Below are 122,554 nucleotides of genomic sequence, written 5' to 3'. Positions count from 1 at the left end.
ATTCATACTGTTACCCCAGGGTACGCACTGTCATTCACTGTGTACAGTGTGCTCAAGGGGACAATAATCACTCGCACTGTATATAAGTATGTTTAGTATATTTATCATACTGTGTAAAAGGTGGAGTGAAGCGTTACTGGTGATGTTACCCAGGGCAACCAATCCGCAATTAGATTTCAACAGTTAGAAAACCAAAACAAAGCATCTGATGGCTGCTATGAGCAACCAGTAATGTTTTATTCCACTTTTTACACGGCATGATAAATATACCCCTTGGTGTGTCAGTGCCCAGTTCTAGGGTGCCACATTGTCCCATGAAAGTTGGGGGCCAATTGAACAAGAGAGGTGAAAAGGCAGGGTTATAACTTTAGTCAAAGTGAGAGGCAAGGGACTATGTGCCCACCCAGCCCTGGAACCCTCTTCCCGCTGATGCAATGTGTAGGGGGCCCTACCAAAATGGTCCCAATTGGGCCCATAAGACTAGCCCCGATACCTATTATCAATTATTAGTGACCTTTGGTCCAGGTGAATCTCTTAACCATAGTGCTTCCCCATACCCCCCAGCGATAGGTCATGCCTTAAATTTCCAGAAATTATAGATCAATTTTCCTGTATGCTGAAAGAATTAAAGACCTGCATTATAACAATAACTGCATCTTACTCTTTCAAGACTTCTCGGCATCAGTAGCCATCAAGCACAAAGAATTTGCACTGCTATACATATCTGTTCACCTCTGGCTATCAATTTTACCTGCTATTCCCGACTAAATTAAAAATAATTAACAAATAAAATGGAGAACATTTATTCTTCGAATATCCAGTATCTGCCATGACCTGCTATAAACAAGCCCAACCCCTATCATGTTCTTTTTAATAGTTGTTTCCAGTCCATGTACTTTAAAAAAAATATATGGTTTTTTGGGATGCAATAAATGAAAAGACAGAAATTATAGATCATATTGGGGCATTTTCATTTTGGAGGCCGCACACACCACATCCTCAGGTAAACCTATGCACATTGGGTTGGCTAGGGTAAACCTACTGTTGCTTGAATTTTTGGCCTTGAAATCTAAAAATATTAGCAGACAGCTAGAGCAGAGTTACTATGGCAACCCGCAATGCTATCTCATTGGTGGCTAGACTGGAAGGGGCATGTTTAGTAATCTGAGCTTGAAAGTAAACATGCCCTGTAGCCAACAGCCAAAGTAAATTCCCAAAGGAGGGGGCTTAGTGGGTTGGAGGAGGAGAAGAAATCCTATGTGATTAAGTGAATCTTGCAGCCTTACAATTAACCTTTGAACCAGCAGAGTGGCAAGTATATTTCAAAAAAGGGTGTTTATAGATGATAATCATAAGAAACATTCAGTTAAATAAAATCCAATCACATCTCTCCAAGGCTTACATAATACCCTAAAGTGCAGTATGAGGGTTTAGAGGAGAAGGAAATGCTAAATCACTTGGGGGTGGCAAAATGTTAGGTAATCGCTTACCTTTTACCCCGGGCTGGTGCCCCAGTTAGGAGAAAACAGCACCAGCCCGGGGTACCTGTAGCGAGCGTTTCCTCTTCCTTCATCCTTCTTTGCACTCAGTAGATTGAAAAGCCGAACTTTAATAGTAAAGACGACTTATCTTTCTTTTGTGTGTGCACCAGCCCAGAACAAGGAGCTTGCAACTACCCTGGGCTGGTGTGGTTTTTTCCTAACAGGGGCACCAGCCCGGGGTAAAAGGTAAGCGATTTAAGTCACTGGGGGTGCCTAACATTTTGGCACCCCCAAGTGACTTAGCCTTTCCTACTCCTTTAAGTAAAAGCAGTTTACCCAAATTTTATTTGAATCATACAGGATTCTAGTTTGCAGAGTAAAAATCAATTTATATGCAAGCAGACGAGGGGGCTGGGTGAGTCTTGTCTGCACCAGGCCATTCAAAAACGTTTTGCAGGGGCCCTGGTGCAGTGTAGTTACACCACTAGTCCCACTTTAATTTTATGTCAGCCAGTATTATACACTATGTGAAAGAAAACCCAAAGAGGATAATCAGTAATACACCCCCCTTAACATGACAAAGGGTTGATTTCAGTTTTACATTTAGAGACTGTTGTCTTCTCAAGGATCTTGGGTTATAATGAACGTAGCTATGCGTTTAGTTGAATACAATAGTACCAACTATTTCTGTATTGTATCCTGTTGACTTACATAGCCAATTAATAGATATTTATCAAGAATGTGCTGAGAGAGACCTAATAGGTTTAAATCACAACCTTAATTCAACAGATAGACAGACACTTGGGGCTGGGCGACTAAAAACCTAGGGCGCCTGGCCTGCTTGGTCCGCCTCTGATTTGCAGAGTTCATGAAGTCTTTGTTTTGTTTGTAGGTCTGAAATCATACTCCTTGAAGCAGTAAGCATTTCTAAAAGCAACACTCAAAACAGCTTGGATTTATGCAGGTGCCTGCTGTAGAGTGTAAATTCTATGGCACTTTCTGCTGAAACCATCAAATTTAGGTGTCTGGGCTACACTATGATTTCTGCCAAACCACATGTTCTCTTTCTCCAGCAGTCATATTTAAGGAAATAATGAATGTCAACATACCTGCTTATACATAACATTGATAGGTAACCTGCATGGGTTTAAAATATATAAACTTCAAGAAAGGAGAATTGGATAATTCAGTGGCAGTGAAAAAGTCTTTTTGTAAAACAAGCACTTTGAGAAATAATGGCCTTTACTGAAGAACTGAGTTTCAACATGCAGTTCTTCATAATAAAATGATTCATAATAATACTCTTAATAATGGTGACACATGGGAAAATATATTTTTTGTGCATGAGTTTTAAAGCCGACAATAAACATTGCTATATTCCCTTGAACCGATCTGCAATCTTACTAGAACAATTGGTTTGTTGCTCCATTACTGTTTGAGGAATCCAAATAAAATTAGTTTAATGTCAATGTGTTTAGAAGCTACAGGTATGGGACCTGTTATTGAGAATGCTCGGGACCTGGGGTTTTCCGGATAAGGGACGTTTCCATAATTTGGATCTCCATACCTTAAGTCTGCTATAAATAATTTAAATATTGAATAGATCCAGTAGGCTTGTTTTCTCTCCAATAAGGATTAATTATATCTTAGTTGGGATCAAGTACAATGTACTGTTTTATTATTACAGAGAAAAAGGAAATCATTTTTAAAAATTAGAATTATTTACTTATAATAGAGTCTATGGGAGATTACTTTTTCGTAATTTGGAACTTTCTGGATAACGGGTTTCCGGATAAGGGATCCCATACCTGTACTAAGTTGTCAGTATTGGCCCATGTATTTTCAAGTTTGTTCCTTTACTATAGTTTTCTTTGAACTGTGCACAGTAAAAATATGGCTTCCTAGATGACATGAAATCAGTACTGAGTCACACTCATACATTCCTCCTAGGCCTTCTGTCTTATATACTTAAAGGAGAGCTGTTGTTTAGGAAAGAATTGAGCTAAAAATGCTACATCTTACATTTTGGACTTTTTGCACCAGCCCAAGGCAACCCCTTTAGCAGTGACAATCTGTGCCACCAAAAATGCCCCCAGTAGTTTCTTATCTTCTTTTCTGCTGATTCACAGCACATGACCTGGTATGCTGTCTGTTACCTGAGCCTAGGGACCGACTCACAATATACAGATTTGTACTTATATATATAATATAAAAGTCATGATACAGGACTAAGCACTGTATGTATTGAAACATTTCCAGTGATAGGAGCACACACGCAGATTAAGAACACGTTTTGGTATAATTATTCCACCATCCATACGTAGCCAAACTAAAATGAATATTATTTGAGGACTTAATTATTCTCCAATCTCCACACATGCCTATGCACTCTTATGAAAGGCTAGATAAAAAGCAGTGGGTATTTTCAGTAACCTTGAGCATATCATCAGTTTTCATGGTTTCTATATGCAATTTTTGTTTTGCTAATTTATCTATATGAAATGATATTTTAACTAGTGCTTTAGTAAACCAAAAATTGAACAATAAAGAGATAAATATGCGTGCCATTAATTTAAATGCTACTGTGACCTTCTACTGAATATTTTTCTTTAGAGATAAGGAATTTTTCTTTAGAGATAAGGATAAAGAGGTGTGAGTCAAAAGAAAAAACTGTCACGTCACGGTGATAACAGATTTCAGGTTTATTTGTGTTCAAAGTCCACAGTGCTTACTGCAATATAAAACATAGATAAGAGTCACAAGACTTGTAATTTTGTCACTGAACGGAAATCACCTTAACCAACTAAAACAATATTTGTTTTTTTTTCAGGACAACCTATGCTTTCAAAATATGGTAGAATTTTTGTGTAATTCCAATTCTGTAACAAAATATGGTCTTCAAAATGTCTAAAAATTAAAAAAAAAAAATTTCCATAATATAAACACCCATACCAGAAACTTGGAAAATCCCATGTCTCCTGAACGTGCCAATACCAAATATATATAGTTTTATGGAGATTTCTCACTTGTATAGGTCAAAAACTCCCAGCAGTACACTACCAAATTTCCAAAGCACTGCTCCAGAAAGCTTTGCAATGTTTTCAAAAAGTTATTGGTTTTTAGCAAAATTTGTAAAATTTTTAAAAAATCACTTCAAAGCTTCCAGTCTATAGTATCTTATCTCCTACAGGTCATAAAGTAACCAAATAAAACACCCTAAATATGAATGCCAGGGGTCCACTGAACATTTTCATGCCCAATATGTATAGGTTTACCTAAGTATGTGGCATGTAGGGGCCCCAATGTGAACATACCCCCATATGATCTATCATTTCTGTCATTTCAGCTCCTGCAAAATCAACACATTTACATCATTATATGTGGGATAAAGCTAGTATAGGTACGCTCACCCCAGAAAGTCATATATTTTTAGAAAGTACACATTCCCCCGAATCTAAAATGGGTACCCATGTCTTTCTACTCCAAAGTACCAAGCCACACAGCTTTTCTAAAGTTTGCAATTTTGATGACTTTTCCAAAAATCCCATCAAAGCTTCCACTTTGCAGCATCTTATCTCCCACATAGCATTAGCTACCAAGATAAAAAAAAAACATAAATTTGAACGCCAGGGGTCCACTGAACAGTTTGATACCCAATATGTGTAGGTTTACCTAAATATGTGGCATGTAGGGGCCCCAATGGGAACATACCCCCATATGATCTGTCATTTCAGCTCCTGCAAAATCAAAACATTTACATTCTATATGTGGGATAATGCTTCAAAAAGTACACTCACCCCAGAAAGCCAAATATTTTTGAAAAAGTACACATTCTCCCAAATCTATAATGGGTACACATTTTTTTGTACTCCAAAGTACCAAGCCAAGCAAAGCTTTCCTAAGTTTGCCAATTTTTATGATATTTCAGAAAATTGCCTAAAAATGTTGCAATGTGCCTCAATTATCTCACACAATTTCTTGCATACAAAGGCAAATCACCCCAAATAGGAACACCTAAGGTCTGATGAACAGTTTAATGCTCAATATGCATAGATATACCAAAGTCTGTGGCGTTTACTGACCCCAAAATGAAAATAGCGCATAAGGATTTCTCGCCTGCCAACTCAGCTTTTGCATACAGAGCCCCCTGACAGCGTATTATGTGCCGTAACACCCCCTAACTATACAGAGAACCCAGAAAACCATATATTTTTGGAAAGTACACATTCAGATGAATTCAAAATAGTTAAAGTTACACCTGGCAAAGCTATGCTAAAAACAGATCAGGAACACTAATACAGGGATAAAAAATGCAATAAACCACAAAAATTGTGCAAATCAGTGAAACAACAAAATAAGTCACACGACAGTGTAATTAGGGGTCAGAATATCTGATCCAATAGTCCTGCTGTCAAAAATAAACAGTTTTTAGGGAAAAGAAACTAAAAACAAAGTGGTAAAATGTGTATACATGTGTGTACATGGGTAAAAGTTGTGTGACAGTGTGTATATGAGTGTATATAAGAGTGCAAAATGAAAAATAACAAAAAACAAAAACTGCTAAATTGTGTGCTGTATGTGTGTATAAATGTATGTGAGTGTAAGTGCAAAAAAAATAAAACATCTTACCTGTCCTGAAGCAGGGATCGCTGCTCTGTCCTCCATGCTGCAGTCCTGGGAGCAGGAACTTGGTGGGCCAGCGCTGGGGGGAAGGAGGAAGCAGGAATAAGCAGCAGATGCAATGCGATCGCCTCTGCTGCTTGGACATGACAGCCCCCCTGGCTCATTGCACATGCCGCCTCTGCAGAGAGATTCTTTAAAGGAGAAGGAAAGGCTAAGTCACTTGGGGGTGCCAAAATGTTAGGCACCCCCAAGTGACTTAGAACGCCTACCTTGTACCCCGGGCTGGTGCCCCTGTACGGAGGGAACAGCACCAGCCCGGGGTAGCTGCCGGCGCTTCCTCCTTCCTCCTCGCATGCGCCGGCCGGCGGATTTCGCCGGCAGCGCGCAAAGGAAGGAGGAAGCGGTGTCTACAGGTGCCCCGGGCTGGTGCTGTTCCCTCCGTACAGGGGCACCAGCCCGGGGTACAAGGTAGGCGCTCTAAGTCACTTGGGGGTGCCTAACATTTTGGCACCCCCAAGTGACTTAGCCATTCCTTCTCCTTTAAGTGCAAAACAACGTGCGAGGCATGTCGTTGGCAGTTAAAGCCTTGTTCTGCAAGGACATGCCACGCACGTCGTTGGCAGTTCAAAGGTTAAACCAGAATTCCCTTTTGGTAGGTGAAAATCAATAGTTAAAATGTGATTGGCTGTTGGTGGCTCCACCCACTTTTTCTAACTCTGAACCGCAGTTACCTGGTGACTATCTTTGCAAAGTTTGGAGACCTTAATATTAATATTTAAAGAATGGCAGCAGTTTAAGTTTAAACATATGAAGTCTATAGGTGAAATCTGATTGGCTGTTGTTGGCCCCAACCACTTTTCTAAGCTTGGAACATAGTGTCAAACTATGCAAAGTTTGGAGACCCTGACATTAAACATGTGAGAATGGCAGCAGTTAAAGTTTCCCCACTGAAAACCATGAAAGAAATGTGATTGGTTTTTGGCGGCCCCACCCACCTTGAGTATGTAGTCACCCAGTGACTGACAATAGGTGAAATATGATTGGCTGTTGGCTCCGCCCACTTTTTCAAAACTAAAACTGCAGTCCCCTAGTGACCAACTGTAAAAAGTTTGGAGACTCTGGGGTTAATACTGTGAGAATGGCAGCAGGTTGAATTTCCCATTGAAAGTCAATAGGTAAAATATGATTGGCTGTTGGTGGCTCTGCCCACTTAAAAAAAAAAAAAAAATTTTAAATACGTAGCCTCCCAGTGACTGTGCTAAGTTTGGGAATCCTGGCATCAAACCAATAAAATTCAATAGGTGAAATATGATTGGCTGTTTGTGGCTCCGCCCACTTTTTCAAAACTAAAACTGCAGTCCCCTAGTGACTAACTAGGAGACTCTGGGGTTAATACTGTGAGTATCACAGCAGGTTAAATTTCCCCACTAAAAGTCAATTGGTAAAATCTGATTGGCAGTTGGTGGCGCTGCCCACTTTTTCTAACCTTGAACCGCAATTACCTGGTGCCTAACTCTGCAAAGTTTGGGGCCCTGGCGTTATTACTGTGAGAATGGCAGCAAGTTGGATTTCCGCCAAGTCAGTAGGTAAAATCTGATTGGCTTCTCACAGCTCCGCCCAGTTTTGGGCATCCAACAATCATCCTATTTTCATTCAGGCTGAGCCCATGACTATGTGATTCAAGTTTGGGGAGTGTAGCCTCAAAGCTGTAAGATTGGCAGCAGGTTCAATTTCCCTATTAAAGTCAATGGGTGAAACTTGAATGGCTGTTGTTGGTCATCCAACAAATGTCGCTGTTTCATTTGGGGGGGTGTAGCTTCAAAACTTTTAGTGTGGCAGCAGTTTGAAAATCTTCCCTGTCAAAGTCAATGGGAAAATTGGGGTGTTCGGAGCAGCGCCACAAAAAGACGGGGGGTGGGATGGCTTAGAAAAGCACAAGCAACCTGCTCCGCTATAGGGCGAAGAAGTGTGGGGAGTTTGGGTGTTGTACCCCTAAAACTGTAGGAGGAGTAGCATTTAGGAAATGGGGGGCGCTAAGAATAAGAAGAAAAAGCGGAAGAATAAGCTGAAGTCAAAGAACAGTATGTGGGGTTTTCAGCCCAACATAATAAAGCAAATGAGCAATATTAGGTTTAACTAGAAAGGGAAGTTTGAGAACAAACTTCATGTTGGGTTGAAAAACATGAAGTCACTGAATGGGCCCTGCCCACTTTCTCTAACCTTGGACCCCAGTTATACAGTAAAAACCACTGTGCAAAGTTTGGGGACCCTGGTTTTAATAGTGTCTGCATGGCAGCAACTTAAATTTCCCCACTGAAAGTCAACGACATCTGATTGGCGGTTGGTGGCTCCACACCCTTTTTCTAACCTGGAACTGCAGTTACCCAGTGACTAACTCTGCAAAGTTTAGGGACCCTAGGATTAATAGTTAAAGAACGGCAGCAATTACACCAATAAAAGTCAATAGGTGAATTGTGATTGGTGGTTCCGCCCACTTTTTCTAACCTTGAGTGGAAGTCACCCAGTGACAAACAGTGGGCATAAATAGTTTGAGAATGACAGCATTTTAAATTTAAACCAATAAAATTCAATGGATGAAATCTGATTGGCTGTTAGTGGCCCAACCTACTTTTCCTATTTTTGAATTGCAGTCCCCCAGTGACCAACTTTGCAAATTTTGGGGACTCAGGCATTCATTGTGAGGCTGACAGCATTTTACACTTCACCATTGAAAGTAAATAGGTGAAATGTTATTGGCTGTTGGTGGCTCCGCCCACTTTTTTCTAACTTTGAATGGCAAATACCCAGTGACTAACTCTGGAAGCTTTAACAACCCTGAAATTAATATTTAAATAGTGGCATCAGTTTAAATATAAACCAAGGAAATCTAATGGGTGGAAATGGATTGGCTGTTGGTGGCTCCTCCCACTTGTTTGGGAACCCTGACATAAATAGTGTGAGCAAATCAACATTTTAAATATAAACCAACAAAATTCAATAGGTGAAGTCTGATTGGCTGTTGGTGGCTCCACCCACTTTTTAAAACCTAAAAATGCAGTTCCCTAGTGTCCCTGGTGTTAATACTGTGAGAATGGCAGCAGGTTGAATTTCCCATTGAAAATCAATAGGTAAAATCTGATTGGCTGTTGTTGGCTCCACCCACTTTTTCTAACTCTTAACTGCAGTTACCAGGTGACTAGCTCTGCAAAGTTTGGAGACCTTAGTATTAATATTTAAAGAATGGCCGCAGTTTAAATTTAAACATATAAAGTCTATAGGTGAAATCTAATTGGTTGTTGTTGGCCCCACCCACTTTTCTAAACTTGGAACATAGTTACATAGGGTTGAAAAAAGACCAGTGTCCATCAAGTTCAACCCATCCAAGTAAACCCAGCACACACAACCCACACCTACCAATCTATACACTCACATACATAAACTATAAATACAACCACTAGTACTAACTGTAGATATTAGTATCACAATAGCCTTAGATATTTGGATATTCACCTAGTGACCCTGACATTAAACATGTGAGAATGGCAGCAGTTAAAATTTTTCCACTGAAAACAATGAAAGAAATGTGATTGGCTTTTAGCGGCCCCGCCCACTTTTTCTAACCTTGGGTACAAAGTCATGCAGTGAGTGACTGTGCAAAGTTTGGCATCAAACCAATAAAATTCAATAGGTGAAATCTGATTGGCTGTTGGTGGCCCCGCCCACTTTTTCAAAACTAAAACTGTAGTCCTCTAGTGACCAACTGTGAAAAGTTTGGGGACCCTGGTGTTAATACTGTCAGAATGGCAGCAGGTTGAATTTCCCCATTTAGAGTCAATAGGTAAAATCTGATTGGCTGTTGGTGGCTCCACCCACTTACAAAAAAAAAAAAAAAAAAACTCTTAAATGCGTAGTCACCCAGTGTCTGATTATGCAAAGTTTGGGAAGCCTGGCATCAAACCAATAAAAATCAATAGGTGAAATCTGATTGGTTGTTGGTGGCTCCGCCCACTTTTCAAAACTAAAATTGCAGTCCCCTAGTGACCAACTGTGAAAAGTTTGGGGACCCTGGTGTTAATTCTGTGAGAATGGCAGCAGGTTGGATTTCCCCATTGAATGTCAAAAGGTAAACTCTGATTGGCTGTTGGTGGCTCCGCCCACTTTTTCTTACCTTGAACCACATTTACCTGGTACCAAACTCTGCAAAGTTTGGGGACCCCGGTGTTATTACTGTGAGAATGGCAGCAGGTTGAATTTCCGCCAAATCAATAGGTAAAATCTGATTGGCGGTTCACAGCTCCGCCCACTTTTGGGCATCCACTAATCATCCTATTTTCATTCAGGCTGACCCCATGACTATGTGATTCAAGTTTGGGGAGCATAGCCTGAAAGCTGTAAGATTGGCAGCAGTTTCAATATCCCCATTAAAGTCAATGATTAAAATTTGATTGGCTGTTATTGGCTCCTCCCACTTTGGGGTCATTCAACAAATGTTGCTGCTTCATTCGGGGTGACCCCATGATTATGTTATTCAAGTTTGGGGGGTGTAGCTTCAAAGCGGTAAGTGTGGCAGCAGTTTGAAAATCTTCCCTGTCAAAGTCAATGGGAAAATTGGGGGGTTCGGAGCGGCGCCACAAAAAGACGGGGGGCACAATCGCTTAGAAAAGCACAAGCAACCTGCTCCGCTATAGGGCGAAGAAGTGTGGGGAGTTTGGGTATTGTACCCCTAAAACTGTAGGTGGAGTAGCGTTTAGAAAATGGGGGGCGCTCAGAATAATAAGAAGAAGAAGCGGAAGAATAAGCTAAAGTCGAAGAACAGTCTATTGGGGTTTTCAACCCAACATAATTATAAAGACACAATCTCAGCCCATAGGAAGATCTAACTGTCAGGCTATTCAGCTTCCAACTCAGACCCAATTCTTCCATCCAGCGGTATTGGGCAGGTGCGTCATTCTATGCATGGGTATGTGCCGCATTTACATTGATGCACCTTGCGTCATATTTGATGCAGGTGTTTCAGTTTTGGTGCAAGCGTACATCAGTTTCGCTGCTTTCTCTCCTCCTCGGCCCTATACAAGGACACCAGAAACAATCCTCCTTGTTTGGTTATTGAGTTCTTCTTGATCTGCTGGTGTTATAGCATGGGAATTTGACCTCTGCCTGAACACTGACCTTGAAATTCTGCTAGCTGCCCTGTTACCGCACCTCCCGAAATATTGGGAGATATGACAACATGCTAAAACTGTGATACTGAGAAATCTGTGAAGGAGCTGTTTTTTTTTGGGTTTTTTTTTTACCACAACCTCCCCACCATCTACAGCTTTTCTACTCACATTCCTTATGTGCATTAAGAAATCTAGTACGAAAATTTTAATTTGTAAAAACAAATTTATTGACAAATACTTACATTTGAAAGGGTCAAACAGTGTCATAACAGTTGATAAAACATAAATAATACAAAATATTGTAAAAATAATCATAGCAATAGCAGTTCTCTCCTCCTCGGGCCTATAAGCTGACAACCCTCCTTGCCTGGTTATCAAGTTCTTCTTGATCTCCTGGTGTTATAGCCAGCGAATTTGACCTCTGCCTGAACACTAACATTAAAATTCTGCTGCCTGCCCTGATCTGGACCTGTTGCCCTTGCTTTCATCTAAACCTCTGGTACTTTGTTATTGGCTTGCCAGCTACTGTCCCCTGCTATCCTTCCTGTACCCATCCCCAGATAAGCCTCCAGCCAATGTTCTTTTTTCCCATAAAAACAATCAACGCACCAGAGGCCACCCCTTTAGATTAGAGGAACGGAGCTTCCATTTGAAGCAGCGTAGGTGGTTTTTCACGGTGAGGGCAGTGAGGTTGTGGAATGCCCTTCCTAGAGATGTGGTAATGGCAGATTCTGTTAATGCCTTTAAGAGGGGCCTGGATGAGTTTTTGAACAAGCAGAATATCCAAGGCTATTGTGATACTAATATCTACAGTTAGTATTAGTGGTTGTATTTATAGTTTATGTATGTGAGTGTATAGATTGGTAGGTGTGGGTTAGGTGTGCTGGGTTTACTTGGATGGGTTGAACTTGATGGACTCTGGTCTTTTTTCAACCCTATGCAACTATGTAACTATGTAACAGTGTGAGGTGCTTATGGGCCTGTATTCTTCACGACTTCTGTTCCAGCCTAACGTAGAGATCTTGTTATAGGATTTGTCTTCATAATTCTATTCCAGGGCTCGGCCTTTTGTTTTTTTAAGTTTGGTTTACATTCCGCGAATCCTTTGAGCCTGCACATCAAGGGAAACTCTGTTGGAATAAAACATCCAGATAAAAGTTCAGACACCACAAAAAAACTCTGTTGGAATAAAACATCCAGATAAAAGTTCAGACACCACAAATATAATGGCTAGATGTGGAATTTGTATGATTTATCATGTAGTTGTTGTTGTCATTGTGTATAGACAACACAAGATTTTTCATTTTAATATGTATCTAGGCTAGTAAGAAGATCCTTAACATTTTCTTAGAGGAAAATGTGGGGAATAGAGAGAATCTATACTATTATACTTACGTCAAACAGCAGATAATAAAAAATATAATAAAAAGAACAGGAACTGCCACGATTGCACCCCTTGGCATTATATTCTTCACTTTCTCCCATATATCCATCACTGAGGATGAAAGTGATCTGCGTTGCCCTAGGAGAAAAAGAGTGAAAGGCTATTAGGGGTCATATAGGACGTCCCAATTTGTAGGAAATCTCAAAATACACAAAATTAGTTTTCACACCACTTAGATAATATACTCAGTTTGTGTATATTTTGTAAGTAGGGCTATTTGCTTTATATACTGTAATACTACTTCTACTTTTATACTCAGTGCTGTGCTTTATTTACAATATATATATATATATATAATAAAAAAAAGAAATTTTAACAAATATATAATGCTATACATACTGATCAACACTTCTTCTGATGATGGTGGCTCCGTTTCAGTTGGCAATGGTCGACACCTGCAAATACAACTAATATAAAAGAAAATAAGAAATAACAATAATATTTTCATTGTGGAATGCTTTACAAATGCTCCAAGAACTTTACTGTTCAGCAAACCACAATGAACTGAATATGAGACTGGGCTTTCTCGGTAAACCAACTATCACAAGTTGGTTACCATGGAGACCATTGTGACCTAAGAGCCACTGATAGATATAGTGATGACATCATAATGAGTTGGTTGCCATGGAGAGCATTGTGACCTATGAGGTACAGATAAAGCCAATGCCAAACAGTGATGACAGCATAATGAGTTGGTTACCATGGATACCATTGTTACTTAAGATGTGCACAAAACCATCTCCAAATTATAAATATTACTTTTGTGAACAGGCCCTCTGATTCTAATGTTGTCTTGTAACCCTTGTTTGTCAGATTATTTAAGGTCCCTTGTTTGTTATAAATTATTTAAAGGGCTGTGTCAGTTCTATATAAATGAATGATGATGGTAAATATTGCAGTGATTATTTGCTTACTATGGAGACTACTTAAGGTTAAAAGGTACATCAAACCATTACAGGGAAACAAAATCCTTATATAAAAGGTAGCGTACCTAGAGAGCCACCCCGTTCTGAACTGCACCAGTTTGTCTGTCCAATATTTCCAATACTTACCATATTGTACCACTTTTTTTGCTACAATCAGTCCCCGACACATAGCATGTGCCGTTGATCTAAAATATACTATATACTATTATGTATGTGCTATCACCCATTAGAGTATTGGTATGAAATTTCTGGGCTCTGTCACAAAATATTCAGAATAAAATTTTGAAGAAAAAAGGAATAATTGAATGCACAGTAAAATAAAGAAGGGTAGCTGGAAATGCCCTCTAGTTCAAAGGATATGCAAATTCTATTTTACTGGGGGGGGGGGGCAAAATGCTAGGCACCCCCCAATGAAATAGGTTGCTAAGCTTTTCCTTGGACCAGTGCTCCTTTTAGGAGAAAACGGCACCGTCCCATGGGATAGCTACCTAAGCACTGCACCAGCATCTTGAGGCATAAAGTATTGCATCTTATAGTGAACACACTGCAAATAAAGAGTGACATGTGCAGGACTGGGACATCCCCTTGCACTTCATTTGGTGCAGTATCATCTAAATGTGCAAGGGCTCTAGGCAGGCACAGACTGGCAATCTGTGGGTTCTGGCAAATGCTAGAGGGGCTGTTGTAAGATGCAATAGACAGACAGGTACCTTACTATATCTCAAATGCAATTGTCCATTCAATTGGACTTATGGGAACAACAAGAATGGTTTAAAATATCTAGATCAGGGATTCGTAGCATAAGCATCAGAGTGGTTTTCCTGGATCCTCTTTAACCCTTTCCCTGCCAACGACGTACGGCGTACGTCGTGGCAGGGAAAGCCTTTATGTGCCAATGACGTACGGCGTACGTCTTTTGGCACATAAAGATTCTCTCTGCAGAAGCGGCATGCGCCGCTTCGGCAGAGAGTTTTTAATGATGACAGCCCCCTGGGCAACGAGCCAGGGGGGCTGTCATGTCGGCCCTGCGACTCGATCGGCGCAGGGCCCCCCCCCCAAGCAGCAGGCGCGATCGCATCGCGTCTGCTGCTTGCTGCCGCTTCCTGCTTTGCCCCTCCCACTTCCCCCCACTCACCAGACTGCAGCAGGAGGGCCAGCCAAGCGATCAGGATCTTCTGGACAGGTAAGTGTGTTTTTATTTGTTGTATTTACACACTTACACACGTTTATACTTACATACAGCACCCACTTCAGCAAAAAATTTTCATTTTTTTTTTGTTTTTTTTCCATTTTGCACACTAATATACACTTATGTACACTCATATACACACTTACATACTGTCACACTACTTTTACATATGTACACACGTGTATACACAAACTTATTTTTGTATTATTTATTTATTTATTTTCCATTTTACTGGTTGTTTTTAGTTTATTTTTCTTAAAAACTGTTTATTTTGACAGCGTGACTATTGGGTCAGATATTCTGACCACTAATTACACTGTCGTGTGACTTATTTTGTTGTTTCGCTGATTTGCACAATTTTTGTGGTTTTATTGCATTTTTATCCCTGTATAAGTGTTCCTGCTCTGTTTTTAGCATAACTTTGCCAGGTGTAACTTTGGTGTATGAAAATAACTTTGCCTATTTTGAATTCATCAGAATGTGTACTTTCCAAAAATATATGGTTTTCTGGGGGTCCCTGTGTAGTTTGGGGGTCTTACTGCATATAATAGGCTGTCAGGGGGCTCTGTGTGCAAAAGCTGAGTTGGCAGGCGAGAAATCCTTATGCGCTACTTTCATTTTGGGGTCAGTACATACCGCAGACTTTGGTATATCTATGCATATTGGGCATCAATCTGTTCAGTAGGCCTCTGGTGTTCCTATTTGGGGTGAGCTGCCTTTGTACGCAAGAAATTGTGTGAGATAAATGCGGCAAACTGCAACATTTTTATGCGATTTTCTCAAATGTCATAAAAACCACTAACTTTAGGAAAGCTTTGCAGATGGGTACTTTGGTGTAGAAAGGACTCTTTACCCTTGTTTGATTTGTCAGAATGTGTACTTTCCAAAAATATATGGTTTTCTGGGGGTCCCTGTGTAGTTTGGCGGTCTTACTGCATATAATAGGCTGTCAGGGGGCTCTGTGTGCAAAAGCTGAGCTGGCAGGCGAGAAATCCTTATGCGCTATTTTCATTTTGGGGTCAGTACATACCGCAGACTTTGGTATATCTATGCATATTGGGCATCAATCTGTTCAGTAGGCCTCTGGTGTTCCTATTTGGGATGTGTTGCCTTTGTACGCAAGAAATTGTGTGAGATAAATGCGGCAAACTGCAACATTTTTATGCAATTTTCTCAAATGTCATAAAAACCACTAACTTTAGGAAAGCTTTGCAGATTGGTACTTTGGTGTAGAAAGGACTCTTTACCCATGTTGGATTTATCAGAATGTGTACTTTCCAAAAATATATGGTTTTCTGGGGGTCCCTGTGTAGTTTGGCGGTCTTACTGCATATAATAGGCTGTCAGGGGGCTCTGTGTGCAAAAGCTGAGCTGGCAGGCGAGAAATCCTTATGCGCTATTTTCATTTTGGGGTCAGTACATACCGCAGACTTTGGTATATCTATGCATATTGGGCATCAATCTGTTCAGTAGGCCTCTGGTGTTCCTATTTGGGATGTGTTGCCTTTGTACGCAAGAAATTGTGTGAGATAAATGCGGCAAACTGCAACATTTTTATGCAATTTTCTCAAATGTCATAAAAACCACTAACTTTAGGAAAGCTTTGCAGATTGGTACTTTGGTGTAGAAAGGACTCTTTACCCATGTTGGATTTATCAGAATGTGTACTTTCCAAAAATATATGGTTTTCTGGGGGTCCCTGTGTAGTTTGGGGGTCTTACTGCATATAATAGGCTGTCAGGGGGCTCTGTGTGCAAAAGCTGAGTTGGCAGGCGAGAAATCCTTATGCGCTATTTTCATTTTGGGGTCAGTACATACCGCAGACTTTGGTATATCTATGCATATTGGGCATCAAACTGTTCAGTAGGCCTCTGGTGTTCCTATTTGGGGTGTGTTGCCTTTGTACGCAAGAAATTGTGTGAGATAAATGCGGCAAACTGCAACATTTTTATGCGATTTTCTCAAATGTCATAAAAACCACTAACTTTAGGAAAGCTTTGCAGATTGGTACTTTGGTGTAGAAAGGACTCTTTACCCTTGTTGGATTTGTCAGAATGTGTACTTTCCAAAAAATATATGGTTTTCTGGGGGTCTCTGTATAGTTAGGGGGGTTACGGTACATAATACGCTGTCAGGGGGCTCTGTGTGCAAAAGCTAAGTTGGCGAGAAATCCATATGCGTTATTTTCATTTTGGGTTCAGTACACACCACAGACTTTGGTATATCTATGCATATTGGGCATCAAATTGTTCAGTAGGCCTCTGGTGTTCCTATTTGGGGTGATTTGCCATTGTATGCAAGAAATTGTGTGAGATAAATGCGGCAAACTGCAATATTTTTATGTGATTTTCTGAAATGTCATAAAAACCACTAGCTTTAGGAAAGCTTTGCAGATTGGTACTTTGGTGTAGAAAGGACTCTTTACCCTTGTTGGATTTATCAGAATGTGTACTTTTCAAAAATATAGGGATTTTAGGGGTCACCCTACATTTCTGCAGCTTCTACCCCTCATAAAACTGCTATGTGTTTATGAATTAGGTAGAGATAAGCCATGAAATTAGTGTGCACAAGGTATATTTGGGGGTCTCTAATTGCCATGTGCTTTGATAAACCTATGTACAGTGGGCATCAAACTGTTCAGTAGACCTCTGGGGTTCATATTTAGGGTGTTTTATCTTGGTACCTAATGACCTGTAGAAAATAAGATGCTGCATAGTGGAAGTTTTGAGGTGATTTTTGGAAATGCCATAAAAATCATCAAACTTAGGAAAGCTTTATGGCTTGGTACTTTGGAGTAGAAAGACATGGGTACCCATTTTAGATTCGGGGGGATGTGTACTTTCCAGAAATATATGACTTTCTGGGGTGAATGTACTTTTTACTAGCATTATCCCACATATAATGATGTAAATGTATTAATTTTGCAGAAGCTGAAATGACAGAAATTATAGTTCATATGGGGGTATGTTCTCATTGGGGCCCCTACATGCCACATACTTAGGTAAACATATACATATTGGGCATCAAACTGTTCAGTGGACCCCTGGCGTTCATATTTAGGGTGTTTTATCTTGGTACCTAATGCTATGTGGGAGATAAGATTCTGGAAACTGGAAGCTTTGAGTGGACTTTTGGAAATGTTATCAAAATTGCCAACTTTAGGAAAGCTTTGCGGCTTGGTACTTTGGAGTAGAAAGACATGGGTACCCATTTTAGATTCAGGGGAATGTGTACTTTCCAAAAATATATGGCTTTCTGGGGTGAATGTACTTTTTACTAGCTTTATCCCACATGTAATGATGTAAATGTTGATTTTGCAGAAGCTGAAATGACAGTATATATGGGGGTATGTTCACATTGGGGCCCCTACATGCCACATACTTAGCTAAACCTATACATATTGGGCATCAAACTGTTCAGTGGACCCCTGGCATTCATATTTAGGGTGTTTTATTTGGTTACTTTATGACCTTTAGGAGTTAAGATACTATAGACAGGAAGCTTTGAAGCGATTTTAAAAAAATTTCACAAATTTTGATAAAAACCAATAACTTTAGGAAAGCATTGCAACTTGATAGTTTGGAGTAGACAGACAGTTGTGCCTATTCTGGATTCCCCAGAATCTCTTCTTTCTAAAAATGTAACATTTTCTGGGATAAACTTTCTGTTAGCGGAATTCTTGGCCTTAAAATCTAAAGTATGCAGCTTTCTGGAGCAGTGCTTTGGAAATTTGGTAGTGTACTGCTGGGAGTTTTTGACCTATACATGTGAGAAATCTCCATAAAACTATATATATTTGGTATTGGCACGTTCAGGAGACATGTGACTTTCCAAATCAGGTGTATTTTCATGCATAAAATAATTTTTGTTTCTGGTATGTGTGTTTATATTATGGAAAATATATTTTTTTTTCATTTTTTAGACATTTAGAAGCCTATATCTTGTTACAAAATTGGAATTACACAAAAATTCTACCATATTTTAAAAGCTTAGGTTGTCCTGAAAAAAACAATATATTGTTTTCCTGGGTAAACTAAAAGTTCCCCCAAGGAAAGGCCCCTAAAGTGAAACAGTGCAAAATGTTCAAAAACTGTCTGGCAGTAGAAGTTCCGCTTTGTTCAAAACGGCTGGCAGTAAAAGGGTTAATACAGTGAAATTTTGTGCTGAAATGGAAAAAAAAAAGAAAATCGAATTCTTAGTAAATCCTTGGTTCATGACTTCCAGAATTAATCCAGCCTGTATTAATAGTCCTTTGGGGCTTATAAAGTCTGATCTTGAAATGTTACTATTATACATTGATAGAATTCCAGTTGTATGGTGAAAAAGGTGGCTTCAGTCAGTTTTTGGGCTCTAACTAGCTCTCATCATGGTTATACAAACTATTTATATACCCTAGAAACCCAAGAACAACTTCAACATGTAGTAGCAAATCAACAGAAAGTAAAGGAGATATTCCATTACTACCCTGCTAACTATGGTGACACATTCTGCCTTAGTATTGAAATGAAAAAGGTTCTTTAGAAACTTACTACAGATCCCTTGGCAATAACATAATGTAAAGTCCAAGAGGCATTGGCCATTCACAGCTGAACCTACAGAGGGTGGCCCTGTGTAACATGGAAATTATACCGCTGAAACCTTAACAACTGTTCATGAAATATATGGGGATATTGAAAAACAATTGTGTGATGGAACCTCTGCTGAAATACTGGTAAACATATCCAAGCATAAAAAGGTACAGATACAAACATTAAGGGTCCCATTACCTAAGGTTATTTGGGAAATGTTTGAATCTTTTTTATGTTTCGTTTCTTTCTAGGTTTACATATGTGTTTTTGGCAGTATATGATTGGTTAATTTTTTTCAAAAAGATTTCTCAAAAGAGTATTTTCTCAAAAAGTTCATATAATTTATTAAAAAACCATGAACACAGAGTTATAAAACATTATGTGACACGCAACAACCATTGATTTCTATGGAAGGCTTTTAATATTCAAATTATTAGAGATTTATTGTATAAAAACACAAAGAAATAGAACAGTCAGTGACAACCTATCCTTGACACATTTTCAAGAGGAATTAAACACATTAGTGTTTTCTATTTCACACATTTTCAAGGGGAAGTTAAACATTCAAGAGCAACTTAAACACATTATTGTTTTCTGTTTCACACAATTTCAAGTGGAACTTAAACACATTTTTGTTTTCCAAAATGCAAGTAAGTTGATCTGTTGTTGGCTCGGCCCACTTTTCTAAACTTGGACCACAGTTATATAGTAAAAACCACTGTGCAAAGTTTGGGGACCCTGGTTTTAATAGTGTCTGAATTGCAGCAACTTAAATTTCCCCACTGAAAATCAACGAGTGACATCTAATTGTCAGTTGGTGGCTCCGCCCACTTTTTTTTTAACCTGGAACTACAGTTACCCAGTGACTAAATTTAAACCAATAAAAGTCAATAGGTAAATTGTGGTTGGTGGGTGTGCCCACTTTTTCTAACCTTGAGTCAAAGTCACCAAGTGAACAGTGGGCACCCTGGCATAAATAGTGTGAGAATGGCAGCATTTTAAATTTAAACCAATAAGATTCAATGGATGAAATCTGATTGGCTGTTAGTGGCCCAACCCACTTTTCCTATTTTTGAACTGCAGTCCCCCAGTGACCAACTTTGCAAAGTTTGGGGACTCAGGCATAAAAATTGTGAGACTGACAGCATTTTACACTTCAACATTGAAAGTAAATAGGTGAAATGTGATTGGCTGTTGGTGGCTCCGCCCACTTTTTCTAACGTTGACCGCCAAATACCCAGTGACTAACTAACTAATTAATACTTAAATAATGGCATTAGTTTAAATATAAACCAATGAAATTTAATGGGTGTAAATGGATTGTTAAATGGATTGGTTCTAACCCTGAATACGTAGTCAGCCAACCCTGACATAAATAGTGTAAGAAAGGCAGCATTTTAAATTTAAACCAAAAAAATTCAATAAAGGGGTCTGATTGGCTGTTGGTGGCTCCACCCACTTTTTAAAACATAAAAATGCAGTCCCCCTAGTCACCCTGGTGTTAATACTGTGAGAATGGCAGCAGGTTGAATTTCCCCATTAAAAATCAATAGTTAAAATGTGATTGGCTGTTGGTGACTCCACCCACTTTTTCTAACTCTGAACCGCAGTTACCTGGTGACTATGTTTGCAAAGTTTGGAGACATTAATATTTAAAGAATGGCAGCATTTTTAATTTAAACATATGAAGTCTACAGGTTAAATCTGATTGGCTGTTGTTGGCCCGCCCACTTTTCTAAACTTGGAACATAGTCACCCAGTGACAAACTGCAAAGTTTGTCATTCTCACATGACATTAAACATGTGAGAATGGCAGCAGTTAAAGTTTCCCCACTGAAAACAATGAAAGAAATGTGATTGGTTTTTGGTGGCCCCGCCCACTTTTATGACCTTGAGTACGTAGTCACCCAGTGACTGACTGTGCAAAGTTTGGGATCAAACCAATAAAATTCAATAGGTGAAATATGTTTGGGTGTTGGTGGCTCCGCCCACTTTTTCAAACCTAAAACGGCAGTCCCCTAGTGACCAACTGTAAAAAGTTTGGGGACCCTGGGGTTAATACTGTGAGAATGGCAGCAGGTTAAATTTCCCCATTGAAAGTCAATTGGTAAAATTTGATTGGCAGTTGGTGGCTCCACCCACTTTTTCTAACCAGAATTACCTGGTGCCTAACTCTGCAGAGTTTGGGGACCCTGGTGTTATTACTGTGAGAATGGCAGCAGGTTGGATTTCCGCCAAGTCAGTAGGTAAAATCTGATTGGCTGCGCACAGCTCCGCCTACTTTTGGGCATCCAACAATCATCATATTTTCATTCAGGCTGACCCCATGACTATGTGATTCACGTTTGGGGAGTGTAGCCTTAAAGCTGTATGATTGGCAGCAGTTTCAATTTCCCCATAAAAGTCAGTGGGTGAAACTTCAATGGCTGTTGTTGGCCCCTCCCACTTTGGGGTCATCCAACAAATGTCTCTTTTTCATTCCGGGTGACCCCATTATTATGTTAGTCAAGTTTGGGGGGTGTAGCTACAAAGCTGTAAGTGTGGCAGCAGTTTGAAAATCTTCCCTGTCAAAGTCTTTCTTGGCTTCCCAGCTACTGTCCCCTGTTATCCTTCCCGTACCCATCCCCAGGTAAGCCTCCAGCCAGTGTGAGGTGCTTGTGGGCCTGTATTCTTCACGACTTCTGTTCCAGCCTAACGTAGAGATCTTGTTCTAGAATTTGTCTTCATAATTCTATTCCAGGGCTCGGCCTTTTGTTTTTTTAAGTTTGGTTTACATTCCGCGAATCCTTTGAGCTGGCACATCAAGGGAAACTCTGTTGGAATAAAACATCCAGATAAAAGTTCAGACACCACAAATATAATGGCTAGATGTGGAATTTGTATGATTTATCATGTAGTTGTTGTTGTCATTGTGTATAGACAACACAAGATTTTTCATTTTAATATGTATCTAGGCTAGTAAGAAGATCCTTAACATTTTCTTAAACTGTGATAGATTTTAGTATTGAAACAATTAAAAAAAATGTAAAATAGAAAAACAAGAGGAAAATGTGGGGAATAGAGATAATCTAGACTATTATACTTACGTCAAACAGCAGATAATAAAAAATATAATAAAAAGGACAGGAACTGCCACGATTGCACCCCTTGGCATAATATTCTTCACTTTCTCCCATATATCCGTCACTGAGGATGAAAGTGATCTGCGTTGCCCTAGGAGAAAAAGAGTGAAAGGCTATTAGGGGTCATATAGGACGTCCCAATTTGTAGGAAATCTCAAAATACACAAAATTAGTTTTCACACCACTTGGAAAATATACTCAGTTTGTGTATATTTTGTATGTAGGGCTATTTGCTTTATATACTGTAATACTACTTCTACTTGTATACTCAGTGCTGTGCTTTATTTACAATATATATATATATACAATAAAATAGAGACATTTTAACAAATGTATAATGCTATACATACTGATCAACACTTCTTCTGATGATGGTGGCTCAGTTCCAGTTGGCAATGGTCGACACCTGCAAATACAACTCATACAAAAGAAAATAAGAAATAATAATACTATTTTCATTTTGGAATGCTTCACAAATGTTGCAAGAACTTTACTGTTCAGCAAACCACAATGAACTGAAGTATGAGACTGGGATTTCTCGGTAAACCAACTATCACAACTTGGTTACCATGGAGACCATTGTGACCTAAGAGGCACCGATAGATATAGTGATGACATCATAATGAGTTGGTTGCCATGGAGACCATTGTGACCTATGAGGTACAGATAAAGCCAATGCCAAACAGTGATGACAGCATAATGAGTTGGTTACCATGGATAACATTGTTACTTAAGATGTGCAAAAACCATCTCCAAATTATAAATATTACTTTTGTGAACAGGCCCTCTGATTCTAATGTTATCTTGTAACCCTTGTTTGTCAGATTATTTGAAGTCCCTTGTTTGTTATAAATTATTTAAAGGGCTGTGTCAGTCCTATATAAATTAATGATGATGGGAAATATTGCAGTGATTATTTGCTTACTATGGAGACTACTTAAGGTTAAAAGGTACACCAAACCATTACAGGGAAACAAAATCCTTATATAAAAGGTAGCGTACCTAGAAAGCCCCCCCTCCTTCTGAGCCGCATCAGTTTGTCTGTCCAATATTTCCAATACTTTCCATATTGTACCACTTTTTTTGCTACAATCAACCCCCGACACATAGCATGTGCCGTTGATCTAAAATATACTATATACTATTATGTATGTGCTATCACTCATTAGAGTATTGGTATGAAATTTCTGGGCTCTGTCACAAAATATTCAGAATAAAATTTTGAAGAAAAAAGGAATAATTGAATGCACAGTAAAATAAAGAAGGGTAGCTGGAAATTCCCTCTAGTTCAAAGGACATGCAAATTCTATTTTACTGGGGGGGGGGGCAAAATGCTAGGCACTCCCCAATGAAATAGGTTGCTAAGCTTTTCCTTGGACCAGTGCTCCTTTTAGGAGAAAACAGCACCGGCCCATGGGATAGCTACCTAAGCACTGCACCAGCATCTTGAGGCATAAAGTATTGCATTTAATAGTGAACACACTGCAAATAGTGACATGTGCAGGACTGGGACATCCCCTTGCACTTCATTTGGTGCAGTATCATCTAAATGTGCAAGGGCTCTAGGCAGGCACAGACTGGCAATCTGTGGATTCTGGCAAATGCTAGAGGGGCTGTTGTAAGATGCCATAGACAGACAGGTTCCTTACTATATCTCAAATGCAATTGTCCATTCAATTGGACTTATGGGAACAACAAGAATGGTTTTAAATATCTAGATCAGGGATTCTTAGCACAAGCATCAGAGTGGTTTTCCTGGATCCTCTTTAATACAGTGAAATTTTGTGCTGAAATGGAAAAAAAAGAAAATCAAATTCTTAGTAAATCCTTGGTTCATGACTTCCAGTAAATCCCACCGTGTATTAATAGTGTGAGCTGCAGGGCCATAAAGGAAGGTGGCCCTTCTTCCTGGCCTAAACCATGATCTACAGTACTTTGTGGCTTATAAAGTCTGATTTGAAATGTAACTATTATACATTGATAGAATTCCAAAAAAAAAAAGGTTCTTTAGAAACTTACTACAGATCCCTTGGCAATAATATAATGTAAAGTCCAAGAGGCATTGGTCATTCACAGCTGAACCTACAGAGGGTGGCCCTGTGTAACATGGAAATTATACCGCTGAAACCTTAACAACTGTTCATGAAATATATGGGGATATTGAAAAACAATTGTGTGATGGAACTTCTGCTGAAATACTGGCAAACATATCCAAGCATAAAAAGGTACAGATACAAACGTTAAGGGTCCCATTTACTAAGGTTATTTGGGAAATGTTTGAATTTTTTTTATGTTTCGTTTCTTTCTAGTTTTACGTATGTGTTTTTGGCAGTATATGATTGTCTAATTTTTTTTTTCTCAAAAAAATTGGAGTTTCTGAGTATTTTCTCAAAACATTAATATAATGTTTTAAAAAAACCATGAACAGAGATTTATAAAACGTTATGTGACTTTTTTAAACAAAAAGCATGCAACAACCATTGAGTCCTATGGAAGGCTTTTAATAATCGTATTGTTACAGTTTTATTGTATAAAAACACAAAGAAATAGAACAGTTAGTGATAACCTGTTCTTGACACATTTTCAAATTTCAAGGTTAAAGGCGCTATTGTTTTCTATTTCAAGCATTTTAAAGGGGAACTTTAATGCACTATTGTTTTCTATTTCACACACTCTTCAAGGCCAATTTAAACACATTACTGTTTTCTGTTTTACACAATTTCAAGTGGAACTTAAACACATTTTTGTTTTCCAAAATGCAAGTAACTAAGTGGTGGTAGCACACCAAATAAACAAATAATTGATGCTCGCTGCATGGCTATCACCAATCACTCGTGAAAGTGATGAAGTCATATTAAGACATACCCTTAAATCCATATGCCTCCTTCTCGCCTGTGGATAGTACAGCAACCCCTAGCACACATGGCAGACACAGGTAGGCAATGTATAGCACAAACAGTAGTGAAGTGTGGGTCAAAAGAAAATTCGACCCACACCCTACCCCAACCCGATCTTAAGCATACCTGGCCTGCTGATCAGAGTTCATTTATATAACCAGCAGGTTTCGGGCTGGCCCGCACATCACTAACACACACTTAGGCAGAGTAGGGCACACACAGGGATCATAGGACAAGCAGAGAATGGGACACATGGGCAGCATAGGGCAGGCAGAGAATGGTACGCACGGAGACCATAGGGCAGGCATAGTATGGCATGCACAGAGAGCATACAGTAGGACGGAAATAGTATGGCACACAGGTAGGCAGAGTATGGAACACACAGACAGCATAGGGCAGACAGAGTTTGGTACACAGGCAGCATAGGGCAGGCAGAAATGGCATGCACAGAGAGTATACAGTAGGGCAGGAATAGTATGGCACACAGGCAGCATAGGGCAGGCAGATTATGGTACATACAGGCAGCATAGGGCAGGCAGATTATGGTACATACAGGCAGCATAGGGCAGGCAGGGTATGACACACAGGCAGCATAGGGCAGGCAGGGTATGGCACATACAGGCAGCATAGGGCAGGCAGGGCATGGCACATACAGGCAGCATAGGGCAGGCAGGGTATGACACACACAGGCAGCATAGGGCAGGCAGAGTATGGCACACACACGCAGCAAACAGTAGGGCAGGAATAGGTAGGAAGAATATAGAACACACAGAGGTAATATGGCGCTTACAGTCTGAGTCCAGTTTGAGAACAACGCAGGGGCCAGTTAATCTCATTACTGATACTTTTAAAAGCTTACACAAAGTAAGCAGTCACGGCAGCCAGACTTTAATGGCCATGCGTTCCATAAAATGGTTTCCCAGGCCACTAAAACTAATGCTTGATGCACACACAGTCAGCATAGGTCAGGCAGAGTATGGTAAACACAGGCAGCATAGGGCAGGCAGAGTATGGCACACATGCAGGATAGGGCAGGCAGAGTATGGCACACAGGCAGCATAGGGCAGACAGAGTATGGCACACAGGCAGCATAGGGCAGACAGAGTATGGCACACAGGCAGAATAGGGCAGACAGAGTTTGGCACAGGCAGCTGCAGGCAGAGATGGCATGCACAGAGAGCATACAGTAGGGCAGGAATAGTATGGTACATACAGGAAGCATAGGGCAGGCAGGGTATGACACACACACACAGGCAGCATGGGGCAGGCAGAGTATGCCACACACAGGCAGCATGGGGCAGGCAGAGTATGCCACACACGGGCAGCATAGGGCAGGCAGAGTATGCCACACACAGGCAGCAAACAGGGCACTTACAGTCTGAGTCCAGGTTGAGAACAACACAGGGGCCAGTTAATCTCATTACTGATACTTTTGAAAGCTTTCACAAAGTAAGCAGTCACGGCAGCCATAATAAGGTTTCCCTGTCCACTAAAATTAATGCTTGATGCCAATGTTATTAATAGGAAGAAAATACGATTGTAAATACGATTTCAATGAGGCCAACTAGGGGGCTGTTTAAGTAGAGAGTATAAACCATGAAAATCTGCTGTGAGCCATGTGCCACATGCACTTTGTGACCACACCCCTTTTACCAAAAAATACTCCAGTCAGGATAATGACTACAGAAAATGTATAACAAGCATATTTACCAAGAAAGAGTAAGTATAGATAACAGACATTTTAACCTAAGATGTTCCAGTATAATTACAGGTATAGGACCCATTATCCAGAATGCTCGGGACCAAGGGTATTCCGGATAAGGGGTCTTTCCGTAATTTGGATCTCCATACCTTAAGTCTGCTAAAAAATCAATAAAACATTAATTTACCCCAATAGGATTGTTTTGCATCCAATAAGGGGTAATTATATCTTAGTTGGGATCAATTACAAGGTACTGTTTTATTACTACAGAGAAAAAGGAAATCAGTTTTAAAATTCTAAATTATTTGATTAAAATGGAGTCTATGGGAGACAGGCTTTCCGTAGTTCGGAGCTTTCTGGATAACGGGTTTCCGGATAAGGGGTCCAATACCTGTACTAAGGAAACTGGACAATCAGCATATTAACCCCAGACATGCCAGTACAGTTACTACAGAAAATGGAAAATAAGCATATTAGCCCCAAACTTGCCAGTATAATGACTGTAAAAATGGCCAATGAGCACTCCATTAATTCCAGACATTCCAGTAAGATGAATGCAGTAATAGATAGATTGAAAATATTCCTTCACCTACACTTGCACAAGTTGAATCCCAACAGCAAAGGTCTTCTTTCCTGTTGCTCCCTCGCTTCTTGTTTCTCTGCCTTAGTCATGTAAAAAAATCCAAGATGTCTGTGTACCCACAGTAGAATGCACTTCTATCTTGGATGCTTTTTTTTGAGAAGCAGGAAGCTGAGAAGAACCAAAACAAGCAGGGCAATGTGGGGCATTTTAAGAGAGATCTGGGGCAGGGGTCTGTAAGCTGTGAGGGGGCTGCCCCCCCCTTGCCCCTATTTGCGGATGCCCATGTTGTTGATGTATACTCCCTTATATTGTCCAGCACTGTGTGAATATGTTGGCACTTTAAAATATATGTTTATAATAACAGCATAATTGCTAGAATTCTAACCAATATCAATATATGTTAGTCAAATTATTAAAATAGCCAGCACGTTTAAAATATGACATTTTTCAAGGCAGTTTAAGGCAGTTTAAAACTTATAAAACATACATATTTTAAAAAGAGGACAATTTAAGATGATGATGTAGAATGAAATATACTGCTTTAATGCTGTGGGTGTTACAGAGGGAGACTTTTATGCAGGCTGGTATTTTCTATATAGGGCCCATGCATAGGGCAGCAGTTTCAGAGGGACTGGTGCTTTATTTAATGTCACAAAAAAAATATGGTATAGTAGTTTCATTTTTAATGAGTGCCCTTTCACTTGTCAGAAAATTAGGCAGATCAGTGGGTGCTTTTGTTGTTTATGTTAATATATAAATGTGGAAACAGGTACAGGAAAACACAGAAAATCTGCTGAGATTTGTTTATTATGCACAAAATGTCTCAGACACATAAAGGGGCAGTCACTTTACAGCAGACCTGAGACCTGGGGTTTTCCGGATAAAGGATCTTTCCGTAATTTGGATCTCCATACCTTAAGTCTAAAGTGGAAGATGGCCTTTCCGTAATTTGGAACTTTCTGGATAAGAGTTTTCCGGATAAGGCATCCCATACCTGTAGAAACAAAATCAAATAACTGAATTTGACACGCATCCTGTACATCTTCAAGACAATGTGTAACCCACCAGAATGTATTAGACCTAACTGTCAATCAAAATCTGACACTAACTCCGACACTACTGAATTTTTTATTGAGTATATTTATGTTCCTTTAAGCACAAAATTGAAATTTCAGCCACTGCACCTTTTAATTAAACTCCTCCCTTTAACTAATAGCAAATAAGTACAAACACACTGGATCTGGCACCACTCCCCTCAGCTATGTCACAATTAGTAAACAGTATTCCTGCTCTACCGACACGAGAGGCCCCTACAAGTTGAATCGGAGCTGTGAGGAGGAAGAAAGTGAAATTGCAGACATGACTTTCCTCCCAGACTTCTCTAAGGAAACATGGACTCTGCTTGTCCTGCTGCTGACTCTCCTTGCTTAGTATGTGACTTGTTTATTGTTGATTAAAAACCAGGTTCCTGTGGCCAGGCCATATTCTAGGTGTATTCTCTCCAAAGCAATGCTGATGTTTTCATTCTGTTTTTTCAATTAATGAAAGAGATTTTTTTTTAATTTCCTTTAATTAACAACAATGTTATCCCAGTGGAGCTTACAATCCAAATCCCTATAACATGCATGCCATGGTCAGTTTTATCAACAGCCAATTAAGCTGAGTATTTCTAATTACATTGGGCAGATTTATTAAACTAGATGCTAAATAGCACCAGTACGGTCACCCATACGAACCAAACAGATTGTTGCTTCATTTTTAAATGTAATCAATTGGCCAAAAGCAAGATATTTAGTTATACACCAAATAATAGTGTTTTGGGGAATCCTTTTGAGAATGGAGAAGGAGCTGAGGATTTATGTTGATAACAAGTCAGTGGCATAACTTCATATACACCAGACCCTGCAGCAGGGGGGGGGGGCAAGTCTGCTGCATTCCCTACGTTCGAATGATAGTCTCCTGGTCTCCCAGTATTTTCTTAAACCTTGGCATGTCACTGTATATTTTAAAGACCTTGTTATTTGCTGTTTTTTTAACAGTTATGCAATCTGGCCATATCGATTATTTAAAAGATATGGGATTCCTGGCCCCACCCCCATTCCATTTATTGGAACATTCCTTGGAAACAGACATGTAAGTATTTTGTATGTGTGCCTATGTGTGGTAACTAATCAACTTTTGCCCCTATAGATTGAGTCAGTAGTGTATTGGATAATGGGGGCCAAATTGATAGCCTGTCCAAACATTATTTGGCCAAGGATAAGTCTGGCGATGTGGTACTTTCTTGACAAGTGTTACCCCTTTATGATTCAATTAAAGGCTCAGCGGCAAAATGATTGGATCAGCCTTATTTGTCCTAGGAAGTGGCATTTTAAGTACAAAAAGGCCCACACAGCCCCCCACCAGCCCACTAAATAGTGACTATCTATGGCATCTTGCAGCAGCCTCTCTGGCATTTGCCAGAATCCACAGGTTGCCAGTCCAGGGCCTGATGTGGATGGCAAAATCAGACAAAGTTCCAGTTATGGAACAGGTGCAGATCTTGCTATGTATGTCTAGCTTTACACACATGTATGCATCAAGCCAAGCAATTAAACACACATTCCAGTTCTTCCAGTTTCTATATTACTTTTGTTTGCATTACTTTGTCGGTTAATCCCTATAGAACAAAATAGTTCAATCCCTGTGTTGGAAAGCCAAGAAGTATCCTTTTCAGATGCAGTCTCAACACACACATATACGTTTTCAACAGGGGCTTAATTATAGATGCCCAGGTCTCCCCTTGCCCTGTGACCCTGCACACCAGTGCCAATACAAACACAATGTAAATGAAGAGATTGCTGGTCAACTTACAGATGGATTAGGGGTGTGACTATGGGTTCTGTTTTTTCTATAGCTATGTCATTAATTTCCAGAGCATCTGTAGCTATGTGCTCTGGTGGTAAATGTTGAGCAGGAGCGTGCATTCTAGAAGTCAGCCTGGTCCTGGTTAGGGGGCAGGTGGCCCTATTCCTCTTTAAGCCTGCTGCACAATTATGTAAATATATATGCATTGGTTAAGAAGGGGTTTAAGTATGAACTTCAGTTTCCTTTATTATTAAATTGTGGTCAAAGCTTTTGTAGAAATGTAAATTGTAAAACTGTAAAATCTATTTCTCAGGTATTTAAAATACAGGTAACATTGGTAAGCCACACCTAGGGCCATGTCACACAAGGAGTTTCCCCCACCAGTGGATCTATGTGCAATTCAAATCAAATCAAAAAATTCAAATCAGACTGAACTGACATATATGTGCAGTTTGTAGGGATCCTTTGTGAAAGGCATTTAAGTGTGCACAAAATAATGTGTATGTTTTCCTTTTCATGTCAGAAATTAGCCTTTTTTACTCAAAGATTAGCTGATAAAATCTTAGCATGCCAAGCCAACCATCATTTTATGACAGATCAGTATGACAGATGCTGCAATGCAGAAAAATACACCATGTGCATTTATAGAGGGTTCTGTAATGTTATAAGTTGTAATTGGTGCCTAGTGATGTCACTTGTGTTACATGATACACTAAGGGGCTGATTTACTAAGACACGAATTCGAATCCGAATTGGAAAAATTCCGATTGGAAAACGTACATTTTGCGACTTTTTCGTAGTTTTTGCGATTTTTTCGGCTCCTTTACGACTTTTCGGAAATTATTGCGACTTTTTCGTTACCAATACGAATTGCGCGAAAAAACGCGAGTTTTTCGTACCCATTATGACTTGCGCGAAAAAACGCGAGTTTTTCGTAGCCATTCCGAAAGTTGCGCAAAATCTGGCAATTTTTTCGTAGCATTCAAACTTGCGCGAAAAGTCGCGCCTTTTTCGTAGCGTTAAAACTTAAAAGGCGCGACATTTCGCGCAAGTTTTAACTGTACGAAAAAATCGCGACTTTTCGCGCAAGTTTTAACACTACGAAAAAATCGCCAGATTTTGCGCAACTATCGGAATGGCTACGAAAAACTCGCGTTTTTTTGCGCAAATCGTATTGGTAACGAAAAAGTTGCGATAATTTCCGAAAAAATCGCAAAATACCGATCATTACGAAAAAAACGCAATCGGACGCATTCGGCCCGTTCGTGGGTTAGTAAATGTGCCCCTAAGACATAATTACCATATTAGAAGAAATGACCCTGTATTTAATAAGTGGTTATGGGATTCTAACTTGGTATCAGTACTGGAACGGTTCTTTTAAAGGAACAGTAACATCAAAAAATGTAAGTGTTTTAAAGTAATTAAAATATAATGTACTGTTGCTCTTTAAAAAACTGGTGTTTTTGCTACAGAAAAGCTACTATATAAATAAGCTGCTGTGTAGCCATGGGGGCAGCCATTCAAGCTGGAAAAAAAGGAGAAAAGGCACAGGTTACATAGCAGATAACTAGTAGATAAGCCCCATATAATGAGGGTTTATCTGTTATCTGCTAAGTAACCTGTGCCTTTTCTCCTTTGAATGGCTGCCCCCATGGCTACACAGCAGCTAACTTATATAAACTATAGTAGTCTTTCTGAGGCAAACACACCAGTTGTAGCAATGCAGGGCGACAGTACATTATATTGTAATTACTTTTATACACTTTCATGTTTTGGTGTTACTGTTCCTTTAACTGTGGTCATAGACCTGTGCCTAGCCGACAGAAGTGAATGTTTCACTTCATTATGGAGCAAAACCATCTATGGATAACTGATCTGTGTATAAACGTTACTTGATTCCAAACAACTGCCTTTTTCAGGGGCTTATGGAATTTGACATGAAGTGCTTCAAGAAATATGGAAACGTTTGGGGGTGAGTTCAGTCCCTGTCTCTTGTTTAATCACCAAGTAATGTTATTGCTGTTTATTGTGGTGGGACCACAATGCAATGGTGTACCATGAGGGCAAACGTTAGGTCAGGGTATGTAAAATTAAGACAACAATCCAGTTTACTTCTTTCCTATATGACTCCCCACTCTGGAACCAATCATGACCATCTCTAGTGCAGAAAGGAAGTTGACATTTCCATTAGAACAGAGTGAAAAAATGTTCAGAAACATTTGTCCCTTATTTCATTTAATGTCTGATATTTGTTCATGTGTATGATTTTTAAATACTTTAGAGGTTTGACCCATGTACTATTTCCCACATTTAGTAAATTAACATAAAAGCCCTAGCATAAGGCTATGTGTCCTATATAAGCTAAATGTTTGCACTTCTTTTAGAATGCTTGTTTCATGGGATCTGTGAGTAGTTGATGTTTTACTGCAAATACAGACAGATATATTTGGGGTTGCCACCTTTCTTTTGGGCCTGTATTAACTGATAACGTAAGGAGTGGGGGGGGGGGGGCGTGATGTTGGGGGGATAGACAGAGCCCATGCAAATTTAGTAAGCCGGTAGGGTTTAGGGACACACAGGGGGAGGGAAGTGAGGGTATTGGTACAGTTTTTAGGCGTGCTGGGGGTTGAACAACTAGGGATTGTAACTTTAGCAGCAGTTACATTGCAAATGTAGGGACCCATAGGGTTAAGCTGCCCTATGGCTTTAAACCCTACCTCTTCCTGATTGTACTGGGCAAAGACCCATGTATCTAGTTTACAGGTATGCACTATACTTTATTGGTTAGTTGGTTGACCCCACCCTTTGCACACTCTTATAGTGTCTATCAAGGAGGTATGGATTCCTCTTTGGCTGCCTCTGTGTCTCAGGAACAGGTCACTGAGCCTGGGATCAGAACAAGGCCCCAGTAAAGCATTATTGCCCTAGGGTCACCATCTGCTCTAGAGAAATCGGGGACAGGGACCCCGTGAACGAGGACCAGTTAGATAGTTACTCTTGTAAGAGCACTCTGTAGGAGAGTGAGATAGAGAGAGTAGGAAGCAAGAGCAGCTCGGCTCCACCAAGGAAAGTAGCTGGAAGTATCTTTTCATACAAGCAATGTTGCCTCAGCAAAGGGCCACGGTTTAAGACATAGGAGACAGGCAGTATCTCAACCCTGTTCCACAGTCGGCTGTAGGACTCTTAAAGCTAGAGGTTTGGACTGCTTCCAAAGGGTGGCCAAGCTGACCAGGTGCATTTACCCTGCCCAGACTCCCAAAAGAGGTGGGATAAACCGGTGTGCGTCCTTTCTTGTCCTCAGAGTACTACTGTCATTTAACATCTGTATCTGCATTGTGAGTATAACCCTGCATTGCTACTTGTCTCTGACAATAAATCTGTCTATAGTTCAACTGCAAGAACCTTCTGGCGTCCATCTTTGTTTATCTGCACTGCACACAGCTACAGTGAGTTGTAGTTCCATTACACCCTTGCTCCGCTTGGTCTCTTCCATATAGCGAAGGCCCATCCTGTCTAAGAGTTGCATGTACCCCATGCTCAAATACCTATACTATCCGTGCTTTGACTGTTTTACAGCAAAATAGGGGTTACACAGGTAAATTTGCAGTACCAGCTCTGACCTTGGCTGATATTTTAACGACTTGGCTAGTGAAATACTGGCCAAGTGACAGTCATAGATATATTCAAAGTTGGTTGGAATGTACAGTAATAAGACAGTGCTCTATGGCATTGAAAGCCATAGTAGTTGAAATAGTGTACATTTCCTGAAATTTAAAGTAAAATTAAGAAATAAATGTACTGCATTGCAAATACTCTGAAAGCAAATAGTTAATGTGATTTGCAGGTGCAAAACATACTGTATGTGCTGCATAGTAACCTGAAGTTGGCTGGCTGCTACTTGTAATCAGTAATCAGTGTCGGCCAGGCTACCAGGACTTGGGACTTAGTACCTGGTGGGTACTGGCCTAAATGGGCCCTTTGTCCTTTCTGGATTACGGAGTATTAACTCTTTGCTGCCTTTTCTAGTTTCTGCTTGTGTTTCATTTATTCCCAGCAGTGAAAAAAGCTAGGAAAGGCTTAGTTTAGGCTTAGTCTGTGATAGTGTCAGGGAAGTGACTGAAACCAAATTTATTGCTGCAGATAAACAGGAAAATTCAGGAAGGCTGTTAAATACATAGAACTGGCAGGGGGAGTTTCTCAGAAAGAATTTGCAAAGTGTATGTGGCAGAGCAAGAGCTAAGGCTAATGTCAGGCCTGGCGTATATTTTTGGCAAGCCGAAAATTGCTTGCCGAAAATAGCGCCATACACCTCCTACCTGTGCATGCTCCTGATTGAATGGAATATGCTCAGGTGCAGGCACATGTAGCTAAGATCTGCCAAAAAACGTGAGACTTCATATCTTCGGCGGATATCGACTACAAGTGCCTGCACCCAAATAAATTGAATATGCCGGGTATAGGCACATATATCCGCCAAAAAATTTGAGACTTCTGCACCCGAGCGTATTCAGTTCATTCGGGTGCAGCCACAGGTAGGGACTTTTTTGAACGTATGGAGCGTATTCTCGGCAAGTGTTTTTTGGCTTGCCAAAAAATATGCTCTATACGCTCCATGTGGCATTAGCCTTAGGCCCAAGCATTCATACAGGCTTTGTGAGTTCTTTTAGAGTAAAAGGGCAAAACTTATTAAATTTTATATTTAATGTTACAAAAAGTAAACATATACAAAAAAGATACTACAAACAGACATACACATGCAAAACAGTTAATAAAATAAAAGGTAATAAAACACAGAGAAACACTATAGGGTTGATTCACTAAAGTGCGTTAAAACGAGCGCTATTTATAGCATGCGGTAAAAATTTTATCGCATCTTAATTCACTAAAAGGATATTTGCGTTAATTTAGACGCAATGCTGTTTGCGTTATTTAAGTCGTGAAGACTATTTTCGTGCGGTATTTGATGCAATGCGCGCTAATTAATACAGCGTACTACTTGTCGAGCATGCTAATTAACACGTGCGCTACTTTTCGCGCACGCCATATTAGCCATACACACCATTACGTTCGTAAAACTACTTTTTTTGAAAATGACCATTTCCCTGCAAACTGGAGGCTACATCACTCTAGGGCCAACACATACTTGAATAAATCCCACTGCAAAGTCCATATTGTGTTGCCAAAAGCTCATTAACTGTACTTTTCTATAATTACCGCCTGTCCCAAGTAGGTGTTAATTTTCACAATATTTAGCGCGTCTAAGTGTTTGTGAATCATGCGTTAGTATTATTTCTGCGCGCTTAATAACGCAATGTGGTAAAATTAACGCATTCGGTTGCACGCTAATTAAAGCACACGATATGCGACTTAACGCATGCGATAATACTTTAGCGAATCACGCGTTTTTTTGTGTGTATCAATTGTAACGCAAAAAAGCATGAGATAACGCTTATCGCACTTTAGTGAATCAACCCTCATGTACGTTACCAAGTAATTCCTTTGCACACCCACGGTACATGTTCACCCAAGCTCTCAGGTCTCTATGCCGCATTGTGTGGGGTCTAGGGCACCCAATGCAGCATATAGAGCTTGCGCACACGCACCGCACACCTTAGGGTTGATTCACTAAAGTGCGTTATTTTTTATCGCACTTTTTTTGCGTTAAAATAGACGCGAAAATTAGCGCGTAATGCACTACAGTATTACCGCGTGCGTTAAGTCGCATGCGTTAATACTAATACATGATTCACAAACACTTAGTCGCACTAAATATCGCATTAGGCTATGCGAAAATTAACACCTACTTGAGGCAGGCGGTAATTATAGAAAAGTACAGTTAATGAGCTTTTGGCAATAAAATATGGACTTAGCAGTGTTATTTATTTAAGTCTGTGTTGCCCCTAGAGTGATGCAGCCTCCAGTTTGCAGGGAAATGGTCATTTTTAATACAGTAATTTTATGAAAGTATTGGCATGTATGGCTAACATGGCGTGCGTTTATTCGCACGACTATTTATATGCGGCTACAAGTGATGAAATGTTTCGCCAGGCATGGATTTGCGGCGAATTTTTGGACGTGCGGCAAATTTTTCCGAGGCAAATTTTTTCATGCGTTTCACAAAACAATCCGCCAATGGCAAAACGCATGAAAAAATTTGCCGCTGAAAAATTCGCCGCACGTCCAAAAATTGTCGCAGGCGTCAAAAAATAATAGTCACGGGCAACAATTTTTTTGCCCGCACAACATTTTTGCCGTTTTGCGAATTTTTCGCTAAAGATAAATGGAACAGATTCACTCATCACTAGCGGCTACTATTTATAAGCAGCTACTAATTATATGCTACCATTTATATGTGGTGATAATTTATATGCGGCAACTATACGCGGGCATTGATTAGCGCATGTACCGCCAAATACCGAACGAAAATAGTCTTTGGGAGTTAAATAACGCATGCAATATCGCGCGTAAATTAGCGCAAGTGTGCTTATAGTGAATCGTGCGTTAAGTCGCGAAAATTTAGACGCAATAACATTTTTAACGTGTGCTATAAATAGCGCTCGTTTAACGCACTTTAATGAATCAGCCCTCTTATCTGCCAGAGCTCTCCCAGCAAGATGCAACTAAATGACTCTGCCAGCACAAATAATAAGTAAAAGAGTAGAGTCAAGAAATAATAATTTTAAAAAGCTATATGGGCCCCCATGATCACATGGACCCCTTGCTTTGCCTGCTGACTGTGGTCTGTGCTGTATCTGTGTCTCCACAGATACAGCTTAGAAGGGGGGCCATACAAAGTGTAGCCTAATGGCCCCGCAAATCATTAATCTGCCATTTACTGGACTATTTTTTCTGATCTCTTGATTTTCTTCAGCTTTTATGATGGGCCTCAACCTGTACTCGCTATATTGGATCCTGTGATAATTAAAAGTATCATGGTCAAGGAGTGTTACACAAACTTCACCAACAGAAGGGTATGTTTCATCTTATGATACAGAAAGATTTCAGGGCCATTTATCTTATTACAATATATATATATAGGTTTCTAGATTGCTAGATTGTATATATTTAACAGACGTAAATTGTAACTGAAATTTTTTTATTAATAGTGAATTTGTTAATACGGCAATAGCTGTGGCTAAAAAACAGGATTTTCATTCCTATTTTCATTGAGATCTCTGCAGCTGCCTTGTCTTCCATTAAATCCCTCTATAACAGTGCTGTCTAATTTCTGTGGTACAGACGGACGGAATTTTTCCGACCTACGTGGTGGAGGGACGATAATGGAAGCCAGTTTTGACCACTCCCCTTTTTGAAACCACACCCACTTGAAACCACACCCGTGTTATCACATGACCATACCCATATTAATGGTTGTAGTACAGCAAAAACCTGCCATACTCTGCCTTCCCTACCCTGCCTGTGTGTGCCATACTTTGCCTGCCCTACCCTGCCTGTGTGTGCCATACTCTGCCTGCCCTACCCTGCCTGTGTGTGCCATACTCTGCCTGCCCTACCCTGTCTGTGTGTGCCATACTCTGCCTTCCATACCCTGCCTGTGTGTGCCATACTTTGACTGTGTGTGCCATTCTTGGCTGGTTTGTGCCATACTTGGCCTGTGTGTGCCATACTCTGCCTGTCCTACCCTGCCTGTGTGTGCCATACTCTGCCTGCCCTACCCTGCCTGTATGTGCCATACTCTGCCTGCCCTACCCTACCTGTGTGTGGCATACTCTGCCTGCCCTATGCTGCCTGAGTGTGCCATACTCTGCCTGTCCTACCCTGCCTGTGTGTGCCATACTCTGCCTGTCCTACCCTGCATGTGTGTGCCATACTCTGCCTGTCCAACCCTGCCTGTGTGTACCATACTCTGCCTGCCCTACCCTGCCTGTGTGTGCCATACTCTGCCTGCCCTACCCTACCTGTGTGTGGCATACTCTGCCTGCCCTATGCTGCCTGTGTGTGCCATACTCTGCCTGTCCTACGCTGCCTGTGTGTGCCATACTCTGCCTGTCCTACCCTGCCTGTGTGTGCCATACTCTGCCTGTCCTACCCTGCCTGTGTGTACCATACTCTGCCTGCCCTACCCTGCCTGTTTGTGGCATACTCTGCCTGCCCTATGCTGCCTGTGTGTGCCATACTCTGCCTGCCCTACCCTACCTGTGTGTGGCATACTCTGCCTGCCCTATGCTGCCTGTGTGTGCCATACTCTGTCTGTCCTACCCTGCCTGTGTGTGCCATACTCTGCCTGTCCTACCCTGCCTGTGTGTGCCATACTCTGCCTGTCCTACCCTGCCTGTGTGTGCCATACTCTGCCTGTCATACCCTGCCTGTGTGTACCATACTCTGCCTGCCCTACCCTGCCTGTTTGTGCCATACTCTGCCTGCCCTACCCTACCTGTGTGTGCCATACTCTGCCTGCCCTATGCTGCCTGTGTGTGCCATACTCTGCCTGTCCTACCCTGCCTGTGTGTGCCATACTCTGCCTGTCCTACCCTGCCTGTGTGTGCCATACTCTGCCTGTCCTACCCTGCCTGTGTGTGCCATACTCTGCCTGTCCTACCCTGCCTTGGTGTACCATACTCTGCCTGCCCTACCCTCCTGTGTGCCATACTCTGCCTGCCCTACCCTGCCTGTGTGTGCCATACTCTGCCTGCCCTATGCTGCCTGTGTGTATGGCATACACAGGCAGCATACAGTGACACAATGCTGGCACTGCTCCTACAGTCTGCACAATAACTATATATTAAAAAACTTTTTAATAGAAGTACCACCTCAGTATATGTTCTTTTTGTAGTGTGCAGGGATTATTTGTGGGTTTCTACTGCTCCTACAGTCTGTCTGAGGTGGGAAAAGGGGAACAATGTGGGTGATTACAGCCTGAGCCTGAGGTGTGAACACTGCAGGGGGTGAATAATGCAGGGATTAAAAGGTGTGAACAACACAGGGGATTGCATTATTAAACAATACAGGGGGATTACAGCCTGAATCTGAGGTGTGAACCATGCAGGGGGGGCAGTTAATCACAGTACTGATACCATTTAAAGCTAAAAATTAAGCCATCAAAGCAGCCAGACAGGTGGGGGGCCACACAGAGGGGGTATGCGGCCCACGGGCCGCGAGTTGGACAGCACTGCTCTATAACAATGGTGCTACTAATTTTCCATTACATAGGATTTTGGTTTGAGCGGGCCCTTGAAGTCTTCTGTCCTTATGTCCAAAGATGAGCAGTGGAAGAGAATCCGCACAGTGCTTTCACCTACTTTCACCAGTGGAAAATTAAAACAGGTAAGACTTTTATAATCAGGTTCAGGAATGGATTATTTGAATAACACATTTGATTTTTATACTTTTCAATTTAAAATAGAGGTAGCTAGCTAATACACTGGGGATGCTCCATTAGACAAAAAAAATACGTTTTAGTGAATAGATGGGCTGGGGGACCATTTTACAATACTCTAAAGGAGACCATACATGAACAGATCCAGTACAGTATTCACTTGTTCCAAATACTGAATGAGGGGTCATACATGGTACTTCACTTTAGTATCTTTCTTGCACCATGCAATGGCCAACATGTTGCATCTGCTGTTGAAAATGTTTAATTATGCTGGATCGAGCGAAACAATTTCCACAGTACATAGATCTTGGTGAAATCATCAAGGCTGCATACTTTGAAAATAGTATAAAACAATTTGTTCATGTATGGCCAACTTAAACCAAGGTTTTAAACCAAGCCAGATCTTAACTCTGACTCAGAGATACCCTGAACCGAACACTAATATTACAAAGGATTTTGGGTAGTTCCAAGACCAATACAGGCACATTAACCAAAGAATACCAAGGGGCACAGCTGTGCATGTTACTTCCTTTATAAATGACTCCTGAGATAAGTGCATTTAGTTGTAGCCTGCAGTCTACCAAAATATTTATTTCTCATGCAAAAGCTTGGGGAAATGGACTGTACATAGCAGGACACTAGGGAACCAAAAAAACTCTCTAGCTATACCCTCCAGAGCAACTCAGGCTCGGTTTTTTCCTAGTGCCAGGAGGTTGGGACCAGGCCCAAGGTGGACTTACATCTGGGTGTTATTCTACAGTCCAGGACTAGCCTGGGCACCTGGGTTGTCTTAGGGTCTTTACTGTGTAGGCTCCCAGTATAGGCTCCATTGCAATGAGATTTCCGTTTGGGCCACTTAGCAATTCATGACCACGTTGTGGGACAGACAGCTAGCTAAAGCAGAGGTTTCTTCACAGGGCTGCTTGGTAAGTGATATCCCTAGAGACCTGGAGAGCTTGTTATAACAATGGGCACAATTGTGGCCTGATGGAACTGCTCAGCAGTAAAACAACTCAAGGATGCTCTGTCTAATTTCAGGCAATGTCATTCAATGGCTATTAAATGAATAAAGTGCTGTCTTGCATAAAAAAGGGCATTGACTCAAGGGATGAAAACATAATTTTGCCCCTTTATAGGTCCCTGGTAAGGCCTCACCTTGAGTATGCAGTGCAGTTTTGGGCTCCAGTCCTTAAGAAGGATATTAATGAGCTGGAGAGAGCGCAGATACGTGCAACTAAACTGGTAACAGGGAAGGAAGATTTAAAATTTAAGGACAGACTGTGAAGGTTGTTTTTTTTTTTTTGCTCTGGATAAAAGGCACTTGCGAGGGGACAAGATTAATCTTTACAAGTACGTTAGAGGGGATTATAGGCAGATGGGGGATGTTCTTTTTCCAATAAAAAAAAGATCATCGCACCACAGGCTACCCCTTTAGATCGGAGGAACAGAACAGGTGTTTTTTTCACGGTGAGAGCAGTGAGGTTGGGGAATGCCCTGCCTAGAGATTTTGTAATGGCAGATTCTGTTAATGCCTGTAAGAGGAGTTCTTGAGCAAACATAGTATCCATCCAGACTTGTCATGAAACTCCGTGACCTGAACATCGGTTCCTCCCTGTGCAGCTGGATCCTGGACTTCCTGACAAACAGACCTCAGGTGGTTCGGATCGGCAACATCACCTCATCCACACTGACACTTAGCACCGGTGCCCCCCAGGGATGTGTGCTCAGCCTCCTGCTGTACACCCTGTTCACCCACGACTGTACAGCAACACACAGCTCCAATACTATCATCAAATTTGCAGATGACACCACCATCATCGGCTGCATTTCTAATGGAGACGAGTCGACATACAGGGCCCTGACATCATGGTGCCGTGACAACAATCTGCTGCTCAACGTCAGCAAACCTAAGGAGCTCATTGTGGATTATAGGAGACTGCAGGGAGGAGGCCATACCCCACGTTGGTGTGATCACAAAAGCTGCAAGACAGAGGCTCTTCTTTCTGCGGCGCCTGCGAAGGTTCGGCATGGACTCCAGAATACTCACATACTTCTATCAATGCACCGTTGAGAGCATTCTGTCCGGCTGTATCACCACCTGGTATGGCAGCTGTAATGCTTTGGACCGCAAAGCTCTGCAGAGGGTGGTGAGATCAGCACAGCGCATCACCAGGACTGAACTGCCGGCCATGCAGGACCTGTACAGACAGCGCTGTAGGAGGAAGATGCAACGGATCCTCTCTGACCCCAGCCACCCCAGCCACAGACTTTTCACGCTCCTACCATCAGGCAGGCGGTACAGGAGCATCCAGACCCGCACCAGCAGATACAGAGACAGTTTCTACCCACAAGCCATCAGACTTCTGAACTGCTGACATTCTGCACAAACCAACACACACTCCCCATAACTGGACTCTTTGCAGTGTCACTTTAAGCAAAGCCACTTTAAATCCTCACTGCACAATTTCAAATAATTCATTGCATTTTTTTTATTGTAAATACCTTTATTGCTCACTTTTATTATATTTAATATGTAATATGTCTATGTAAAGTTGGGAGGAACACGGGTCAAAAAAAATTCATTACAGTAATGATGCTTCATTGTTATTGGTATATGACAATAAAACTTGAAACTATCCAAGGCTATTGTGATACTAAAAGCTACAAATAGTATTGATGTTGTTTGTTTCACTTACAAACATACAAACATAGGTTTGTATGTGCTGGGATCACTTGGAAGGGTCAAACGTTTTGGTATTTTTTCGCACCCAATGTAACTATGTAACACAGGATTCAGAACTTTCAAGTTTTCTGAGACTACAAAAGTTTTCCAAAATGCCTTGATCTGGTTGGCAATCTCCGAAACCCCAAGATTTGTATGCCTTTCTGTCAGCTCTTTGCAGTGTGCACCTGTGGGGGAAGACTGCATATTTTTCAGGGGGCCTGGCTGGCCCATTACCAGGATTCCTGAGTTAATTGATTCTCCAGTTTGCCATCCTGAGCTTACAGGTCCCTCCCCTCACTATTAATTCATGTCCAGAATCCCAGCAGACCTGCTCCTAAACCAGGCATTTCAAAAGGTGATTCAGGACATGCTAGATGCCACAGTCAAATCTCCAGTGCTCCAATCAGAACAGTTTTTGTAGTTCTGCTCCAGTCTATGTAAGGAACTATTGGGACTTAAACCCTGCATGGCATGTTCAGTCACTGTGCAGGTACCTCTCAACCACAGGAGACTAAGTTCCTGGCATGCCATTATTAGTTCTGGGAGTTCCTTGTAGCCATATTCTCCTGCTGGTAATTAGTTATTTTGTTCCCTTTAAAAGGACCGTTTGGTCCTGGCTGTATCATTTTGCTAACTTGCTTTATTTGTGGATTGTTCCTGAACCTGTATCCTGTGTTGTTCCTGACCTTGTTATGCAAAGTGCTGTTCCTGAGTTCTTGGTCATCTGTGTTCCTGTACATTGAGTTTCTAGTAAAGTTCTGTGCTCAAGATTCCTTGCTCCTGTCTCCTAGCCATGGGGCTCCAAACTAATGGTGTGAACCCGCACCACCATGACCTCCCTGATACTGTGTGGCACAGAAACAGGAGTCTTTCTGAGCAGATACTGCTCTCCTGCTAGACTAGGACCTCAGTGCAGTGGTGGCTCAACACTACCAATCTCACCAGGGGATGATCGCTAGCAGATCCCATCTGAAGGGTTATTTTGATGCACCTAAGCTTGGATGCTGTCTGTGATCTCAAATATTATGTTGACTTCACTGAAGAAATCTGCATGTCTGACACCCTTACTGTATTGTCATTCCTTCAGGCACCTGTCTGGAACAACCTACTTCCAAGACCACCATATCTTGGTGGCTCTGATACACCATTTGGAAGGCTTACAAAGCCAAGATCAGAACAACTCCCCTATGCACTCCACCAGGTCTCTAAGTACTTCCTGGGCATTCAGGAATTAAGCATCAGCTGAGAAACTTTGCAAAGTAGCTACTTGGTCCTCTGTTCACTCAAGTTCTATAAATTGTCGCCTTTGTGGCATCTGACACACACTTTGGACACAAGGTTCTAGAGGTAGCAGTTAATCTTGGCTCTGCTTCCTGCCCTTCCTTTTGTCTTCTGGCTAGGGGACAGATTTGGTATGTCCCTACAGCCCTGTGTCCCCCAAGCTATTTTGATAATCACCATTAAACCTCTTTCTCCTCACTTGCTTGGGGGGAACAGGGCTTTCTTCCTTTGGAAGAGGAATTCTTTTTATGTCTTCTGCCATGTTTTTTTGTTGAGTTTTACCAATCTTCATAGTTTTGTTCTGCTTACCTCCTTTGTTCTACAAAACTGATCCTAGGCTGAGCTGCACTGGAGGGTATAGCTAGATAGGGAGGAGTTTCTTTGGTTCCTTACTAAAGGTGGCCATATAAGGTAAGATCAGCTTGCTTGGCAAGGTCCCAAGTGAGAAGATCTTCTTCCCATACCTATGGGTGGGCAATATCAGGCTAATTCAGTCATTTGGCCCTGGGGTTAAATGATCGAATTAGAATGGCGGGTATTGGCACCCTTCGATTCGGGGACCATATCAACAAGCCAATGCTGTCCCTGATCCAACGAAAAATCCAACCTGCCTGATCGAGATCTGCCTGATTTCTGCAGGTGGAAGCTATACCCACAGCCCTTGTGCCCTCCTGTGCCCCCCAAACAATTGAGGAAAAAAGGTTTTACAGTGGGTATCAAAAAATCTTCTTTTTTTGCTTTGGTGCTGTTAAATGTTAGTGCACCATAATACTAGCAATACTAGATAATCTCTATAATACTCTGACTCTGAGGACAGAAAATGCCTTTTCTTTAGTATTTAAACTCAGCGGTTTCTACTTTTATACAGGCAGTCCTGGCAAATCATCTCTCTATGACCAATGCAGATATTGTCTAGACAAATGGAGCACAATGATGCAGTGCTGACTTTCTTTCTTTTATGTAGAGCCCAGAGTAGAGGTAGGCAGAAAGAAGGGGTACGTGTCTAGCGCCCCCCTACCATTGCTCCCTAGGCACATACTTCTGCCTACATCAAGTTCCAGACCTGCAATGTTGTCATAGTGGTTAGCACTGCTTACTTATAGCTTTGTGTTGACAGATACATTTCCAACCAGGGTGCTATCTGTTTGTATAAGCTTCAACCTGTCTTTATAGGTTTCCTCCAGATGCTTAGTTAATAGCACTGCTGGCAGGTTAGCTGGCTTTCCTAAAACTAACCCTATTGTATTTGTAACAGACAAATACAGGTGGCAGTTTTGCAGGGGCAGAATAAAGGGTAAAAAACCTGTGTAATGTATTGTTATTGCTATACAGATACACAATAGTAACGGAATAGGGAAGACTATGGGGGGTATATTATGGCTGTGATTATTACTCAATAAAGACTAATTTGAAAATATTAATACTGGTGGGAGGTTCAAGAGGCTGATTTTTACATTTATAAATTGCTTGTAGAAAGTTATTCTGAAAAGCAAACTTAGAAGCTCTTGCTAAAGAACCTATAAAACAAAATTGGCAAACTGATTTTTTTTTAATTTCTTTTATATTTTTTTATTTCATTTATATTTTGTTTTTGATTTGCCTACTACTAAATAATATGCCCATGTTTAGATGTTCCCCCTGATGAAACACTATGGAGAGTTGTTGGTGAAGAATATCCACAAGAAAATAGATAACAAGGAGCCACTAGACATGAAGAGGTAAGTGTGTAACCCTTTACTGTTCTAAGTACATACTCCAAATCCACTTAATAGAAAAGTTATGAATAACAACAATAACAACTGAACTAGATAATCCACATTCTCTGCAGCCAGACATAAGTACTGGGATGTATTTTAAGTTGGCATAGAATATATACCCTCTGGTTTTTGCTAGTGAGTTGCACAAATACATTTCTAAAGACCAGTAAAGACATGTATCATGTCTACTGAGCACAGAGGCATAGCTAGATGTTACAGGGTTCCACATAAAAAAGAGGGGCAAAATAGATGACCTGTTTTAACTTGCTCATGCATTAAGGCCTGTTGGGCCTGTTACACTCCTGAGCCACCCTGCTGTCTTGGGATCTGCTTCGCCTATATTTATGCCCCTGAATCACACACATTTAAGTACAAGTATGGGACCTGTTATCCAGAATGCTTGGGACCTGGGGTTTTCCAGAAAAGGTTTCTTTCTGTAATTTGTATCCCCATACCTTAAGTATACAAGATCGGTTCCATTTACATTGTATACAGGTATACAAGATCGGTTCCATTTACATTGTATACAGGTATACAAGATCGTTCCATTTACATTGTATACAGGTATACAAGATTGTTCCATTTACATTGTATACAGGTATACAAGATCGTTCCATTTACATTGTATACAGGTATACAAGATCGGTTCCATTTACATTGTATACAGGTATACCAGATTGGTTCCATTTACATTGTAATTTATTTTTATTTTAGTTACTCTTGGTGTATATGTGTTAAGAATTAGAGAAGAGAGAGAACGAGTTTCATGCACTTTTTTTATTTTACAAACTGTAATATTTTCATGGCTATGTGGCCATCTCTAAAGGTGTTTTAATATCTATGTTAAAATTCTGTGATATTAATTGCTTGTTTATTTGAAAACTAATAAACATAATTTGAAAACAACAGTTTACCACTGGAGTTTTATATTTGTGCAGTATATTTGGAAGTTACAGTATGGACACTATTCTGAGCACATCATTCAGTGTCAATGTGGATTCCATGAATAACCCCAATGATCCATTTGTCACCAACGCCAGGAATCTCTTCACATTCTCTTTCTTTAAGCCGCTTTTTCTGATTACAAGTGAGTTTCATTATTGTTTCCTTCTATATGTTAGTCATCTTTCCAGAATTAAATATACATAACAAAGAGAAGAAAATGAAAGATACATGTATATAAAGTGGGGGTACTAAGCTGGGAAACTAAACCACTGCCTTATGGCATCTAACATACTGTATGGCATACCATTAATGTGTGGCCACGTGTCACGATTCAGTAATGTCCACTCTATTTGATAGACTCCACCTTCATAATAAATGTGACTGATTTATTAACTGCAACAGATTTTTTTTAATAACCTTTAACAGCACCACAATAAATCCCCTCTTAGTTCTGCTAGACCTATCAGCAAAAACCATTTCAAACGACTTTATCCCACATTCCTTACTTGTCCCGCACTGCTTGCTGAGCCTATGCTGATGGCTTTTAATGTCTTTCCAATCAGTTTTGCACTAACTTTCTTTTCTGTTTTACTTTCAGTTTTGTGTCCATTCCTTGTTCCATTTTTGGACAAAATGAACTTCTGCTTTCTTTCTTCGAAATTCCTAAAATTTTTCAAGGATGCAGTTGCAAGTATCAAGAAAAAAAGACAAAAGGGTGCCCATATGGTATAATTCAACAACTGTATATTTAAATCTGGTTTTAGTATTGGCAGGGCATTTGCTTTTGGACCAAAAGACACAAAATACTAGTTAAGGTACAGGAAGCATATTACTTTAGAATATTTGGTATTAATACTATCCATTCAAGAAGGAAACATTTTGCAGTGAGCACAATAAATAATTCTTACTTATTTCAGTTGTCTCCTTTTCATCCCGTATGCTTTTATCTCAAACCCTAATACATTGCCTACATTTTACAGCCCTTGTTTTACTTTTTTTGCTCACTTTTAAAACCTCAAATAGAATTCACCCTCCGCCACTCTTAAATGGCATTATCCATATCTTCCTCTTGTTTGGGAAACATTAGAATAAGAGTATTGGGTGCTTTAGGGGATACGGCTATGTATCTGTTTAAAAGATATTGTATAGTTATTTATTTATAATTTTGGAATTGCATCCACCTCTACTGGGATTCTTTGCTCAAAGTCTTGTGGTGAGGGGGACATTAGCCTTTATATATGTTTTTATATTGGCGTGTTGACATTTACATGGTTTACATTCTTTTGTGTTTCACTGCTTATTTGGCTGAAAATTGTAAGATTTAAATTGATGGGTACAAGTGCCTGAAATTAGATATGTGCTGTATATGTATACAATCTGCTTTTGTCCTGCTTGCTCAATTTTAAATGAACTGCTGAGAAACTGTTTTTTAGAAATAAGCCAGACATGAGTGTGTATTCCCACAGTAGCTTTTTGTTATATGTAACAAAAGGTCTTTGTTTGCCCATGTGCAGTACCCATAGCTGCAAAAAGATGCTTTTAAACAGGTTACTAGTAAACTATTCCTACTAATCAGTTGCTATAGGTGAAATTCACAAATAATGTGTATATTGGACACAATGTAAATACTGCAAATATACTTGGGAATCAGTTGCACCAGTTAAACTTGTTGTACTTAGAATACAACATGTTAAGATGGCAGCCAGAGGTCTTACCCTGCTACAATTTCCTCATTGCTTTTACAGGATAGAGTGGATTTTCTTCAGCTTATGGTTGATGCACAAAGCAATGAAGGCGAGTCAGTACCAGAAGAGGAAAAACATAGACATAAAGGTAATGTATTGCAGTTTACAGTTCAAAGTACAGTTCAAACTGCAAACAGTGATAATATTGTGTGTTCTATTTACTGATTGCAATGACTAGCTATACTAGGTAATAGTCTATTAATGACTTGCTATACTAGGTTAGACTATATTTATCTTACATATAGAGTAAACAGGAGTGCTGGAGAAAGCTATACCCATTTCCAACATTCTTGACTATACCTGTTCTCTGTACTCTGTGAGCTTGGGTGCTGTTAAAACAAATTTCATTTTTAGAGATCTTCTCTGGGTATTTGATGTGTGGTACCCCAGGACAATATGGCATTATGGTATACTGGTACAAATGTGGTTGTATTGCAGTTTCTTTTACTGGTATTAAATCTGGCAACAAATATTTGCCAGACCTGCCACCACAATTTGCACCTTAGTGCCACTCCTCTTATTAACCCATGTTCAAAAAAAAAACTCAAGCATTTGTGACTGCATATTAATCCTATTTAAGATGCTATTTGTGAGATGTTCCCATGTTTATGCACCTGCAGAGTTGTCAGACACTGAGATTCTCGCACAGTCACTTATCTTCATAATGGCTGGATATGAAACTACAAGCACAACCCTCATGTTTCTGACATACAACATAGCAAGGTATCCAGATGTGCAGAGAAAACTTGAGGAAGAGATTAATACATTACTGCCTAACAAGGTAATGAATCATTTAACAATTATTGGCAGACTATGGGATATACAGAGATCTGTCTCCAGAAACCTTCGATAATTATTCATTTTCAAAATGTCAAATAGTATGTTCTTAGTTGTGTAAATTATACCCTACATTGCAGTTTAGACAACACTTTCAATTACATAGAAATGAGAAACCAAGAATTAACCCTCCAGGCCCATTATAGCTGTACCGTACTACTGCTTTGTAAAGATAAATGTAAAGTTTTAGTTAGTCTGGCATTAGCAATAAAAGCCATAAGTGGAACCTTAAGGTGATGATGATATATTCTCTACAGGCACCACCAACCTATGATGCACTTATGAAAATGGAATATATGGATATGGTGATAAATGAGACCTTAAGATTGTTACCTCCTGCTATACGAATTGACAGAGTGTGTAAGAAGACAATGGAGATTAATGGAGTAACTATCCCAGCTGGAGTTGTAATTGTGGTACCGCTATTTGCTTTGCACCTGAATCCTGAGATCTGGCCAGAACCAGAAGAATTCCAACCAGAAAGGTATCATAAATGAGCAATATATATGGGCACCCTCAGTAATAAATAAAATAATATTGGTAACAACTGATTATTAAAGGTGCACTACCATCTAAAAATGATTTGTATATTATGTTTTTTTCCTGTCATATGATAACTACAAGCTAAACCCTCATGCCTCTTTCTAGCCATACTAGCCATATTCATCTAATAAGGAGAAGGTATTAACCTTTGTTTACACTGCAATTCATTGTCCTCAGCAAGTTATGCAACATACACTGATGCAACCGACACCATCCCTCTCCTAACCAAGATACATATATTGGCAAATCCTGTTATGAGTACTTGTGGAAAGTGAAAACCTTAACTCACATTTCTGCAGTTTACACTTTTATTTTTTAAAGTTTACACTTTTTCACTTTTGGGGAAAAAAAACACACAGCCTCCAACAACATCTTTGCTTGATTGTGCCTAATAAAGGGAAAGGTGTGTTAGATATATATTTACATTCAGATTCTGTTGTGTTATAACACCAGTGGGAAGATGTTGTCTGATCTGAAAAAATAATATCATTCTTGAGCCAAGACAAATGTAATTTAGTAACATATTTAAGTGTCTTGAGTGCAAAGTAGCCTTGTCAATTACATGGCCATCAGCTTATTACATTATACTTTTTTTAGCTGCATTAAATTAAAAGCCTTTTCCTATAGGCCATATTTATTGCTGGAACTGCAGGGAAATGGTCATTTTCATAAAAGTAGTTTTACGAAAGTAATGCTGTGTATGACTAATATGGCATTAGTTTTTTCGCAAGCGGCGACTATTTGTGCTTGATGTGTTGATTAGCGCGTGTTCCGTCAAATACCGCATGAAAATCTTCGCGACTTAAATAACGCAAACAGCATCGCGTCTAAATTAACGCAAATATATTTTTAGTGAATCGTGCATTAAAACGAGAAAAATTAGATGTGATAAAATTTTTACCGCATGCTATAAATAGCACACGTTTTAACGCACTTTAGTGAATCAACCCTCATGTCTTAAGGGGTGGTTTTAAGTTGCTGTCACACTTAGCAGTTTGTTATGCCAGAGACACTATTAAATTGGCATTTAATGGAGGACAGAAATGATTTACCAATGCTGGGGTACTACATGTCTATATCAAATATTCCCACATTGCTTGTACTCTTGTAAGGTGAGTTTAAACCTCTTGTCATATTTCTTCCATAGATTCAGTAAAGAGAATCAAAAGAACCAGGACCCATACAACTTTCTGCCTTTCTGCCTATTCCCACATTGCTTGTGCTACTGTAAGAGGGAATTAAGCTGTGTGTCATGTTTCTTTCTGTATTTTTAGATTCAGTAAAGAGAATCAAAAGAACCAGGACCCATACAACTTTCTGCCTTTTGGAGTCGGTCCTAGAAACTGCATAGGAATGAGATTTGCCTTAGTTAATATAAAACTGGCTCTCACCATCTTGTTGCAGAATTTCAAATTAGAGACATGCAAAGACACTCCAGTAAGTAGCAGCCAAATTCCAGATACACCCATTGTACTGCATTTCATACAAACATCACAGAGCAGCATACATACATTTAGATGATTTATATCTGTATTTAAAAGGTGCATGAATATGAATGATTGTAATGCAACAGAACATTCGCTGTTGTAGAAATGTAAGGTGCTCCAAAGTGGGAGCACATTGCATTGCTTCCCGGAGCTAGGGGTAGGCAGAGAGCTGAGTAGGTATGTGCCTAGTGCCCACTACTCTGTTGCGCCCTAGGCAGGTGCTTGCCCTAGTTCCGGCCCTGATCACATGACTCACTGAAGCTTGTGATTTATAATAAATAATGTACAGCCTGTTGTACAATATGAGGATATTAGAAGTCACCTTGGAACACCATGACCTGTATAAATGCAGGCCAAATGATCTCATAATGAGATAATAGCCTATGATTAAGTTCCCCTTTTTAAGCACAAATCGTGTCAGGCTTCTGTGTTTGAGATGTTTTTTCTTAAAATAAAATTAAACATGTTTTAACTGCACCATAATCTTTGTTATTTGGTCAAGTTTTGTGCCAACCCTATTCTTAGTATGAGATAATTTGGCCTGGAAATGTCCCTGTAAGCTAAAGGGTATTTAGGGTGTACCTGGGTCTTTCACTCTATTTAGGTGAGTTCACCCCAAGGATAAATATAGCCGGAATAACCTTTTTATTTTTATTTTGGAATGTTTTACTGTATAGAAGCACTCTGCCTTCAGCCTTATGCCTTTATATGGTCATGGAACTACTTATAGTTTACAATAAGTACAGTATTCACTATAAATATGGGATCGGTTATCTGGAAACCCATTATCCAGAAAGCTCTGAAGTACAGGAAGACCCCTTATGCAGAAAACCCCAGATCCCGAGCATTCTGGATTACAGGTCCCATACCGTATATATATATATTATGGCAATTAATTGTTTTGTTTAAACCTCATCGGTTCCCTTTTCTGGATATTAATAGCAGGCAGGTTTGGAATGCTATGCATAATGAATTTGTCAATATGATTCATATTATGGATAATGAATGTATGTTTTTTTATTTTTAGGTTCCACTGAAAGTTTGTACCAGGGGAAACCTAAAGCCCACAAAACCTATTATTCTGAACCTTGTTCCTAAAGGAGCACAGACAACAGAAGAACAGATGTAGGAACAACCAAATCCAAATTCACTCTTTTTAGATGTAATGGTTGAAATAACATGTAAATATGTATCACTTCTCTTTTGCATTTATCTTTGATCCATGCTAAAAATAAAGTAACCCTTTTGCTTTCAGAAAGTCTTGGGCATTATTGGTTACCTTATTCCCAGTGTGTATTTTTTTAAGGATTTTATTACTCTTATAAGGTGGTGGAACCTAAACCCGGACACACCAAGCTTTAGTAAAGCAACCAACACCAACAACCAAGTGCGATAACATACAATTGCATACTTTCTGTCTATCATGTTCACTCAGGGTAGTCTAAGTAGGTGAGTTTCCAGCCAGCCTCCCCACACTATGTCAAATTTATTTGGTTGACCTCTTGCCTCATATGTTGAGTTTGATCAATGGAGGCATCCAGTGCATGATTAGCACTTTTTTTGCACAGTACAGTAGTGATCTTGCATAGTTAGTGGCAATGAGGTCATTCACAAGACCTAATAGACATATTTCTGGTTGATGCAATGGAAGGGCTAAGGTTCTCATCATATACCTGGTAATTTTTACCCAATACCTGCTGATGATGGGACAGAGCACAATTGTTTTTAAAAACTTTCTAGAGTGTGACAACAATTTAGATCATTTTGCAGTCTGTGGTATAGAAAGATTAAGCCTAAATCAGAGAGGTGGGGATTTAACAAAATAATTGCTTTACGAAGAGACCAAATGGATCATTTTTGCAACTAGGTTTCCTTTAGGCATGAACAATGAACATTGTGATTTTTAATCATCACATTTACAACCAATCCTACCACTTTCCTTTATGTATATACCATTTTTAACTTTACGTTTTTTGCCACTTCTGTTGAGATGAATTGGTGCTTTTTGTTTATTCATTGTTCTTATTTGGTTTTAAATCAGTGTTAACAAAGTTTTTCTTGTTTTGTTCTGCCTTCAAAATGCATGGGATTTATTCCTCCTTAGGTGGATGTGTTCCCAGTTTTGATTGACAGATGATAATTTTATTAAAATATACCTGTGTTTTGTACCAATGGGTGATTTGTGGAATTAACTTTGATCATTATTATGCAATCCCCTTTAAATATCTTGTGCTGAGAATCTATGACTAGCCTATGACTGTTTGAGAAAACAAAACGGACAAGGCTGCCTTTGTCTGTACAGAAATAAAATCAACTGGGGCAACAAAAAGAAACTGAATTTTAGAAAAGCAAATTTTAGCTCCTTAAGGGCAGCGCTTCAGGGCATAGATTGGGGCATTATATTTTCTGATAAAAACACAGAGCAGAAATGGTTGTCATTTAAAATTATATTAAATCATTACTGTTCTCAATTTATTCCATTAATAAGAAAAAGTAGAAGTGTTAAGAATCACCCTATGTGGCTTAACTCTGAGGTAAAGAAGTTAATAGGGAGAAAAAGGAAAGCTTTTAAGAAATATAAGTCAGAGGTGACAGGTGGACCATCGCTTAGAGCCCAGACAGGACTGTAAGATGTAGTAAGATTTCACTAAGCCCTACACCTAAGGCCCAATATATCAAAGGCCATACCGTTATGCTTGGCATTTTCAAAAAGCAAACTGGATCTTGAGTACATACATTATCTAAGTTAAGCATTCTCCCCATTATGTTTATCTAAGCTTTGGCTGTCTATTGGGCACATTAAAAAAGATCTTTGTATCATCCTCAGGACATAGTTTCATGGGAATATCACTTAAAAAAAAATACCAAGGCAGTACTGCTGCCTGAAATTCCTGGCCTGGCTCACTATGGAGTGCTTAGGAATTCAGGTTACTCTACACTTGCATTAAGAAAAGTAGTCGGCGACATTGTGAAGTGGTTGCGTGACTTTTATGTCACGCGTGTTTTCTTTTGATACGGCCGCACCCATTTAGACGTGACTGCACCCATTTTGCTGTGAACAACGCCCATTTTTGCACAACAGCGCCAATTGTGACGCAACATTTTGCAACAAAGTTTCGCAAAACAATTATCCAATAGCGACATGTGGAAATTTGCTGCAAATTCATGCCTGCCGAAAAAAAAAAATTGCTCATCAGTAGTATACACCCCTCTGTTGTCAAGCACTGTGTGAATATCTTGGTATTATACTTTAGAAATCATCGTTGCTAGATTTCTAAACCTTATCAGATTATCTTGGCAAAATGATTAAACTATGAAAGCTTAGCAAGGCAAAGGAAACAACTTCACAGCACCTTTAAAATATGATGTTTAAGGAAAATTGGTATAGTCTGTAACAAAAAAACAGTGCTAAGAAATGAAGCAACAATATTTAAAATAAGTGACATTTGAGATGATAATATAGCATTACATATACTATATTAATGCTGTTGGAGTTACAGAGCAAGACTTTATGCAGGTCCATATTTTCTATATAGGACCTGTGTCTTGAACAGCAATTTTAGAAGGACAAGTGCTTTATTTAATGTCATTTATGGTATAGTAGTAGCATATAAAATTTCTAATGTTTGTCCTGGTGCCCCTTTACCTAACTGTCAGAGACAGAACAATGGTTGTAGTTCTTATGCTTCAGCAGATGGCCCCAAGATGCCTATTTTTGTATAGTTATCAGAGAGCCACCAGCTTAAGCTGCCACTTTAGGCATGTGCCTGTGGATGCCAATATAGAAAATACTGCCCTAGTTTTCCAAGTGTTTCCACTGGGTTCTTTGGAAACTCCCATATGCAAACACACAGGAGGTTAATTGACTCCTAATTGTGATAGGTACCTTATACTGTAAGCTCCACTGGGGTAGGGACTGATGTGACTAATGTATAATCTCTTTAAAGCACTGTGTAATATATTGGTGCTATATGGACAAAAACTATTTTATAGTAGCTCACACAACTTTAAGCCCCTACTATTTAAAATGGTGCATACATTCTGACTGATCCATAGTGTTACAGAAGGTACACTTGCTTAGTTGTGTGGGAAGGGGGCTACTGGATTGTCCACAAAACATCCTTCACCATATCACTACATTTTGGAGACATTAAATATGGTAACCCAGAGAAAGAACAACTTGCTGAGACATTTTAACATAAGGACATTATATATCAAGATTGAGAATACTATAGTGCTCCAGATGTTGCACCACATTCTATGCCATGGGCAATATCATGATTCAGTCCTGAATTTTATTAAACCTAAATTCCTCTTTACACTAAATGGTAACATGAAGTAAAGTCTCAAAAAGACCTAGAAATGTTTTTTTATATTTCATTTTATAGTTTTTATATGGGAAGCTGCCATATAGCTTTTCTTCTGCAGAATGAGCAGTTTATGGTTAATAGCCCCTATGGCTTTAAATCTGTACACTTCCTTATTTTCTAGTTTCTCCGCATGTCTACTTATCTATTTTTGCTTATTAGCATACTTATATAATTATATATATATTTATATAACACTCCCAGATGCCCAATAATATCGGGAATTGGGAACCGCGGGTTTGTCTATGTGTATTGTATATTTTTTTTTGGCTCCCTTATTTGCTAAATTACTGTCTTACTTAAGGGCACTATGGACACACTTAAGGCTCCATCTGAGATACAGTGAGATTCAAATTGTATTGTGTGTAAGTGAAATGCATCAGGGGAGGACGCCGGTGGGCGGGGGATCGGTAAAAGGGATCGGGTCTGGGTCGCTGAGGCCACGAACCACCGGTTTTTATCCCAGCGGCCCAGTCCGACCCTGATTATACAAAACATATTTTGTATGATTTTTGGACTGTGTGTGGGCTCCAAATTATCTTCCCGATACTTTTCGTTACATGGTGATCGGTTATTTAGTTGATCAGACAGGTTAGAAAATAATGATAAAATCTGTGCATGTATTGTGTATCTGCCAATATCCTTGGGGGCCCTACAATGCATTTCCAGGAAGTCACTTTCGCACAATTAGTGTCTGCCAACTATTTCATGTTCAGAACATTCTCTGATTTATTATTTTAGGGCTTTATTCTACAATTTCAGTCTGAATATTACTATTAGATTGTGGCATTAAAACATATGATCGATATCCGAACATTCCGCATAAATAAAATCTGAACTTGTATGGCCACCATTGGACTCCAATGTAACAGACGCTGTAAAATCTAGCTGGACAGGCCTCTCCTAGCCGAGACAGGGTTACAGCATTATATTGCTTTATAGCAGTTCAGACGCATATTGTATGGCTGCTTGTATATCTGTGCGGACTTTGGCATGTAGGTCGCTGTATTATTATGATTGAGAAATACGGGGGCGTGGGGTTCTGTAAATGTATACGAACAGTAAGTATTACACGTTCTTTCAGGCGCATAAATGAATTTCTGTCACTGCACCTTTAGGGTAAGCTCCTCCCTTTAACCAATCCGGGCAATGTACAAACATACTGTATCTGGTGCCACGCCCCCTCAGTGTGTCATCGCTGGGAAGCGGTATATCTGCCCTGGGACGGGAGAGGCCGCAGTGTTGGTTCCCTGGAAGCTGCGTCGCATTCTTATCTGTGAGGCAGAAAGTAAAAACGCAAGAAGCACAGACATGACTTTCCTCCCAGACTTCTCTATGGCAACGTGGACTCTGCTTGTCCTGCTGCTGACTCTCCTTGCTTAGTAAGTGGCTTGTTCTTGTTAAATGCCAGGGTTTTGTGGCCAGGCCCTTTATGGTACTATGGGATCCTGGAAACATATTCTCAGTATCCATTCTTTCTAGAACACTGCCCAGAATTTCATGCTACTTTCCAAATTAGGAAGAGGGTTTATTGATTTCTTTTAAACAGCAACACCACATTATATAGCACTTTTATCCACTATAAATATGAGTGGCACATATCATGCACAGCAAAGGGTTAACTGAATATCCAGCCATCAGTAGGTATTTATTAGCAGTCAACACATGTAAAATATTGTATAGAGGCTGAATGAACATGAGTCAGCACACATAAAATCATACACACACTTTAATTATGCTTTATATAGCTATAACATGTTACGTAATACTTTACATCACTCATGTCAGTCCTTGCCCCAGTGCTTACATTCTAAGCCCCTATAATGCACATTATCAGCTTTATCAATAGCCAATTTAGCTGTATGTAAGTGCCTCTATGATCACATCAGGGGAGATTTATAAAACTAGGTGCTGAATAGCACCAGTGCAATCACCCATAGCAACCAGATTATTGCTTTCATTTTCTAACCTAATAGATTAATGGAAAGCAATAGCCAATATTGTATCACTATTGTAGTAATAACCACACTGGGGCAATTTGATTCCTGTTAGCCATGCTGCTGCATCTAATCCCTTTTTTTAATTAACAGCCATATATTGTCTCCCAGTATTTTATTGAAATTATGAGCCATTATAAGAACAGGAAACATGTAGGGATAGCCCCGATTATGGTAATTCAATAAATCTACTTCAGCTTTACAAATCTGCCTTGAACACTGCTCCTATAGTGCCTGCTCTTCAATACACATTTTTTTGAACTAATGGTTTCTTGTTCCTTGCTGTATCTTCAACAGTTATGCAATATGGCCATATAGATTATTCAAAAGATATGGGATTCCGGGTCCTACCCCCATTCCATTTATTGGAACTTTCCTTGGAAACAGAAAAGTAAGTATTTTGTATGTGTGTATATACAGTAAATAACATTTAAATATAGTTACAACTCCATAGCTGTGTACTCAAAGGACTTAATCTGGCCCTACATAATCCAATTATAGCAGCCATCTCAGCCCCTATAGACTTTGCCGGGAATGTATTTGACTGCCAATCAATCAGCCTGGTGATAAGGTCCTTTCTTGACAAATTTGTATATGATGTGATTGTTGGCCCATAGTTCTGACCCATAGGTTGACTGAGGAGCCAAGTTTCATCTAGTTTTATTAATTCACCCACTGCCATGCCAGAAAGTGCCAATGTTGGAGAAAGCTCAGCATTGTTAAGCTGGCCATACACGCACCGATAATATCGTACGAAACCTCGTTTTGTACGATATTTGGTGCGTGTATGGCAAGTCGGAGATTTGACTGGTATCGCAGGAGGCTGCTGATCAGTCGACCAGGTCAAAAGAATTTGCAGAAGGAGGTAGAAATCCTATTGTTTCTACCTCCTTATCTGCCGTTTCAGCCCTGAAGGTTAGTGGCGTGTCTGACGATCTTTCATGCGACCGATGGTTGCACGAAAGATCGCATATTGCCACGTGTGTGGCCACCTTTAGGCTGGAAAACACACATTCAAGTCAGTGAAAGGTGGCAGGGTAATTGTGGGTACTTTTCAGGCAGGTAAAAAGAGCCCTGGGTGCCATCAGCCTTCATTACAACCATCAACTGAGCCTCTGCTATAAATGCTTTCTTTGTTTCTTGTCAGCTGCCTTATAGGTATAGTGTCACATTGTCAGGGGAGAGTGACTAAAAGTAAAAGGTTGTTGAGAACAATCAGCCAAGGTTCTGGTGTGCCGAGCCGGCCTTACTCCCAGATAGAAAAATACAGCTAACATTGGAAAGTCACACATAGGGCCATGTCAAACAAGGTGATTCATCAGCCAACATATCTATGTGCAATTCAAAGCAGGCTGAACTGACACATGGCTGTAGGTGCAGGCTACAGTTAATCTAGGAAGGGAGAGCTTTTTTTACTTCATTATGGAGCAAAGCTGTCTATGGATAACTGATCTGTGTATAAACGTTACTTGATTCCAAACAACTGTCTTTTTTCAGGGGCTTATGGAATTTGATATGGAGTGCTTCAAGAAATATGGAAAAGTTTGGGGGTGAGTTTATTGCCTGTCCCTAATAATGTTAGTGCTATTTTATAGAGCAAATATGTTGAAATAGAAGTCCAGGTGGATATAAAAGGCCCATCAGGGGATGTTTAGGACCTCTACTCAAGGGCTCTATGGTATGGTTTATATTATGCTTTTTAATAAACTGGTTTCAGCTATGTGGCATATAGGATTATTGTACAATGTGTACAAACCAAATGCATGTTTATACATACAAAGACATACCAACAGAATGTACGAAATAACCTTTTTATACAGAAAAAAATAAATATATTGTCATTTTCTGCTTGATTTCTTTTCATTTGCTTCTGTGAAGGTGTTACTGACAGTACTTACAATTTCAGCCTTGCTTTGCTGTTCTTATCTGCCTATATACAGCTTTCCTTCCCTCTACCCACTCAGCTCTTCTGTTCTGCTCTGGTCTCCTTACTAAAAGCAAATGTGCATATCATACCATCTGAGTCACCTTGTTGGTTCTACTTTAAAGCTATATTAACATGGGGATTCCATGTTTACTAAACATAATAGGGTTGATTCACTAAAGTGCGATAAAACGAGCGCTATTTTTAGCATGCGTTTTTTTTTGTTTTTTTTAAAGGTGTATTTTATTAATTTTCATACAAACAAAAACGTAAATAACACATTTAACATTACAATAAAAAATTGTGCTGGTCTTTCTTATTCAGGTCTATCTTAAAGGTTTGTTACAGACATTAGAGGAGTAGGTACAACATTACAAAGTGTGAGCGTAAATCTGGCAGCAGTTACAGGATATTGGATTCATCATTCTACTGAACTGAAGTGTTCACGATGTGATAGAGAAGAGTGGGGAGACACCGGGGGTTTTACAGTGTAAATGGGAGTGGAGTCCTTTAGTTTCCCTCTAGGTCGCACCAAGGGCCCCAAACTCTATCAAATTTGTCGGGTGCGCCCCTGTTCTCATATGTGAGTTTATAGAGAGGGGCAACGGCATTCACTAGATTCTTCCAGGCTGTAACGGTGGGAAGGGTAGAGCCCATCCAGTGCATTGCTACAGTTTTTTTTGCATAGAACAGCAGTATTCTGTAGCGTATCCGGGAGCTATTTTGAGCAATTATAGTGTCTAAGACTCCTAGCAAGCAGATTTCAGGAGCAGTCACAGTAGGGAAGGCTAAGTTATCCGATAGATATTTAATTACTGCTGACCAGAATTTGGCGATGTGAGGGCATGACCAGATCATATGATAGAAGTTAGCTGGGCTTGCTGCACATCTTGGGCAGTGATCAGTTGGGGTACGGCCCATCTGGTGCAACCTTAGTGGTGTGATATATAGGTGATGAAAGGTTTTATATTGTATTAACCTATCTCTGGTAGATAAAAGAAAGTTGTACATTGTGTCTGTTGCCTCTTCCCAATCGTCTTGGGTGAGTGTTGGTATTTGCAAAGTCCACCATATTTGTGCGGAGTGAAAGGGTTTGGGGCCTGTTGAGAGTAGGCTTTGGTATAGATTTGAAGTAATCTTTACTGGGTTGCTAGATTGTAGAGTAGTCTCCACTGCTAAGGAAGTGAGCTGGGGGGTGAGAGTGGCAAACTGGTCCCTGAACACTGATCGCAGCTGCAAATATTTATAAAAGGGGAGGGTAGGTTGTTGGGCTTTCTCTCGGATCTGTGCATGTGTGGGGAATGTTGAGTGTTCCGTGTAGCATGCGTTTTTTTACCGCGTCTTAATGCACGATTCACTAAAAGGATATTTGTGTTAATTTAGACACATTGCTGTTTGCGTTATTTAAGTTGCGAAGACTATTTTCATGTGGTATTTGATGCAACGCACGCTAATTAATGCAGCAACTTATCGCGCGTACGCTATATTAGCCATACACACCATTACGTTCGTAAAACTACTTTTTTTTTTAAAATGACCATTTCCCTGCAAACTGGAGGCTGCATCACTCTAGGGCCAGCACATACTTGAATAAATCCCACTGCAAAGTCCATATTGTGTTGCCAAAAGCTCATTAACTGTACTTTTCTATAATTACCGCCTGCCCCAAGTAGGTGTTAATTTTCGCATAGACTAATGCGATATTTAGCGCGTCTAAGTGTTTGTGAATCGTGTGTTTGTATTATTTCTGCGCGTGAATTAACGCAATGCGGTAAAATTAACGCATTTGGTTGCGCGCTATTTAATGCACGCTCTATGCGACTTAACGCATGTGATAATACTTTAGCGAATTGTGCGTTTTTTTCGTGTCAATTTTAACGCAAAAAAGCATGCAGTAAGCGTTATCACACTTTAGTGAATCAACCCTAATGAATGTTATGATCCTTGAAGACCATAGAAAAGTATAACTGAGTGAAAAGGGGAAGTTCAGAGTGCCAGTGCAATGTGGCCATAAGGGGGTGGGCATGACATGTAAAAGGAAACCCTAATTCACTGGGGGTAGCGTCCTGCAGTTAGTGCATGTGCAGTAGTGTTGGAAATGATGTTACCAGACTGCAAAAGTGCAAGTCCAAGTCTAGAGAGGGACAGAAAGGATAGACACAGTAATGATTGTGGTGTGACCCGGCTTTAGAAAGTTCCCTGGTTTAGTGTATTTTTTATCCATATGCAAAGGTTAACAATTTATTTCATTAGGAAGTGCCTAAAATTTTTGGCATCCAGTAAATTAGGGTTTCCTTCTCCTACACTGGGATATAGTTATAGTTTGAAATTGCAGGGATATATGTTAAAAATGAGGGAATTACAGTGTTACGCTCCTTACTAGGGTGTGACTTTGCACCTGATTGTAAGACGTTGCCCTTAAGGAGTTGAGTAGTATGTTGTGTGAAGTACGAATGGATGTTATATTGAGATGGATGTGGCAGGTCAGTAATAGTGCCAAAACATTAAGCAGCTTTGAAAAGGGACATTAAGTTAAGTAGGGGAAGACCTGGAATGGTGCAATCAGTGCAACATTGGCACTGTTAATAATCCAGGGAATATTCAAAGGGAAATTGGCACAGGTGCAATGCTTGGCAAACATAGACATGCACATCTGTAAAATATACTACGCAAGTATCAGTGCCCCTATGTTTTGTAAATAATTTAGTCTGTGCAAGGGCATATGTTTTCAGAAACTGAGGTTTTTAGTTACTAATTTCATTATGATAATAAAATTGCCAATATAACACAATTTATAAAATCCTTTAATCACCAGAGAACACTGATCACTTTCTAAATCAATAGACTGCAGATATAATGAGTACATTGACTCCCACATTGCTAAAGAAGATTTATAACAGACATCAAAGAAATAACATTTTGGGTATGTGGGATTACCCCACCCTCTCTCAAGTAATCAATTACTACAGAAGTGCACAGATTATTATACATAGTATTATGGTTTTACACACTCTGAATATGTAGGTGAAACTGGACCCTAACATGCAACCACATGGGCCAAGTAGGAGATCACTGGAGGAATCACTCCTGGGTCTTGAAAACAGTGTCTTTATAGTTAAATGTTATATCTTTGCTCAGCAGCTAAAAATAAAATTTGTCTTGGCACTTACAGTTTTATATAAGAAACATGTTCATGCAGTAGGTATGTAAGAAAGCCATAAATGACATTTTGACTCTTGCTTATCACTGCTTCAGGCCTGGACTGGGATTCAATTTAGGCCCTGGCATTTCAGTTACCCAAAGAGCCTAATAGTTGGGGGATCTTACAGCAGTCCCTCCGGCATTTGACAAAATCCACAGATTGGCAGTCTGGGCCTGCACTGTATATGATACATTGTATACTACAGCTTACCTGTTATCTCCCATAGTCTGGCTGGTACTTGAATAGCTGTATATATCCTATATTAAAGTCATTCTGAAGTCAACATGCAGTTTTTTATTTTTTACTACTTTGGTGTTCTTCACGGTTACTGCCAAAGTAGAAAACAGTCCAGTAAAAAATGACACTCTACCATCTGAATTTTGTTTATGCTAACAAATTCATTTATGCACTTTTTCAAGGTTTTCGTGGAATAGAATGCACATACCCTCCCATAACACCATCCATACATAACGTACGGAAGCTCTCATTGTGATGGACAATACACACACTTACAATGAAAAATATTTTTGTTTTTACACACTCCTTTTCTTGCCTAAAAATATTTTATACCTGTAATTATATCTACAGTGTGCAATGTTGTAACTAAACCTGTGAAATATTACTTTTGTGGGAAGCAATCCAGTAAATAAAAATGAATGTGGCACAGCCAAAGTAGATGACACTGCTCAAGTAGTTTGTCACAGAGTGTGTTAAAAGAGCATGAAGAGCATAAAATGTGTTTAAAAAGCATAAAATGGAACAGGAAGGCTGAAATTTAAACAAGGCTAGAATACATGCCAGCAATATTTAAATGGCATCTTATATATAAATATGTACCTGGAAACTCTCTACAGAGCATTTATAGAGCATTTATATGTTTTCCCTTAATTTCCCTTAATTTGCATGGGTTTCCTCCAACTCCCATGAAATTACAGGCAGGATAATTGTGTGAATGTGATAGGGAACTTAGATTGTACGTTCCACTGGGGCAGGGACGAATGCGACCGATAAACAGCTTATTTAAAGTGCTGTGTAAACATGTCAGCACTGTCTCAATACAGGATAATAATAATATGTCTTTTCTTTTTATCCATCAGGTTACTGAATTTTCTGAGTGCCTGGGGGAGCCATTACCGGTGAAAGTCTAAGCGTCTCAGTAAGTTCCTGAGTGCCTAGTTCCGGGTTTGGACCCCATGAAGCGTCTCAGTAGCTTCTACAATATAAACATACAGTTTGAGTGAGTGAGGCAAGAAATGTGGGCAAAGTTCATTGCATATAATATGTGTGTCTCAGTGAGTGAGCAAGTAAATTCCTAAATCTGAGAGCCTGACATACTGAAACATTTACAGGACATTTTGATAAGTCAGAATAGAGGTGAGGACATAAGGCCTTTGTGGAGTGAAAGGTAGGAGAGATGAGCTGGGAGGGATGCTCAAATGCATTAGAGAACAAAGACACCTGCAGAATGGCACAGCAGAGAGCACTGAGACTGAGACTGAAGAAAACATATAGATTTCTCCTTAGCAGAGTGAATCTTTTCCTTAATTTTACATCGACATTTATCAAGACATTACCATAAATATACTTTGTGCTGCTGTATTTTGCACTGGACCATCTTCTACAGTTCATTGGAGTTTTGATTATTGGAATCTTTTTATTGTCTCTTTTTATTTTCTTCAGGATTTATGAAGGGCAGAAGCCTTTACTTGCTATAGTGGATCCTGTGATAATTAAAAGTATCATGATCAAGGAGTGTTACAGCAACTTTACCAACAGAAGGGTAAGTTTCATCTTATGATACAGAATGGTGTCAGGGCCTTTGACTTTATTAGAATATATATGTGTGTGTTTCCAGGTTCCTTGACAGAATAAATTTAACAAACACCGGCAATTCATTTGTTAATAGTGAATTTGTTAATAATGTGCTAGGTTTGACTTTTAAACAGGATGTTAATTTATATTTTCACTGAGATCTCTGCAGCTGCCTTGTCAGTTAATTTTCTTCATCAAAAATAAATCCCTATAACACCACTGCCATTGCTTTTCCATGTTACATAGGATTTAGGTTTGACTGGGCCCTTGAAGTCTTCTGTCCTTGTTTCCAAAGATGAGCAGTGGAAGAGAATCCGGACAGTGCTTTCACCTACTTTCACAAGTGGAAAATTAAAACAGGTAAGACTTTTATAATCAGGTTCAGGAATGGATTATTTGAATGATGCACATTTGGTAAATACCCATCAGTTAAAAAAGAGAGGCAGCTAGCTAACCTCTAAGTCCTCTTTGTGCATCAACTGCTATTGGGCTGGGGGACCATTTTGGAATACATGGATAGATCCTATACAGTATCCACATGTCTCAGAGACCAAACAAAACAAATGGAGTTTGTATAGTTTGTATGAGTTTACTCCAAAGACTCTACTGAACAGTAAATATGGCAGGTTAATTTGCCTTTCAAAGTACTAACCATATTGTGTTTGAGATAGAAAATTTAGGGTGCCAGTTCCACAGGGGCAGAATAAATGGTAAAGAAAAAAATCTCTGTAATGCATTGTCATTGCTATGCAAATAAATGATGGTAATTCTAAGCAGCAGTAGTGTGCCTTCCCAAGAGGTCTTCTGCCTTTTTTTAGTCACTGAACAATGTGCTTCCTCTTCACACTTTATATTAGGGTGGAATAGTGAAAACTAACAAGATACAACTACAAGATACTTGACATAGACCATAAACTCAGTGTAGTTAGAATTTAAAAAAAAATATTGTTCTCTAGCTATATAATGCCAATATTACGTAGTGCTTTACAGAAATGTTATGCTCTAATATGCAGGACCAGCTTTACCTCCTGTATGTCAGTATTTGTACATGCTAGGTATATTTAATGTATACACCCTAATATTGTACAATGAATAACCTAGGAAGCATACTATAGATTCTTTATAAAACCAAAAAGAAGAGGTTCCTCGTGAGGGCAGACAAGGCCACTACTTTAGTTTGTACTTCATACATAAGTCTTCAAACTAGCAACTGGGGTGGGGGAAAAATTGTTCTGAGAAGCAAGTTTAAAAAAAAACTGTACATTTTTGTTACATTTGCTGTACAGTAGGCAGCGCCAGATTTGTAGTTGGGGCGCCCTGAGGCTGCCCCTATTCGCTCCTTATGTGAGCAAAATTTCAGCATGGCTTGGGAGGCATGCCGCTCATAAATTTGTGCCGCCCTAGGCACGGGCCTTTGTGGCCTCGCCATAAATCAGGGACTGACAGTAGGTCCACAGTCTGATATAATCCCTAACTAATTTCCAGATCTCAGCTTCAACACCTTTAAAAATAAAACTGACATTATCCAATATTTCCATCTGCATATAAAATCTTTAATTGCTTTAATATTTTTTAACTTAAAATATGCCCATTTTCAGATGTTTCCTCTGATGAAACACTATGGAGAGCTGTTGGTGAAGAATATCCACAAGAAAATCGATAACAAGGAGCCACTAGACATGAAGCAGTAAGTGTCAGTAACCCCCTGCTGTGGGTCATTTATTCCTAATAATGTTCTTAGTACATACTCTAATGATCCACCTAATAGAAAAAGTATGAATATTTCTGTGCCAACTGAAAAAAGGAAACGCAGATACTTTGTTTCACTTACTGCATGAGAAATAGCTTTATGTGTGTGCCACATCAAAAGAAACTGTCTGTGTATGCAAGCCCCACCCAGGGTTTTCTGCAGCCACAGAGGGATATAAGACTTTGACCTCTTGGAAGTTGGTATTGTATATATACCCTCTGGTTTCTGCTAGTGAGTTGCACAAATACATTTCCATGGACTGAGTATCATATCAACTGAGCACAGTAGCATAGCTATGAAATTTGTTTTAGTCTTGCCCCCTCCAAAAGAAGATAACCTGTTTCTCAGGCTTTGCTCAGGAGTTACTCAGCCTTCTACACTCCTGAGCCACCCAGCATTAGCCCATAACTGAGCCCTTAACTGAGCATCTTGAAATAAACAAATTTAACAGCTTATTATAAAATGTATGACTGCAAAAACTGTTTACTATTAATGTTTTGAATTTGTGCAGTATATTTGGAAGTTACAGCATGGATATTGTTCTAAGCACATCATTTAGCGTCAATGTGGATTCCATGAATAACCCCAATGATCCATTTGTCACCAACGCCAGGAATCTCTTCAAATTCTCTTTTTTTAATCCCCTGTTTCTGATTGCAAGTGAGTTTTATTATTTTTTTCCTACTATATATTAACCTTTCAGAATTAAATGTACAGACCAAAGAAGAAAATAAAAGATACATGTGTATAAAGTATAAGGGGTACTAAGATGGAAAACTAAGCCACTGCCTTATGGCATCTAATATATGGCATACCTTTAAGGTGTGGCCATGTGTCTGCTAATTCAGTAATGTCCACTCCATTTGCAGGACTCCGCCTTAAAGGAGAAGGAAAGTCATTTTGGCATTTTACTGCCAATAGATTTGCTACATTAGTGCCACCTAGAACAATATATTTATTCTGCAGAAACCATTACCATACCTGAGTAAACAGACGGCTGCTGCCATTTTAAGTAGCTTCTTGCCTGCAGTCAAGCTGTTATAGCTGAGATCACACATTCCTAAGGGAGGAGGGAGGGAGTTCTTAGCATTCTAGTGGGAGGGGGGAGCAGGATAGAGGAGAGAACTGCACAGACTCTGGATAGGGGAATTAAGGATGTTTCTGAGAGAGGAAGTCAGACACTGGAACATCATATTTACAGTAATATTACAATTTCTTTTCATAGAGTGCAGCATAACTGTAAGTGCTTATGGCTGTATTTACATTGACCTGTCTGATAATTTTTACCTTTCCTTCTTCTTTAAGGCTAATGTCCCACGGGGTCATCAGTCTCCCGCAATAAATCTCTGCTACGGCAAGCGACTAATCTCCCTGCAAAGCCTTTCCACCTGCAATAAAGGGAATCACCAGAGGAAAGGCCTATGTATCGCTTTGGAGGAGGAAACTTCAGAAAACAGAAGCGAGGCGTAGGCCTTTCCACTGGCGGTAGCAGAGATTTATCACTGGCAATTAATCACCCTGTGGGACATTAGCCTAAAAGTTTATTTGACGGATTTATTAACTGCAACATATTTTAATTAAAATAAATAATAATGAATCATAATAAATTATAATACTAATAATTAATTAATAAATAAAACCAAATATCTCTGTGTCCTGATCCAACAGCAAAAACCAGTGCAACCAATGCAACTTCATCCCACATTCCTTACAGTCACAGACTTGTCCCTCACTACTTGTTGATAATACAGTGGCCTGTGCTGATGACTTTTAACATCTTTCCGATCAGTTTTGCACTAACTTTCTTTTCCATTTTACTTTCAGTTTTATGTCCATTCCTTGTTCCACTTTTGGACAAAATGAACTTCTGCTTTCTTTCTTTGAAAATCCTAAACTTTTTCAAGGATGCAGTTGCAAGTATCAAGAAAAAAAGGCAAAAGGGCACTCATGAGGTATAATCTAACAACTGTATATTTAAGGCTAGTTTTAGGATTGGCAGGGCATTTGCTTAGGGCCCGCTTAGTACAGGAAGCATACTGCTTTACAATATTTGGTAAATTGCCTTCTATCCAACCTCAGTCAGACAAAGAAGAAAACATTCTGCGGTGTGCACAATGATATTTATATTTCAGCACTCCCCTTATAAATACAGCCATATATGCTGTATTTACTTACAAATGTGACTTCCATATTGTCCTGCTTACTTCTTGATTATGGAGAGTGTTTGGGACCTGGGGCTTTCTGGATAATTGATCTTTCCATAATTTGGATCTCCCTACTTTATGTCTACTAAAAAGGCATTTAAACATTAAATAACCCCTATAGGATTGCCGTCCCTCCAATAAAGATTAATTAAATCTTAGTTAGGATCAAGTACAATATACTGTCTTATTATTACAGTGAAAAAGGAAACCATTGAATTATTTGATTTAAATGGAGTCTATGAGAGATAGCCTTCCCATAATTTGGAGCTTTCTGGTAACAGGTTTCAGATAGCAGATCCCTTACGTGTATATAAAAAAAGAAACCCCCATATGTAATAAAAGTATCTATATTTGCCCAAGGCAGCTCCCCTAGCAACCAATAGGATATTTACCTTTAAACAGTTAACCAGTAAATAATTCATGTTGATCGGTTATTATAGGTGAAAATACACAAATTATGTGTATTTTAGACACAATGTAAATGTAATTTTTATTATGACTGAGAAATCATTTATAATTGTATTTCTTTAACTCGTATATGCTTCTTCATTGATTTTTTACAGGATAGAGTGGATTTACTTCAGCTTATGGTTGATGCACAAAGCAATGAAGGCGAGTCAGTACCAGAAGAGGAAAAACATGGATATAAAGGTAATAAATTACAGTCCAAAGTACAGTTCAAATTGCAAATGGTGATAATATTGTTTGTTCTCTTTGCTGATAGGGGCCTTAATGAGTGCTATACTAGGTTAGTGTTATTAGTCATTAGTTTTACAAAGCAAACAGTACTGCTGGAGGAGGCTATACCTATTTTTTACATTTTCTGGTCTGTTCCTATAAAACAAAACAAAAAATACTCTTGACTTTAAGAGATCTTCTCTTGGAATTTGGTTCATGCGCGCTTCTGTGTTCACATGGACATTTAACCCTTCCAAATCCTTATTAGCATATGCTAATTCAGATTCGGTTCAGCCAGGACCGTGGAATCGGCCAGATCCAAACCCTGCCTAAAAAGGCATAATCCTGGCCGAATACCCAGCTAAATCCTGGATTCGGTGCATACCTAATACTAAGTATGGTATTAACAAATATTGGCCAGACCCATCATTACCATTTTCTTAATGCCACCCGTCTTATTCATCCATGTAAAAAAAACAAGCATTTGGGAATGGATATTAGACACCTTTAAGCTGCTGTTTTTGGATGTTTTAGTTTGAGCACCTCCTGTAATCATTTATTTGCTCTCATGTAATAAACAAGCTGCAGTTTATTATAAACATATATATATATATATACAGATTAAATATGTGTGAATAGTCTATTCAGATGTTCCCATGTTTATGCACCTGCAGAGTTGTCAGACACTGAGATTCTCGCACAGTCACTTATCTTCATAATGGCTGGATATGAAACTACAAGCACAACCCTCATGTTCCTGGCATATAACATAGCAACGCACCCGGATGTACAGAGAAAACTTGAGGAAGAGATTGATGCTTTACTGCCCAACAAGGTGAAGAGTCCTCAATCAGTTTGGAAACTGACTTAAAGGGGAACTATCATGAAATATTCATTCTCTCCTCATGCAGGAGTCTTATTTTGATTGATATTTAGGTCTAATATAGCCTTGCATGGTGCTTCTTTTGCCTAGAAGATGTATTCTAGTGAAGCATAGTGAAGAGTAACTTGGGTTTTTAAGAAATTTGAATTAATTGTATTTAGAAAGTTTCTATATTCTCTACAGGCACCACCAACCTATGATGCACTTATGAAAATGGAATATATGGATATGGTGATTAATGAGACCTTAAGGATGTTCCCTCCTGCTATACGAATTGACAGAGTGTGTAAGAAGACAATGGAAATTAATGGAGTAACTATCCCAGCTGGAGTTGTAATTGTGGTACCGCTATTTGTTTTGCACCTGAATCCCGAGATCTGGCCAGAACCAGAAGAATTCCAACCAGAAAGGTATCATAAATGAGCAATATATATGGGCACCCTCAGTAATAAATTAAATAATAATGGTAACAACTGATTATTAAAGGGGCACTACCATCTAAAAAATATTTTTATATCTGAAACACACAAAGTGGCCTCCGACAATCTTTGCTTGATTGTGCCTAAAAAAGAGAAAGGCATGTTAGACTTGGGTTTACATTCTCTGTTTCTACAGAATATAAATACATTTAGAAGCTCTGCCACCACTGATGGCTTAGTCTTGACCAAACCCCAAGACACTGTTGTTAGCACCGGATTTGTTTTCCAGGTGCCCTGAGGCCGCCCCGTTTGTCGCCTACTACCCCCCCCCCCCCCAGACATGTAAACTTACATAAGGAGCAGTAGGGTGAGGTCCCCACTGCTCTGTATGGGCAGCGCCAGATGGGCGTCCCAAGGCCAACCGCATTCACCGCCGTCCCTAAATTTGTGCCGCCCTAGGCCCGGGCCTTTGTGGCCAAATCCGGGCCTGACTGTTCTACTGTAACACAGTATTAGAAAACAATAATGCAATAATGAATCTTGAAGAAAACCTTCCATGGTTTTAAGTTTCTGTCACACTTAGCAGTTTGTTATGCCAGAGACACCATTAAATGAACATTCAGCTGTAGCGAGGGGTCCTTAAACAAAATTATTGAAGGGTATTGCTACAAATTCAAACTTTTGGTGAGCAAACCCAGGGCAGAAATGATTTACCAGTGCTGGGGTACTACATATCTATTTTAGCAAAGTAGTAGTCAGCACAGATCCTTGCCTCAGTTCCAGAGAAATAGTACAGGTTCCCCAATGACCACTTTCCATCAGCACATCCAAGTAAGCAGAATCCAGAACAGCACCACTTATATTATGCTTTAAAATGCCTTTATTGCATACAACTTTTTGGGCAAATATTCCCACATTGCTTGTGCTACTGTAAGAGGGGAATTAAGCTGTGTGTCATGTTTCTTTCTGTATTTTTAGATTCAGTAAAGAGAATCAAAAGAACCAGGACCCATACAACTTTCTGCCTTTTGGAGTCGGTCCTAGAAACTGCATAGGAATGAGATTTGCCTTAGTTAATATGAAACTGGTTCTTACCATCTTGTTGCAGAATTTCAGATTTGAGACATGCAAAGACACTCCAGTAAGTAGCAACCAACTTTGAGACACACCCACTGTGCTGCATTTCATACAAACATCACAGGGCAGCATACATCCATTTTGTATCCATCCAGTTGTAAAAGTATAAATCCTCATGCAAGAGTATAAATTCTCCTAGTGCAATTAAGCATTTCTGTTATAGGCATGCAAAATGGCAGGGTGTTTTTTGTCAGTTGTCATCTCTGATTGCACCAAAGTTTAACTGGCCAAATAGCTTTCCATGGAAACGAACCAGGCCTGGACTGGCCATTGGGATTCTGGCAAATGCCAGAGGAGCTGCTGTAAGATGCCATAGGCAGTCACTTTTTAGTGGGCTAGTGGGGGGCTGTTTGTGCCTCTGTGTGCTTGAAATGACAGGGCCTATTTTGAATTCCAGGTCTGGCCTGAAACCAACATACCAAAAGCTATGAGAATCACAGACTTAAAGCTATTGGTAAAATTGGTACTTATGCAGGTACCTTGGGATATCTACAAATTATAATTTATAAGTTGACACAAGCATTTATCATACATAAAATGTTTTCTGGGTTTATGGAATATCACCAGAGGTAGATTTAAGTTAACCGAAAATATCTGTTGTTGTCCTATGTTAGCTTTAATTAATGCTATCGGATATTCAGCTAGAGGCAAATGAGCTTGCCATGGTTATCAAAGGCAAATTTTTTGGCTGTCAGTCTGCTCAGGTTCTCTATAGGCACCGGAAGACACAATGATTTTAGTATATGCAGACTCCTGTCCATTTTATAGTGGATATCTAAACTTCTACATGAAAAAGTAGGACAGGTATTGTTTAGCAAAGTAAAAATAATTCAGAGGTTTTTAAAGGAACAGTAACATCAAAAAAGTGGTTTAAAAAAATGACAATATAATATACTGTTGCACGGCAGTGGCAGAACTGAAGTGTTTGCTTCAGACTATAGTAAAGTTTCTGAAGCAAAGGGCCCAATTGTTCTAGTGCAGGACAACAGTACATTGTATTTTAATTACTTGAAAACACATTTTTTTGGTGTTACTGTTCTTTTAAACCTCATAGGTTTCCTCTTCTGGTTGAAAAGCAGGTTTGGATTGCTATGCTTAATGAATTTGTTACATAGTTACATAGGGTTGAAAAAAGACTAGAGTCCATCAAGTTCAACACTTCCAAGTAAACCCAGCACACACAACCTATACTTACCAATCTTTACACTCACATACATAAACTATATATATACAACCACTAATACTAACTGTAGATATTAGTATCACAATAGCCTTGGATACTATGCTTGTTCAAGAACTCATCCAGGCCCCTCTTAAAGGAACAGTAACACCAAAAAATTAAAGTGTTTTAAAGTAACTAAAATATAATGTGCTGCTGCCCTGCTCTGGTAAAAGTTGTGTGTTTATTTCAGAAAGTCTACTATAATTTATATAAATAAGCTGCTATGTAGCCATGGAGGCAGCCATTCAAAGGAGAAAAGGCACAGGCACATAGCAGATAACAGATAAAACACTATTGTATTCTACAGAACTTATCTGTTATCTGCTATGTAACCTGTGCCTTTTCTCCTTTTTTCCAGCTTGAATGGCTGCCCCCGTGGCTACACAGCAGCTTATTATATAAATTATAGTAGTGTTACTGTAGCAAACACCCCAGTTTTACCAGTGCAGGGCAACAGTGCGTTATATTTTTATTGCTTTAAAGCTCTTTCATTTTTTAGTGTTACTGTTCCTTTAAAGGCATTAACAGAATCTATCATCACCACATCACTAGAAAGGGCATTCCACAACCTCACTGCCCTCACTGTGCACTGTGAAAAACCACCAGCGCTGCTTCAAATGAAAGTTCCTCTAATTTAAAGGAGTGACCTCTGGTGTGTTGATCCTTTTTATGGGGAAAATGAACATCCTCTATCTACCTATAATCCCCTCTAATGTACTTGTACAGAGTAATCATGTCCCCTCGCAAGAGCCTCTTTTCCAGAGAAAACAATCCCAACCTCGACAGTCTAACATCATAGTTTAAGTCTTCCATCCCCTTTACCAGTTTAGTTGCAGTCTCTGCACTCTCTCCAGCTCATTAATATCCTTCTTAAGGACTGGAGCCCAAAACTGCACTGCATACTCAAGGTGAGGCCTTACCAGGGACCTATAAAGGGGCAAAATTATGTTCTCATCCCTTGAGTCAATGCCCTTTTTTATACAAGACAGCACTTTATTTGCTTTAGTAGCCACAGAATGACACTGCCTGGAATTAGACAACTTGTTATCTACATTGGTCTAATGTAATGAATGTTTTTTTGTTTATTTTTTTAGGTTCCACTGAAAATTTGTACCGATGGATACCTAAAGCCCACAAAACCTATTATTCTGAACCTCATTCCTAAAGCAGGACAGACAGTGGAAGAATAGAGAAAGGAGCAACCACATTCATTCTTTTAGATGTAATGGTTGAAATGGGTAAATAGGGATCACATATTTTTTTTGCATTTATTTCTAAAACCATGCTCAAAATAAAGTAACCCGATGGTGAAACTGAGTAAAGTGCTTTTTGGTGGAATATATTATTATGATTACTGACAATATAAGAATGTACCAAACCATAAAAGGCCTAAAACATATTGAAGCTTCTCCTTCATATTCCAGTGATTGTAATTAGCAGTTATACAGAGGCTTCAGTTCAGTTCCCCAGATGTCAAAGTACTATAACTCCCAGCATACACTTTTGCTTTCAGATCTGGTGTTGTGAAAATATTACAGTTTGTAAAATAAAAAAATGTGCATCAAACTCGTTCTCTCTCTTCTCTAATTCTTAACAAACATACACCAAGGGGCTGATTTACTAATCCACGAACGGTCCGAAGGCGTCCGAATGCGTTTTTTCGTAATGATCGGTATTTTCCGATTTTTTCGTAAATTGACGCGACTTTTTTGTAGCCGTTACGACTTGCGCGAATTGTCGCGACTTTTTCGTAGCCTTCGCGCCGAGTACGAAAGTTTCGGATTCATTCAAGCTTCAGTGTCGTGATTTTTCTTGGGCCAGGTTGGAGCTGCAGAGTGCCATTGAGCCCTATGGGAGACTTTCCTTGGGCCGGGTTGGAGCTGCAGAGTGCCATTGAGCCCTATGGGAGACTTTCCTTGGGCCGGGTTGGAGCTGCAGAGTGCCATTGAACCCTATGGGAGACTTTCCTTGGGCCGGGTTGGAGCTGCAGAGTGCCATTGAGCCCTATGGGAGACTTTCCTTGGGCCGGGTTGGAGCTGCAGAGTGCCATTGAGCCCTATGGGAGACTTTCCTTGGGCCAGGTTGGAGCTGCAGAGTGCCATTGAGTCCTATGGGAGGCTCCAAAATCATGCAAAGTCTGAAAGTTTTGCCCGCTGTTTACGAGCGCTCAATACGAAAAAGTTGCGACAATATACGAGCAAATCGTAACAGCTACGAAAAAGTTGCGACTTTTCGCGCAAGTCGTAACAGCTACGAAAAAGTTGCAACAATTTACGATAAAGTCGTAACGGCGACGAAAAAATAAATAAAAATACGAAAAAGTCGCGAAATGTTCGGTTCCAATCCGAATTTTTCCCATTCGAATTCGTGGATTAGTAAATCAGCCCCCAAGAGTAACTAAAATAAAAATATATTACATTGTAAATGGAACCGATCTTGTATACTTAAGTTATGGGGATACAAATTTCAGAAAGACACATTTTCTGGAAAACCCCAGGTCCCAAGCATTCTGGATAACAGGTCCCTACTTTTACTTAAATGTGTGTTATTCAGGATGCTCAGTCAGGGGCAGCTTAGGTGGCTTAGGAGTGCAGCAGGCCTAACAGGCCTTAATGCATGAGCAAGTTAAAAAAAAGGTCATCTACTTTTTTCATTTGGAACCCTGTAACATCTAGCTATGCCTCTGTGCTCAGTAGACATGATACTCAGTCTTTAGAAATGTATTTGTGCAACTCACTAGCAAACCAGAGGGTATACTGTATATTCTATGCCAACTTCAAGAATGTCGCTAACAAAGTATTAAAATACATCCCAGTACTTATGTCTGGCTGCAGAGAACTTGGGTTATCTAGTTCAGTTGTCAAATAAATATTCATAACTTTTCTATTAAATGGATTTGGAGTATGTACTTATAACAGTAAAGGGTTACACACTTACCACTTCATGTCTAGTGGCTCCTTGTTATCTATTTTCTTGTGGATATTCTTCACCAACAACTCTCCATAGTGTTTCATCAGGGGGAACATCTAAACATGGGCATATAATTTAGTAGTAGGCAAATCAAAAACAAAATATAAAAGAAATTAAAGAAAATATCAGTTTGTCAGTTTTATTTTTAAAGGTCCTGTAGCTGTGATATAAAATTAGTTAGGGCCTACATGAGACTGTAGACCCACTGTCCAGCAATTTAACAAAAACAAGAGTTTCTTTAAGTTTGCTTCTCAGAATAACTTTCTATAAGCAATTTATAAATTATATAAATGTAAAAAGAATTCAGAAATCAGCCTCTTGGGCAGGCATTCTCAAACTATGGCCAGGGGGCCCGATACGCCCCCCCCCCCCAAGGTAATTTACCCAGCCCCCACTATGATCTGACGCAAGGAAGCAGCTGGGAGCCAAAGGATGCAATGGGGAGCTGGAGGAAGCAGCGGGAAGCCAGAGGACGCAGGGGGGAGCCGGAGGATGCAGGGAGGAGTTGGAGGAAGCAGCGGGGAGTGGAAGCAGGGGGAAGCCAGAGCATAAATCAGGGAGCTGAAGAACGCAGGGGAGCTGGAGGGAGCAGCGGTGGGATGCAGGGGGGTGCTGGAGGAATCGGGGAGGATGCAGGGGGTGTGCTGGTGGAAGCAGGGGGAGGACGCAGGGGGGAGCTGGAGGAAGCAGTGGGAGGACGCAGGGGGAACCCAGATGAAGCAGCAGGGAGCTGGAGGACGCAGCGGCAAGCAGGAGAACACAGGTGGGAACCGGACACAGATAGGGAGGATGCAGGGGGAACCCGTAGGAAACAGCGGAGAGCCACAGGAAGCAGCGGGGAGCAGGATCATGCAGGGGGAGCGGGAGGACGCAGCAGGGAGTGGGAGGACATAGGTGGGAGCAGGAGGACGCAGGGGGGAGCCGGAAGACGCAGGGAGGAGTGGGAGGATGCAAGGGGGAACAGAAAGAAGCATGGGGGAGCTGGAGGACACAGCCAGAGGAAGCAGCGGGGATCTGAAGGAAGCAGCTGGGAGCCAGAGGACACAGGGAGGAGCCGGAGGAAGCAGCAGGGAGTGGGAGGATGCAGGGGTGAGCCAGAGGACACAGCAGGGAGATGAAGGAAGAAGCGGGGAGCTGTAGGATGCAGCAGGGAGATGGAGGAAGCAGCAGGGAGCTGGAGCATGCAGGGGGGGAGCTGGAGGAAGCAGTGGGGAGCCAGTGGAGGCAGCGGTAGGACGCAGGGGGGAGCCGGAGGAAGCAGCGGGGAGCTGGAGGATGCAGAGGGGAGCCAGAGGACGCAGTGGGGAGTGGGAGAATGCCGGTGGGAGTTGGAGGTCAGAGCGGGAGGATGCAGGGGAACCCGGAGGAAACAGCGGGGAGCTGGGGGAAGCAGGAGGAAGCAGCAGCAGGGAGCGGGCCATAGTATGAGGACATGGGGGGCCTCCAACAGTCTTCATTTTTTCACCTTAGTCTTTATTGAGTATACTTACAGCCATAATTTACGCCCCCCCCCCCAGATGGCCAGGGGGCATGAATCTGTGAACACAAAGCTATGAGTAAGTAAGTAAGTAACACTGCAGGTCTGGAACTTGATGTAGGCAGAAGTATGTGCTTGGGAAGCAATGGTAGGAGGGCGCTAGACACGTACCTCTTCTTTCTGCCTACCTCTACTCTGGGCTTTAAATAAAAGAGCCCAGAGTAGAAAGTGAAACTGTTGCCAATGTTAGCGCATGTTGGCTCATCATTTATTCACCCTCTCCTTGGTGTGTGAGTACTCGGGGAGGGAGGCCGAACTATTCAAGCTTGGCCCGGCACTGCATCATTGCACTCCATTTGTCTAGACAATATCTGCATTGGTCATAGCCTGACAGTAGATGATTTGTCAGGACTGCCTGGATAAAAGAGTCAGTTAAGTGTTATAAAGATTATCTAATATTGCTAGTATTATGGTGCACCATCCTACATAAAATACAGGTATGGGACCTGTTATCCAGAGTGCTCGGGACCTGGGGTTTTCCGGATAAGGAATCTTTCTATAATTTAGATCTCCATAACTTAAGTCTGCTAAAAATCATTCAAATATTGAATAAACCCAATAGGATTTTTTGCCTCCAATAAGGATTAATTATATCTTAGTTGGGATCAAGTACAAGGTACTGTTTTATAATTGCAGAGGAAAAGGAAATCATTTTTAAGAACTAGAATTGTTTGCTTATAATGGAGTCTATGGGAGATGGGCTATCTGTAATTTGGAACTTTCTGGATAATGCGTTTCTGGATAAGGGGATCCCATACCTGTACTAATATTTAACTGCACCAAAGCAAAAAAAAGGAGATTTTGTGATACTCACTGTAAAACCTTTTTCCTCAATTGTTTGGGGGGCAAAGGAGGGCATAAGGGCTGTGGGTATAGCTTCCACCTGTAGGAAAAGCGTTACTTAGAGACCTGGTGGAGTACATAGGAGGGTTGTTCTGCCCTTGGCTATGTAAGCCCCTGCGCTGCTTTAAAGTTCCATTCCTCCAATCTAAAGGGGTGGCCTCTGGTGCGCTGGTCGTTTTTATGGGGAAAAAGAACACCCCCTATCTACCTATAATCCCCTCTAATGTATTTGTACAGAGTAATCATGTCCCCTCGCAAGTGTCTTTTTTCTAGAGAAAACAACCCCAACCTTGCCAGTCTAACTTCATAGTTTAACCCTTCCATAACCCTTTACCAGTTTAGTTGCATGTCTCTGTCCTTAAGGACTGGAGCCCCAAACTGCACTGCATACTCAAGGTGAAGCCTTACCAGGGACCTATAAAGAGGCAAACTTATATTTTCATCCCTTGAGTCAATGCCCTTTTTTATCCTTCCATTTATTTTGCTGCCAGGGCCTTTTTGTTTTCTGCAGCAAATACACCCATCTATGTAGCAAGGAGCATGTCATTGCTTTATATCTTTAATATTTTATGTATTGTAAGCGCTTTGGCAGACAGGATGTTTTGATTGCTGCTACCATAAGACAGAAAACAATGATGCTTTAATGTCCCCAATTTAAAACACTTATGATGGTACGTAATAAATTGCACTAAGTTTGCCCAGGAACAGTAACCCATAGCAACCAATCAGCAGGTAGAATTTACTGGTCACCTATGTGAAATCAAACATTTTATTAGTTACTACTGGTTACTGCTACTGGGCAAACGTAGTGCCCTTTATTACAAATGGGGATTATAGTGGTGACAGGTGGACCGTGGCTTAGAGCCCAGACAGGTCTGTAAGATGTAGTAAGATTTCACCAAGCCCTACAGCTGAGGACCAATATATCAAAGGTCATACTGTTATGCCTGGCATTTCCAAAAAGCAAACTGGATCTTGAGCACATACATTATCTAAGATAAGCATTCTCCCCATTATGTTTATCTAAGCTTTGGCTGTCTATTGGCACTTTAAAAATAAATCTGTGTATCATCCACAGGACATAGTTTCATGGGAATGTCACGTAAAAAAAAAATACCAAGGAGAGATGGGGTTGAAGGAAGAATTTTTAATCTCTCAAAATGCCAGTTATCTATGGATGAAGTTTCCTTTTTATGCAAGGGATTGAAGTTCTCTCCTAACCACAAGGCTAATATATTTGGGGTGTTTACAGATGTACAAAAATTTATTAGGAAATTATCGTTGGAGAAATATTTTTCTAAGAAAGTAAAGGGAAAAGTGGAGTTTTCAGTGTAGAAAAGATGATTCAAGAAAGGTAAATTTATATGGGGGAGAGGTGAAGTATTTTTATTGAAGGAAATAGCTGCTACTTGATTTGTACCAATTGTTGCTAGAACGTGATTCATTGAATATAGGGCACTATAGTCATTTTAAACCCCATTCTATTTTTTATCTGAATTTGGGTGGTCTTATGTAGATCTTTTTAATAAATTAGTAGAAAGGAATCTTGGAAAGTTAAACTGGGTATAATGATAATCTTACTAAAGGCGAGGGTTGCCCTAAAGCAGTTATAAAGAAATACGGTCATTGTGATAGAACCGTGTGATAAGGGAGGTGGGATTATCATCCATTATAAGGAGGTTTATATTTATGGGGCCCTTAGACTTTTGGAAGATGATAGTGTTTTTTGGAAACCTTTCTGTATAAAGGAGCACTTTGGAGAATTTTAATTCAAGCCAAAGAGACGTATGTTATTTTAATTTTTTATTTCATTTACTTAATTATTCTAATGTTCCTATATTTTATCACCTCCCAAAGGTCCATAAAGATTACTCCCAGATACCCAATAATATCGGGAATTGGGTCTTTAACTGTGGGTCTATGTATATTGATTCTTTTTTGACTCCCTTAGTTGTTAAATTTGCTTAGTTGCTTAAATCTAAGATATACAGAAAATTAGACATATAGAGAGACCCTCACATTTGGTTCCAAAAAAGAAAATGGATAAAAGGGAGGGGAAAAGTTCCTTGTATAGTCACTGGATACTGTAAGGATAGTTGAAAGATACATAACATTATTAGGAGACATTGGCATATTCTCTTATTATTATTATTAACATTTATTTGTAAAGCGCCAACATATTCTGCAGTGCTGTACATTAAGTCTCTTGGAGGATAAAGTCCTAAATAAAGTTTTAGATAAGAAGCCCAATAAGATTTTTAGGAAATCTCCTACTATTAAGGATGTAGTAGCTCCTAGCCAGTTGAAAAAGGTAAATAAAAATTATTCTCAAAAGAATCCAGCAGACTCTTTCTCTAGTAAAATGCAAGGTATGGTTCCATGTGGGTGTTGTTTAAAATGCAGAGTAAAAAAAAGTGTACATTTTAAATCTGGTTTGAATCCTGAGGTGTATGAGGTAAAGGATTATTTTAATTGCCAATCAGTATATGTTTATTTTTATACTCTATTTTATTTTAGCACACAACATAAGTGTGCGCTACATCTCCTCTTTAAGCCTTCCACATAGCGAAGACCCATCCTGCGCCTTAAAGGAGAAGGAAAGGCTAAGTCACTTGGGGGTGCCAAAATGTTAGGCACCCCCAAGTGACTTAGAGCGCCTACCTTGTACCCCGGGCTGGTGCCCCTGTACGGAGGGAACAGCACCAGCCCGGGGTACCTGTAGACACCGCTTCCTCCTTCCTTTGCGCGCTGCCGGCGAAATCCGCCGGCCGGCGCATGCGCAGTAGAGTGAAAAGCCGACTTTAATGTTTAAGTTCGGCTTTTCACTCTACTGCGCATGCGCGCGCAAGCGAGGAGGAAGGAGGAAGCGCCGGCAGCTACCCCGGGCTGGTGCTGTTCCCTCCGTACAGGGGCACCAGCCCGGGGTACAAGGTAGGCGTTCTAAGTCACTTGGGGGTGCCTAACATTTTGGCACCCCCAAGTGACTTAGCCTTTCCTTCTCCTTTAAGCTGTGGCCATACAAGCACCGATATAATCATATAAAACATAGTTTCATACGATTTTTGTGTTGGCTCCGGATTATCGTCTCGATACTTTTCGTTACATGGTGATCGGTTATTTAGTTGATCAGACAGGTTAGAAAATAATGATAAAATCTGCGCATGTATTGTGTATCTGCCAATATCCTTGGGGGCCCTACAATGCATTTCCAGGAAGTCACTTTCGCACAATTAGGGGCTGATTTACTAACCCACGAATCCGACCCGAATTGGAAAAGTTCCGACTTGAAAACGAACATTTTGCGACTTTTTCGTATATTTTTTCGGATTCTGTACGAATTTTTCGTTACCAATACGATTTTTGCGTAAAAACGCGAGTTTTTCGTATCCATTACGAAAGTTGCGTAAAAAGTTGCGCATTTTGCGTAGCGTTAAAACTTACGCGAAAAGTTGCGCATTTTTCGTAGCGTTAAGTTTTAACGCTACGCAAAATGCGCAACTTTTTACGCAACTTTCGTAATGGATAGGAAAACTCGCGTTTTTACGCAAAAATCGTATTGGATCCGAAAAAATCGCAAAACATACGAAAAAAATCGCAAAGTACCGATCATTACGAAAAAAACGCAATCGGACTCCATTCGACCCGTTCGTGGGTAAGTAAATCAGCCCCTTAGTGTCTGCCAACTATTTCATGTTCAGAACATTCTCTGATTTATTATTTTAGGGCTTCATCCTACAATTTCAGTCTTAATATTATTATTAGATTGTGGCATTAAAACATACGATCGATATCCGAACATTCCGCATAAATAAAATCTGAACTTGTACTTTTGGACTCAAATGTAACCGATGCTGTAAAATCTAGCTGGACAGGCCTCTCCTAGCCAGACAGGGTTACAGCATTATATTGCTTTATAGCAGTTCAGACGCATATTGTATGGCTGCTTGTATATCTGTGCGGACTTCGGCATGTAGGTCACTGTATCATAGTTCCGGATTGAAGAACGGGGCATAAATGAATTTCTGTCACAGCACCATTAAGGTAAGCTCCTCCCTTTAACCAATCCGGGCAATGTACAAACACACTGTATCTGGTGCCACGCCCCCTCAGCTGTGTCATCGCTGGGAAGCGGTATATCTGCCCTGGGACGGGAGAGGCCGCAGTGTTGGTTCCCTGAAAGCTGCGTCGCATTAGTAATTGTGAGGCAGAAAGTAAAAACGCAAGAAGCACAGACATGACTTTCCTCCCAGACTTCTCTATGGCAACGTGGACTCTGCTTGTCCTGCTGCTGACTCTCCTTGCTTAGTAAGTGGCTTGTTCTTGTTGGGTAAATGCCAGGTTTTTGTGGCCAGGTCCTTGGGATCCTGGAAACATATTCTCAGTATACATTCTTTTTGAACGCTGCCCGTAATTTCATGCTACTTTATTTTATGCTAATTTATGAAGAGGGTGTATTGATTTTTTTTTTAGAACAACAACACCATGTTAAATAGCACTTTTTATCCACTATAAATATGAGTGGCACGTATCATGCACAGCAAAGGGTTAACTGAATATCCAGCCATCAGTAGGTATTTATTAGCAGTCAACACATGTAAAATATTGTATAGAGGCTGAATGAACATGAGTCAGCACACATAAAATCACACACACACTTTAATTATGCTTTATATAGCTATAACATGTTACGTAATACTTTACATCACTCATGTCAGTACTTGCCCTAAGCCCCTATAATGCACATGGTCAGTTTTATCAATAGCCAATTAAGCTGTATGTTAGTGCCTCTATAATCACATCAGGGCAGATTTATTAAACTAGGTGCTAAATAGCACCAGTGCAATCACCCATAGCAACCAGATTATAGCTTTCATTTTCTAACGTAATAGATTAATGGAAAGCAATGGCCAATATTGTATTACTATTGTAGTGATAACCACACTGGGGCAATTTGATTCTTATTAGACATGCTGCGGCATCTAATCCTATTTTTTAATTAACAGCATGTATTGTCTCCCAGTATTTTATTGAAATTATGAGCCATTATAAGAACAGGAAACATGTAGGGATAGCCCCGATTATGGTAATTCAATAAATCTACTTCAGTTTTACATATCTGCCTTGAGGACTGCTCCTATAGTGCCTGCTCTTCAATACACAGTTGTTTTCTTGACACTTGTCACTGTATATTTTTTGAACTAATGACTCCTTGTTCCTTGCTGTATCTTCAACAGTTATGCAATATGGCCATATAAATTATTCAAAAGATATGGTATTCCGGGTCCTACCCCCATTCCATTTATTGGAACTTTCCTTGGGAACAGACATGTAAGTATTTTGTATGTGTGTGTGTGTATACAGTAAATAACGCATAAATATTCTACAACTTCATAGCTGTGTACTCAAAGGACTTAATCTGGTCCTACATAATCCAATTATGGCAGCCATCTCAGCCCCTGTAGACTGCTTCGGGAGTGTATTTGACTGCCCCTATAGACTGCTTCAGTAGTGTATTGGACTATGGGGGCCAAACTGAGGCCTGCCCAAACGTTATCTAGCCAATCAATCAGCCTGGCAATACGGTCCTTTCTTGACAAATTTGTATATGATACAAGGTCATACAAAGTGATTTATCAGCCAATGTATCTATGTGCAATTCAAAGATGGCTGAACCGACACATTGACTGTAGGTGCAGGTTATAATTAATCAAGGAAGGAAGAGCATTTTTTACTTTATTATGGAGCAAAGCTGTCTATGGATAACTGATCTGTGTATAAACATTACTTGATTCCAAACAACTTTTTTCAGGGGCTTATGGAATTTGACATGGAGTGCTTCAAGAAATATGGAAAAGTTTGGGGGTGAGTTTATTCCCTGTCCTTGTTAAATCACCAAATAATGTTAGTGCTATTTTATAGATCAAATATGTTAAAATAGAAGTCCAGATGGATATAAAAGACCTATTAGTGGATGTTTAGGACCTCTACCCAAGGGCTTATGGTATGGTTTATATTATGCTTTTTAACCCTTTCCCTGCCAAAAACGTAGGTACTACGTTGTTTTAAAAAAAGCAGTTATCTGCCAACAATGTAGTACCTACGTTTTTGGTGCTAATGCAATTCTCTCTGCACCGGCGGCTTTTGCTGCCGGTGCAGAGAGTCAGCTGTGCCCCCAACCCCCTCGGCAACGAGCCAAGTGGGCTGGCAAGTCGGTCCAGCGATGCGATCGCATCGCAGCATGGACCTACAAGCAGCAGACACGATCGCGTCTGCTGCTTGTGCTGTGTCTTCGTGTGCTGCTTGCCCCTCCCAGCGCCGCCCACGCACTTCCTGTGCTGGAAGGACCACAAAGAGGACCCCTGCCTGCGATCCCTGAGACCTTCTAATGGTAAGTGCTGTTTATTTGCCTAATACACACACTTACACATATTTACACACATTTACACACACATTTACACACAATTTAGCACAGTTTTTTTTTTTGCTATTTTGCACACTCTAGCACTCTTTAGTACACTTTAGCATACTCATATACACACTTACACACTGTCACACAAATTTTAGATGTGTACACACATGTATACACAAATTTTTTTTTTTTACCCCTTTTTCTTTATTTTTTTTCCCTAAAAACTGTTTATTTTGACAACGTGACTATTGACTATTGGATCAGATATTCTGACCACTAATTATGCTGTCATGTGACTTATTTTGTTGTTTCATTGATTTGCACAATTTTTGTGGTTTTATTACATTTTTATCCCTATATTAGTGTTCCTAATCTGTTTTTAGCATAGCTTTGCCAGGTGTAACTTTGGTGTACAAAAATAACTTTACCTATTTTGAATTCATCAGAATGTGTACTTTCCAAAAATATATGGTTTTCTGGGGGTCTCTGTATAGTTAGGGGGTGTTACGGCACATAATACGCTGTCAGGGGGCTCTGTGTGCAAAGCTGAGTTGTCGAGAAATCCATATGCGCTATTTTCATTTTGGGTTCAGTGCACACCACAGACTTTGGTATATCTATGCATATTGGGCATCAAACTGTTCAGTAGACCTCTGGTGTTCCTATTTGGGGTGATTTGCCTTTGTATGCAAGAAATTGTGTGAGGTAAATGCGGCAAATTGCAACATTTTTAGGCGATTTTCTGAAATGTCAAAAAAACCACTAACTTTAGGAAAGCTCTGCAGATTGGTACTTTGGTGTAGAAAGGACTCTTTACCCATGTTGGATTTGTCAGAATGTGTACTTTCCAAAAATATAGGGTTTTTTAGGGGTCACCCTACAGTTCTGCAGCTTCTACCCCTCATAAAACTGCCATGTGCTTATGAATTAGGTAAAGATAAGCCATGAAATTAGTGTGCACAAGGTATATTTGGGGGGTCTCTAAAGCTGGCCATACATGCACCGATAATATCGTACGAAACCTCGTTTCGTACGATATTCGGTGCATGTATGGCAAGTCGGCGAGTCGACCCATATCGCAGGAAGCTGCTGATAATTACCGATCCGGCCAGTTAAAAGATTTTGATTGGGCGCCATAGAAGGCGCCTGACCAAAATCTGCCTTCAGCGCTGAATCGGCAGAAGGAGGTAGAAATCCTATTGTTTCTACCTCCTTATCTGCCTGTTTCAGCCCTGAAGGTTAGTGGCGGATCGATGGCGGACCGATGGTCGCACAAAAGATCGTCAGAACGTGGCCACCTTAAGTGCCATGTGCTTTGATAAACCTATGTACAGTAGGCATCAAACTGTTCAGTAGACCTCTGGGGTTCATATTTAGGGTGTTTTATCTGGGTACCTAATGACCTGTAGAAAATAAGATGCTGCATAGTGGAAGTTTTGAGGTGATTTTTGGAAATGCCATAAAAATCGTCAAACTTAGGAAAGCTTTGCGGCTTGGTACTTTGGAGTAGAAAGACATGGGTACCCATGTTAGATTCGGGGGAATGTGTGCTTTCCAAAAATATATGACTTTCTGGGGTGAATATACTTTTTACTATCGTTATCCCACATATAATGATGTAAATGTGTTGATTTTGCAGAAGGTGAAATGACAGAAATGATAGATCATATGGGGGTATGTTCTCATTGGGGGCCCTACATGCCACATACTTAGGTAAACCTATACATATTGGGCATCAAACTGTTCAGTGGCCCCCAGGCGTTCAAATTCAGGGTGTTTTATCTTGGTACCTAATGATATGTGGGAGATAAGATGCTGGAAACTGGAAGCTTTGAGTGGATTTTTGGAAATAAATCAAAATTATCAAATTTGCCAACTTTAGGAAAGCTTTGCGGCTTGGTACTTTGGAGTAGAAAGACATGGGCATTCATATTTAGGGTGTTTTATTTGGTTACTTTATGACCTTGAGGAGATAAGATACTATAGACTGGAAGCTTTAAAGTGATTTTTAAAAAATGTCACAAATTTTGATTAAAACCAATACATTTAGGAAAGCATTGCAACTTGGTAGTTTGGAGTAGACAGACAGTTCTATCTATTCTGTATTCCCCAGAATCTGTTCTTTCTAAAAATGTAGAATTTTCTGGGATAAACCTTCTGTTAGTGGAATTTTTGAACTTAAAATCTAAAGTATGCAGCTTTCTGGAGCAGTGCTTTGGAAATTTGGTAGTGTACTGCTGGGAGTTTTTGACCTATACAAGTGAGAAATCTCCATAAAACTATATATATTTGGTATTGGCATGTTCAGGAGACATGTGACTTTCCAAATCAGTTGTATTTTCATGCATAAAATAATTTTTGTTTCTGGTGTATGTGTTTATATTATGGAAAATATTTTTTTTTCCATTTTTTAGACATTTAGAAGCCTATATCACGTTACAGAATTTAAATCACACAAAAATTCTACCATATTTTAAAAACTTAGGTTGTCCTGAAAAAAACGATATATTGTTTTCCTGGGTAAACTAAAAGTCCCGCCGAGGAAAGGCCCCTAAAGTGAAACAGTGCAAAATGTTCAAAAACTGTCTGGCGGTAGAAGTTTTGTCCAAAACGGCTGGCAGTAGAAGTTTTGTCCAAAACGGCTGGCAGTGAAAGGGTTAATAAACTGGTTTCAGCTATGTGGTATATAGGGTTTTTGTACAATGGGTACAAACCAAATGCATGTATATACATACAAAGGTTATAAAGCAAGCACAAACCAATGGAAAGTACAAAATATACCCTTTTATTCAGAAAAAAAAATTAAAGTATTGTCATTGTCATTGTCACTTGATTTCTTTTCATTTGCTTCTGTGAAGGTGTTACTGACAGTACTTACTCTTTACTAAAAGCAAAAGTGCATAGCATACCATCTGAGTCACCTTTTTGGTTCTAAAGCTATATTAACATAGGGATTCCATGTTTACTAAACAGAATGAATGTTACGATCATTGAAGACCACAGAAAGGTATAAGTTCAGAGTGCCAGTGCTATGTGACCATAAGGGGGTGGGCATGACATGTAAAAGGAAACCCTAATTCACTGGGGGTAGCATCCTGCAGTTAGTGCATGTGCAGTAGTGTTGGAAATGATGTTACCAGACTGCAAAAGTGCAAGTCTAAGGTGAACATTAGTGATGTAGCGAACATCGCCGAAAATGTTCGCGAACCCGTTCGCGGACTTTCGCCAAAACTCGCGGATATTCGCGAACTTTGCGAACCCCATAGACCAATGGGAAGGTGAACTTTAAAACCTAGAAAAGCCATTTCTGGCCAGAAAACTGATTTTAAAGTTGTTTAAAGGGTGCCACGACCTGGACAGTGGCATGCAGGAGGGGGATCAAGGGCAAAAACTTCTCTGAAAAATACTTGTAAAAAAACCGCCAAAAAAAAACCGCCAAAAAATAACGCCAAAAAAAAAAACGCAAGCTATTCCTATGTATATGCATAGGCGATAAAACGAAGCGAAAAAACGCGGCGGAAAAACCAAGGCGAAAAAACGCGGCGCCAAAAAAAAACGCGGTGAACCCAAAGTGGCGAACATCGGCAAAACTCTGCGAATTTGCGCGAATGCGAACACCCGATGTTTGCGCAAATTAGTTCGCCGGCGAACAGTTCGCTACATCTCTAGTGAACATTCATGAAAACGCGAGTCCCGAATGGGACAAATTCGGATTGAATACGAAAATTTCTGAAGATCGCAAATATCACAAAAATGCTTACGAAAAAATCGCATTAGTCGCGATAATATCGTATTGGTGATCTGAAAGTCACAAAATTTTCGTACCAAACGATTGTAAACAGCGGGAAAACCTTGCCAATTTTTTCGTGCAAGCGTACGAAAAAGTCGCGCAAGGCATGGAAAATTTGACGAAAATGCGCTCAGAGCGTTCATGTCTTAATAAATCTGCCCATATGTCTAGAGAGGGACAGAAAGGATAGACACAGTAAAGATGCTGGTGTGACCCGGCTTTAGAAAGTTCCCTGGTTCGGTGTATTTTTTATCCAGGTGAAAAGCTTAACAATTTAATTCATTGGGAAGTGTCTAAAATTTTTGGCATTCCCCTCCCCCAGTAAATTAGGGTTTCCTTCTCCTACACTGGGATACAGTTTAGTTTGAAATTGCAGGGATATATGTTAAAAATGAGGAAATTACAATGTTATGCTCCTTACTAGCCTGTAAATAGATTCATTTTTCTTGTGGTATAAGCAAGAAACTAAGATGAGCAGAAGCTTTCAGCATTAGAAGTCAAACCTAAAATGGATTGCAACTGAGACTTTGCACCTGATTGTAAGACGTTCCCTTGAAAATAAGGAGTTGAGTAGTACGTTGTGTGAAGTACGAATGGATGTTATATTGAGATGGATGTGGCAGGTCAGTAATAGTGCCAAAACATTAAGCAGCCTTGAAAAGGGACATTAAGTTAAGTAGGGGAAGACCTGGCATGGTGCAATAAGTGCAACATTGGCACTGTTAATAATCCAGGGAATATTCAAAGGGAAATTGCCACAGGTGCAATGCTTGGCAAACATAGACATGCACATCTGTAAAATATACTACGCAAGTATAAACATAGAAATGAGAGGAGACAGCACATTCAGTGGCCCCATTTTTTATAAGTAATTTAGTTGAATTTAGTAATTTAGGGCATACATTTTCAGAAACTAAGGTTTTTAGTTACTAATTTCATTATGATCATAAAATTTCCAATATAACACAACTTATAAAATCCTTTAATCACAGAGCACACTGATCACTTTCCAAATTGGTAGTAATTGTACCTGTAAACTGTACCTGTGAACTGTACCTGTGAAATATTACTTTTGTGGGAAGCAATCCAATAAATAAAAATCAGTATGGCACAGCATAACTCAAAAGTAGATGACACTTTGTGACCCTGCTCAAGTAGTTTGTCTCAGAGTGTGTTAAAAGAGCATGAAGAGCATAAAATGTGTTTAAAGAGCATAAAATGGAACAGGAAGGCTGAAATTTTAACAAGGCTAGAATACATGCCAGCAATATTTAATTGGCATCTTAGTTACATTTGTTGAAAGTGCTTCTTTGGATGCATTTATACTATAAATATACCTGGAAACTCTCTATAGAGCATTTATATGTTCTCCCTTAATGTGCATGGGTTTCCTCCAACTCCCATGAAATTACATGCAGGATAATTGTGTGAATGTGATAGGGAACTTAGATTGTACGTTTCACTGGGGCAGGGATGAATGTGACTAATAAACAGTTTCTTTAAAGTGCTGTGTAAACATGTCAGCACTGTCTCAATACAGGATAATAATAATACGTCTTTTCTTTTTATCCATCAGGTTACTGAATTTTTTGAGTGCCTGGGGGAACCATTACCGGTGAAAGTCTAAGCGTCTCAGTAAGTTCCTGAGTGCCTAGTTCCGGGTTTGGACCCCATGAAGCGTCTCAGTAGCTTCTACAATATAAACATACAGTTTGAGTGAGTGAGGCAAGAAATGTGTGCAAAGTTCATTGCATATAATATGTGTGTCTCAGTGAGTGAGCAAGTAAATTCTTAAATCTGAGAGCCTGACATACATTTTGATAAGTCAGAATAGAGGTGAGGACTTAAGGCCTTTGTGGAGTGAAAGGTAGGAGAGATGAGCTGGGAGGGATGCTTAAAGGAACAGTAACACCAAAAAATGAAAGTGTATAAAAGTAACTAAAATATAATGTGCTCCTGCCCTGCACTGGTAAAAGTTGTGTGTTTACTTCAGAAAGTCTACTATAATTTATATAAATAAGCTGCTATGTAGCCATGGGGGCAGCCATTCAAAGGAGAAAAGGCACAGGCACATAGCAGATAAAAGATAAAACACTATTGTATTCTACAGAACTTATCTGTTATCTGCTATGTAACCTGTGCCTTTTCTCCTTTTTTTCCAGCTTGAATGGCTGCCCCCGTGGCTACACAGCAGCTTATTATATAAATTATAGTAGTGTTACTGTAGCAAACACACCAGTGTTACCAGCGCAGGGCAACAGTGCATTATAGTTTTATTACTTTAAAGCTCTTTCATTTTTTGGTGTTACTGTTCCTTTAAATGCATTAGAGAACAAAGACGCCTGCAGAATGGCACAGCAAAGAGCACTGAACACACAGGAAGAAAGATGAAGGCAGTGACTGAACAAAACATATAGATTTCTCCTTAGAAGAGTGAATCCATTCCTTAATATTACATCAGACTTTTATCAAGACATTACCATAAATATACTTTGTGCTGCTGTATTTTGCACTGGACCATCTTCTACAGTTCATTGGAGTTTTGATTATTGGAATCTTTTTATTGTCTCTTTTGATTTTCTTCAGGATTTATGAAGGGCAGAAGCCTTTACTCGCTATAGTGGATCCTGTGATAATTAAAAGTATCATGGTCAAGGAGTGTTACACCAACTTTACCAACAGAAGGGTATGTTTCATCTTATGATACAGAATGGTGTCAGGGCCTTTGACTTTATTAGAATATATGTATATGTGTGTGTTTCTAGGTTGCTAGACAGAATGAATTTAACAAACACAGGCAATTCATTTGTTAATAGTGAATTTGTCAATAATGCACTAGCCTTGTCTGTTAAACAGGGTGTCAGTTCATACTTTTACTGAGATCTCTGCAGCTGCCTTGTCAGTTAATGTTCTTCAATCAAACTATAACACCACTGCCATTACTTTTCCATGTTACATAGGATTTTGGTTTGAGCGGGCCCTTGAAGTCTTCTGTCCTTATTTCCAAAGATGAGCAGTGGAAGAGGATCCGCACAGTGCTTTCACCTACTTTCACAAGTGGAAAATTAAAACAGGTAAGACTTTTTTTAATCAGGTTCAGGAATGGATTATTTAAATGATGCACATTTGATTTTTTTAAATACCCATCAGTTAATAAAAAGAGGCAGCTAGCTAACCTCAAAGTTCTCTTTGTGCATTAACTGGTATTGGGCTGGGGGACCATTTTGCAATAGACGGACATACATGGACAGATCCTATACAGTATCCACCTGTCCCAGAGACCAAACAAGACAAATGGAGTCCGTATAGTTTGTATAAGTTTCCTCCAGAGACTCTACTTAACAGAATATTAAGTAAATGTGGCAGGTTAATTGATCTTTCAAAGTGCTAACCCTATTGTGTTTGAGAAATTAGGGTGCCAGTTCCACAGGGTAGAATGAATAGTGAAGAAAAAACTTCTGTAATGCATTGTCATTGCTATGCAAATAAATAATGGTAATTCTAAGCAGCAGAGTAATACTCATCATAGTGTGCCTTCCCAACAGGTCTTCGGCTTGCTTTTAGTCACTGTACAATGTGCTTCCTCTTCACACTTTATATTAGGGTGGAATAGTGAAAATTTACAAGATACAACTGCAAGATACTTGACATAGACCACACAATCAGTGTAATGATAATTTTCAATAAATATTGTTCTCTAGCTATACAATGCCAATATTACGTAGTGCTTTACAGAGATTTTATGCTCTAATATGCAGGACCAGCTTTACCTCCTGTGTGTCAGTATTTGTACATGCTAGGTATATTTCATGTATACACCCTTATGTTGTACAATGAATAACCTAGGAAGCATACTATAGATTCTTTATAAAACCAAAAAGAAGAGGTTCCTTGTGAGGGCAGACCAGGCTACCACTTTAGTTTCTACTTTATACATAAGTCCTCAAACTAGCAACTGGGGTGGGGGCTTTGAGGATTCTGAATGAAAAGTTGTTCTGAGAAGCAAGTTTAAAGAAAACTGTACATTTTTGTTAGATTTGCTGTACAGTAGGCAGCGCGGGATTTGTTGTCGGGGCGCTCCGAGGCCGCCCCCATTTGCTCCTTATGTGAGCAAAATTTCAGTGCAGCTCGGGCGGCATGTCGCTTCTAAATTTATGCCGCCCTAGGCCGGGCCTTTGTGGCCTCGCCATAAATCAGGGCCTGACAGTAGGTCCACAGAGTCTCATATAATTCCTAACTAATTGCCAGATCTCAGCTTCAACACCTTTCAAAACAAAAATAAAACTGACATTATCCAATATTTTCATCTGCATATAAAATCTTTTATTCCTTTAATATTTTTTAACTAAAAATATGCCCATTTTCAGATGTTTCCTCTGATGAATCACTATGGAGAGTTGTTGGTGAAGAATATCCACAAGAAAATCAATAACAAGGAGCCACTAGACATGAAGCAGTAAGTGTCAGTAACCCCCTGCTGTGGGTCATTTATTCCTAATACTGTTCTTAGTACATACTCTAATGATCCACCTAATAGAAAAGTATGAATATTTCTGTGCCAACTGAACTCCATAAAAAGGAAACTGAGATACTTTGTTTCACTTACTGCTAGTGCTGGGCGGTATGACCAAAAATTTATATCACGGTATTTTTCAAAATTATATCGGTATCACGGTATTTGACGGTATTTTTTTTTCCCCATGCATGATTAGGTGACCACCCCAAACACCCGCCACCCGCACCCCCCCCGCCACCCCAAACACCCCCCCATCCGCACGCAGCCCCCCCATCCGCACGCACCCCCCCACCCCACCCCACCCCAAACACCCCCCCATCCGCACGCACCCCCCCACCCCCCCATCCGCACGTACCCCCCCACCCCAAACACCCCCCCATCCGCACACACCCCCCCACCCCACCCCCCCATCCGCACACACCCATCCGCACACACCCATCCGCACACACCCCCCCCACCCCACCCCAAACACCCCCCCATCCGCACACACCCCCCCCACCCCACCCCAAACACCCCCCCATCCCCTTCACATAAATATAACCCCCCACCCCACCACATCCCACCCCCCCCAAACACAACCCCATCCCCTTCACATAAGTATAACCCACCCACCCCCACCCCAAACACCCCCCATCCCCTTCACATAAATAACACCCCCCCATCCCCTTCACATAAAATATAATTACTGGCCAGGCACCCCCCGACAGCTCACATTGGTATCCGACTCTGAATGCGTCCTAGCGATGGCGCTTTTGTAGAGTGTGCGCGCTGACGTCACGTGCGCGCTGACGTCACGCGCGCACCCGGAAGTATTCACGCACACCGGTATGGGGGTATGTAGAAAATTCATATCGGTTTCAAAAAAAAAAACGGTGATTGGTTTTTACCGGTATACCGCCCAGCACTACTTACTGCATGAGAAATGGCTTTATGTGTGTGCCACATCAAAAGAAACTGTCTGTGTATGCTAGCCCCACCCAGGGTTTTCTGCAGCCACAGAGGGATATAAGACTTTGACCTCTTGGGAATTGGTATAGTAAATACCCTCTGGTTTTTGCTAGTGAGTTGCACAAATACATTTCCATAGACTGAGTATCATATCAACTGAGCACAGTAGCATAGCTAGAAGTTATAGTTCTCCACATGATAATTGTTTTAGCCTTGCCCCCTCCAAAAGAAGATAATCTGTTTCTTGTACATACATGGCTTTGCACAGTAGTTACTCAGCCTTCTTCACTCCTGAGCCACCCAGCATTCCCAGGGTCTGCTTTTCAGATTTGCATGCCATTAACTGAGCATTTGAAATAAACAAATTTAACAGCTTATTATAAAATGTATGACTGCACAAAACTGTTTACTATTGATGTTTTGAATTTGTGCAGTATATTTGGAAGTTACAGCATGGATATTGTTCTAAGCACATCATTTAGCGTCAATGTGGATTCCATGAATAACCCAAATGATCCATTTGTCACCAACGCCAGGAATCTCTTCACATTCTCTTTTTTTAATCCCCTGTTTCTGATTTCAAGTGAGTTTTATGATTTTTTTTCCTATTATATGTTTTCAGAATTAAATGTGCATAACAAAAAAGAAAATAAAAGATTACATGTATATAAAGTATAAGGGTTACTAAGTTGGAGAACTAAGCTACTGCCTTAAGGCATCTAATATATGGCATACCTTTGAGATGTTGCCATGTGTGTGCTAATCTCAGTTATGTCCACTCCATTTGCAGGACTCCACCTTAAAGCTGAAGGGGGGATTAATCTTCCGCGATAAATCTCTGTTACCGCAGGCAACTAATCTTCCTGAAAAGCCTTTCCGCCTGCAATAAAGGGAATCGCCAGTGGAAAGGTGGTATCGCTTTGGGTTTCTGAAGTCACACAAAGTTGCCTGCAGGAGGAAACTTCATGCAACTTCAGAAACGCAAAACGACGTGTAGGCATTTCCACTGATGATTCCCTTAATCGCAGGTGGAATAAGTTTTCAGGGAGATTAGTTGCCCGCAATAGCAGAGATTTATCACGGGTGACTAATCACCCTGTGGGACATTAGCCTAAGAGTTTATGTGACGGATTTATTAACTGTAACATATTTTAATTAAAATAAAAACTAATTAATGAATAATAATAAATTGTAATACTAATGATCAATTAATAAAACCAAATATCTCTTCCTGCGTCCTGTTAGACCCAACAGCAAAAACCAGTGCAACCAATGCAACTTTATCCCAAATTCCTTACAGTCACAGACTTGTTCCTCACTACTTGTTGATAATTGATAATACAGTGGCCTGTGCTGATGACTTTTAACATCTTTCAGATCAGTTTTGCACAAACTTTCTTTTCCATTTTACTTTCAGTTTTATGTCCATTCCTTGTTCCTCTTTTGGACAAAATGAACTTCTGCTTTCTTTCTTTGAAAATCCTAAACTTTTTCAAGGATGCAGTTGCAAGTATCAAGAAAAAAAGGCAAAAGGGCACTCATGAGGTATAACCTAACATTGGAATTATTTGATGTAAATGGATTCTATGAGAGATGGCCTTCCCATAATTTGGAGCTTTCTGGATAACGGGTTTCAGATAGCAGATCCCATACCTGTACATAAAAAAGAAACCCCCATATGTAATAAAAGGCTCTATATTTGCCCAGGACAGCTCCCATAGCAACCAATAGGATGTTTACCTTTAAACAGTTCACCAGTAAATAATTCATGCTGATCAGTTGCTATAGATTAAAATAAACAAATTATTTGTATTTTAGACACAATGTAAATGTCCATTTTATCATGTCTGAGAAACCATTCATAATTGTATTAATTTCTTTAATTTGTATATTCTTCTTCGTTGATTTTTATAGGATAGAGTGGATTTCCTTCAGCTTATGGTTGATGCACAAAGCAATGAAGGCAAGTCAGTACCAGAAGAGGAAAAACATGGATATAAAGGTAATAAATTACAGTCCAAAGGACAGTTCATATTGCAGATGTTGATAATATTGTTTGTTCTCTTTGCTGATAGGGGCCTTAATGAGTGCCATACTAGGTTAGTGTTATTAGTCATTTTTACAAAGCAAACAGTACTGCTGGAGGAGGCTATACCTACTTTTAACATTTTTGAGTATGCTCATTTTCTGGTCTGTTTGTTCCTATAAAAAAGAAGTCTGCTTGGGTGCTATTTAAAAAATACTATTTGCTTTAACTTTCCTCTTGGAATTTGGTTCATGGAGCCCGAGAACAATTATATTGGCATTATAGTACATTGGTACAGATGTGGTTTACTGTAGGATGGTTTCCTTTATCGGTATAAATATACAGATTAAATATATGAGATTATTCTATTGAGATGTTCCCATGTTTATGCACCTGCAGAGTTGTCAGACACTGAGATTCTCGCACAGTCACTTATCTTCATAATGGCTGGATATGAAACTACAAGCACAACCCTCATGTTCCTGGCATATAACATAGCAACGCACCCGGATGTACAGAGAAAACTTGAGGAAGAGATTGATGCTTTACTGCCCAACAAGGTGAAGAGTCCTCAATCAGTTTGAAATTATTGGCAGACTATTATTTTATGACTTAAAGGAGAACTATTATAAAAATATTCATTCTCTCCTTATGCAGGAGTCTTATTTTGATTGATATTTAGGTCTAATATAGCCTAGCATGGTGCTCCTTTTGCCTAGAAGATGAATTATAATGAAGCATAGTGAAGAGTAACGGTACAGAAATTTGAATTAATTGTATTTAGAAAGTTTCTATATTCTCTACAGGCACCACCAACTTATGATGCACTTATGAAAATGGAATATATGGATATGGTGATTAATGAGAGCTTAAGGATGTTCCCTCCTGCTATACGAATTGACAGAGTGTGTAAGAAGACAATGGAGATTAATGGAGTAACTATCCCAGCTGGAGTTGTAATTGTGGTACCGCTATTTGCATTGCACCTGAATCCTGAGATCTGGCCAGAACCAGAAGAATTCCAACCAGAAAGGTATCATAAATAATAGTTATGTCATGTACAATATTAATAATAAATTAAATATTTGTAACAACTGATTATTAAAGGGGGGCACTACCATCTAAAAAAATTTTTTTATATATTTCATATGTAACAGAAAATTCACTATATTCATGTAATAATTTTTGCGCTGACTATGGAGATGGGAAAAATTAAACACAAAAAACAGTATCCAACAATATCTTTTCTTGATTGCTTGATTGAAAGGCAAAGGCATTTTAAATGTGGGTTTACATTCTCTGTTTCTACAGAATATGAATACATTTAGGAACTCTGCCACCACTGATGGCTTAGTCTTGACCAAACCCCAATATTCTGTTGTCTTACTGTATATTCTAACACAGTATAAGACAACAATAATGCAATACTGAATCTTTAAGAAAACCTTCCATGTAGCCTGGTGTTTCTGATGATTGCAAAAGGTGTGGGGGTGAGGAGAGAAAAGATATGCTCCTATTGGCTTGTAATGTAGGCTTTGGTTTAATAGTTTTGTCACATAGTCTGTACTGGAAAATCTTATATGCCAGTATAGAATATCATGTATTATGGGATGATTTTAAGTTTCTGTCACACTTAGCAGTTGTTATGCCAGAGACACCATTAAATGAGCATTTAACTGTAGCAAGGGGTCCACAAACAAAATTATTGAAGGGTAACACTACAAATACAAACTTTTGGTGCAGGGGTACTACATATCTATATCAAATATTCCCACGTTGCTTGTGCTACTGTAACAGGGAATTAAGTTGTGTGTCATGTTTCTTTCTGTATTTTTAGATTCAGTAAAGAGAATCAAAAGAACCAGGACCCATACAACTTTCTGCCTTTTGGAGTTGGTCCCAGAAACTGCATAGGAATGAGATTTGCCTTAGTTAATATGAAAGTTGCTCTTACCATCTTGTTGCAGAATTTCAGATTGGAGACATGCAAAGACACTCCAGTAAGTAGCAGCCAAATTCGAGACACACCCATTGTAGTGCTTTTCATATCAGTGGGCAACATACATCAATTTAGAGGTATCATGTTTGTAATAAAGTTGTAAAAGTATAAATCTTCACGCAAGACTATAAATCCTCTTAAAGAACAGTTAACCCCCCCAGGTACAAAAGCTCCCTTAATTGCCCTGCATTGACCCCCCTCACCTCTCCCTACTCACATAGCCTATAACTTTAAAAAGTGGCCCTATAGAAAAACCCAAGCAAAAAGCATAGCAGGGCAGCGTACCTAGGCTCCATCTTCTGTTCATTAGAAAATGCGTTGGGTCTCACTGCCTGCCGATACGGATCCTGCTTGCCAGCCTGGAATCAGCCCCAACTGCGAATGCTCAAGCAGGGTCCGTGTCCACAAAACATTTTCTAATGAATGGAAGATGGTGCCTAGGTGCGCTGTTCTGCTTTTTATGCTTGGGTTTTTTGATAGGGACACTTTTCAAAGTTATAGGCTATGCCAGAAGGGGGAGGTGAGGGGGGTCGATTCAGGGCAGTTAAGGGGGATTTTGTATCTGGGGGGAGTTTGGTTCTCCTTTAATGCAATTAAGCATTTGCTGTTATAGGCATGCAAAAGGTCAAGGTGGTTTTTCGTAAGTTGGGGGTAATCAGTCAGAAAGTACATTCTGGCCACACAAGAGGATGGCCAGATTGCACTGTTTAATAGATTGTTCAACTTTAATTGCACCAAAGTTTAATTGGCCAAATAGCTTTCCAGGGAAACCAACCAGGCCTGGACTGGCAATCTGTGGATTCTGGCAAATGCCAGAGGGTCTGTGTAAGATGCCATAGACAGTCACTATTTATTGGGCCTGGGCTCCTGTTTGTGCCTCCTGTTTGCTTAAAATGCCAGGGTCTATTTTGAATCCCAGTCCTGGCCTGAAACCAACACAAGCTATGAGAATCACAGACTAGAAACTATTGGTAAAATTGGTACATATGGATGTAGCTTGGGATATTGAGATATCCACAAATTATATTGAATAAGTTGACACAAGCAGTTATCATACATGAAATGTTCTTTGGGTTTATGGAACCAGAGGAAGCTACCAGAGGAAGCTTTAACTTCACTGAAAATATCTGTGGTTGACCTATGTTAGTTTTAATTAATGCTATGGGATATCCAGCTAGAGGTAAATGAGCTTATCATGGAATATCAGAAACACTACTATTGTTTATATAAACAAGCTGTTCTATAGCCATGGGGGCACAGGATACACAGTAGATAACATATAAGCTGTGCAGAATCCCATTGTATACTACAGAGTTTATCTGCTGTGTAACCTATGCCTTTTCTCCTTTTTCAGCTTTGAATAGCTGCATCCATGGCTACACAGCAACTTGTTTTTCTAAACTATAGTAAAGTTTCTGAAGCAAAGGCCCCAATTGTTTTAGTTCAGGGCAATAGTACATTATATTTTAATTACTTGAAAACATTTTTTGGTGTTACTGTTTGTCAGGAAAACGCCACTCACAGACGCGCCTGACACCGGGACGGGGAACAAAGGGGTTACATTCAGTCACCTTTCACACAGGTTAGACTAACATCAAGCACCCCCAAACAAACCACCGCCCCAAATAACTATTCGCTGCCACCATCTATCATTAACAGGCGATAGAAACCTAATTACCCAAATATATCATACACAAACTTTCCTACTGCAGTGAGGGATAGTTCTACTACTTCCACACACACACCAGCAGCCACTGTTAATTTACATACACACTTTCCTACTGACAGTCCACTAGCTAATTAGCATCCACACAGCCAAGCAGTTAATACACCTCTGGGCCTGAGCAGTCATACAAGGTACGTGGGAATTGATATAGAGCCAAAGGACAGAACTTATTAAATTTTATATTTAATATTACAAGGGTAAACAGTGCAATTTTAAAAAGATGTTACAAAAGAGAAATATACATGCAAAACAGTCAAATAAAATAAAAGGGGATAAAAACAAAGAGAAACCTTAAGTACGTTACCGGGATCTTGTGCCCTCCTGAGGCCGGAGTTAGGAACAGTGAACTCACAATCTAAAAGAACATGGAGCCTCAAAATATGAGTTAACTGGTACCTGGGTCTGTGCCTTTTTTTATCCTACTCCTGGGACCCTCCCTCAGTACTGTATTCATGAGGAGGGAGTGCCCAGGTGTGTGTCACAGGACCTCCCCTGTAGAGTTGTACTTCTCCTGCCAGTTTCTGGTCATATAATATTGGTACTTGCCAGTACCCAATATTATTATGGCAATAGTGGCTTGTCTTAAGCCATATGGGGGCGATCAAAATGATACCAAACATGAGGGGTGTCTCATGTCCCAGTCCCCCAGAACCCATTCCTCCTAAGTGGTGGGTATAGGCAGTCCCTGTTTGGTATCATTGGGAAGCCTGGGGCCTCCTCATAAATCCTACGTGATTTATGAGGATGTGGACCTTAAAGCAGCAGAGATATGGATCCATTTCTATAATCCATATTTTCTGATAGCTGCACCCCCCCCTGCTGCTCTAGGTCCCCAACTGACCTCTTTGATCACAGATCAAAGAAAGCAATAGCCCCAGGTTTCCCGCCCTACAAATGGCTGGATACGGCTAGTCTGAGGAGTTTGCTAAATTTGTCACCTTCCCGCAGGCTTTGTCGCATATTTAATTAAGGGCCTCTGCGGGAGACTAGATGGTGATAGGGTTTAATTAGAGGTGTCTGGTGGACAAAGCAAAAGGTTGCCAGGTTTAACAGTTTACCATGCCAGGGCCATGCCTGGCATGACACTGTTCCTTTAAATCTCATAGGTTTCCTCTTCTGGATGAAAAGCAGGTTTGGATTGCTATGCTTTAATGAATATGTTGGTCTAATGTAATGAATGTACAGCTATGCAACCAGCCTGCATTTACCAAAAATCTTGTAATCAAATCAATATCTATATATCTATAAATCTTTGGAAAACCCAATGTATGTTTCTTTGTTTTTTTTTTTTAGGTTCCACTGAAAATTTGTACCAAGGGATACCTAAAGCCCACAAAACCTATTATTCTGAATCTCATTCCTAAAGTAGGACAGACAGTGGAAGAATAATAAAAGGAGCAACCACATTCATTCTTTTAGATGTAATGGTTGAAATGGGTAAATAGGGATCACATATTTTTTGCTTATATATTTCTGAAAACATGCTCAAAATAAAGTAACCCCAATGGTGAAACTGAGTAAAGTGATTTTTGGTGGAATATATTATTTTGATCACTGACAATATAAGAATGTACCAAACCATAAAAGGCCTAAAACATATTGAAGCTTCTCCTTCATATTCCAGTGATTGTAATTAGCAGTTATACAGAGGCTTCAGTTCAGTTCCCCAGATGTCAAAGTACTATAACTCCCAGCATACACTTTTGCTTTCAGATCTGGCGTTGTCATATTTTCTAACTCTTAGAATGCCCTAAGGTATACCTGTATCATCATAAAGTAACAAATGTTTATTGTAGACTGCATTTTATAAAAATGGAAATACTAAATGTGTAGGTTATTGTAGTTCAGCAATAACTGGTGCCAGTGGCTGTGTATCCCTGATATTAATTTCTTACAATGGCAGTAAAATAGAGGAGATGTTTCTCTACTACCCCTTTAATGTTTGCTACCCATTCTATTCACGGTTTTTAATATGCAGATGATGAAAATCAGTAATTTATCAACACAGATGTAAGGCAAGGACAGGGATTTTATTCACAAACATTACTTGTCATCCATCAGCACTTTTATTTATTTATCATTTAAAAATGATTCTTCTCCTTCCTGATGGTATTGTGTTTAACATTCTCTCATACATTATACTCTGCCCAGTCTCCTTGACATATGTCATGCTTTCTACATAGCACTTACATTTTCTTATGTGTTCTCTTTACACCCATCTTCTTTCACTGTCTTTTGTTCTTTCTCCTTTGACTGATTTCTTTTCTGGTTTTTTATCCTCTTCTGTTTTGCTCTTTACCTTGTGTCCAGAAAATAAAATTTCAGTGTAGATTTGCCATTCAGTAAATTGAGGATACTTGTGAAGGGTGTAAATATTTTGCAAGGCAAACTCCTCCACATGGAGGTCAAACAAGTAATGATGGATGACAAGTAATGTTTGTGAATAAAATCCCTGTCCTTGCCTTACACTTGTTACTTGAATGTTTTTGTCATCTTTTTTTAAATTTACCATATGGATTTGCACAGTGTTGGATTGATACTGGCCCACTGGAGGACCTGATATCAAGGGCCCATCAAGCACTAGTAAGACTCAAAATGATCAATCTCAGTTAGAGCCAACCAGTTTACATTGCACTTGTGGTTCTGCAACATGCATTAAGCACTATATCTACTGGAAAATCTTTGCAACATCGGAAGTGTGAGATTTCCAAACACACTGGATAATTTATAACTGATGCATCTAGCATCCTTATGTGTCCCCACAAAGTGACATAACCCTCGTTGGATAGAGGCAGACTGTTGTTTTCACCAGAGTGCATTAGTTTGGCATTAGTTTTACAGATAAGCAGAATCCATAAGGGCTCTGGCACACGGGGAGATTAGTCGCCCGCGACTAATCTCACTGAACTACCATCCCACCGGCAAAAACGCTGCGCAGGCGATTTCAGCAGATCGCCGAAAATGCCTCGCGAGGCAACTTCGCCGATTTGCCGAAATTGCCTGCGCAGTGTGTGCCATCCCACTGGCGACTTACATTTTTGCCGGTGGGATGGTAGTTCGGGGAGATTAGTCGCCTGTGACAAGGGAGATTTGTCGCGGGCAACTAATCTCCCCGTGTGCCAGAGCCCTTATGCAGGAGTTTTATCTGTGCACTGGATTACTTTTCTACCTCACAAGAACCAGGAAGTTAGAAACATGTAATAGCTTAAAACCATAGCTTTTTCTTGAAAAAATATGTTAAGCTCAAGACCTTTTCATTGAAGTCGTGGTGAACTATGGGTATACTGCCCCTTTAAATGGCACAATGACTCACTCATTTTTTTCTGCTTCAGTGGTCTTATATTCATATCACTCTCATTCAAACCAGTCCCTAGTTACTAGGGTAAAGGTAGCCATACACAGTAGATTTCAGATGCCAAATCAGGTTCATCAGACTGATTCAGCAGCTTATCTGCCTGTGTATGGGCATCACTGTCAGGCCTCTCCGACTGACATCTGGCCTAAAATTGGCCAGATCTCGATCGACCAGCTTTGATTTTCCTATCGGATCGGGGACCATATCAGCTTGATGCAATCCTCAGTCCGACCGTGCCTATGCCTGACATTTTAATTTGTTTATTTGGCCCTGAACAAAAAGATAAGGATGGCTAAAGCTGAAACTTGTCTCAGAATATCAGTCTACAACACACTAAAAGTTAATTTAAAGGCAAAATACAGTATACAGAGGTATAATACAATAGCTGAGCTTTTCCAAGAGAAAGTAGCAATATGCACAGCACTGCAAAATGCATTTGGAGCTGCAATTCACGCAAGGTAGAGGAATAAATAACTGTCCCAATGTTCTGTATCCATGTTATTATTATTATTATTAACATTTATTTATAAAGCGCCAATATATTCCGCAGCGCTGTACAATAAGTGGGTTTCATACATTGGACATACAGAGTAACATATAAAGCAATCAATAACCGATACAAGAGGTGAAGAGGGCCCTGCCCAAAAGAGCTTACAATCTACAAGGAGAAAGGGTTGAGACACAAGGTGTGGGAATGGGCATGACCAGGGTTGTGAGAGGTGCGGCACAGGGTATTGCTAAACTAGATTAGGGTAAGCTTCTCTAAATAAATGTGTTTTTAGAGATCTCTTGAAGGCAGAGAGATTGGGAGAAAGTCTGATAGTTTGTGGGAGCGAATTCCAGAGAAGGGGGGCAGCCCTTGCAAAGTCTTGAATGCTAGCGTGTGAGGAGGGAATGAGAGAGGAGTTGAGGAGCAGGTCAGTAGAGGAGCGTAACAAGCGGGTTGGATGGTACCTAGAGATGAGTTCAGAGATGTAGGGTGGGGCAGAGTTATGAACTGCTTTAAATGTGAGAGTCATTAGTTTGAATTTTATCCTGGATGGTAGGGGAAGCCAGTGCAGGATTGGCAGAGTGGCACGGCAGAGGAGGAGCGGTGGGAGAGGTGTATGAGCCGGGCAGCAGTATTCATTATGGACTGGAGAGGGGACAGTCTTTGGAGGGGAAGGCCAATTAATAGGGAGTTACAGTAGTCCAGGCGAGATATTATAAGAGAGTGAATAAGAATTTTGGCAGCATCTTGGGTGATAAATGATCGTATTTTGGAGATATTTCTTAGGTGAAAGTGACATGATTTGATAAGTGATTGGATATGAGGAGTGAAGGACAGGGCAGAATCAAGGATAACCCCAAGGCACCGGGCCTGGGAAGATGGGGTGATGGTAGAATTGTTAACTGTTATAGATACCTCGGGAACAATGTGGGCATTGGATGGGGGAAAGAGAACCAGTTCAGTCTTAGAGAGGTTTAATTTAAGGTAACGTTAGGACATCCAAGGAGAGGAAAGATAGATCTGAGTATCATCAGCATAGAGGTGGTTCTGAAAGCCAAAAGAATTAATTAATTTGGCAAGTGATGAGGTATAGAGAGAAAATAGTAAGGGGCCCAGGACAGAGCCTTGAGGAACCCCAACAGAAAGAGGCAGGGGAGAAGACGATTCACCATTGTAAGAGACACTGAAGGATCGATCTGAGAGATAAGATGAAAACCAGGATAAGGCAGTGTCACGAAGGCCAAGAGAGCGGAGAGTCTGGAGGAGAAGAGGGTGATCCACAGTGTCAAAAGCAGCAGAGAGATCGAGAAGTATTAGTAGCAAGTAGTGTTTTTTGGCTTTAGCAGAAAGGAGGTCATTTGTTAGTCGGGTTGTATTAAAGCATTTAGTGACTCCTGTTGGCAATGGATTTATGACTGCTAAGGACCAGTTATGTGCATTTATTGAGTACATAACATTACCATTAGTCCAGCACTGAAGGTGGTACTATGCTCCCACTACAGAAGAGGTTAAGACTTCAAGCCAGTTCAGCCAACTATTTATCCAATTGGGTGCTCTTCATTTACAGTCAGCAGAAGCCCATGTGTGAACCAACTGTGCAAAACATGCGAATATGTACAATGAGCCTGGATTTGCAAAAAGGGCCCATGGGGATTTCCCCTGATCTTCCAGCAGCCTAAGCTGGCCCTGGATTTGCTTTATAGACATCACCAGCAGAACGGGGCCTTAAGGTGGCCATACATGGGCAGATTTAAGATGGCGATTTGAGTCCTTTAGACTGATTCAACAGCTTATCTGTCCATGTACGGGCACCCCCAACTTCCCTACCCAACCAATATCTGGCCAAAAAATAGCCAGGTGTCAATCAAAAAGGTTTGATTATTAAGTTGGACCAAGGACCGCATTTGCTCACTCATGTTGTCCTTGTTCTGACTTTTATTTTCCCATACATAATAATGCAATCGTTTGGCCCTAGGTGACCTTGCCAAACGAGCGTATCTTACCCTGTATAGCCAGCTTTGCCAATTCAAGCCCTTATGTCCAATTTAGCAGCTTAACTATCTCTGGGGACCCCCAACAGCCTTACCTGATCAATATGTGGCCTACAATTGGCCAGATGTCAATCCGTCAGGTTTGATTTTCCCATTGGAGGAGCAATTGCATTGGCTTATTGATGCAATCCCTGATCCAATGGGAAAGATTGATTGTCCACTCCATGCCCAGGTGAGCATATCATTAGAAAGATTGGCTTGTTTGGTAACCTGGCGTGTACTACCACCTTCAGATGGCTCTCCCTTCATAGTTGCAACAACTTGCGTTATTTCATAGCCAGTTAGGGCTAAACCTTTTTTTTTTTTAAATAAATCATATTCCTGAATATGTATCATTGTTCTCTGTTTGAAAATAAAGGCCAACTACAATGTCTTATAAACAGCATTTTGCACACGAATATCAAGATGATTTACCCCTATAAGGATTCTAAAACCAGCTAATATCAGCGAGCCTGCCTCGGAGCCCTGCTTCATTGGATCCCACCCCCTTCCACAGAAGCTGGGTTTGCACATAGCCATTCCCTGCTGCCGCCACAAACTCGTCGATCGCTCCCCCTTCAACTGTGCCCCCTCCAACTTCACCATGTACCGCTGGTAGTACCCACACTGTGACACAAAGCAAACTCTGCACTCCTACATTTTCATTGGTCCGTAGGTTTACGCCCCTCGGAAAATAAAAGTGATTGGCAGAGTAAGGAAAAGTCGGAACCAATCATTACAGTTAGACTGTGACAGCTGGCGATCGAGCATTCGGCAATCTGCTACTTGGGACTGTAGAATTGTTTGGTAGACGATTCGGCGTTCCTGTCCTTTGCAGTCTGGTAAGGTACAATAACCAGTTGTTGTTGATGAAGATGATAGTTTTGTTTGCTTTTATATAGCAGCGTTCTACAGGTGACTGCACGTCTGAAAGGTCTAGGGCAAGAGTGTTGCGTAACCATGGTAACGCGCTGTCGCTCCTTTCATCTCAGTTGCACGTCTACTAAACATAGGTGGTGGAGTAATCTGTGTTATCGCAGGTCTGTATTTAGTCAGAGTGGCACTACCACCAGCGTTCATTGCATATTTATTGGGAATGCTTGTGCGGTTCTTTTATTAAATCATTGCATTCTCTGAATAGACCCAGATTGTTCTGTGCAGTTGGTCCACTTGCAAAACCACAGACATTTTTAGGGACAAACATTTTGAGGGTCAGAGAGTCAAAACCAGGTCCTTACAAACAAGTGTCAGTTGGCAACTGGGTTGTTTTCTTGCATTAAATTGCTGGTTAGAGATTATATAGAATGTTGCTATTGCTGCTTACAATCCTATATTGCAAATATATTCAATGCTCTTTACTTTTGCTTTTCACCATTTTATTTTTTTCTGCCAAAGCCTTAACCCTCCATTCTCCCTTTCTCTCTTCCATTCTCCTATTCTCTCTTTGCTTGTTTTTGGTGTTCCTCTTGTATTTTGTAACTCTGTTACTGTCTTGCTATGTGAGAGATCTGCACACATAAAGCCTCCTTGCTGGTAAAATGCAAACTGATTCAAATGCAGCCATGGCCTAAATTATTTATTAAACATGGTATGAAGGGTTCATGACGTGCATTATATAAATGCGTTGTTAGATGGTCCATAACATGGAGCTTTGTTCAGCTCCAGGAGTGATGCCCAAGAGGTATCAGAGAAACAGTTCCTTATATTTACAACTCTGATATTAGATAACAGCAGTTAAACTGGTCACATGTAGGGTGTTTTGCCTGCCTACTCTTGACCAAACTGCTGGCTTATTGACTCATTTGGAACCAAAGTGATGTTCTCTTCAAAGGTATCTGGTTGCAGCTTGGCTAGACACCAAACAAGAGGATCCCAAGTGTATGACCAGCTTAACATAATTAAGACAAGTGTAACCCCTTAACAGCACTTAAAGTGGACCTGTCACCCTAAGAAATAATTCCAATTTCTTTTCTATTGTGTTTGTTAAGCAAAATTAACTTCACATATTATATAAATTATATAAATCTTGTTTCCTTTAGTCTTGGGAATATACAATCACAGCAAGCAGACAGCTGCCATTTTGTGGGCACTATTAAAACATACTTTGTATCGTCCCAAAATCTTGTGTATGTGCCAGAATGGGGGACCTGATGCCCTTGCCCATGCAATGGCTACACAATTAGATGGTGAGAAGGTAGGGGAAATGTGAGTGCTGAATGGAAAGTTTAAGTAATTGTCTGCCCCGCCTCTATGTCTAAGGCATATATGTGTATGATTGACAGCTGGGATTTTTAAATTTATTTATAATGGGTTTGAATGTGTTAATATAAAAATGAATTTTGATTTCATGTTTAATTTGAAAAGGACTTTTATTATACAGCTTTTCATGTCTGGGTGACAGGTCCACTTTAAATGCCAGGCTATGGTTAGAGCATGGGGCACATTGGGACTCTCTTTCAAAGGAAGGGTATAGTTGGTGCAGAAAATACTAGAAGATGGAGCTGAGGTTGTGGTCGAACTACAACTCACAGGTGCTGTGTGATGCAGATGTATTAAATAGGATGCCAGAAGGGTTAGTAGTGAACTATAATACAAGGTTTTATTCGTCCAAGACAGATAATATCACTTCACTTTAGTACTCACATGAACAAGATAGAAATAGAACCCACTTAGGATAGCAAAGGAGGGTACCACCGGTTCATCCCACCTCTTGAGGGGTAAAGTACCTGTGAGCAGGGCACCACTTTGGAAGGCAGATCGGATAGTGAAGTCAATCCCCAGGTTGATAACCTTTAACTCTTGTGGGTCCTACGGCTGGGCATAGATCAGGGGTTATCCTGCCTGTATCCTGTCACTAGTCCGTGGCCCTAAGCTAAGGAAACATTGCCTAGTGGGTAGAGATACTTCCGTCTGTCTTCTAGTTGGGGCCTCAGCTGCCCTTACTATCTAAACCTTTCTAATCTCACCACTTCTAGAGGGTGCTATAACAGACCTGCTACTTCTATATAAACCTCATTCATGGGGCCCTGTCCCCGACTTCTCCAGATCAGGTATTGTATCTGGGGTATCCTTGGCTTACTGGGGCTTGTTACTGCGCCCAGGCTCAGTGGAGCTGTTGTACAGTTGCAGACAAGCAGCCAAAGAGGAAGCCACTCCTCCTTGCAAGACACTATATCAGTCTGCAAGGGGAGTGGTCAACCAAACTAACCCAATGGGTGTAGAGCATAACTATAAACTGTTACAAAGGCTTCTGCCCAGCAACAAGGGAATGTGTGAAGAGGTAGGGATATCACTCCATAGGGCAATAAACCCTATGGGTTCCTACACAAGTAATTAAAGAGTAAGATTTTATAGTTTTTTTTTAGACCTTTTTCTTTTAAACAGAACTTGGGATTAATTCTTCTACCCCATGAAGCAAGTATGTGATATCACTGAAAAATACCTTCCAGTTGACATATGGGGATGGCACAGTCACCATGGACATTACATCATTAAGGCATATAAAAATCACTACCTCAGAGAAAGTTTACTTGAAACAAAGTCACCCCTAGCAATTAATTTGAAAATACCTGGTGTATATATTTATCCTTTTACTCCTATTTTATTTTTTGAGATCCCTGGTAGCCCCCATGTGAATATAAATGAATATAAATTGATTGGTATAGTGTATGGCTCCATAATAAATTGGTTTCTGTTTCATTTTAGAGATACTGGAAAATGTACCTTCTTTTTGAAGAGGCTCTATGGTTGGCCAGAGGTTGCATTTTGCATCACATAACATAAATGAATAGTTTTGGTTTTTTAATTGCCTGAATAATGTGGAGTAAGGATTTGTCAAAAGCATTCAATTATTTGAAAATATGTTTTCTTCATTATCTACCTTGTCTGTTGGCTAATGTTGCTCTAAAACACTTTCCAGAGGTTAAGTGACAAGATGATTAGTAGTAGGCTGTGCTGGCCATAGCAATGAGTTGTTTGCTAGATAACAAATAGACAAGTGCATTCAGTGTGGTTTGTGCAACTGTAGGCAATGAACCATTAAATCAATCAATCAATCACTCAAATAAAAATCAAAGTGATCTGTCTATCTATCTATATGTCTATTGATTCATACATAAAATCACTATAAGGCCTCATACATAGACAGGCCCGGATTTGTGGAGAGGCCACAAAGGCACGGGCCTAGGGCGGCAGAAATCTGGGGGCGGCATGCCGCCCCGCCGCACAAAAATCTTGAAATGTGTGCTCCCATACGGAGCAATGCATGCGCACTGAATGGCTGAATAAAAGTGTTATTGTAGAGGTTGGTAAGAAAAAACGTGCTTTTAGGGCATTCAAGTTAGCTGGGACAGCGGAAACTTTCATCAGGTACAAGGAAGCAAATAAAGCATGCAAAAAAGCTATCAAGCAAGCTAAAATAGAAATGGAAAGGGATATTGCAGCTAGGAGTAAAAAGAATCCTAAATTATTTTTTAATTATGTGAATAGTAAAAAAATGAAGCAAGAAGGGGTGGGAACTTTATTATCACGGGGGGGTAAGTTGGTTGATGAGAATGGGGAAAAAGCTGAAATTTTGAACTCTTATTTTTCATCTGTCTATACATCTGAGGAGCCAGATAATGAAGGCTTCCCTTGTAATATGCCCAGTTCTAGTAATTTAGCTACTGACGCATGCGTCACTCGGGAGGAAATTCAAAAGAGACTTGAACATGTAAAGGTAAACAAAGGTCCAGGACCGGATGGGATTCATCCCAGGGTATTAAATGAGCTGAGCGCTGTGATTGCCAAACCTCTTCACTTAATTTTTCAGGATTCATTGAGGTCTGGCATGGTGCCGAGAGACTGGCGGATTGCTAATGTGGTGCCGTTATTTAAAAAGGGATCCCGTTCTCAGCCTGAAAACTATAGGCCTGTTAGTCTGACATCAGTAGTAGGAAAACTTTTGGAAGGGGTAATAAGGGATAGGGTACTTGAATACATTGCAGTTCACAATACTATTAGTTTGTGCCAGCATGGTTTTATGCGTAACAGATCTTGCCAGACTAATTTAGTCGCCTTTTATGAGGAGGTGAGTAGGAACCTCGATGCTGGAATGGCAGTTGATGTCATCTACTTGGACTTTGCTAAAGCGTTTGATACAGTACCTCACAGAAGGTTAATGATCAAATTAAGGAATATTGGCCTAGAACATAATATTTGTAATTGGATAGAGAACTGGCTGAAGGATAGAGTACAAAGAGTGGTTGTAAATGGAACATTTTCTAATTGGGCCAGTGTGGTTAGTGGAGTACCGCAGGGGTCAGTCCTTGGGCCTTTGCTTTTTAACTTGTTTATTAATGACCTGGAGGTGGGCATAGAGAGTACTGTTTCTATTTTTGCTGATGACACAAAATTTTGCAAAACTATAAGTTCCATGCAGGATGCTGCCGCTTTGCAGAGCGATTTGACAAAATTAGATAACTGGGCAGCAAACTGGAAAATGAGGTTCAATGTTGATAAGTGCAAAGTTATGCACTTTGGTAGGAATAATATAAACGCAAACTATCTACTGAATGGTAGTGTGTTGGGGGTATCCTTAATGGAGAAGGATCTAGGGGTTTTTGTTGATAACAAGTTGTCTAATTCCAGGCAGTGTCATTCTGTGGCTACTAAAGCAAATAAAGTGCTGTCTTGTATAAAAAAGGGCATTGACTCAAGGGATGAGAACATAATTTTGCCCCTTTATAGGTCCCTGGTAAGGCCTCACCTTGAGTATGCAGTGCAGTTTTGGGCTCCAGTCCTTAAGAAGGATATTAATGAGCTGGAGAGAGTGCAGAGACGTGCAACTAAACTGGTTAAGGGGATGGAAGATTTAAGCTATGAGGTGAGACTGTCGAGGTTGGGGTTGTTTTCTCTGGAAAAGAGGCGCTTGCGAGGGGACATGATTACTCTGTACAAGTACATTAGAGGGGATTATAGGCAGTTGGGGGATGTTCTTTTTTCCCATAAAAACAATCAACGCACCAGAGGCCACCCCTTTAGATTAGAGGAACGGAGCTTCCATTTGAAGCAGCGTAGGTGGTTTTTCACAGTGAGGGCAGTGAGGTTGGGGAATGCCCTTCCTAGTGATGTGGTAATGGAAGACTCTGTTAATGCCTTTAAGAGGGGCCTGGATGAGCTCTTGATCAATCAGAATATCCAAGGCTATTGTGATACTAATATCTACAGTTAGTACTAGTGGTTGTATATATAGTTTATGTATGTGAGTGTATAGATTGGTAGGTGTGGGTTAGGTGTGCTGGGTTTACTTGGATGGGTTGAACTTGATGGACACTGGTCTTTTTTCAACCCTATGTAACTATGTAACTATGTAACTCAGGGCGGGGGGGGGCATGCGACCGGGGGGTGGCCTCTGGTTTTCAAATCCGGCCCTGTACATAGAACCTTTGGGCCTATGAAAAATTGCATGCAACTCTTTTGATACTAATGATAGTTGCATCTTGGGACAGAATGTGTTTTTCACATCACACTTTTTGTTTTAATAATCTACACACTGTTTTTAAGTATTAACATATATGTACTGTATATGTATATTATGGAGTAAGAGGTACATCATATCTTGTACACAACTTTCCCACTTCTGTAAGATTTTTGTTACATAAAGATTTGGGGTGGAGGACCAGAAATATGGGTCAATATTGAAGTAGGACTGCTGACAACACACACCAGTTGCAAGTGAGGGTTACTGTTAAAGGAGAAAGAAAGGTAAAAACTCATTAAGCTTTATCAGAAAGGTCTATGTAAATACAGCCATAAGCACTCACAGAAACGCTGCATGAGTTCTCTGTCAAAAGATTTGTTGTGTCTGTAATTCATGTGCCACAGACACACAGCTCTCTGCTCCCCCCTCCCTCAAGAATGCTAAGAACTCACCCCCCCCCCTTAGGAATGTGGATCTGAGCCAATCAGCAGGAAGCTGACTCATAGGGGCACATTTACAAAAGCACGAACGCACAAGCGTTTATGCGAACGCTCCAAGCGTATTTTCACTGATTTTTTTGGGCGTGTGCACGACTTTTTTGTACGGCGCACGACTTTTTCGTACGCTGTACGACTTTTTCGGACGTTTGCACGAAAAAATCGGAAAGGTTTTACCGCTGTTTACAATTGTTCGGTACGAGAATTTCGTGACTTTCAGATCGCCAATACGATATTATCGTGACTAATACGATTTTTTCGTAAGCATTTTCGTGATATTTGCGATCTTACGAAATTTTCGTTTCCAATACGATTTTTTCCCATTCGTGATTTGGATTCGTGGATTAGTAAATGTGCCCCTTAGTCTTACTAACTGAGCAAGTTCACTTGGTCTCGGTCTCGGTTCAGGAGTGAGGCATTATGGGAACTTTCTTTGCACAGCTCAGTGTTTTTCTTTCTGTTTGCCTTCTGATAATGTGAACAGGAGAAATATGGGGAGACTTAAGGGCGCTATTGAGAGAACTGAAGGTATGCCCGCAGCTTGAGATTAACTCTTTATTAGCCTTTCCTTCTCCTTTAAAAATGTATGGTAGGACTACCATCTTTAATTTAGATCAATCTGTGAGTAACATGTATTTAGGACTATGACATATATAAATATATAGTGTAAATTTCCTGCAAATCAACAGTTACCTCTCTCAATTTACATCAGATACACTGATTATGTTGTCTGAAAATGCAATCCCTTGGCATTAAGTAGTTGATTATCAAATTTATTTATTTATTTTAGGAAAACCCATACCTATTTTACTGTGGCACTCATGATCAAAAAAAGGCATTGGATAAAAGGCTTGGGCTCAAACGTATTCCCACAAGTAAGTCTCTAAATGTCCTTCTACTTCCAATATCTTTTCAGGAATTCAAATTCCAGTTACTGTAATGCTTTAAAATGTACCCTTTGTTTACCTCTCATTAACACAGTTATTTCTCTCCATTGGTTGTGCCTGAAGGTACTCATTTGATTTCTGCATGTTGGTCTCCCCAACAAATTTGTCATGTTTGGCTGCTGCAGAGCCACAAAGAGGTAAGTTTACCCAATTTACTGTCCTTTGAAACAAACGGGTTTAAAACCTTTTTTAGTGCAGTTACCATGCTTAATAATTAGAGATACGACTAATTCTGTACATTACTCTTCACTGACACATTCAGGTCCAGATATGTGGCAAGACCACAAAGGCCTGGGCCTAGGGAGGCACAAATTAAGGGGCAGCACACTGCACAGCTGCTCCTGAACTTTACATATGCAGGGCCTGGGGACTATGTGCGCTGGAGATCTCCATGCGCCCTGCCCCCCGTGCTCCACATGTAGGAGTACATGGTCCTGTGGGAGGGGCAGGGAGCAACTGAGGATGGGCCCCTGGAAATCCGGTCCTGGACACGTTTGGCCAGTGGTGTGCTTCTCATGCAGCTTGAGTCCTCTTAAAATGTTTAATCTATATCCTAAAAGAGGCACAATTGTACTGCACACTTTTTCGATGGCACATGGATATTACTAGCTGTACACTGAAGACAATGATAATGTGAATTTCAATCAACTTGCCAGTCCAATATTGTAGTCTCTTGAAATTGGTTCTTTCAGCATTTTGCGTACACAATTTGTGATTTGGCTGATGTTACATCTAGTTCAGGAGGGACATGTCTTCCACATGGAAGGAAACATCACGTGCTTCATGTAAATTACCCCTAAGAGCAAGAACCAGGGCCTTCAGTATACCTTAGTCTCAATTTAGGAAAGGCAGTGAAATACATATTGGAGTCATTAATTTGCCTGTTATTACATCATTTTATTTGGCACATGGTAAATTTACTACTTTTCTTTTTCCCCTTTCAGACTTCCATGGGGGTCTCTATTACAGAAATTTGTTTTTCAAGCCAGGCCACTCTCGGGCGCAGATGCAGCCACAGCTCTAAGGCCATTTTATTTTGCTGTCCACCCAGATTTTTTTGGTCAACATCCAGTGGAAAGAGTAAGCATTTTGATATTTAGCACTAATTAAATATATTTTCCTTTTACATTTTGTATTTTCATTTACTTTGTATCTTTCTATATCATTCATAAGACAAATGTTTTCTAAGTTTGCATAAACATCTTTAAATCAAACATTTTGTATTTGGTCATTGCAACAGTGTCAGTGTCACTTCAGCAATATAACTACAGTCGCCCTCATCTCTCAGTGTTTGCTATTTCACATGAAATGTAATGAACAATTCTGAGTGCTGCACCAACCTAAGAGAGCTTAAATGAAAAGGAGAAGGAAAGTCATTTTGGCATTTTACTGCCAATAGATTTGCCACATTAGTGCCACCTAGAACAATATATTTATTCTGCAGAAACCATTACCATACCTGAGTAAACAGCTTTAGAAGCTTTCTCCTTTTGCTTAAGATAGCAGCTGTCATTTTAGGTAGCTTCCTGCCTGCATTCTAGCCGTTATAGCTGAGATCACACATTCCTAAGGGAGGGGGGAGGGAGTTCTTAGCATTCTGATGGGAGGGGGGAGCAGGAGAGAAGAGAGAACTGGGCAGACTCTGGCACTGGGAATTAAGGTGTTTCTGAGAGAGGAAGTCAGACACTTGAACATTATGTTTACAAAAAAAGAGACAAGAAATCCTGTGTTTCGTTTTTTGATAGAGAACTCAGTGCAGCGTTTCTGTGAGTGCTTATGGCTATATTTACATAGACCTTTCTGATAAAGCTTACTTAGTTTTTACCTTTCCTTCTCCTTTTAAGATACATGGCAGTACTATACCAAACTCCTAGACAAGCTTGCAGAGACACATATTGAAAAATGAAACCTCACACGGTGCTGCAGTGGTGCAACAACTTCGATAGCCAGATGCTTTATTTGGAGCCTTAAAGGAAAAGTAACACTACATTTTTTAAGTAAAAAAGCTTTTCTACCCTGCACCAATAACTGCCCTATCCTGCAAACCACTTAGTATTTTAAATGCTTTAATAGAAAATACCTGCGAAAACTTGACTTCCTGTCAATTGAACTACGGCGATACGGCGAAGGAAGGAGCTGCATCACTATGCGACAATCGATTGATCGAGTCTAGCCTTCTTTCTGTATAGGAAGGAGTCAGGCTAGGCTCGATCAATCGATTGCATAATGGTTGCTGCTCCTTCCTTTGCCGTATCGCTGTAGTTCAATTGACAGGAAGTCAACTTTAAGCAGGTATTTTCTATTAAAGCATTTAAAATACTAAGTGGTTTGCAGGATAGGGCAATTATTGGTGCAGGGTAGAAAAGCTTTTTTACTTAAAAAATGTAGTGTTACTTTTCCTTTAAGGCTCAAAATAAAGCATCTGGCTATCGAAGTTGTTGCACCACTGCAGCACCGTGTGAGGTTTCATTTTTCAATATGTGTCTCTGCAAGCTTGTCTAGGAGTTTGGTATAGTACTGTCATGTAATAGCTTTTTTACTTAAAAAATTTTAGTGTTACTTTTCTTTTAATGAACAGCATTCACATGTTATGTTAAAGGAATTTTGACACTTTCCAAAAACTATGCCTTTTGTCCTAGGAAGCGCTATGTGCAGCAGCAACAGCCTGACTACCATGGCTGAAAAAGGGTGCAGCAGCCATGATATTCAAGCAATTAAGGCAAAAAGTGCCATACCCAGGATATTGGTTGTTAGGGAGAATGCTATAAAAGGTGTTAGTATCCCTTTAACTCCTGACACTTTTTATTCTCATCAAAGCTGTACTGCTTGCCTCATTATAGGAAGTAAACGAAAACTCACTGAAAAGATTAAATGGCTACTTAGAAAATCTTCAGAAACCCGGTCAGAAATCTCACAAACCAGCTCAGCTTACATTTTATGTACGAGAAACAAACACCATAAATGATTCAGACACAATTCGAACCACAGGTAAGTGTCATTACATTCAAAATAAATCTCTGCACAACCACAGAATAAAAGCAGAGCATTTATCCATATGAAAAATGATAATGAGAATTAAGACTAATGTCACGCCTGCAGAATTGTCAGAAGCTGCAACTTTTCTCCGCAGAATTAGCAGTGCATCAGCATGTGCACAGTGTGATTCCCCTGCATATTCACAGTGATCTGTAGTTTTAGGCAAGAATTATGCATGTTTGCCCACAATTTAAAATATTTGGACACAATTCCGTACCTTTTGGTTCCAATATATTTTTCTTTAAAAGACACAGCTGCCGAAAGCTGTCAAATCTGGACTGACATTAACCTAAACCGTCCCTCCCAGTGTTTCCTTGATAACTTACTGCCAGATCTCAATAGGACTGGCTGGAAAATCCTGTTGGATGACTAATGCATTGGGCTGCGCTACTAAAACCAGATGTAACTTTATATACAGTCATTAATAACTCACATCATAATTTTCTTTCAGCATTATGGACATTATTTTAATATTTTTTAAATGTAATAGTTCCCCTTTACCAACTAAATTGTGGTTCACTCCTTTCCTAAATAAACATCTTAGCAGGCACTCAAAGGCGATGACTCAAATACAGGTTTGTCAAATGAAAGAATTTCCTGTTGAAACATGGAAATATTTGTTGCCTTACTCGTTTTGTGCTGTATCTAACTTAATCATAGGCACAAGTGTTACCTGGGCCCTCATATAGAGTGGTGAGTTTACTTTTTAAATCTATATGGCATAATCTTGAAGAGTAGTTGCTATACTGAACTCTAATTCAGGGAAGACACTGTCAGAGAGAAAAAAGTAACCCTGTAAGATCAGCACATGTTGTTGAATATTGCAGATTGTTGGAGATTACAGTTTCCATGTATCCAATGCTTTTCAGTGCTAGATGTAAGAACTGGGGGTTTGGTAGGTACAGAACTGGGATCTAGGGGGGTCTGCTGCCATTAGTAGCTTGTTCTCGCAATGAATCATGAAATAATACATGTCAACAGAATAAATGAAAGTCACACTTAAAAATGACTATAACTTTAGCATTTTTAGGTTATCATATTGATTTCGAAGTGAGGTTATGGATTCTTTTTTACTCTATAATGAAGTTTTAACCCTCTCGCATTTATAACATTTTCTTACTTGCTTTTCTTGATAGGGTTTCGAACCGTACATTTTACTTTGGATACAAGGGACTTGCTAAGTACAGTTCTGGATATTCTGAATTCATGCAGCTTATCTACTGCACATGTGAATACTGCAGAAGTAGGTATGGAGTCAAAACCTCACAAGGGAACAAAAGCAGCATTTGATAGGCCCATAAAATGGGACAAGACATATTACTCATTTACTGGTTTCAAGGACCCTGAAGAAGAGCTGGAGCAAGCCCAAAAAGTAGAGACAACAATTATGTATGTGTGTAGAAGTTTTTCTTTGCTGTAATTTTATTTGTCCTAATGTTGGTGTGTGCAGTGTTGCAATCCTCCAGCTATTGTTGTGAACCTCATAAACTTATCAGTGGACAATGGAAGTTGTTAGTTATTCCTCTTCTGTACTTTTGATTCTCTTTATGTCTTTAAGCCAAATCCGAATGTCTTACTATTTATACACAGACACCAAAATGTGTCTCTGTTTACTCTCACAAATAGGGTAGAGAGTAAACCTTCTTAGAGTCTAGAAAAAGTATGCACAAGGCACGGCAAACCTGGGGTAGCTGCGAGCTTTGTCTCCTCATCCTTGTTCGAGCACTTGCGCATGCGCAGTAGAGTGAATAGTGGAACTTTAACAAAAAAGTCGGCTTTTCACTCTACTGCGCATGCACCGGCCCTGGGATTTTGACACAGAAGGAAGAAGGAAGCACTTGCTGCAGGTACCCCGGGCTGGTGCTGTTTTCTCCTACCAGAGGCACCAGTCACTTGGGGGTGCCTAACATTTTGGCACCCCGAGTGACTTAGCCTTTCCTTCTCCTTTAAGACAGAGTTGTGTCTTGTGGTGTGTGTTTCTCTAGTGTGTTTGCCCATCTCTTTCTGGATCCCTATAGAGAGCTTTGGTCCATGTGTTTGTATTTATGTATATGTGTAGATGGGGAAGTCATATTTAGTGTACATTTTTCTTCAGTCCCTGGTTAGAAAACAATCAGTCACTGGCTAACAAGAAGTTGACAAAAAGTTTTCCATTACGGGAGGAGCTAGAGCAGTTAAAGAATGAACTGGCTGATCAACTCCAACTATCTGATATCCGGTAAGAAGCCTTAGTAAGTTAAAGTATAAATATATTATTTGCTTTGCTGTTTTCTGTTGCAAGCAATCACTGATAATTAATAGGCAAAATAGGTCTATTCTATAGCTAGCTTTATTTATTCCATTTATTTAAAATAAGCTCATATGCAAAGTGTGCCTGTAGGGCAATAAAACATGAAATGCTTTAGTTGGAGCTGCTTGTTGGTTCGGCCCTCAAAAGCCAGCAATACTCCCAGCAATGCTTTCAACTGAAAGTGCTTTGGATTGCACTAGCCAGGCTCCTATCGTGTAAAAATGCAGCAGTGCACATTTTTCCCAGCTGTAATCCCCAGGCCATGGCAACCATTAGTGCTTGCCAAGTTGTCATTCAAATCAAAGGATCCATAATGGGTTGTGGCTGATTGCCAGAAGTAACTCAAGTTGTACTCTTTTGTGAAACACTTCTCCTCTTGTGCACATGGGATTGTATAACCAACATGTCTGAGAGATGCCTTAAAACCTGTTTATATTGGTAATACAGTGTCTAGTGTAACCCATGAACAATATTGTCAGGCCTACATGTATTTTTATTTGTCATTATAGTTATATTTTTTTGGTACAGGTGGCAGAGAAGCTGGGGAGTTGCTCATCGTTGCAGCCAACTGCACAGTTTAAGTCGTTTAATTCAGCAGAATCCCGAGACTCTAAAAATGGCTAAAGGTACATTAGTCAAAATAATTTTGGACTGATTATTTAATTATATCTACTAAGTAACTGTTTTCCATTTTTGACACCTATGCAGTTAAGCGACAGTGTCAGTGATTGTAATGACTCCAAATTATTAAGGTGGAAGTGTGAAAATTGTTATCCAGTCATATATAATCATTATTTTTATGAACTATTGTTTTTATAAATGTAACAATTTACAAGTTTCCATTGGAGTACCTATGATTTAAGGAAAACTATACACTGTCAACATTGTTAGGTCCTACATGGTGGCTGCAGATCTGATTGCTGCTGAGGTAGAATGCCCTATAGTAGGCAATAATGAGGGCTGGCTTGTGCCGGGCCTCCACCCCACCCATTGTTTTTTTTGCCCAACGTGTTTTTCCATTTTGAAAATGTTATTTTTCAAGGCAGTGGTACCAACATGTAAGGGGCATGGGCACAAATAGATTTTCATTTTAGAGAGACTAACAGTGATCTGCTGATATTGCCATTTGTGCCCAAATGGTAGGGTTGTAGGATGAAGGTTGGCCAAACTGTTCCAAAAAATATAGGCATATTTTTATAAAAAATAAGACTGTTGCAGTTGATGGACAGACTGGTAATATAGGAATGTATAAGAATTATTTTCAATATGTTTTTTAATTATTGACCCCTTAACTCATAACAGTTTGATGTGATATGTAAAGTAACCGCAAGCATTACAGGCATATGTGATTGAATACCATATATCTTTACCCATTTTCATTTCAAATGTCCCTACTTTTCTAGGTCGCACATTACTATTTACTGAGGAAACAGGCATGAGTGCTTCTGGTCATGTGATGCTGGGAACAATGGATGTACATCACCAATGGGCAAAGGTGAAAATTACATTATCCTAATACTCATGTAGTGTATAAGTTACAAAAAGTGCTTTTTCGGTCTGTACTGGTTGTGTATGTTTAATTGTACTAACAGGGAACCTTCTGTACACTATTGGCGCTGTGAAATAGATATACACATATAAATATATGTCTATGAAATAGACATATAAAAAATACAGAGCAGTTCTTGCATGAGTGTATTGCTATACGAAAACCAATGCAAAGCAATTACACAAAGCAGCATTCCAGCAACTGTGCAGATTAAGGTTTGCTTACAGCATATCTGTAAGTGTATATTTATATTTATTGCACAGGAATTTTGAAGACTGCAGATAAATGTATACTGTAGGTGTAGGTCTTACTGGTTTTAAATATGCAGTCAATCTCTGATTGACTGCATATCTGTATAAAAACCTCAGCCGCAGTGGATGCAGTATAAACCCAAGCATGCAATATTAAACGCGCTGTCAACTCAGCTTATGATTCTCTGATCTATGTATTTACTTGCAGCATGCATAGCCTTAGCCCTGTCATCCTAATTCAGTTAAGCGTTGCCTTTTCTTGTTCTTCTGCAACCACTGTATAATCAACTTAATGACTCAGGCTTCCTACTCAGGATGAAAGTAGAACAACTATGTATAGCCCTGAAGCAAGAGAAGTACTGCATGCTGCAAAACAGATGCCTTTGCTATGCTGTTGAAATGGCTGTTATAGATAAGCATATTGTTAGTCAACACCTTAAAGGAATTGTTCAGTGAAAAATAAATAGGCTGTGCAACATAAAACATGTTTTCAATATAATTACTTAGCCAAAAATGTATATTAAAGCTGGAGTGAACAGATGCCTTACATACTAGCCAGAACACAACTTCCTCCTTTACAGCTCTCTAACCTGTCAGTGACTTGCATAATTGTTTGTTTTTGAATCAGACCTGCTTGCTCACAAAGTAACTGAGCAGTTATGTCCTATGTGTCTCCCTCTCAAGTCACTGACTAACTTAGAGGTTAGAGAGCTGAAAGAAGGAAGCAGTGTTAGACACTCATTCACTCCAACCTTTATAGATTACATTTTTGGTTAAGTAAGTATGTTAGAAACATTTTTGTTTGTACACAGCCTATCTATTTACCCAATCAAGCAAGGAGCAGACCATAACACCATGAAGTGCAGGCAAGCCCCTTTGGGGTGCGCACTTCCGTCTGCTCGCTAAGTTGAGCATCTGATTGAGGGGGACCCCATGCCCCGCATGTATAGGAGCTTCCTAACACAGAAAGCACCCTATTCAAGGGGCTAGCTACAGGCCTCTGTACTTCATAACAGAGTGCAGTGACAATTTGTAAAAATCAGAATGCAGTGCGCACAGTGCAAAAAATAAAATGGGTAGTATTTGTACCATGGTTCTCATTGATGCAGGTGTTATTTTTAAAATCTACAGGACTGTAAATGTAAATTGTTGTGAACTGTGAATTTGCTTAGGGGTGGTTTTTACAGTTTCGTATAAATGGCCTCATTCACTGGCTTTGTATACCACCTATGACTGGATCAAACTTTCACACCTCTGTGAGTCCCAAGTGGCTGGATATCTAACTGAATAAGTTCAATGGAACCACTGTCATTGGATGTTGGCAAATATATTACCATAAAGGGTTTAAATGCTGCAGAATTTACTACCACTCTCTTAAAGTTAAGAAACTGCTTGGATGAGTGGTGGGACATTTATAAGAAAACTCAGAAAGTCCAGTTGCTTTAGAGTTTCTACTAGATACTGTACATGTATCAGTTGATATATGAACTTGAGGTCTGATTATGTTCAAATTAGACTCATGAGTAGGATAGTGATATCTAAGCAATCTGATATGACAGATGGTGTAAAAAGTGAAATGAGCATCTTCTCTTTGATAAATTGCTGAGTTGTTTTGCCCAGAGTTCAGGTTGTCAGTTCATATTAGAACATCCAAAAATTGCCTAACCCAGCAAATCAAGAGAGATTATTTTGCCTGCCTCGTTGGCCTTTTGAGCCGACACATGCAATAACACTCAAAGGGGAGAGATTGGTTGGTGCCTTACAACCTGTGGGCCATGTGCAGAGAGGCAGGACACACGCTGCTCTTTATTTTTACTCTTTTGTTGTTTTATGGGACCTCTTATACCTCTTTGTACACCCATAGTCCATGAATCTGTATAAGGAAGCTGATATTTTTATATTACTACAGCAGTTGGGCAGAGATAAAAGGGGAAATAATGAATACAGGAGTCAGTAGCCCTAGCGATACTTGTAACAAATTGGAAGCAGTACAAGTAATACACATTTTTTTCCAGCAAAGGAGTGATAATACATTACCATAGTTATGGGAAAAGCAAGACTTATTAAGAATGATTAAAGGGGTTTCAAA

General features: G+C 40.0%; 4 protein-coding genes across 12 annotated transcripts in view; all 4 read left to right on the top strand.

Moving 5' to 3' along the window:
* The first annotated feature begins 28,771 nt into the window (after positions 1-28,771).
* LOC100487846 (cytochrome P450 3A8) lies at positions 28,772-52,461 on the top strand. The gene is made up of 13 exons (XM_018094995.2): positions 28,772-29,127; positions 29,737-29,830; positions 32,464-32,516; positions 37,416-37,515; positions 39,716-39,829; positions 45,517-45,605; positions 46,583-46,731; positions 47,188-47,315; positions 48,335-48,422; positions 48,955-49,115; positions 49,429-49,655; positions 50,989-51,151; positions 52,229-52,461. The coding sequence occupies exons 1-13, from the start codon at positions 29,057-29,059 to the stop codon at positions 52,328-52,330; spliced, it is 1,539 nt and encodes a 512-aa protein (XP_017950484.2). The 5' UTR covers positions 28,772-29,056; the 3' UTR covers positions 52,331-52,461.
* Positions 52,462-56,774: 4,313 nt separating this feature from the next.
* LOC100487054 (cytochrome P450 3A29) lies at positions 56,775-74,362 on the top strand. 3 transcript variants are annotated; one of them, XM_002937847.5, is made up of 13 exons: positions 56,775-56,950; positions 57,863-57,956; positions 59,063-59,115; positions 64,372-64,471; positions 64,750-64,863; positions 66,102-66,190; positions 66,765-66,913; positions 68,078-68,205; positions 69,021-69,108; positions 69,810-69,970; positions 70,202-70,428; positions 71,416-71,578; positions 73,891-74,362. In XM_002937847.5, exons 1-13 carry the CDS (start codon positions 56,880-56,882, stop codon positions 73,984-73,986), a joined length of 1,533 nt encoding a protein of 510 aa, XP_002937893.2. In that variant the 5' UTR covers positions 56,775-56,879; the 3' UTR covers positions 73,987-74,362. The 3 variants fall into 3 exon arrangements, with proteins under 3 accessions (XP_002937893.2, XP_004915428.1, XP_031759506.1); XM_004915371.4 differs by lacking the exon at positions 56,775-56,950 and adding an exon at positions 63,789-63,847 and having other exon boundaries at positions 57,922-57,956; positions 73,891-74,351; XM_031903646.1 differs by lacking the exon at positions 56,775-56,950 and adding an exon at positions 63,789-63,928 and having other exon boundaries at positions 57,922-57,956; positions 73,891-74,351.
* A 7,896-nt stretch (positions 74,363-82,258) lies between these two features.
* Positions 82,259-101,077, top strand: cyp3a5 (cytochrome P450 family 3 subfamily A member 5). Of its 3 annotated transcripts, XM_012964141.3 has the most exons (14): positions 82,261-82,451; positions 83,381-83,474; positions 83,956-84,008; positions 89,922-89,980; positions 90,932-91,031; positions 91,306-91,419; positions 92,713-92,801; positions 94,244-94,392; positions 95,227-95,354; positions 95,724-95,811; positions 96,235-96,395; positions 96,642-96,868; positions 97,673-97,835; positions 100,854-101,077. In XM_012964141.3, exons 5-14 carry the CDS (start codon positions 90,993-90,995, stop codon positions 100,947-100,949), a joined length of 1,254 nt encoding a protein of 417 aa, XP_012819595.1. In that variant the 5' UTR covers positions 82,261-82,451; positions 83,381-83,474; positions 83,956-84,008; positions 89,922-89,980; positions 90,932-90,992; the 3' UTR covers positions 100,950-101,077. The 3 variants fall into 3 exon arrangements, with proteins under 3 accessions (XP_012819594.1, XP_012819595.1, NP_001090783.1); XM_012964140.3 differs by lacking the exon at positions 89,922-89,980 and having other exon boundaries at positions 82,259-82,451; NM_001097314.1 differs by having other exon boundaries at positions 82,320-82,451; positions 96,235-96,868; positions 100,854-101,073.
* Positions 101,078-106,173: 5,096 nt separating this feature from the next.
* Positions 106,174-122,554, top strand: part of tcaim (T cell activation inhibitor, mitochondrial) — a 20,534-nt gene continuing 4,153 nt past the window's right edge. For 2 of the 5 annotated variants that reach the window (XM_012964746.3, XM_012964750.3), the window contains exons 1-9: positions 106,174-106,277; positions 113,183-113,267; positions 113,403-113,476; positions 114,284-114,419; positions 116,180-116,327; positions 117,512-117,764; positions 118,471-118,593; positions 119,194-119,291; positions 120,069-120,160. In XM_012964746.3, coding sequence (XP_012820200.1) covers positions 113,448-113,476; positions 114,284-114,419; positions 116,180-116,327; positions 117,512-117,764; positions 118,471-118,593; positions 119,194-119,291; positions 120,069-120,160 — 879 coding nt within the window. In that variant the 5' untranslated portion in view covers positions 106,174-106,277; positions 113,183-113,267; positions 113,403-113,447. 5 annotated transcript variants of the gene reach the window in all.

The sequence above is a fragment of the Xenopus tropicalis genome, chromosome 6, assembly GCF_000004195.4.
Source record: "Xenopus tropicalis strain Nigerian chromosome 6, UCB_Xtro_10.0, whole genome shotgun sequence".
In the NCBI taxonomy this organism is placed as follows: domain Eukaryota; kingdom Metazoa; phylum Chordata; class Amphibia; order Anura; family Pipidae; genus Xenopus; species Xenopus tropicalis.
This window is presented reverse-complemented; position numbering and strand designations above follow the sequence as displayed.

Bases quoted from the DNA above. Each gene is read 5' to 3' on its own strand.
- LOC100487846 (XM_018094995.2), top strand. From the start codon at position 29,057: ATGACTTTCCTCCCAGACTTCTCTAAGGAAACATGGACTCTGCTTGTC. The intron at 29,128-29,736 runs GTATGTGACTTG...TTTTTTTAACAG, and splicing joins CTGCTGACTCTCCTTGCTTA to TTATGCAATCTGGCCATATC. The intron at 46,732-47,187 runs GTGAGTTTCATT...TTTTACTTTCAG, and splicing joins GCCGCTTTTTCTGATTACAA to TTTTGTGTCCATTCCTTGTT.
- LOC100487054 (XM_002937847.5), top strand. From the start codon at position 56,880: ATGACTTTCCTCCCAGACTTCTCTATGGCAACGTGGACTCTGCTTGTC. The intron at 66,914-68,077 runs GTGAGTTTTATT...TTTTACTTTCAG, and splicing joins TCCCCTGTTTCTGATTGCAA to TTTTATGTCCATTCCTTGTT. The intron at 69,971-70,201 runs GTGAAGAGTCCT...TATTCTCTACAG, and splicing joins ATGCTTTACTGCCCAACAAG to GCACCACCAACCTATGATGC.
- cyp3a5 (XM_012964140.3), top strand. From the start codon at position 82,381: ATGACTTTCCTCCCAGACTTCTCTATGGCAACGTGGACTCTGCTTGTC. The intron at 94,393-95,226 runs GTGAGTTTTATG...TTTTACTTTCAG, and splicing joins TCCCCTGTTTCTGATTTCAA to TTTTATGTCCATTCCTTGTT. The intron at 96,396-96,641 runs GTGAAGAGTCCT...TATTCTCTACAG, and splicing joins ATGCTTTACTGCCCAACAAG to GCACCACCAACTTATGATGC.